This window comes from Tenrec ecaudatus, chromosome 7 (genome assembly GCF_050624435.1).
Source record: "Tenrec ecaudatus isolate mTenEca1 chromosome 7, mTenEca1.hap1, whole genome shotgun sequence".
Taxonomy (NCBI): Eukaryota; Metazoa; Chordata; class Mammalia; order Afrosoricida; family Tenrecidae; genus Tenrec; species Tenrec ecaudatus.
Window position 1 is genome coordinate 143,941,020 of NC_134536.1, and position 144,179 is coordinate 144,085,198.

The window sequence follows — 144,179 nt, forward strand, 5'->3', positions numbered from 1 at the left end:
GTTACCTACTGTGCTGTTGGACTATCTAGGTTACCTAGCGGGCACTTGGACTATGTACGTTTCCTAGCGGGTACTTGGACTAGATAGGTTCCCTAGCGGGCACTTGGTCTATCTAGGTAAACTAGCGGGCACCTGGACTATCTATGTTAACTAGCGAGCACTTGGACTATCTAGGTTAACTAGCGGGCATTTGGACACTTAGGGCCCCTAGCGGGCATTTGGACTATATTGGTTACCTAGCGGGCATTTGGACTATGTAGGTTAACGAACGGGCACTTGGACTATGTAGGTAACCTAGTGGTCACTTGAACTGTCTAGGTTACCTAGCGGGCACTTGGACAATGTAGGTTAACTAGCAGACACTTGGACTATCTAGGTTAACTAGCGTGCCCTTGGACGATGTAGGTTAACTAGCGGGCCCTTGGATTTTTTGTAGGTTAACTAGCGGGCCCTTGGACTATGTAGGTTACCTAGCGGGTACTTGGACGATCTAGGTTAACTAGCGGGTACTTGGACTATGTAGGTTAACTAGAGGGCCCTTGGACTATGTAGGTTCCCTAGCAGGCACTTGGACTATGTAGGTTCCAGAGCGGGCACTTGGAGTAACTAGATTCCCGAGCGGGCACTTGTACTATGTAGATTAACTAGCCGACACTTGGACGATCTAGGTTAACTAGCGGTTACTTGGACTATGTAGGTTAACTAAGGACCCTTGAACTATGTAGATTAACTAGCGGAACTTGGACTATCTATGTTACCTAGCGGGCACTTGGACTATGTACGTTTCCTAGCGGGTACTTGGACTAGATAGGTTCCCAAGCGGGCATTTGGTCTATCTAGGTTAACTAGCGGGCACTTGGAATATCTAGGTTAACAAGCGAGCACTTGGACTATCTAGGTTAACTAGCGGGCATTTGGACTATTAGGGCCCCTAGCGGGTATTTGGACTATATTGGTTACCTAGCGGGCATTTGGACTATGTAGGTTAACGAACGGGCACTTGGACTATGTAGGTAACCTAGTGGTCACTTGAACTGTCTAGGTTACCTAGCGGGCACTTGGACAATGTAGGTTAACTAGCGGGCACTTGGACTATGTACGTTTCCTAGCGGGTACTTGGACTAGATAGGTTACCTAGCAGGCACTTGGTCTATCTAGGTTAACTAGCGGGCACTTGGACTATTTAGGTTAACTAGCGAGCACTTGGACTATCTAGGTTAACTAGCGGGCATTTGGACTATTAGGGCCCCTAGCGGGCATTTGGGCTATATTGGTTACCTAGCGGGCATTTGGACTATGTAGGTTAACGAACGGGCACTTGGACTATGTAGGTAACCTAGTGGTCACTTGAACTGTCTAGGTTACCTAGCGAGCACTTGGACGATGTAGGTTAACTAGCGGGCCCGTGGACTATGTAGGTTACCTAGCGGGCACTTGGACGATCTAGGTTAACTAGCGGGTACTTGGACTATGTAGGTTAACTAGAGGGCCCTTGGACTATGTAGATTCCCTAGCGGCCTATTGGACTATGTATGTTCCAGCGCGGGCACTTGGACTTTGTAGGTTCCCTAGCCGGCTCTTGGACTATGTAGGTTCCAGAGCGGGCACTTGGACTAACTAGATTCCCGAGCGGGCACTTGTACTATGTAGATTAACTAGCGGACACTTGGACGATCTAGGTTAACTAGCGGGTACTTGGACTATGTAGGTTAACTAAGGACCCTTGAACAATGTAGATTAACTAGCGGAACTTGGACTATCTACTTTAACTAGCGGGCTATTGGACTATGTAGAATCCCTAGCGGGCACTTGGACTATGTATGTTCCCTATGGACATTTGAACTATGTAAGTTAACTTCCGGGCACTTGGACTATGTAGGTTAACTAGCGGGCCCTTGGACTATCTAGGTTACCTAGCGGGCACTTGGACTATGTAAATTCCCTAACGGCACTTGGACTATGTGGGTTTCCTGGCCGACATTTGGACTATCTAGGTTACCTAACGGACACTTGGACTATGTAGGTTCCCTAGCGGGCACTTGGATTATGTAGGTTCCCTATCGGGCACTTGGACTATGTAGGTTACCTAGCGGGCACTTGGAGAATGTTGGTTAACTAGAGGGCACTAGGACTATGTAAGTTTCCTAGCGGGCCCTTGGACTACCTAGGTTACCTAGCGGGCATTTGGACTATGTAGGCTCCCTAGTGGTCATTTGGACTATATAGCTTACCTAGCGGGCACTTAGACTTTGTAGGTTACCTAGCGGGCACTTGGACTTTCTAGGTTACCTAGCTGGCATTTGAACTATCTACGTTACCTAGCGTGTACTTGGAGTATGTAGGTTACCTACCGGGCTGTTGGACTATCTAGGTTACCTAGCGGGCACTAGGACTATGTAAATTCCCTAGCGGGCACTTGGACTATGTGGGTTTCCTGGCGGGCATTTGGACTATCTAGGTTACCTAACGGGCATTTGGACTATGTAGGTTCCCTAGCGGGCACTTGGATTATGTAGGTTCCCTATCGGACACTTGGACTGTGTAGGTTACCTAGCGGGCACGTGGACTATGTAGGTTAACTAGCTAGCATTTGGACTATGTAGGTTCCCTATCGGGCATTTGGACTATGTAGGTTACCTAGCGGGCCCTTGGACTATCTAGGTTACCTAGCGGGCACTTGGACTATGTAAATTCCCTAACGGCACTTGGACTATGTAGGTTCCCTAGCGGGCACTTGGATTATGTAGGTTCCCTATCGGGCACTTGGACTATGTAGGTTACCTAGCGGGCACTTGGACTATGTAGGTTCCCTATCGGGCACTTGGAGAATGTTGGTTAACTAGAGGGCACTAGGACTATGTAAGTTTCCTAGCGGGCCCTTGGACAACCTAGGTTTCCTAGCGGGCATTTGGACTATGTAGGCTCCCTAGTGGTCATTTGGACTATATAGGTTACCTAGCGGGCACTTAGACTTTGTAGGTTACCTAGCGGGCACTTGGACTTTCTAGGTTACCTAGCTGGCATTTGAACTATCTACGTTACCTAGCGTGTACTTGGAGTATGTAGGTTACCTACCGGGCTGTTGGACTATCTAGGTTACCTAGCGGGCACTTGGACTATGTAAATTCCCTAGCGGGTACTTGGACTATGTGGGTTTCCTGGCGGGCATTTGGACTATCTAGGTTACCTAACGGGCACTTGGACTATGTAGGTTCCCTAGCGGGCACTTGGATTATGTAGGTTCCCTATCGGACACTTGGACTGTGTAGGTTACCTAGCGGGCACTTGGACTATGTAGGTTAACTAGCTAGCATTTGGACTACGTAGGTTCCCTATCGGGCATTTGGACTATGTAGGTTACCTAGCGGGCCCTTGGACTATCTAGGTTACCTAGGGGGAACCTGGACTATGTAGGTTAACTAGTGGGCACTTGGACTATCTAGGTTACCTAGCAGGCACTTGGACTATGTAGGTTAACTAGCGAGCACTTGGACTATCTAGGTTACCTAGCGGGCACTTGGACTATGTACGTTCCCTAGCGGGCACTTGGACTATCTATGTTACCTAGCGGGCACTTGGACTATATACGGTTCCTAGCGGGTACATGGACTAGATAGGTTCCCTAGCGGGCACTTGGTCTATCTAGTTTAACTAGCGGGCACTTGGACTATCTAGGTTAACTAGTGAGCACTTGGACTATGTAGGTTAACTAAGGACCCTTGAACTATGTAGATTAACTAGCGGAACTTGGACTATCTATTTTAACTAGCGGGCCATTGGACTATTTAGATTCCCTAGCGGGCACTTGGACTATGTATGTTCCCTATGGACATTTGAACTATGTAAGTTAACTACCGGGCACTTGGACTATGGAGGTTACCTAGCGGGCACTTGGACTATGTAAATTCCTTAACGGCACTTGGACTATGTGGGTTTCCTGGCGGGCATTTGGACTATCTAGGTTTCCTATCGGGCACTTGGACTATGTAGGTTACCTAGCGGGCACTTGGACTATGTAGGTTCCCTATCGGGCACTTGGAGAATGTAGGTTAACTAGGGAGCACTAGGACTATGTAGGTTTCCTAGCGGGACCTCGGACTACCTAGGTTACCTAGCGGGCATTTGGACTATGTAGGCTCCCTAGTGGTCATTTGGACTATATAGATTACCTAGCGGGCACTTAAACTTTGTAGGTTACCTAGCAGGCACTTGGACTATCTAGGTTACCTAGCTGGCACTTGAACTATCTACGTTACCTAGCGGGTACTTGGAGTATGTATGTTACCTACCGGGCTGTTGGACTATCTAGGTTACCTAGCGGGCACTTGGACTATGTAAATTCCCTAGCGGGCACTTGGACTATGTGGGTTTCCTGGCGGGCATTTGGACTATCTAGGTTACCTAACGGGCACTTGGACTATATAGGTCCACTAGCGGGCACTTGGATTATGTAGGTTCCCTTTCGGGCACTTGGACTATGTAGGTTATCTAGAGGGCACTTGGACTATGTAGGTTAACTAGCTGGCATTTGGACTATGTAGGTTACCTAGCGGGCACTTGGATTATATAGGTACCCTATCGGGCATTTGGACTATGCAGGTTACCTAGCGGGCCCTTGGACTCTCTAGGTTACCTAGGGGGAACCTGGACTATGTAGGTTAACTAGTGGGCACTTGGACTATCTAGGTTACCTAGCAGGCACTTGGACTATGTAGGTTAAATAGCGAGCACTTGGACTATCTAGGTTACCTAGCGGGCACTTGGACTATGTACGTTCCCTAGCGGGCACTTGGACTATCTATGTTACCTAGCGGGCACTTGGACTATGTACGTTTCCTAGCGGGTACTTGGACTAGATAAGTTCCCTAGCGGGCACTTGGTCTATCTAGGTTAACTAGCGGGCACTTGGACTATCTACGTTAACTAGTGAGCACTTGGACTATCTAGGTTAACTAGCGGGCATTTGGATTATTAGGGCCCCTAGCGGGCATTTGGACTATATTGGTTACCTACCGGGCATTTGGACTATGTAGGTTAACGAACGGGCACTTGGACTATGTAGGTAACCTAGTGGTCACTTGAACTGTCTAGGTTACCTAGCGGGCACTTGGACTATGTAGGTTACCTAGCTGGCACGTGAACTATCTACGTTACCTAGCGGGTTCTTGAAGTATGTAGGTTACCTAGCGGGCTGTTGGACTATCTAGGTTACCAAGCGGGCACTTGGACTATCAAGGTTAACTAACGGACACTTGGACTATGTAGGTTCCCTAGCGGGCCCTTGGACTATGTAAATTCCCTAGCGGGCACTTGGACTATGTGGATTTCATGGCGGGCATTTGGACTATCTAGGTTACCTAACGGGCACTTGGACTATGTTGGTTCCCTAGCGGGCACTTATTATATAGGTTCCCTATCTGGCACATGGACTATGTAGGTTACCTAGCGGGCACTTGGACTATGTAGGTTCCCTATCGGGCACTTGGAGAATGTAGGTTAACTAGGGGGCACTAGGACTATGTAGGTTTCCTAGCGGGGCCTTGGACTACCTAGGTTACCTAGCGGGCATTTGGAATATGTAGGCTCCCTAGTGGTCATTTGGACTATATAGATTACCTAGCGGGCACTTAGACTTTGTAGGTTACCTAGCGGGCACTTGAACTATCTACGTTACCTAGCGGGTACTTGGAGTATGTAGGTTACCTACCGGGCTGTTGGACTATCTAGGTTACCTAGCGGGCACTGGGACTATGTAGGTTCCCTAGCGGGCCCTTGGACTATGTAAGTTCCCGAGCGGGCACTTGGACTATGTGGGTTCCCTAGCGGGCATTTGGACTATCTAGGTTACCTAACGGGCACTTGGACAATGTAGGTTCCCTAGCGGGCCCTTGGATTATGTAGGTTCCCTATCGGGCACTTGGACTATGTAGGTTAACTAGCGGGCATTTCGACTATGTAGGTTACCTAGCGGGCACTTGGACTATGTAGGTTCCCTATCGGGCATTTGGACTATGTAGGTAACCTAGCGGGCCCTTGGACTATCTAGGTTACCTAGGGGGAACCTGGACTATGTAGGTTAACTTGTGGGCACTTGGACTATGTAAATTCCTTAACGGCACTTGGACTATGTGGGTTTCCTGGCGGGCATTTGGACTATCTAGGTTTCCTATCGGGCACTTGGACTATGTAGGTTACCTAGCGGGCACTTGGACTATGTAGGTTCCCTATCGGGCACTTGGAGAATGTAGGTTAACTAGGGAGCACTAGGACTATGTAGGTTTCCTAGCGGGACCTCGGACTACCTAGGTTACCTAGCGGGCATTTGGACTATGTAGGCTCCCTAGTGGTCATTTGGACTATATAGATTACCTAGCGGGCACTTAAACTTTGTAGGTTACCTAGCAGGCACTTGGACTATCTAGGTTACCTAGCTGGCACTTGAACTATCTACGTTACCTAGCGGGTACTTGGAGTATGTATGTTACCTACCGGGCTGTTGGACTATCTAGGTTACCTAGCGGGCACTTGGACTATGTAAATTCCCTAGCGGGCACTTGGACTATGTGGGTTTCCTGGCGGGCATTTGGACTATCTAGGTTACCTAACGGGCACTTGGACTATATAGGTCCACTAGCGGGCACTTGGATTATGTAGGTTCCCTTTCGGGCACTTGGACTATGTAGGTTATCTAGAGGGCACATGGACTATGTAGGTTAACTAGCTGGCATTTGGACTATGTAGGTTACCTAGCGGGCACTTGGATTATATAGGTACCCTATCGGGCATTTGGACTATGCAGGTTACCTAGCGGGCCCTTGGACTCTCTAGGTTACCTAGGGGGAACCTGGACTATGTAGGTTAACTAGTGGGCACTTGGACTATCTAGGTTACCTAGCAGGCACTTGGACTATGTAGGTTAAATAGCGAGCACTTGGACTATCTAGGTTACCTAGCGGGCACTTGGACTATGTACGTTCCCTAGCGGGCACTTGGACTATCTATGTTACCTAGCGGGCACTTGGACTATGTACGTTTCCTAGCGGGTACTTGGACTAGATAAGTTCCCTAGCGGGCACTTGGTCTATCTAGGTTAACTAGCGGGCACTTGGACTATCTACGTTAACTAGTGAGCACTTGGACTATCTAGGTTAACTAGCGGGCATTTGGATTATTAGGGCCCCTAGCGGGCATTTGGACTATATTGGTTACCTACCGGGCATTTGGACTATGTAGGTTAACGAACGGGCACTTGGACTATGTAGGTAACCTAGTGGTCACTTGAACTGTCTAGGTTACCTAGCGGGCACTTGGACTATGTAGGTTACCTAGCTGGCACGTGAACTATCTACGTTACCTAGCGGGTTCTTGAAGTATGTAGGTTACCTAGCGGGCTGTTGGACTATCTAGGTTACCAAGCGGGCACTTGGACTATCAAGGTTAACTAACGGACACTTGGACTATGTAGGTTCCCTAGCGGGCCCTTGGACTATGTAAATTCCCTAGCGGGCACTTGGACTATGTGGATTTCATGGCGGGCATTTGGACTATCTAGGTTACCTAACGGGCACTTGGACTATGTTGGTTCCCTAGCGGGCACTTATTATATAGGTTCCCTATCTGGCACATGGACTATGTAGGTTACCTAGCGGGCACTTGGACTATGTAGGTTCCCTATCGGGCACTTGGAGAATGTAGGTTAACTAGGGGGCACTAGGACTATGTAGGTTTCCTAGCGGGGCCTTGGACTACCTAGGTTACCTAGCGGGCATTTGGAATATGTAGGCTCCCTAGTGGTCATTTGGACTATATAGATTACCTAGCGGGCACTTAGACTTTGTAGGTTACCTAGCGGGCACTTGAACTATCTACGTTACCTAGCGGGTACTTGGAGTATGTAGGTTACCTACCGGGCTGTTGGACTATCTAGGTTACCTAGCGGGCACTGGGACTATGTAGGTTCCCTAGCGGGCCCTTGGACTATGTAAGTTCCCGAGCGGGCACTTGGACTATGTGGGTTCCCTAGCGGGCATTTGGACTATCTAGGTTACCTAACGGGCACTTGGACAATGTAGGTTCCCTAGCGGGCCCTTGGATTATGTAGGTTCCCTATCGGGCACTTGGACTATGTAGGTTAACTAGCGGGCATTTCGACTATGTAGGTTACCTAGCGGGCACTTGGACTATGTAGGTTCCCTATCGGGCATTTGGACTATGTAGGTAACCTAGCGGGCCCTTGGACTATCTAGGTTACCTAGGGGGAACCTGGACTATGTAGGTTAACTTGTGGGCACTTGGACTATCTAGGTTACCTAGCAGGCACTTGGATTATGTAGGTTAACTTGCGAGCACTTGGACTATCTAGGTTACCTAGCGGGCACTTGGACTATGTACGTTCCCTAGCGGGCACTTGGACTATCTATGTTACCTAGCGGGCACTTGGACTATGTACGTTTCCTAGCGGGTACTTGGACTAGATAGGTTCCCAAGCGGGCATTTGGTCTATCTAGGTTAACTAGCGGGCACTTGGAATATCTAGGTTAACTAGCGAGCACTTGGACTATCTAGGTTAACTAGCGGGCATTTGGACTATTAGGGCCCCTAGCGGGTATTTGGACTATATTGGTTACCTAGCGGGCATTTGGACTATGTAGGTTAACGAACGGGCACTTGGACTATGTAGGTAACCTAGTGGTCACTTGAACTGTCTAGGTTACCTAGCGGGCACTTGGACAATGTAGGTTAACTAGCGGGCACTTGGACTATGTACGTTTCCTAGCGGGTACTTGGACTAGATAGGTTCCCTAGCAGGCACTTGGTCTATCTAGGTTAACTAGCGGGCACTTGGACTATTTAGGTTAACTAGCGAGCACTTGGACTATCTAGGTTAACTAGCGGGCATTTGGACTATTAGGGCCCCTAGCGGGCATTTGGGCTATATTGGTTACCTAGCGGGCATTTGGACTATGTAGGTTAACGAACGGGCACTTGGACTATGTAGGTAACCTAGTGGTCACTTGAACTGTCTAGGTTACCTAGCGAGCACTTGGACGATCTAGGTTAACTAGCGGGTACTTGGACTATGTAGGTTAACTAGAGGGCCCTTGGACTATGTAGATTCCCTAGCGGCCTATTGGACTATGTATGTTCCAGCGCGGGCACTTGGACTTTGTAGGTTCCCTAGCCGGCTCTTGGACTATGTAGGTTCCAGAGCGGGCACTTGGACTAACTAGATTCCCGAGCGGGCACTTGTACTATGTAGATTAACTAGCGGACACTTGGACGATCTAGGTTAACTAGCGGGTACTTGGACTATGTAGGTTAACTAAGGACCCTTGAACTATGTAGATTAACTAGCGGAACTTGGACTATCTATTTTAACTAGCGGGCCATTGGACTATTTAGATTCCCTAGCGGGCACTTGGACTATGTAAGTTCCCTATGGACATTTGAACTATGTAAGTTAACTACCGGGCACTTGGACTATGGAGGTTAACTAGCGGGCCCTTGGACTATTTAGGTTACCTAGCGGGCACTTGGACTATGTAAATTCCTTAACGGCAATTGGATTATGTGGGTTTCCTGGCGGGCATTTGGACTATCTAGGTTACCTAACGGGCACTTGGACTATGTAGGTTAAATAGCGAGCACTTGGACTATCTAGGTTACCTAGCGGGCACTTGGACTATGTACGTTCCCTAGCGGGCACTTGGACTATCTATGTTACCTAGCGGGCACTTGGACTATGTACGTTTCCTAGCGGGTACTTGGACTAGATAGGTTCCCTAGCGGGCACTTGGTCTATCTAGGTTAACTAGCGGGCACATGGACTATCTACGTTAACTAGTGAGCACTTGGACTATCTAGGTTAACTAGCGGGCATTTGGATTATTAGGGCCCCTTGCGGGCATTTGGACTATATTGGTTACCTACCGGGCATTTGGACTATGTAGGTTAACGAACGGGCACTTGGACTATGTAGGTAACCTAGTGGTCACTTGAACTGTCTAGGTTACCTAGCGGGCACTTGGACTATGTAGGTCAACTAGCAGGCACTTGGACTATCTAGGTTAACTAGCAGGCTCTTGGACGATGTAGGTTAACTAGCGGTCCCTTGGACTATGTAGGTTAATAGCGGGCCCTTGGATTATGTAGGTTTCCTAGAGGGCACTTGGACGATCCAGGTTAACTAGCGGGTACTTGGACTATGTAGGTTAACTAGCGGGCCCTTGGACTATGTAGGTTCCCTAGCAGGCACTTGGACTATGTAGGTTCCAGAGCGGGCACTTGGACTAACTAGATTCCCGAGCGGGCACTTGTACTATGTAGATTAACTAGCGGACACTTGGACGATCTAGGTTAACTAGCGGGTACTTGGACTATGTAGGTTAACTAGCGGGCCCTTGAACTATGTAGATTAACTAGCGAACTTGGACTATCTACATTAACTAGCGGGCTCTTGGACTATGTAGATTCCCTAGCGGGCACTTGGGCTATGTAGATTAACTAGCGGCACTTGGACTATCTAGGTTACCTAGCGGGCCCTTGGACTATGTAGATTAACTAGCGGCACTTGGACTATCTATGTTAACTAGCGGGCCCTTGGACTATGTAGATTCCCTAACGGGCATTTGGACTATATAGATATACTAGCGGGCACTTAGACTTTGTAGGTTACCTAGCGGACACTTGGACTATCTAGGTTACCTAGCTGGCACATGAACTATCTACGTTACCTAGCGGGTTCTTGAAGTATGTAGGTTACCTAGCGGGCTGTTGGACTATCTAGGTTACCAAGCGGGCACTTGGACTATCTAGGTTAACTAACGGACACTTGGACTATGTAGGTTCCCTAGCGGGCCCTTGGACTATGTAAATTCCCTAGCGGGCACTTGGACTATGTGGGTTCCCTATCGGGCACTTGGAGAATGTAGGTTAACTAGGGGGCACTAGGACTATGTAGGTTTCCTAGCGGGCCCTTGGACTACCTAGGTTACCTAGCGGGCATTTGGACAATGTAGGCTCCCTAGTGGTCATTTGGACTATATAGATTACCTAGCGGGCACTTAGACTTTGTAGGTTACCTAGCGGGCACTTGAACTATCTACGTTACCTAGCGGGTACTTGGAGTATGTAGGTTACCTACCGGGCTGTTGGACTATCTAGGTTACCTAGCGGGCACTGGGACTATGTAGGTTAACTAACCGGCATTTGGACTATGTAGGTTACCTAGCGGGCCCTTGGACTATCTAGGTTACCTAGGGGGAACCTGAACTATGTAGGTTAACTAATGGGCACTTGGACTATCTAGGTGACCTAGCAGTCACTTGGATTATGTAGGTTAACTAGCGAGCACTTGGACTATCTAGGTTACCTAGCGGGCACTTGGACTATGTACGTTCCCTAGCTGGCACTTGGACTATGTACGTTTCCTAGCGGGTACTTGGACTAGATAGGTTCCCTAGTGGGCACTTGGTCTATCTAGGTTAACTAGCGGGCACTTGGACTATCTAGGTTAACTAGCGAGCACTTGGACTATCTAGGTTAACTAGCGGGCATTTGGACTATTCGGCCCCTAGCGGACATTTGGACTATATTGGTTACCTAGCGGGCATTTGGACTATGTAGGTTAACGAACGGGCACTTGGACTATGTAGGTAACCTAGTGGTCACTTGAACTGTCTAGGTTACCTAGCGGGCACTTGGACAATGTAGGTTAACTAGCGGGCACTTGGACTATGTACGTTTCCTAGCGGGTACTTGGACTAGATAGGTTCCCTAGCGGGCACTTGGTCTATCTAGGTTAACTAGCGGGCACTTGGACTATCTAGGTTAACTAGCGAGCACTTGGACTATCTAGGTTTAACTAGCGGGCATTTGGACTATTAGGGCCCCTAGTGGGCATTTGGACTATCTAGGTTAACTAGTGAGCACTTGGACTATCTAGGTTAACTAGTGGGCATTTGGATTATTAGGGCCCCTAGCGGGCATTTGGACTATATTGGTTACCTACCGGGAATTTGGACTATGTAGGTTAACGAACGGGCACTTGGACTATGTAGGTAACCTAGTGGTCACTTGAACTGTCTAGGTTACCTAGCGGGCACTTGGATATGTAGGTTAACTAGCGGGCACTTGGACTATCTAGGCTAACTAGCAGGATCTTGGACGATGTAGGTTAACTACCGGTCCCTTGCACTATGTAGGTTAACTAGCGGGCCCTTGGACTATGTAGGTTACCTAGCGGGCACTTGGACGATCTAGGTTAACTAGCGGGTACTTGGACTATGTAGGTTAACTAGCGGGCCCTTAGACTTTGTAGGTTAACTAGCGGCACTTGGACAATCTACGTTACCTAGCGGGCCTTTGGACTATGTAGGTTCCCTAGCAGGCACTTGGACTATGTAGGTTCCAGAGCGGGCACTTGGACTAACAAGATTCCCGAGCGGGCACTTGTACTATGTAGATTAACTAGCGGACACTTGGACGATCTAGGTTAACTAGCGGGTACTTGGACTATGTAGGTTAACTAGCGGGCCCTTGAACTATGTAGATTAACTAGTGGAACTTGGACTATCTACATTAACTAGCGGGCCCTTGGACTATGTAGATTCCCTAGCGGGCTCTTGGACTATGTATGATCCCTAGCGGGCACTTGGGCTATGTATGTTCCCTATGGACACTTTAACTATGTAAGTTAACTACCGGGCACTTGGACTATGTAGGTTTACTAGCGGGCCCTTGGACTATCTAGGTTACCTAGCGGGCCCTTGGACTATGTAGATTAACTAGCGGCACTTGGACTATCTATGTTAACTAGCGGGCCCTTGGACTATGTAGATTCCCTAGCGGGCATATGGACTATATAGATATACTAGCGGGCACTTAGACTTTGTAGGTTACGTAGCGGACACTTGGACTATCTAGGTTACCTAGCTGGCACATGAACTATCTACGTTACCTAGCGGGTTCTTGGAGTATGTAGGTTACCTAGCGGGCTGTTGGACTATCTAGGTTACCAAGCGGGCACTTGGACTATCAAGGTTAACTAACGGACACTTGGACTATGTAGGTTCCCTAGCGGGCCCTTAGACTATGTAAATTCCCTAGCGGGCACTTGGACTATGTGGATTTCATGGCGGGCATTTGGACTATCTAGGTTACCTAACGGGCACTTGGACTATGTTGGTTCCCTAGCGGGCACTTATTATATAGGTTCCCTATCTGGCACATGGACTATGTAGGTTACCTAGCGGGCACTTGGACTATGTAGGTTCCCTATCGGGCACTTGGAGAATGTAGGTTAACTAGGGGGCACTAGGACTATGTAGGTTTCCTAGCGGGCCCTTGGACTACCTAGGTTACCTAGCGGGCATTTGGACTATGTAGGCTCCCTAGTGGTCATTTGGATTATATAGATTACCTAGCGGGCACTTAGACTTTGTAGGTTACCTAGAGGGCACTTGAACTATCTACGTTACCTAGAGGGTACTTGGAGTATGTAGGTTACCTACCGGGCTTTTGGACTATCTAGGTTACCTAGCGGGCACTGGGACTATGTAGGTTCCCTAGCGGGCCCTTGGACTATGTAAGTTCCCGAGCGGGCACTTGGACTATGTGGGTTCTCTAGCGGGCATTTGGACTATCTAGGTTACCTAACGGGCACTTGGACAATGTAGGTTCCCTAGCGGGCCCTTGGATTATGTAGGTTCCCTATCGGGCACTTGGACTATGTAGGTTAACTAGCGGGCATTTGGACTATGTAGGTTACCTAGCGGGCACTTGGACTATGTAGGTTCCCTATCGGGCATTTGGACTATCTAGGTAACCTAGCGGGCCCTTGGACTATCTAGGTTACCTAGGGGGAACCTGGACAATGTAGGTTAACTAGTGGGCACTTGGACTATCTAGGTTACCTAGCAGTCACTTGGATTATGTAGGTTTACTTGCGAGCACTTGGACTATCTAGGTTACCTAGCGGGCACTTGGCCTATGTACGTTCCCTAGCGGGCACTTGGACTATCTATGTTACCTAGCGGGCACTTGGACAATGTACGTTTCCTAGAGGGTACTTGGACTAGATAGGTTCCCTAGCGGGCACTTGGTCTATCTAGGTTAACTTGCGGGCACTTGGAATATCTAGGTTAACTAGCGAGCACTTGGACTATCTAGGTTAACTAGCAGGCATTTGGACTATTAGGGCCCCTAGCGGGCATTTGGACTATATTGGTTACCTAGTGGGCACTTGGACTATGTAGGTTAACGAACGGGCACTTGGACTATGTAGGTAACTTAGTGGTCACTTGAACTGTCTAGGTTACCTAGCGGGCACTTGGACAATGTAGGTTAACTAGCGGGCACTTGGACCATGTACGTTTCCTAGCGGGTACTTGGACTACATAGGTTCCCTAGCGGGCACTTGGTCTATCTAGGTTAACTAGCGGGCACTTGGACTATTTAGGTTAACTAGCGAGCACTTGGACTATCTAGGTTAACTAGCGGGCATTTGGACTATTAGGGCCCCTAGCGGGCATTTGGGCTATATTGGTTACCTAGCGGGCATTTGGACTATGTAGGTTAACGAACGGGCACTTGGACTATGTTGGTAACCTAGTGGTCACTTGAACTGTCTAGGTTACCTAGCGAGCACTTGGACAATGTAGGTTAACTAGCGGGCCCTTGGACTATCTAGGTTAACTAGCGGGCCCTTGGACGATGTAGGTTAACTAGCGGGCCCGTGGACTATGTAGGTTACCTAGCGGGCACTTGGACGATCTAGGTTAAGTAGCGGGTACTTGGACTATGTAGGTTAACTAGAGGGCCCTTGGACTATGTAGATTCCCTAGCGGCCTATTGGACTATGTGTGTTACAGCGCGGGCACTTGGACTTTGTAGGTTCCCTAGCCGGCACTTGGACTATGTAGGTTCCAGAGCGGGCACTTGGACTAACTAGATTCCCGAGCGGGCACTTGTACTATGTAGATTAACTAGCGGACACTTGGACGATCTAGGTTAACTAGCGGGTACTTGGACTATGTAGGTTAACTAAGGACCCTTGAACTATGTAGATTAACTAGCGGAACTTGGACTATCTATTTTAACTAGCGGGCCATTGGACTATTTAGATTCCCTAGCAGGCACTTGGACTATATATGTTCCCTATGGACATTTGAACTATGTAAGTTAACTACCGGGCACTTGGACTATGGAGGTTAACTAGCGGGCCCTTGGACTATCTAGGTTACCTAACGGGCACTTGGACTATGTAAATTCCTTAACGGCACTTGGACTATGTGGGTTTCCTGGCGGGCATTTGGACTATCCAGGTTACCTAACGGGCACTTGGACTATGTAGGTTCCCTAGCGGGCACTTGGATTATGTAGGTTCCCTATCGGGCACTCGGACTATGTAGGTTACCTAGCGGGCACTTGGACTATGTAGATTCCCTATCGGGCACTTGGAGAATGTAGGTTAACTAGGGGGCACTAGGACTATGTAGGTTTCCTAGCGGGCCCTCGGACTTCCTAGGTTACCTAGCGGGCATTTGGACTATGTAGGCTCCCTAGTGGTCATTTGGACTATATAGATTACCTAGCGGGCACTTAGACTTTGTAGGTTACCTAGCAGGCACTTGGACTATCTAGGTTACCTAGCTGGCACTTGAACTATCTACGTTACCTAGCGGGTACTTGGAGTATGTATGTTACCTACCGGGCTGTTGGACTATCTAGGTTACCTAGCGGGCACTTGGACTATGTAAATTCCCTAGCGGGCACTTGGACTATGTGGGTTTCCTGGCGGGCATTTGGACTATCTAGGTTACCTAACGGGCACTTGGACTATATAGGTTCACTAGCGGGCACTTGGATTATGTAGGTTCCCTTTCGGGCACTTGGACTATGTAGGTTACCTAGCGGGCACTTGGACTATGTAGGTTAACTAGCTGGCATTTGGACTATGTAGGTTACCTAGGGGCACTTGGATTATATAGGTACCCTATCGGGCATTTGGACTATGTAGGTTCCCTAGCGGGCCCTTGGACTCTCTAGGTTACCTAGGGGGAACCTGGACTATGTAGGTTAACTAGTGGGCACTTGGACTATCTAGGTTACCTAGCAGGCACTTGGACAATGTAGGTTAAATAGCGAGCACTTGGACTATCTAGGTTACCTAGCGGGCACTTGGACTATGTACGTTCCCTAGCGGGCACTTGGACTATCTATGTTACCTAGCGGGCACTTGGACTATGTACGTTTCCTAGCGGGTACTTGGACTAGATAGGTTCCCTAGCGGGCACTTGGTCTATCTAGGTTAACTAGCGGGCACTTGGACTATCTACGTTAACTAGTGAGCACTTGGACTATCTAGGTTAACTAGCGGGCATTTGGATTATTAGGGCCCCTAGCGGGCATTTGGACTATATTGGTTACCTACCGGGCATTTGGACTATGTAGGTTAACGAACGGGCACTTGGACTATGTAGGTAACCTAGTGGTCACTTGAACTGTCTAGGTTACCTAGCGGGCACTTGGACTATGTAGGTTAACTAGCAGGCACTTGGACTATCTAGGTTAACTAGCAGGCTCTTGGACGATGTAGGTTAACTAGCGGTCCCTTGGACTATGTAGGTTAATAGCGGGCCCTTGGATTATGTAGGTTACCTAGAGGGCACTTGGACGATCCAGGTTAACTAGCGGATACTTGGACTATGTAGGTTAACTAGCGGGCCCTTGGACTATGTAGGTTCCCTAGCAGGCACTTGGACTATGTAGGTTCCAGAGCGTGCACTTGGACTAACTAGATTCCCGAGCGGGCACTTGTACTATATAGATTAACTAGCGGACACTTGGACGATCTATGTTAACTAGCGGGTACTTGGACTATGTAGGTTAACTAGCGGGCCCTTGAACTATGTAGATTAACTAGCGAACTTGGACTATCTACATTAACTAGCGGGCTCTTGGACTATGTAGATTCCCTAGCGGGCACTTGGGCTATGTATATTCCCTATGGACACTTGAACTATGTAAGTTAACTACCGGGCACTTGGACTACGTAGGTTAACTAGCGGGCCCTTGGACTATCTAGGTTACCTAGCGGGCCCTTGGACTATGTAGATTAACTAGCGGCACTTGGACTATCTATGTTAACTAGCGGGCCCTTGGACTATGTAGATTCCCTAACGGGCATTTGGACTATATAGATATACTAGCGGGCACTTAGACTTTGTAGGTTACCTGGCGGACACTTGGACTATCTAGGTTACCTAGCTGGCACATGAACTATCTACGTTACCTAGCGGGTTCTTGAAGTATGTAGGTTACCTAGCGGGCTGTTGGACTATCTAGGTTACCAAGCGGGCACTTGGACTATCTAGGTTAACTAACGGACACTTGGACTATGTAGGTTCCCTAGCGGGCCCTTGGCCTATGTAAATTCCCTAGCGGGCATTTGGACTATGTGGGTTCCCTATCGGGCACTTGGAGAATGTAGGTTAACTAGGGGGCACTAGGACTATGTAGGTTTCCTAGCGGGCCCTTGGACTACCTAGGTTACCTAGCGGGCATTTGGACAATGTAGGCTCCCTAGTGGTCATTAGGACTATTTAGATTACCTAGCGGGCACTTAGACTTTGTAGGTTACCTAGCGGGCACTTGAACTATCTACGTTACCTAGCGGGTACTTGGAGTATGTAGGTTACCTACCGGGCTGTTGGACTATCTAGGTTACCTAGCGGGCACTGGGACTATGTAGGTTAACTAACGGGCATTTGGACTATGTAGGTTACCTAGCGGGCACTTGGACTATGTAGGTTCCCTATCGGGCATTTGGACTATGTAGGTTACCTAGCGGGCCCTTGGACTATCTAGGTTACCTAGGGAGAACCTGAACTATGTAGGTTAACTAATGGGCACTTGGACTATCTAGGTGACCTAGCAGTCACTTGGATTATGTAGGTTAACTAGCGAGCACTTGGACTATCTAGGTTACCTAGCGGGCACTTGGACTATGTACGTTCCCTAGCGGGCACTTGGACTATGTACGTTTCCTAGCGGGTACTTGGACTAGATAGGTTCCCTAGTGGGCACTTGGTCTATCGAGGTTAACTAGCGGGCACTTGGACTATCTAGGTTAACTAGCGAGCACTTGGACTATCTAGGTTAACTAGCGGGCATTTGGACTATTAGGGCCCCTAGCGGACATTTGGACTATATTGGTTACCTAGCGGGCATTTGGACTATGTAGGTTTACGAACGGGCACTTGGACTATGTATGTAACCTAGTGGTCACTTGAACTGTCTAGGTTACCTAGCGGGCACTTGGACAATGTAGGTTAACTAGCGGGCACTTGGACTATGTACGTTTCCTAGCGGGTACTTGGACTAGATAGGTTCCCTAGCGGACACTTGGTCTATCTAGGTTAACTAGCGGGCACTTGGACTATCTAGGTTAACTAGCGAGCACTTGGACTATCTAGGTTTAACTAGCGGGCATTTCGACTATTAGGGCCCCTAGCGGGCATTTGGACTATCTAGGTTAACTAGTGAGCACTTGGACTATCTAGGTTAACTAGTGGGCCTTTGGATTATTAGGGCCCCTAGCGGGCATTTGGAATATATTGGTTACCTACCGGGCATTTGGACTATGTAGGTTAACGAACGGGCACTTGGACTATGTAGGTAACCTAGTGGTCACTTGAACTGTCTAGGTTACCTAGCGGGCACTTGGACTATGTAGGTTAACTAGCGGGCACTTGGATTATCTAGGTTAACTAGCAGGCTCTTGGACGATGTAGGTTAACTAGCGGTCCCTTGGACTATGTAGGTTAACTAGCGGGCCCTTGGACTATGTAGGTTACCTAGCGGGAACTTGGACGATCTAGGTTAACTAGCGGGTACTTGGACTATGTAGGTTAACTAGCGGGCCCTTGGACTATGTAGATTAACTAGCGGCCCTTGGACTATCTACGTTAACTAGCGGGCCCTTGGACTATGTAGGTTTCCTAGCAGGCACTTGGACTAAGTAGGTTCCAGAGCGGGCACTTGGACTAACTAGATTCCCGAGCGGGCACTTGTACTATATAGATTAACTAGCGGACACTTGGACGATCTAGGTTAACTAGCGGGTACTTGGACTATGTAGGTTAACTAGCGGGCTCTTGAACTATGTAGATTAACTAGCGGAAGTTGGACTATCTACATTAACTAGCGGGCCCTTGGACTATGTAGATTCCCTAGCGGGCCCTTGGACTATGTATGTTCCATAGCGGGTATTGGGCTATTTATGGTCCCTATGGACACTTGAACTATGTAAGTTAACTACCGGGCACTTGGACTATGTAGGTTAACTAGCGGGCCCTTGGACTATCTAGGTTACCTAGCGGGCCCTTGGACTATGTAGATTAACTAGCGGCACTTGCACTATCTATGTTAACTAGCGGGCCCTTGGACTATGTAGATTCCCTAGCGGGCATTTGGACTATATAGATATACTAGCGGGCACTTAGACTTTGTAGGTTACGTAGCGGACACTTGGACTATTTAGGTTACCTAGCTGGCACATGAACTATCTACGTTACCTAGCGGGTTCTTGAAGTATGTAGGTTACCTAGCGGGCTGTTGGACTATCTAGGTTACCAAGCGGACAGTTGGACTATCTAGGTTAACTAACGGACACTTGGACTATGTAGGTTCCCTAGCGGGCCCTTGGACTATGTAAATTCTCTAGCGGGCACTTGGACTATGTGGGTTCCCTATCGGGCACTTGGAGAATGTAGGTTAACTAGGGGGCACTAGGACTATGTAGGTTTCCTAGCGGGCCCTTTGACTACCTAGGTTACCTAGCGGGCATTTGGACTATGTAGACTCCCTAGTGGTCATTTGGACTATTTAGATTACCTAGCGGGCACTTAGACTTTGTAGGTTACCTAGCGGGCACTTGAACTACCTATGTTACCTAGCGGGTATTTGAGTATGTAGGTTACCTACCGGGCTGTTGGACTATCAAGGTTACCTAGCGGGCACTGGGACTATCTAGGTTAACTAACGGGCACTTGGACTATGTAGGTTCCCTAGGGGGCCCTTGGACTATGTAGGTTCCCTATCGGGCATTTGGACTATGTAGGTTACCTAGCGGGCCCTTGGACTATCTAGGTTACCTAGGGAGAACCTGAACTATGTAGGTTAACTAATGGGCACTTGGACTATCTAGGTGACCTAGCAATCACTTGGATTATGTAGGTTAACTAGCGAGCACTTGGACTATCTAGGTTACCTAGCGGGCACTTGGACTATGTACGTTCCCTAGCGGGCACTTGGACTATGTACGTTTCCTAGCGGGTACTTGGACTAGATAGGTTCCCTAGTGGGCACTTGGTCTATCTAGGTTAACTAGCGGGCACTTGGACTATCTAGGTTAACTAGCGAGCACTTGGACTATCTAGGTTAACTAGCGGGCATTTGGACTATTAGGGCCCCTAGCGGACATTTGGACTATATTGGTTACCTAGCGGGCATTTGGACAATGTAGGTTTACGAACGGGCACTTGGACTATGTAGGTAACCTAGTGGTCACTTGAACTGTCTAGGTTACCTAGCGGGCACTTGGACAATGTAGGTTAACTAGCGGGCACTTGGACTATGTACGTTTCCTAGCGGGTACTTGGACTAGATAGGTTCCCTAGCGGGCACTTGGTCTATCTAGGTTAACTAGCGGGCACTTGGACTATCTAGGTTAACTAGCGAGCACTTGGACTATCTAGGTTTAACTAGCGGGCATTTGGACTATTAGGGCCCCTAGCGGGCATTTGGACTATCTAGGTTAACTAGTGAGCACTTGGACTATCTAGGTTAACTAGTGGGCCTTTGGACTATATTGGTTACCTACCGGTCATTTGGACTATGTAGGTTAACGAACGGGCACTTGGACTATGTAGGTAACCTAGTGGTCACTTGAACTGTCTAGGTTACCTAGCGGGCACTTGGACTATGTAGGTTAACTAGCGGGCACTTGGATTATCTAGGTTAACTAGCAGGCTCTTGGACGATGTAGGTTAACTAGCGGTCCCTTGGACTATGTAGGTTAACTAGCGGGCCCTTGGACTATGTAGGTTACCTAGCGGGAACTTGGACGATCTATGTTAACTAGCGGGTACTTGGACTATGTAGGTTAACTAGCGGGCCCTTGGACTATGTAGATTAACTAGCGGCCCTTGGACTATCTACGTTAATTAGCGGGCCCTTGGACTATGTAGGTTTCCTAGCAGGCACTTGGACTAAGTAGGTTCCAGAGCGGGCACTTGGACTAACTAGATTCCCGAGCGGGCACTTGTACTATATAGATTAACTAGCGGACACTTGGACGATCTAGGTTAACTAGCGGGTACTTGGACTATGTAGGTTAACTAGCGGGCTCTTGAACTATGTAGATTAACTAGCGGAAGTTGGACTATCTACATTAACTAGCGGGCCCTTGGACTATGTAGATTCCCTAGCGGGCCCTTGGACTATGTATGTTCCCTAGCGGGCACTTGGACTATATATGTTCCCTATGGACATTTGAACTATGTAAGTTAACTACCGGGCACTTGGACTATGGAGGTTAACTAGCGGGCCCTTGGACTATCTAGGTTACCTAGCTGGCACTTGGACTATGTAAATTCCTTAACGGCACTTGGACTATGTGGGTTTCCTGGCGGGCATTTGGACTATCCAGGTTACATAACGGGCACTTGGACTATGTAGGTTCCCTAGCGGGCACTTGGATTATGTAGGTTCCCTATCGGGCACTCGGACTATGTAGGTTACCTAGCGGGCACTTGGACTATGTAGATTCCCTATCGGGCACTTGGAGAATGTAGGTTAACTAGGGGGCACTAGGACTATGTAGGTTTCCTAGCGGGCCATCGGACTACCTAGGTTACCTAGCGGGCATTTGGACTATGTAGGCTCCCTAGTGGTCATTTGGACTATATAGATTACCTAGCGGGCACTTAGACTTTGTAGGTTACCTAGCAGGCACTTGGACTATCTAGGTTACCTAGCTGGCACTTGAACTATCTACGTTACCTAGCGGGTACTTGGAGTATGTATGTTACCTACCGGGCTGTTGGACTATCTAGGTTACCTAGCGGGCACTTGGACTATGTAAATTCCCTAGCGGGCACTTGGACTATGTGGGTTTCCTGGCGGGCATTTGGACTATCTAGGTTACCTAACGGGCACTTGGACTATATAGGTTCACTAGCGGGCACTTGGATTATGTAGGTTCCCTTTCGGGCACTTGGACTATGTAGGTTACCTAGCGGGCACTTGGACTATGTAGGTTAACTAGCTGGCATTTGGACTATGTAGGTTACCTAGCGGGCACTTGGATTATATAGGTACCCTATCGGGCATTTGGACTATGTAGGTTACCTAGCGGGCCCTTGGACTCTCTAGGTTACCTAGGGGGAACCTGGACTATGTAGGTTAACTAGTGGGCACTTGGACTATCTAGGTTACCTAGCAGGCACTTGGACAATGTAGGTTAAATAGCGAGCACTTGGACTATCTAGGTTACCTAGCGGGCACTTGGACTATATACGTTCCCTAGCGGGCACTTGGACTATCTATGTTACCTAGCGGGCACTTGGACTATGTACGTTTCCTAGCGGGTACTTGGACTAGATAGGTTCCCTAGCGGGCACTTGGTCTATCTAGGTTAACTAGCGGGCACTTGGACTATCTACGTTAACTAGTGAGCACTTGGACTATCTAGGTTAACTAGCGGGCATTTGGATTATTAGGGCCCCTAGCGGGCATTTGGACTATATTGGTTACCTACCGGGCATTTGGACTATGTAGGTTAACGAACGGGCACTTGGACTATGTAGGTAACCTAGTGGTCACTTGAACTGTCTAGGTTACCTAGCGGGCACTTGGACTATGTAGGTTAACTAGCAGGCACTTGGACTATCTAGGTTAACTAGCAGGCTCTTGGACGATGTAGGTTAACTAGCGGTCCCTTGGACTATGTAGGTTAATAGCGGGCCCTTGGATTATGTAGGTTACCTAGAGGGCACTTGGACGATCCTGGTTAACTAGCGGATACTTGGACTATGTAGGTTAACTAGCGGGCCCTTGGACTATGTAGGTTCCCTAGCAGGCACTTGGACTATGTAGGTTCCAGAGCGGGCACTTGGACTAACTAGATTCCCGAGCGGGCACTTGTACTATATAGATTAACTAGCGGACACTTGGACGATCTATGTTAACTAGCGGGTACTTGGACTATGTAGGTTAACTAGCGGGCCCTTGAACTATGTAGATTAACTAGCGAACTTCGACTATCTACATTAACTAGCGGGCTCTTGGACTATGTAGATTCCCTAGCGGGCACTTGGTCTATGTATATTCCCTATGGACACTTGAACTATGTAAGTTAACTACCGGGCACTTGGACTACATAGGTTAACTAGCGGGCCCTTGGACTATCTAGGTTACCTAGCGGGCCCTTGGACTATGTAGATTAACTAGCGGCACTTGGACTATCTATGTTAACTAGCGGGCCCTTGGACTATGTAGATTCCCTAACGGGCATTTGGACTATATAGATATACTAGCGGGCACTTAGACTTTGTAGGTTACCTAGCGGACACTTGGACTATCTAGGTTACCTAGCTGGCACATGAACTATCTACGTTACCTAGCGGGTTCTTGAAGTATGTAGGTTACCTAGCGGGCTGTTGGACTATCTAGGTTACCAAGCGGGCACTTGGACTATCTAGGTTAACTAACGGACACTTGGACTATGTAGGTTCCCTAGCGGGCCCTTGGCCTATGTAAATTCCCTAGCGGGCATTTGGACTATGTGGGTTCCCTATCGGGCACTTGGAGAATGTAGGTTAACTAGGGGGCACTAGGACTATGTAGGTTTCCTAGCGGGCCCTTGGACTACCTAGGTTACCTAGCGGGCATTTGGACAATGTAGGCTCCCTAGTGGTCATTAGGACTATTTAGATTACCTAGCGGGCACTTAGACTTTGTAGGTTACCTAGCGGGCACTTGAACTATCTACGTTACCTAGCGGGTACTTGGAGTATGTAGGTTACCTACCGGGCTGTTGGACTATCTAGGTTACCTAGCGGGCACTGGGACTATGTAGGTTAACTAACGGGCATTTGGACTATGTAGGTTACCTAGCGGGCACTTGGACTATGTAGGTTCCCTATCGGGCATTTGGACTATGTAGGTTACCTAGCGGGCCCTTGGACTATCTAGGTTACCTAGGGAGAACCTGAACTATGTAGGTTAACTAATGGGCACTTGGACTATCTAGGTGACCTACCAGTCACTTGGATTATGTAGGTTAACTAGCGAGCACTTGGACTATCTAGGTTACCTAGCGGGCACTTGGACTATGTACGTTCCCTAGCGGGCACTTGGACTATGTACGTTTCCTAGCGGGTACTTGGACTAGATAGGTTCCCTAGTGGGCACTTGGTCTATCGAGGTTAACTAGCGGGCACTTGGACTATCTAGGTTAACTAGCGAGCACTTGGACTATCTAGGTTAACTAGCGGGCATTTGGACTATTAGGGCCCCTAGCGGACATTTGGACTATATTGGTTACCTAGCGGGCATTTGGACAATGTAGGTTTACGAACGGGCACTTGGACTATGTAGGTAACCTAGTGGTCACTTGAACTGTCTAGGTTACCTAGCGGGCACTTGGACAATGTAGGTTAACTAGCGGGCACTTGGACTATGTACGTTTCCTAGCGGGTACTTGGACTAGATAGGTTCCCTAGCGGGCACTTGGTCTATCTAGGTTAACTAGCGGGCACTTGGACTATCTAGGTTAACTAGCGAGCACTTGGACTATCTAGGTTTAACTAGCGGGCATTTGGACTATTAGGGCCCCTAGCGGGCATTTGGACTATCTAGGTTAACTAGTGAGCACTTGGACTATCTAGGTTAACTAGTGGGCCTTTGGACTATATTGGTTACCTACCGGTCATTTGGACTATGTAGGTTAACGAACGGGCACTTGGACTATGTAGGTAACCTAGTGGTCACTTGAACTGTCTAGGTTACCTAGCGGGCACTTGGACTATGTAGGTTAACTAGCGGGCACTTGGATTATCTAGGTTAACTAGCAGGCTCTTGGACGATGTAGGTTAACTAGCGGTCCCTTGGACTATGTAGGTTAACTAGCGGGCCCTTGGACTATGTAGGTTACCTAGCGGGAACTTGGACGATCTATGTTAACTAGCGGGTACTTGGACTATGTAGGTTAACTAGCGGGCCCTTGGACTATGTAGATTAACTAGCGGCCCTTGGACTATCTACGTTAATTAGCGGGCCCTTGGACTATGTAGGTTTCCTAGCAGGCACTTGGACTAAGTAGGTTCCAGAGCGGGCACTTGGACTAACTAGATTCCCGAGCGGGCACTTGTACTATATAGATTAACTAGCGGACACTTGGACGATCTAGGTTAACTAGCGGGTACTTGGACTATGTAGGTTAACTAGCGGGCTCTTGAACTATGTAGATTAACTAGCGGAAGTTGGACTATCTACATTAACTAGCGGGCCCTTGGACTATGTAGATTCCCTAGCGGGCCCTTGGACTATGTATGTTCCCTAGCGGGCACTTGGACTATATATGTTCCCTATGGACATTTGAACTATGTAAGTTAACTACCGGGCACTTGGACTATGGAGGTTAACTAGCGGGCCCTTGGACTATCTAGGTTGCCTAGCTGGCACTTGGACTATGTAAATTCCTTAACGGCACTTGGACTATGTGGGTTTCCTGGCGGGCATTTGGACTATCCAGGTTACATAACGGGCACTTGGACTATGTAGGTTCCCTAGCGGGCACTTGGATTATGTAGGTTCCCTATCGGGCACTCGGACTATGTAGGTTACCTAGCGGGCACTTGGACTATGTAGATTCCCTATCGGGCACTTGGAGAATGTAGGTTAACTAGGGGGCACTAGGACTATGTAGGTTTCCTAGCGGGCCATCGGACTACCTAGGTTACCTAGCGGGCATTTGGACTATGTAGGCTCCCTAGTGGTCATTTGGACTATATAGATTACCTAGCGGGCACTTAGACTTTGTAGGTTACCTAGCAGGCACTTGGACTATCTAGGTTACCTAGCTGGCACTTGAACTATCTACGTTACCTAGCGGGTACTTGGAGTATGTATGTTACCTACCGGGCTGTTGGACTATCTAGGTTACCTAGCGGGCACTTGGACTATGTAAATTCCCTAGCGGGCACTTGGACTATGTGGGTTTCCTGGCGGGCATTTGGACTATCTAGGTTACCTAACGGGCACTTGGACTATATAGGTTCACTAGCGGGCACTTGGATTATGTAGGTTCCCTTTCGGGCACTTGGACTATGTAGGTTACCTAGCGGGCACTTGGACTATGTAGGTTAACTAGCTGGCATTTGGACTATGTAGGTTACCTAGCGGGCACTTGGATTATATAGGTACCCTATCAGGCATTTGGACTATGTAGGTTACCTAGCGGGCCCTTGGACTCTCTAGGTTACCTAGGGGGAACCTGGACTATGTAGGTTAACTAGTGGGCACTTGGACTATCTAGGTTACCTAGCAGGCACTTGGACAATGTAGGTTAAATAGCGAGCACTTGGACTATCTAGGTTACCTAGCGGGCACTTGGACTATATACGTTCCCTAGCGGGCACTTGGACTATCTATGTTACCTAGCGGGCACTTGGACTATGTACGTTTCCTAGCGGGTACTTGGACTAGATAGGTTCCCTAGCGGGCACTTGGTCTATCTAGGTTAACTAGCGGGCACTTGGACTATCTACGTTAACTAGTGAGCACTTGGACTATCTAGGTTAACTAGCGGGCATTTGGATTATTAGGGCCCCTAGCGGGCATTTGGACTATATTGGTTACCTACCGGGCATTTGGACTATGTAGGTTAACGAACGGGCACTTGGACTATGTAGGTAACCTAGTGGTCACTTGAACTGTCTAGGTTACCTAGCGGGCACTTGGACTATGTAGGTTAACTAGCAGGCACTTGGACTATCTAGGTTAACTAGCAGGCTCTTGGACGATGTAGGTTAACTAGCGGTCCCTTGGACTATGTAGGTTAATAGCGGGCCCTTGGATTATGTAGGTTACCTAGAGGGCACTTGGACGATCCAGGTTAACTAGCGGATACTTGGACTATGTAGGTTAACTAGCGGGCCCTTGGACTATGTAGGTTCCCTAGCAGGCACTTGGACTATGTAGGTTCCAGAGCGGGCACTTGGACTAACTAGATTCCCGAGCGGGCACTTGTACTATATAGATTAACTAGCGGACACTTGGACGATCTATGTTAACTAGCGGGTACTTGGACTATGTAGGTTAACTAGCGGGCCCTTGAACTATGTAGATTAACTAGCGAACTTCGACTATCTACATTAACTAGCGGGCTCTTGGACTATGTAGATTCCCTAGCGGGCACTTGGGCTATGTATATTCCCTATGGACACTTGAACTATGTAAGTTAACTACCGGGCACTTGGACTACATAGGTTAACTAGCGGGCCCTTGGACTATCTAGGTTACCTAGCGGGCCCTTGGACTATGTAGATTAACTAGCGGCACTTGGACTATCTATGTTAACTAGCGGGCCCTTGGACTATGTAGATTCCCTAACGGGCATTTGGACTATATAGATATACTAGCGGGCACTTAGACTTTGTAGGTTACCTAGCGGACACTTGGACTATCTAGGTTACCTAGCTGGCACATGAACTATCTACGTTACCTAGCGGGTTCTTGAAGTATGTAGGTTACCTAGCGGGCTGTTGGACTATCTAGGTTACCAAGCGGGCACTTGGACTATCTAGGTTAACTAACGGACACTTGGACTATGTAGGTTCCCTAGCGGGCCCTTGGCCTATGTAAATTCCCTAGCGGGCATTTGGACTATGTGGGTTCCCTATCGGGCACTTGGAGAATGTAGGTTAACTAGGGGGCACTAGGACTATGTAGGTTTCCTAGCGGGCCCTTGGACTACCTAGGTTACCTAGCGGGCATTTGGACAATGTAGGCTCCCTAGTGGTCATTAGGACTATTTAGATTACCTAGCGGGCACTTAGACTTTGTAGGTTACCTAGCGGGCACTTGAACTATCTACGTTACCTAGCGGGTACTTGGAGTATGTAGGTTACCTACCGGGCTGTTGGACTATCTAGGTTACCTAGCGGGCACTGGGACTATGTAGGTTAACTAACGGGCATTTGGACTATGTAGGTTACCTAGCGGGCACTTGGACTATGTAGGTTCCCTATCGGGCATTTGGACTATGTAGGTTACCTAGCGGGCCCTTGGACTATCTAGGTTACCTAGGGAGAACCTGAACTATGTAGGTTAACTAATGGGCACTTGGACTATCTAGGTGACCTACCAGTCACTTGGATTATGTAGGTTAACTAGCGAGCACTTGGACTATCTAGGTTACCTAGCGGGCACTTGGACTATGTACGTTCCCTAGCGGGCACTTGGACTATGTACGTTTCCTAGCGGGTACTTGGACTAGATAGGTTCCCTAGTGGGCACTTGGTCTATCGAGGTTAACTAGCGGGCACTTGGACTATCTAGGTTAACTAGCGAGCACTTGGACTATCTAGGTTAACTAGCGGGCATTTGGACTATTAGGGCCCCTAGCGGACATTTGGACTATATTGGTTACCTAGCGGGCATTTGGACTATGTAGGTTTACGAACGGGCACTTGGACTATGTATGTAACCTAGTGGTCACTTGAACTGTCTAGGTTACCTAGCGGGCACTTGGACAATGTAGGTTAACTAGCGGGCACTTGGACTATGTACGTTTCCTAGCGGGTACTTGGACTAGATAGGTTCCCTAGCGGGCACTTGGTCTATCTAGGTTACCTAGCGGGCACTTGGACTATCTAGGTTAACTAGCGAGCACTTGGACTATCTAGGTTTAACTAGCGGGCATTTGGACTATTAGGGCCCCTAGCGGGCATTTGGACTATCTAGGTTAACTAGTGAGCACTTGGACTATCTAGGTTAACTAGTGGGCCTTTGGATTATTAGGGCCCCTAGCGGGCATTTGGACTATATTGGTTACCTACCGGGCATTTGGACTATGTAGGTTAACGAACGGGCACTTGGACTATGTAGGTAACCTAGTGGTCACTTGAACTGTCTAGGTTACCTAGCGGGCACTTGGACTATGTAGGTTAACTAGCGGGCACTTGGATTATCTAGGTTAACTAGCAGGCTCTTGGACGATGTAGGTTAACTAGCGGTCCCTTGGACTATGTAGGTTAACTAGCGGGCCCTTGGACTATGTAGGTTACCTAGCGGGAACTTGGACGATCTAGGTTAACTAGCGGGTACTTGGACTATGTAGGTTAACTAGCGGGCCCTTGGACTATGTAGATTAACTAGCGGCCCTTGGACTATCTACGTTAACTAGCGGGCCCTTGGACTATGTAGGTTTCCTAGCAGGCACTTGGACTAAGTAGGTTCCAGAGCGGGCACTTGGACTAACTAGATTCCCGAGCGGGCACTTGTACTGTATAGATTAACTAGCGGACACTTGGACGATCTAGGTTAACTAGCGGGTACTTGGACTATGTAGGTTAACTAGCGGGCTCTTGAACTATGTAGATTAACTAGCGGAAGTTGGACTATCTACATTAACTAGCGGGCCCTTGGACTATGTAGATTCCCTAGCGGGCCCTTGGACTATGTATGTTCCCTAGCCGGTATTGGGCTATGTATGGTCCCTATGGACACTTGAACTATGTAAGTTAACTACCGGGCACTTGGACTATGTAGGTTAACTAGCGGGCCCTTGGACTATCTAGGTTACCTAGCGGGCCCTTGGACTATGTAGATTAACTAGCGGCACTTGCACTATCTATGTTAACTAGCGGGCCCTTGGACTATGTAGATTCCCTAGCGGGCATTTGGACTATATAGATATACTAGCGGGCACTTAGACTTTGTAGGTTACGTAGCGGACACTTGGACTATTTAGGTTACCTAGCTGGCACATGAACTATCTACGTTACCTAGCGGGTTCTTGGAGTATGTAGGTTACCTAGCGGGCTGTTGGACTATCTAGGTTACCAAGCGGACAGTTGGACTATCTAGGTTAACTAACGGACACTTGGACTATGTAGGTTCCCTAGCGGGCCCTTGGACTATGTTAATTCCCTAGCGGGCACTTGGACTATGTGGGTTCCCTATCGGGCACATGGACTATGTAGGTTACCTAGCGGGCACTTGGACTATGTAGGTTCCCTATCGGGCACTTGGAGAATGTAGGTTAACTAGGGGGCACTAGGACTATGTAGGTTTCCTAGCGGGCCCTTGGACTACCTAGGTTACCTAGCGGGCATTTGGACTATGTAGACTCCCTAGTGGTCATTTGGACTATTTAGATTACCTAGCGGGCACTTAGACTTTGTAGGTTACCTAGCGGGCACTTGAACTACCTACGTTACCTAGCGGGTATTTGAGTATGTAGGTTACCTACCGGGCTGTTGGACTATCAAGGTTACCTAGCGGGCACTGGGACTATCTAGGTTAACTAACGGGCACTTGGACTATGTAGGTTCCCTAGGGGGCCCTTGGACTATGTAAGTTCCATAGCGGGCACTTGGACTATGTGGGTTCCCTAGCGGGCCTTTTGACTATCTAGGTTACCTAACGGGCACTTGGATCATGTAGGTTCCCTAGCGGGCACTTGGACTATGTACGTTAACTAGCGGGCATTTGGACTATGTAGGTTACCTAGCGGGCCTTTGAACTATCTAGGTTACCTAGGGGGAACCTGGACTATGTAGGTTAACTAGTGGGCACTTGGACTATCTAGGTTACCTAGCAGGCACTTGGATTATGTAGGTTAACTAGCGAGCACTTTGACTATCTAGGTTATCTAGCGGGCACTTGGACTATGTACGTTCCCTAGTGGGCACTTGGACTATCTGTGTTACCTAGCGGGCACTTGGACTATGTACGTTTCCTAGCGGGTATTTGGACTAGATAGGTTCCCTAGCGGGCACTTGGTCTATCTAGGTTAACTAGCGGGCACTTGGACTATCTACGTTAACTAGTGAGCACTTGGACTATCTAGGTTAACTAGCGGGCATTTGGATTATTAGGGCCCCTAGCGGGCATTTGGACTATATTGGTTACCTACCGGGCATTTGGACTATGTAGGTTAACGAACGGGCACTTGGACTATGTAGGTAACCTAGTGGTCACTTGAACTGTCTAGGTTACCTAGCGGGCACTTGGACTATGTAGGTTAACTAGCAGGCACTTGGACTATCTAGGTTAACTAGCAGGCTCTTGGACGATGTAGGTTAACTAGCGGTCCCTTGGACTATGTAGGTTAATAGCGGGCCCTTGGATTATGTAGGTTACCTAGAGGGCACTTGGACGATCCAGGTTAACTAGCGGATACTTGGACTATGTAGGTTAACTAGCGGGCCCTTGGACTATGTAGGTTCCCTAGCAGGCACTTGGACTATGTAGGTTCCAGAGCGGGCACTTGGACTAACTAGATTCCCGAGCGGGCACTTGTACTATATAGATTAACTAGCGGACACTTGGACGATCTATGTTAACTAGCGGGTACTTGGACTATGTAGGTTAACTAGCGGGCCCTTGAACTATGTAGATTAACTAGCGAACTTGGACTATCTACATTAACTAGCGGGCTCTTGGACTATGTAGATTCCCTAGCGGGCACTTGGGCTATGTATATTCCCTATGGACACTTGAACTATGTAAGTTAACTACCGGGCACTTGGACTACGTAGGTTAACTAGCGGGCCCTTGGACAATCTAGGTTACCTAGCGGGCCCTTGGACTATGTAGATTAACTAGCGGCACTTGGACTATCTATGTTAACTAGCGGGCCCTTGGCCTATGTAGATTCCCTAACGGGCATTTGGACTATATAGATATACTAGCGGGCACTTAGACTTTGTAGGTTACCTAGCGGACACTTGGACTATCTAGGTTACCTAGCTGGCACATGAACTATCTACGTTACCTAGCGGGTTCTTGAAGTATGTAGGTTACCTAGCGGGCTGTTGGACTATCTAGGTTACCAAGCGGGCACTTGGACTATCTAGGTTAACTAACGGACACTTGGACTATGTAGGTTCCCTAGCGGGCCCTTGGTCTATGTAAATTCCCTAGCGGGCATTTGGACTATGTGGGTTCCCTATCGGGCACTTGGAGAATGTAGGTTAACTAGGGGGCACTAGGACTATGTAGGTTTCCTAGCGGGCCCTTGGACTACCTAGGTTACCTAGCGGGCATTTGGACAATGTAGGCTCCCTAGTGGTCATTAGGACTATTTAGATTACCTAGCGGGCACTTAGACTTTGTAGGTTACCTAGCGGGCACTTGAACTATCTACGTTACCTAGCGGGTACTTGGAGTATGTAGGTTACCTACCGGGCTGTTGGACTATCTAGGTTACCTAGCGGGCACTGGGACTATGTAGGTTAACTAACGGGCATTTGGACTATGTAGGTTACCTAGCGGGCACTTGGACTATGTAGGTTCCCTATCGGGCATTTGGACTATGTAGGTTACCTAGCGGGCCCTTGGACTATCTAGGTTACCTAGGGAGAACCTGAACTATGTAGGTTAACTAATGGGCACTTGGACTATCTAGGTGACCTAGCAGTCACTTGGATTATGTAGGTTAACTAGCGAGCACTTGGACTATCTAGGTTACCTAGCGGGCACTTGGACTATGTACGTTCCCTAGCGGGCACTTGGACTATGTATGTTTCCTAGCGGGTACTTGGACTAGATAGGTTCCCTAGTGGGCACTTGGTCTATCTAGGTTAACTAGCGGGCACTTGGACTATCTAGGTTAACTAGCGAGCACTTGGACTATCTAGGTTAACTAGCGGGCATTTGGACTATTAGGGCCCCTAGCGGACATTTGGACTATATTGGTTACCTAGCGGGCATTTGGACAATGTAGGTTTACGAACGGGCACTTTGACTATGTAGGTAACCTAGTGGTCACTTGAACTGTCTAGGTTACCTAGCGGGCACTTGGACAATGTAGGTTAACTAGCGGGCACTTGGACTATGTACGTTTCCTAGCGGGTACTTGGACTAGATAGGTTCCCTAGCGGGCACTTGGACTATCTAGGTTAACTAGCGAGCACTTGGACTATCTAGGTTTAACTAGCGGGCATTTGGACTATTAGGGCCCCTAGCGGGCATTTGGACTATCTAGGTTAACTAGTGAGCACTTGGACTATCTAGGTTAACTAGTGGGCCTTTGGATTATTAGGGCCCCTAGCGGTGATTTGGACTATATTGGTTACCTACCGGGCATTTGGACTATGTAGGTTAACGAACGGGCACTTGGACTATGTAGGTAACCTAGTGGTCACTTGAACTGTCTAGGTTACCTAGCGGGCACTTGGACTATGTAGGTTAACTAGCGGGCACTTGGATTATCTAGGTTAACTAGCAGGCTCTTGGACGATGTAGGTTAACTAGCGGTCCCTTGGACTATGTAGGTTAACTAGCGGGCCCTTGGACTATGTAGGTTACCTAGCGGGAACTTGGACGATCTAGGTTAACTAGCGGGTACTTGGACTATGTAGGTTAACTAGCGGGCCCTTGGACTATGTAGATTAACAAGCGGCCCTTGGATTATCTACGTTAACTAGCGGGCCCTTGGACTATGTAGGTTTCCTAGCAGGCACTTGGACTAAGTAGGTTCCAGAGCGGGCACTTGGACTAACTAGATTCCCGAGCGGGCACTTGTACTATATAGATTAACTAGCGGACACTTGGACGATCTAGGTTAACTAGCGGGTACTTGGACTATGTAGGTTAACTAGCGGGCTCTTGAACTATGTAGATTAACTAGCGGAAGTTGGACTATCTACATTAACTAGCGGGCCCTTGGACTATGTAGATTCCCTAGCGGGCCCTTGGACTATGTATGTTCCCTAGCGGGTATTGGGCTATTTATGGTCCCTATGGACACTTGAACTATGTAAGTTAACTACCGGGCACTTGGACTATGTAGGTTAACTAGCGGGCCCTTGGACTATCTAGGTTACCTAGCGGGCCCTTGGACTATGTAGATTAACTAGCGGCACTTGCACTATCTATGTTAACTAGCGGGCCCTTGGACTATGTAGATTCCCTAGCGGGCATTTGGACTATATAGATATACTAGCGGGCACTTAGACTTTGTAGGTTACGTAGCGGACACTTGGACTATTTAGGTTACCTAGCTGGCACATGAACTATCTACGTTACCTAGCGGGTTCTTGGAGTATGTAGGTTACCTAGCGGGCTGTTGGACTATCTAGGTTACCAAGCGGACAGTTGGACTATCTAGGTTAACTAACGGACACTTGGACTATGTAGGTTCCCTAGCGGGCCCTTGGACTATGTTAATTCCCTAGCGGGCACTTGGACTATGTGGGTTCCCTATCGGGCACATGGACTATGTAGGTTACCTAGCGGGCACTTGGACTATGTAGGTTCCCTATCGGGCACTTGGAGAATGTAGGTTAACTAGGGGGCACTAGGACTATGTAGGTTTCCTAGCGGGCCCTTGGACTACCTAGGTTACCTAGCGGGCATTTGGACTATGTAGACTCCCTAGTGGTCATTTGGACTATTTAGATTACCTAGCGGGCACTTAGACTTTGTAGGTTACCTAGCGGGCACTTGAACTACCTACGTTACCTAGCGGGTATTTGAGTATGTAGGTTACCTACCGGGCTGTTGGACTATCAAGGTTACCTAGCGGGCACTGGGACTATCTAGGTTAACTAACGGGCACTTGGACTATGTAGGTTCCCTAGGGGGCCCTTGGACTATGTAAGTTCCATAGCGGGCACTTGGACTATGTGGGTTCCCTAGCGGGCCTTTTGACTATCTAGGTTACCTAACGGGCACTTGGATCATGTAGGTTCCCTAGCGGGCACTTGGACTATGTACGTTAACTAGCGGGCATTTGGACTATGTAGGTTACCTAGCGGGCCTTTGGACTATCTAGGTTACCTAGGGGGAACCTGGACTATGTAGGTTAACTAGTGGGCACTTGGACTATCTAGGTTACCTAGCAGGCACTTGGATTATGTAGGTTAACTAGCGAGCACTTTGACTATCTAGGTTATCTAGCGGGCACTTGGACTATGTACGTTCCCTAGTGGGCACTTGGACTATCTGTGTTACCTAGCGGGCACTTGGACTATGTACGTTTCCTAGTGGGTACTTGGACTAGATAGGTTCCCTAGCGGGCACTTTGTCTATCTAGGTTAACTAGCGAGCACTTGGACTATCTAGGTTAACTAGCGGGCATTTGGATTATTAGAGCCCCTAGCGGGCATTTGGACTATATTGGTTACCTAGCGGGCATTTGGACTATGTCGGTTAACGAACGGGCACTTAGACTATGTAGGTAACCTAGTGGTCACTTGAACTGTCTAGTTACCTAGCGGGCAATTGGACAATATAGGTTAACTAGCGGGCACTTGGAGTATGTACGTTTCCTAGCGGGTACTTGGACTAGATAGGTTCCCTAGCGGGCACTTGGTCTATCTAGGTTAACTAGTGGGCACTTGGACTATCTAGGTTAATTAGCGAGCACTTGGACTATCTAGGTTAACTAGCGGGCATTTGGACTATTAGGGCCCCTAGCGGGCATTTGGAGTATATTAGTTACCTAGCGGGGATTTGGACTATGTAGGTTAACGAACGGGCACTTGGACTATGTAGGTAACCTAGTGGTCACTTGAACTGTCTAGGTTACCTAGCGGGCACTTGGACAATGTAGGTTAACTAGCGGGCACTTGGACTATCTAGGTTAACTAGCGGGCCCTTGGAAGATGTAGGTTAACTAGCGGGCCCTTGGACTATGTAGGTTAACTAGCGGGCCCTTGGACTATGTAGGTTACCTAGCGGGCACTTGGACGATCTAGGTTAACTAGCGGGTACTTGGACTATGTAGGTTAACTAGCGGGCCCTTGGACTATGTAGATTCACTAGCGGCCAATTGGACTATGTAGGTTCCAGCGCGGGCACTTGGACTATGTAGGTTCCCTAGCAGGCACTTGGACTATGTAGGTTCCAGAGCAGGCACTTGGACTAACTAGATTCCCGAGCGGGCATTTGTACTATGTAGATTAACTAGCGGACACTTGGACGATCTAGGTTAACTAGCGGGTACTTGGACTATGTAGGTTAACTAGCGGGCCCTTGAACTATGTAGATTAACTAGCGGAACTTGGCCTATCTACATTAACTAGCGGGCCCTTGGACTATGTAGATTCCCTAGCGGGCACTTGGACTATGTATGTTCCCTAGCGGGCACTTGGGCTATGTATGTACCCTATGCACACTTGAACTTTGTAAGTTAACTACCGGGCACTTGGACTATGTAGGTTAACTAGCGGGCCCTTGGACTATCAAGGTTACCTAGCGGGCCCTTGGACTATGTAGATTAACTAGCGGCACTTGGACTATCTATGTTAACTAGCGGGCCCTTGGACTATGTAGATTCCCTAGCGGGCATTTGGACTATATAGATATACTAGCGGGCACTTAGACTTTGTAGGTTACCTAGCGGACACTTGGACTATCTAGGTTACCTAGCTGGCACATGAACTATCTACGTTACCTAGCGGGTTCTTGGAGTATGTAGGTTACCTAGCGGGCTGTTGGACTATCTAGGTTACCAAGCGGGCACTTGGACTATCTAGGTTAACTAACGGACACTTGGACTATGTAGGTTCCCTAGCGGGCCCTTGGACTATGTAAATTCCCTAGCGGGCACTTGGATTATGTGGGTTCCCTATCGGGCACATGGACTATGTAGGTTACCTAGCGGGCACTTGGACTATGTAGGTTCCCTATCGGGCACGTGGAGAATGTAGGTTAACTAGGGGGCACTAGGACTATGTAGGTTTCCTAGTGGGCCTTTGGACTACTTAGTTTACCTAGCCGGCATTTGGACTATGTAGGCTCCCTAGTGCTCATTTGGACTATATAGATTACCTAGCGGGCACTTAGACTTTGTAGGTTATCTAGCGGGCACTTGAAATATCTACGTTACCTAGCGGGTACTTGGTGTATGTAGGTTGCCTACCGGGCTGTTGGACTATCTAGGTTACCTAGCGGGCACTGGGACTATGTAGGTTAACTAAGGGGCATTTGGACTATGTAGGTTACCTAGCGGGCACTTGGACTATGTAGGTTCCCTATCGGGCATTTGGACTATGTAGGTTACCTAGCGGGCCCTTGGACTATCTAGGTTACCTAGGGGGAACCTGAACTATGTAGGTTAACTAATGGGCACTTGGACTATCTAGGTGACCTAGCAGTCACTTGGATTATGTAGGTTAACTAGCGAGCACTTGGACTATCTAGGTTACCTAGCGGGCACTTGGACTATGTACGTTCCCTAGCGGGCACTTGGACTATGTACGTTTCCTAGCGGGTACTTGGACTAGATAGGTTCCCTAGTGGGCACTTGGTCTATCTAGGTTAACTAGCGGGCACTTGGACTATCTAGGTTAACTAGCGAGCACTTGGACTATCTAGGTTAACTAGCGGGCATTTGGACTATTAGGGCCCCTAGCGGACATTTGGACTATATTGGTTACCTAGCGGGCATTTGGACTATGTAGGTTAACGAACGGGCACTTGAACTATGTAGGTAACCTAGTGATCACTTGAACTGTCTAGGTTACCTAGCGGGCACTTGGACAATGTAGGTTAACTAGCGGGCACTTGGACTATGTACGTTTCCTAGCGGGTACTTGGACTAGATAGGTTCCCTAGCGGGCACTTGGTCTATCTAGGTTAACTAGCGGGCACTTGGACTATCTAGGTTAACTAGCGAGCACTTGGACTATCTAGGTTTAACTAGCGGGCATTTGGACTATTAGGGCCCCTAGCGGGCATTTGGACTATCTAGGTTAACTAGTGAGCACTTGGACTATCTAGGTTAACTAGTGGGCATTTGGATTATTAGGGCCCCTAGCGGGCATTTGGACTATATTGGTTACCTACCGGGCATTTGGACTATGTAGGTTAACGAACGGGCACTTGGACTATGTAGGTAACCTAGTGGTCACTTGAACTGTCTAGGTTACCTAGCGGGCACTTGGACTATGTAGGTTAACTAGCGGGCACTTGGATTATCTAGGTTAACTAGCAGGCTCTTGGACGATGTAGGTTAACTAGCGGTCCCTTGGACTATGTAGGTTAACTAGCGGGCCCTTGGACTATGTAGGTTACCTAGCGGGAACTTGGACGATCTAGGTTAACGAGCGGGTACTTGGACTATGTAGGTTAACTAGCGGGCCCTTGGACTATGTAGATTAACTAGCGGCCCTTGGACTATCTACGTTAACTAGCGGGCCCTTGGACTATGTAGGTTCCCTAGCAGGCACTTGGACTAAGTAGGTTCCAGAGCGGGCACTTGGACTAACTAGATTCCCGAGCAGGCACTTGTACTATATAGATTAACTAGCGGACACTTGGACGATCTAGGTTAACTAGCGGGTACTTGGACTATGTAGGTTAACTAGCGGGCTCTTGAACTATGTAGATTAACTAGCGGAAGTTGGACTATCTACATTAACTAGCGGGCCCTTGGACTATGTAGATTCCCTAGCGGGCCCTTGGACTATGTATGTTCCCTAGCGGGTATTGGGCTATTTATGGTCCCTATGGACACTTGAACTATGTAAGTTAACTACCGGGCACTTGGACTATGTAGGTTAACTAGCGGGCCCTTGGACTATCTAGGTTACCTAGCGGGCCCTTGGACTATGTAGATTAACTAGCGGCACTTGCACTATCTATGTTAACTAGCGGGCCCTTGGACTATGTAGATTCCCTAGCGGGCATTTGGACTATATAGATATACTAGCGGGCACTTAGACTTTGTAGGTTACGTAGCGGACACTTGGACTATCTAGGTTACCTAGCTGGCACATGAACTATCTACGTTACCTAGCGGGTTCTTGGAGTATGTAGGTTACCTAGCGGGCTGTTGGACTATCTAGGTTACCAAGCGGACAGTTGGACTATCTGGGTTAACTAACGGACACTTGGACTATGTAGGTTCCCTAGCGGGCCCTTGGACTATGTAAATTCCCTAGCGGGCACTTGGACTATGTGGGTTCCCTATCGGGCACATGGACTATGTAGGTTACCTAGCGGGCACTTGGACTATGTAGGTTCCCTATCGGGCACTTGGAGAATGTAGGTTAACTAGGGGGCACAAGGGCTATGTATGTTTCCTAGCGGGCCCTTGGACTACCTAGGTTACCTAGCGGGCATTTGGACTATGTAGGCTCCCTAGTGGTCATTTGGACTATTTAGATTACCTAGCGGGCACTTAGACTTTGTAGGTTACCTAGCGGGCACTTGAACTACCTACGTTACCTAGCGGGTATTTGAGTATGTAGGTTACCTACCGGGCTGTTGGACTATCTAGGTTACCTAGCGGGCACTGGGACTATCTAGGTTAACTAACGGGCACTTGGACTATGTAGGTTCCCTAGGGGGCCCTTGGACTATGTAAGTTCCATAGCGGGCACTTGGACTATGTGGGTTCCCTAGCGGGCCTTTTGACTATCTAGGTTACCTAACGGGCACTTGGATTATGTAGGTTCCCTAGCGGGCACTTGGACTATGTACGTTAACTAGCGGGCATTTGGACTATGTAGGTTACCTAGCGGGCCTTTGGACTATCTAGGTTACCTAGGGTGAACCTGGACTATGTAGGTTAACTAGTGGGCACTTGGACTATCTAGGTTACCTAGCAGGCACTTGGATTATGTAGGTTAACTAGCGAGCACTTTGACTATCTAGGTTACCTAGCGGGCACTTGGACTATGTACGTTCCCTAGTGGGCACTTGGACTATCTATGTTACCTAGCGGGCACTTGGACTATGTACGTTTCCTAGTGGGTACTTGGACTAGATAGGTTCCCTAGCGGGCACTTTGTCTATCTAGGTTAACTAGCGAGCACTTGGACTATCTAGGTTAACTAGCGGGCATTTGGACTATTAGGGCCCCTAGCGGGCATTTGGACTATATTGGTTACCTAGCGGGCATTTGGACTATGTCGGTTAACGAACGGGCACTTGGACTATGTAGGTAACCTAGTGGTCACTTGAACTGTCTAGGTTACCTAGCGGGCACTTGGACAATATAGGTTAACTAGCGGGCACTTGGAGTATGTACGTTTCCTAGCGGGTACTTGGACTAGATAGGTTCCCTAGCGGGCACTTGGTCTATCTAGGTTACCTAGCGGGCACTTGGACTATCTAGGTTAACTAGCGAGCACTTGGACTATCTAGGTTAACTAGCGGGCATTTGGACTATTAGGGCCCCTAGCGGGCATTTGGACTATACTGGTTACCTAGCGGGGATTTGGACTATGTAGGTTAACTAGTGGGCACTTGGACTATCTAGGTTACCTAGCAGGCACTTGGATTATGTAGGTTAACTAGCGAGCACTTGGACTATGTACGTTCCCTAGTGGGCACTTGGACTATCTATGTTACCTAGCGGGCACTTGGACTATGTACGTTTCCTAGTGGGTACTTGGACTAGATAGGTTCCCTAGCGGGCACTTTGTCTATCTAGGTTAACTAGCGAGCACTTGGACTATCTAGGTTAACTAGCGGGCATTTGGACTATTAGGGCCCCTAGCGGGCATTTGGACTATATTGGTTACCTAGCGGGCATTTGGACTATGTCTGTTAACGAACGGGCACTTGGACTATGTAGGTAACCTAGTGGTCACTTGAACTGTCTAGGTTACCTAGCGGGCACTTGGACAATATAGGTTAACTAGCGGGCACTTGGAGTATGTACGTTTCCTAGCGGGTACTTGGACTAGATAGGTTCCCTAGCGGGCACTTGGACTATCTAGGTTAACTAGCGAGCACTTGGACTATCTAGGTTAACTAGCGGGCATTTGGACTATTAGGGCCCCTAGCGGGCATTTGGACTATATTGGTTACCTAGCGGGGATTTGGACTATGAAGGTTAACGAACGGGCACTTGGACTATGTAGGTAACCTAGTGGTCACTTGAACTGTCTAGGTTACCTAGCGGGCACTTGGACAATGTAGGTTAACTAGCGGGCACTTGGACTATCTAGGTAAACTAGCGGGCCCTTGGAAGATGTAGGTTAACTAGCGGGCCCTTGGACTATGTAGGTTAACTAGCGGGCCCTTGGACTATGTAGGTTACCTAGCGGGCACTTGGACGATCTAGGTTAACTAGCGGGTACTTGGATTATGTAGGTTAACTAGCGGGCCCTTGGACTATGTAGATTCACTAGCGGCCAATTGGACTATGTAGGTTCCAGCGCGGGCACTTGGACTATGTAGGTTCCCTAGCAGGCACTTGGACTATGTAGGTTCCAGAGCAGGCACTTGGACTAACTAGATTCCCAGGCGGGCATTTGTACTATGTAGATTAACTAGCGGAACTTGGCCTATCTACATTAACTAGCGGGCCCTTGGACTATGTAGATTCCCTAGCGGGCACTTGGACTATGTATGTTCCCTAGCGGGCACTTGGGCTATGTATGTACCCTATGCACACTTGAACTTTGTAAGTTAACTACCGGGCACTTGGACTATGTAGGTTAACTAGCGGGCCCTTGGACTATCTAGGTTACCTAGCGGGCCCTTGGACTATGTAGATTATCTAGCGGCACTTGGACTATCTATGTTAACTAGCGGGCCCTTGGACTATGTAGATTCCCTAGCGGGCATTTGGACTATATAGATATACTAGCGGGCACTTAGACTTTGTAGGTTACCTAGCGGACACTTGGACTATCTAGGTTACCTAGCTGGCACATGAACTATCTACGTTACCTAGCGGGTTCTTGGAGTATGTAGGTTACCTAGCGGGCTGTTGGACTATCTAGGTTACCAAGCGGGCACTTGGACTATCTAGGTTAACTAACGGACACTTGGACTATGTAGGTTCCCTAGCGGGCCCTTGGACTATGTAAATTCCCTAGCGGGCACTTGGACTATGTGGGTTCCCTATCGGGCACATGGACTATGTAGGTTACCTAGCGGGCACTTGGACTATGTAGGTTCCCTATCGGGCACGTGGAGAATGTAGGTTAACTAGGGGGCACTAGGACTATGTAGGTTTCCTAGTGGGCCTTTGGACTACTTAGTTTACCTAGCGGGCATTTGGACTATGTAGGCTCCCTAGTGGTCATTTGGACTATATAGATTACCTAGCGGGCACTTAGACTTTGTAGGTTATCTAGCGGGCACTTGAACTATCTACGTTACCTAGCGGGTACTTGGTGTATATAGGTTACCTACCGGGCTGTTGGACTATCTAGGTTACCTAGCGGGCACTGGGACTATGTAGGTTAACTAACGGGCATTTGGACTATGTAGGTTACCTAGCGGGCACTTGGACTATGTAGGTTCCCTATCGGGCATTTGGACTATGTAGGTTACCTAGCGGGCCCTTGGACTATCTAGGTTACCTAGGGGGAACCTGAACTATGTAGGTTAACTAATGGGCACTTGGACTATCTAGATGACCTAGCAGTCACTTGGATTATGTAGGTTAACTAGCGAGCACTTGGACTATCTAGGTTACCTAGCGGGCACTTGGACTATGTACGTTCCCTAGCGGGCACTTGGACTATGTACGTTTCCTAGCGGGTACTTGGACTAGATAGGTTCCCTAGTGGGCACTTGGTCTATCTAGGTTAACTAGCGGGCACTTGGACTATCTAGGTTAACTAGCGAGCACTTGGACTATCTAGGTTAACTAGCGGGCATTTGGACTATTAGGGCCCCTAGCGGACATTTGGACTATATTGGTTACCTAGCGGGCATTTGGACTATGTAGGTTAACGAACGGGCACTTGGACTATGTAGGTAACCTAGTGATCACTTGAACTGTCTAGGTTACCTAGCGGGCACTTGGACAATGTAGGTTAACTAGCGGGCACTTGGACTATGTACGTTTCCTAGCGGGTACTTGGACTAGATAGGTTCCCTAGCGGGCACTTGGTCTATCTAGGTTAACTAGCGGGCACTTGGACTATCTAGGTTAACTAGCGAGCACTTGGACTATCTAGGTTTAACTAGCGGGCATTTGGACTATTAGGGCCCCTAGCGGGCATTTGGACTATCTAGGTTAACTAGTGAGCACTTGGACTATCTAGGTTAACTAGTGGGCATTTGGATTATTAGGGCCCCTAGCGGGCATTTGGACTATATTGGTTACCTACCGGGCATTTGGACTATGTAGGTTAACGAACGGGCACTTGGACTATGTAGGTAACCTAGTGGTCACTTGAACTGTCTAGGTTACCTAGCGGGCACTTGGACTATGTAGGTTAACTAGCGGGCACTTGGATTATCTAGGTTAACTAGCAGGCTCTTGGACGATGTAGGTTAACTAGCGGTCCCTTGGACTATGTAGGTTAACTAGCGGGCCCTTGGACTATGTAGGTTACCTAGTGGGAACTTGGACGATCTAGGTTAACGAGCGGGTACTTGGACTATGTAGGTTAACTAGCGGGCCCTTGGACTATGTAGATTAACTAGCGGCCCTTGGACTATCTACGTTAACTAGCGGGCCCTTGGACTATGTAGGTTCCCTAGCAGGCACTTGGACTAAGTAGGTTCCAGAGCGGGCACTTGGACTAACTAGATTCCCGAGCAGGCACTTGTACTATATAGATTAACTAGCGGACACTTGGACGATCTAGGTTAACTAGCGGGTACTTGGACTATGTAGGTTAACTAGCGGGCTCTTGAACTATGTAGATTAACTAGCGGAAGTTGGACTATCTACATTAACTAGCGGGCCCTTGGACTATGTAGATTCCCTAGCGGGCCCTTGGACTATGTATGTTCCCTAGCGGGTATTGGGCTATGTATGGTCCCTATGGACACTTGAACTATGTAAGTTAACTACCGGGCACTTGGACTATGTAGGTTAACTAGCGGGCCCTTGGACTATCTAGGTTACCTAGCGGGCCCTTGGACTATGTAGATTAACTAGCGGCACTTGCACTATCTATGTTAACTAGCGGGCCCTTGGACTATGTAGATTCCCTAGCGGGCATTTGGACTATATAGATATACTAGCGGGCACTTAGACTTTGTAGGTTACGTAGCGAACACTTGGACTATCTAGGTTACCTAGCTGGCACATGAACTATCTACGTTACCTAGCGGGTTCTTGGAGTATGTAGGTTACCTAGCGGGCTGTTGGACTATCTAGGTTACCAAGCGGACAGTTGGACTATCTGGGTTAACTAACGGACACTTGGACTATGTAGGTTCCCTAGCGGGCCCTTGGACTATGTAAATTCCCTAGCGGGCACTTGGACTATGTGGGTTCCCTATCGGGCACATGGACTATGTAGGTTACCTAGCGGGCACATGGACTATGTAGGTTCCCTATCGGGCACTTGGAGAATGTAGGTTAACTAGGGGGCACAAGGGCTATGTAGGTTTCCTAGCGGGCCCTTGGACTACCTAGGTTACCTAGCGGGCATTTGGACTATGTAGGCTCCCTAGTGGTCATTTGGACTATTTAGATTACCTAGCGGGCACTTAGACTTTGTAGGTTACCTAGCGGGCACTTGAACTACCTACGTTACCTAGCGGGTATTTGAGTATGTAGGTTACCTACCGGGCTGTTGGACTATCTAGGTTACCTAGCGGGCACTGGGACTATCTAGGTTAACTAACGGGCACTTGGACTATGTAGGTTCCCTAGGGGGCCCTTGGACTATGTAAGTTCCATAGCGGGCACTTGGACTATGTGGGTTCCCTAGCGGGCCTTTTGACTATCTAGGTTACCTAACGGGCACTTGGATTATGTAGGTTCCCTAGCGGGCACTTGGACTATGTACGTTAACTAGCGGGCATTTGGACTATGTAGGTTACCTAGCGGGCCTTTGGACTATCTAGGTTACCTAGGGTGAACCTGGACTATGTAGGTTAACTAGTGGGCACTTGGACTATCTAGGTTACCTAGCAGGCACTTGGATTATGTAGGTTAACTAGCGAGCACTTTGACTATCTAGGTTACCTAGCGGGCACTTGGACTATGTACGTTCCCTAGTGGGCACTTGGACTATCTATGTTACCTAGCGGGCACTTGGACTATGTACGTTTCCTAGTGGGTACTTGGACTAGATAGGTTCCCTAGCGGGCACTTTGTCTATCTAGGTTAACTAGCGAGCACTTGGACTATCTAGGTTAACTAGCGGGCATTTGGACTATTAGGGCCCCTAGCGGGCATTTGGACTATATTGGTTACCTAGCGGGCATTTGGACTATGTCGGTTAACGAACGGGCACTTGGACTATGTAGGTAACCTAGTGGTCACTTGAACTGTCTAGGTTACCTAGCGGGCACTTGGACAATATAGGTTAACTAGCGGGCACTTGGAGTATGTACGTTTCCTAGCGGGTACTTGGACTAGATAGGTTCCCTAGCGGGCACTTGGTCTATCTAGGTTAACTAGCGGGCACTTGGACTATCTAGGTTAACTAGCGAGCACTTGGACTATCTAGGTTAACTAGCGGGCATTTGGACTATTAGGGCCCCTAGCGGGCATTTGGACTATACTGGTTACCTAGCGGGGATTTGGACTATGTAGGTTAACTAGTGGGCACTTGGACTATCTAGGTTACCTAGCAGGCACTTGGATTATGTAGGTTAACTAGCGAGCACTTGGACTATGTACGTTCCCTAGTGGGCACTTGGACTATCTATGTTACCTAGCGGGCACTTGGACTATGTACGTTTCCTAGTGGGTACTTGGACTAGATAGGTTCCCTAGCGGGCACTTTGTCTATCTAGGTTAACTAGCGAGCACTTGGACTATCTAGGTTAACTAGCGGGCATTTGGACTATTAGGGCCCCTAGCGGGCATTTGGACTATATTGGTTACCTAGCGGGCATTTGGACTATGTCTGTTAACGAACGGGCACTTGGACTATGTAGGTAACCTAGTGGTCACTTGAACTGTCTAGGTTACCTAGCGGGCACTTGGACAATATAGGTTAACTAGCGGGCACTTGGAGTATGTACGTTTCCTAGCGGGTACTTGGACTAGATAGGTTCCCTAGCGGGCACTTGGACTATCTAGGTTAACTAGCGAGCACTTGGACTATCTAGGTTAACTAGCGGGCATTTGGACTATTAGGGCCCCTAGCGGGCATTTGGACTATATTGGTTACCTAGCGGGGATTTGGACTATGAAGGTTAACGAACGGGCACTTGGACTATGTAGGTAACCTAGTGGTCACTTGAACTGTCTAGGTTACCTAGCGGGCACTTGGACAATGTAGGTTAACTAGCGGGCACTTGGACTATCTAGGTTAACTAGCGGGCCCTTGGAAGATGTAGGTTAACTAGCGGGCCCTTGGACTATGTAGGTTAACTAGCGGGCCTTTGGACTATGTAGGTTACCTAGCGGGCACTTGGACGATCTAGGTTAACTAGCGGGTACTTGGACTATGTAGGTTAACTAGCGGGCCCTTGAACTATGTAGATTAACTAGCGGAACTTGGCCTATCTACATTAACTAGCGGGCCCTTGGACTATGTAGATTCCCTAGCGGGCACTTGGACTATGTATGTTCCCTAGCGGGCACTTGGGCTATGTATGTACCCTATGCACACTTGAACTTTGTAAGTTAACTACCGGGCACTTGGACTATGTAGGTTAACTAGCGGGCCCTTGGACTATCTAGGTTACCTAGCGGGCCCTTGGACTATGTAGATTAACTAGCGGCACTTGGACTATCTATGTTAACTAGCGGGCCCTTGGACTATGTAGATTCCCTAGCGGGCATTTGGACTATATAGATATACTAGCGGGCACTTAGACTTTGTAGGTTACCTAGCGGACACTTGGACTATCTAGGTTACCTAGCTGGCACATGAACTATCTACGTTACCTAGCGGGTTCTTGGAGTATGTAGGTTACCTAGCGGGCTGTTGGACTATCTAGGTTACCAAGCGGGCACTTGGACTATCTAGGTTAACTAACGGACACTTGGACTATGTAGGTTCCCTAGCGGGCCCTTGGACTATGTAAATTCCCTAGCGGGCACTTGGACTATGTGGGTTCCCTATCGGGCACATGGACTATGTAGGTTACCTAGCGGGCACTTGGACTATGTAGGTTCCCTATCGGGCACGTGGAGAATGTAGGTTAACTAGGGGGCACTAGGACTATGTAGGTTTCCTAGTGGGCCTTTGGACTACTTAGTTTACCTAGCGGGCATTTGGACTATGTAGGCTCCCTAGGGTCATTTGGACTATATAGATTACCTAGCGGGCACTTAGACTTTGTAGGTTATCTAGCGGGCACTTGAACTATCTACGTTACCTAGCGGGTACTTGGTGTATATAGGTTACCTACCGGGCTGTTGGACTATCTAGGTTACCTAGCGGGCACTGGGACTATGTAGGTTAACTAACGGGCATTTGGACTATGTAGGTTACCTAGCGGGCACTTGGACTATGTAGGTTCCCTATCGGGCATTTGGACTATGTAGGTTACCTAGCGGGCCCTTGGACTATCTAGGTTACCTAGGGGGAACCTGAACTATGTAGGTTAACTAATGGGCACATGGACTATCTAGGTGACCTAGCAGTCACTTGGATTATGTAGGTTAACTAGCGAGCACTTGGACTATCTAGGTTACCTAGCGGGCACTTGGACTATGTACTTTCCCTAGCGGGCACTTGGACTATGTACGTTTCCTAGCGGGTACTTGGACTAGATAGGTTCCCTAGTGGGCACTTGGTCTATCTAGGTTAACTAGCGGGCACTTGGACTATCTAGGTTAACTAGCGAGCACTTGGACTATCTAGGTTAACTAGCGGGCATTTGGACTATTAGGGCCCCTAGCGGACATTTGGACTATATTGGTTACCTAGTGGGCATTTGGACTATGTAGGTTAACGAACGGGCACTTGGACTATGTAGGTAACCTAGTGGTCACTTGAACTGTCTAGGTTACCTAGCGGGCACTTGGACAATGTAGGTTAACTAGCGGGCACTTGGACTATGTACGTTTCCTAGCGGGTACTTGGACTAGATAGGTTCCCTAGCGGGCACTTGGTCTATCTAGGTTAACTAGCGGGCACTTGGACTATCTAGGTTAACTAGCGAGCACTTGGACTATCTAGGTTTAACTAGCGGGCATTTGGACTATTAGGGCCCCTAGCGGGCATTTGGACTATCTAGGTTAACTAGTGAGCACTTGGACTATCTAGGTTAACTAGTGGGCATTTGGATTATTAGGGCCCCTAGCGGGCATTTGGACTATATTGGTTACCTAGCGGGCATTTGGACTATGTAGGTTAACGAACGGGCACTTGGACTATGTAGGTAACCTAGTGGTCACTTGAACTGTCTAGGTTACCTAGCGGGCACTTGGACAATGTAGGTTAACTAGCGGGCCCTTGGACTATGTAGATTAACTAGCGGCACTTGGACTATCTACATTAACTAGCGGGCCCTTGGACTATGTAGATTCCCTTGCGGGCACTTGAACTATATATGTTCCAGAGCGGGCACTTGGACTATGTGGGTTCCCTAGCAGTCACTTGGACTATGTAGGTTCCAGAGCGGGCACTTGGACTATCTAGGTTCCCTAGCGGGCACTTGTACTATGTAGGTTAATTAGCGGACACTTGGACGATCTAGGTTAACTAGCGGGTACTTGGATTATGTAGGTTAACCAGCGGGCCCTTGAACTATGTAGTTTAACTAGCGGCACTTGGACTATCTACATTAACTAGCGGGCACTTGGACTATGTAGGCTAACTAGGGGGGCCTTGGACTATGTAGGTTCCCTAGCGGGCACTTGGACTCTATATGTTCCCTACGGACACTTGAACTATGTAAGTTAACTACCGGGCACTTGGACTATGTAGGTTAATAAAAGGGCCCTTGGACTATCTAGGTTACCGAACGGGCATTTGGTCTATGTAGGTAACCTAGCGGGCACTTGGGGAGTCTAGGTTACCTAGCGGGCACTTGGACTTCTAGGTTAAAGAACGGGCACTTGGACTATGTATGTTGCATAGCGGGCAATTGGACTATCTAGTTAGGTAACGGGCACAAGAACTATCTAGGTTACCTAGCTGGCACTTGAACTATCTACTTTATAGCGGGTTCTTGGAGTATGTAGGTTACCTAGCGGGCTGTTGGACTATCTAGTTTAACTAATGGACACTTGGACTATGTAGGTTCCCTAGCGGGCCCTTGGACTATGTAAATTCCCTAGCGGGCACTTGGACTATGTGGGTTTCATGGCGGGCATTTGGACTATCTAGGTTACCTAACGGGCACTTGGACTATGTAGGTTCCCTAGCGGGCACTTGGATTATGTAGGTTCCCTATCGGGCACTTGGACAATATAGGTTACCTAGCGGGCACTTGGACTATGAAGGTTCCCTATCGGGCACTTGGAGAATGTAGGTTAACTAGGGTGCACTAGGACTATGTAGGTTTCCTAGCGGGCCCTTGGACTACCTAGGTTACCTAGCGGGCATTTGGACTATGTAGGCTCCCTAGTGGTCACTTGGACTATATAGATTACCTAGCGGGCACTTAGACTTTGTAGGTTACCTAGCAGGCAATTGAACTATCTACTTTACCTAGCGGGTACTTGGAGTATGTAGGTTACCTACCGGGCTGTTGGACTTTCTAGGTTACCTAGCGGGCACTGGGACTATCTAGGTTAACTAACGGGCAGTTGGACTATGTAGGTTCCCTAGCGGGCCCTTGGATTATGTAAGTTCCCTAGCGGGCACTTGGACTATGTGGGTTCCCTAGCGGGCATTTGGACTATCTAGGTTACCTATCGGGCACTTGGACAATGTAGGTTCCCTTCGGGCACTTGGATTATGTAGGTTCCCTATCGGGCACCTGGACTATGTAGGTTAACTAGCGGGCATTTGGACTATGTAGGTTCCCTATCGGGCATTTGGACTATGTAGGTTACCTAGCGGGCACTTGGACTATGTAGGTTCCCTATCGGGCATTTGGACTATGTAGGTTACCTAGTGGGCCCTTGGACTATCTAGGTTACCTAGGGGGAACCTGGACTATGTAGGTTAACTAGTGGGCACTTGGACTATCTAGGTTACCTAGCAGGCACTTGGAGTATGTAGGTTAACTAGCGAGCACTTGGACTATCTAGGTTACCTAGCGGGCACTTGGACTATGTACGTTCCCTAGCGGGCACTTGGACTATCTATGTTACCTAGCGGGCACTTGGACTATGTACGTTTCCTAGAGGGTACTTGGACTAGATAGGTTCCCTAGCGGGTGCTTGGTCTATCTAGGTTAACTAGCGGGCACTTGAACTATCTAGGTTAACTAGCGAGCACTTGGAATATCTAGGTTAACGAACGGGCACTTGGACTATGTAGGTAACCTAGCGGACTCTTGGACAGTCTAGGTTACCTAGCGGGCACTTGGACTATATAGGTTAACGAACGGGCACTTGGACAATGTAGGTTACCTAGCGGGCACTTGGACTATGTAGGATCCCTATCAAACATTTGGACTTCTTAGGTTACCTAGCGGGCACTTGGAATTTCTAGGTTAACTAGCGGGCACTTGGACTATCTAGGTCAACTAGCGGGCCCTTGTACTATGTAGGTTAACTAGCGAGCACTTGGACTACGTAGGTTAACTAGCGTGCACTTGGACTATCTAGGTTAACTAGCGGGCACTTGGATGCTCAATGTTAACTAGCGGTCACTTGGACTATCTAGGTTAGCTAACGGGCACTTGGACTAAGTACGTCCCCTAGTGGGCACTTGGACACTCTAGGTTAACTAACGGGCACTAGGACTTTCTAGGTTAACTAGCGGGCACTTGGACTATCTAGCTTACCTAGCTGGCACTAGGACTATGAAGGTTCCCTAGCGGGCACTAGGATTATCTAGGTTACCTAGCGGGCACTTGGACTATGTAGGTCAACTAGCGGGCACTTGGATTATGTAGGTTCCCTATCGGGCCCTTGGACTATGTAGGTTAACTAGAGGGCATTTGGACTATGTAGGTTACCTAGCAGTCACTTGGACTATGTAGGTTTCCTATCGGGCACCTGGACAATGTAGGTTAACTAGGGGGCACTAGGACTATGTAGGTTACCTAGCGGGCCCATAGACTATCTAGGTTACCTAGCGGGCATTTGGATTTTTTAGGCTCCCTAGCGTTTATTTGGACTATATAGATTATTTAGCTGGCACTTAAACTTTGTAGGTTACCTAGCGGGCACTTTGACTATCTAGGTTACCTAGCAGGCACTTGAACTATCTACGTTACCTAGCGGGTACTTGGAGTATGTAGGTTACCTACCGGGCTGTTGGACAATCTAGGTTACCTAGCGGGCACATGCACTATCTAGGTTAACTAACGGGCACTTGGACTATGTAGGTTCCCTATCGGGCATTTGGACTATGTAGGTTACCTAGTGGGCCCTTGGACTATCTAGGTTACCTAGGGGGAACCTGGACTATGTAGGTTAACTAGTGGGCACTTGGACTATCTAGGTTACCTAGCAGGCACTTGGAGTATGTAGGTTAACTAGCGAGCACTTGGACTATCTATGTTACCTAGCGGGCACTTGGCTATGTACGTTCCCTAGCGGGCACTTGGACTATCTATGTTACCTAGCGGGCACTTGGACTATGTACGTTTCCTAGAGGGTACTTGGACTAGATAGGTTCCCTAGCGGGCATATGGTCTATCTAGGTTAACTAACGAGCACTTGGACTATCTAGGTTAACTAGCGAGCAATTGGACTATCTAGGTTAACGAACGGGCAATTGAACTATGTAGGTATCCTAGCGGGCACTTGGACAGTCTAGGTTACCTAGCGGGCACTTGGACTATATAGGTTAACGAACGGGCACTTGGACTATGTAGGTTACCTAGCGAGCACTTGGACTATGTAGGATCCCTATCGGACATTTGGACTTCTTAAGTTACCTAGCGGGCACTTGGAATTTCTAGGTTAACTAGCGGACACTTGGACTATTTAGGTCAACTAGCGGGCCCTTGTACTATGTAGGTTAACTAGCGAGTACTTGGACTATCTAGGTTAACTAGCGGACCTTGGACTACGTAGGTTAACTAGCGTGCACTTGGACTATCTAGGTTAACTAGCAGGCACTTGGATGCTCAATGTTAACTAGTGGTCACTTGGACTATCTAGGTTAGCTAACGGGCACTTGCTAAGTAAATCCCCTAGTGGGCACTTGGACACTCTAGGTTAACTAACGGGCACTAGGACTATCTAGGTTAACTAGCGGGCACTTGGACTATCTAGCTTACCTAGCTGGCACTAGGACTATGAAGGTTCCCTAGCGGGCACTAGGATTATCTAGGTTACCTAGCGGGCACTTGGACTATGTAGGTCAACTAGCGGGCACTTGGATTATGTAGGTTCCCTATCGGGCCCTTGGACTATGTAGGTTAACTAGTGGGCATTTGGACTTTGTATGTTACCTAGAAGGCACTTGGACTATGTAGGTTTCCTATCGGGCACATGGAAAATGTAGGTTAACTAGGGGGCACTAGGACTATGTAGGTTACCTAGCGGGCCCATAGACTATCTAGGTTACCTAGCTGGCATTTGGACTATGTAGGCTCCCTAGCGTTTATTTGGACTATATAGATTATTTAGCGGGCACTTAGACTTTGTAGGTTACCTAGCGGGCACTTTGACTATCTAGGTTACCTAGCAGGCACTTGAACAATCTACGTTACCTAGCGGGTACTTGGAGTATGTAGGTTACCTACCGGGCTGTTGGACAATCTAGGTTACCTAGCGGGCACATGGACTATATAGGTTAACTAACGGGCACTTGGACTATGTAGGTTCCCTAGCGGGCACTTGGATTATGTAGATTCCCTATAGGGCACTAGGACAATGTAGGTTACCTAGCGGGCCCTTGGACTATCTAGGTTACCTAGGGGGAACCTGGACTATGTAGGTTAACTAGTGGGCACTTGGACTATCTACGTTACCTAGCAGGCACTTGGACTATGTACGTTCCCAAGCAGGCCCTTGGACTATCTACGTTACCTAGCGGGCACTTAGACTATGTACGTTACCTAGCGAGCACTTGGAGTATGTACGTTTCCTAGCGGGTACTTGGACTAGATTGGTTCCCTAGTGGGCACTTGGTCTATCTAGGTTAACTAGTGGGCACTTGGACTATCTAGGTTAACTAGCGGACATTTGGACTATTAGGGCCCCTAGCGGGCATTTGGACTATATTGGTTACCTAGCGGGCACTTGGACTATGTAGGTTAACGAAAGGGCACTTGGACTTGTAGGTAACCTAGTGGTCACTTCAAATGTGTAGGTTACCTCACGGGCACTTGGACTATGTAGGTTATCTAGCGGGCACTTGGAGTATCTAGGTTAACTAGCAGGCCCTTGGACGATGTAGGTTAACTAGCGGGCCTTTGGACTATGTAGGTTAACTAGCGGGCCCTTGGACTATGTAGGTGACATAGAGGACACTTGGACGATCTAGGTTAACTAGCGGTACTTGGACTATGTAGATTAACTAGCGGCACTTGGACTATCTACATTAACTCGCGGGCCCTTGGACTATGTAGATTCCCTTGCGGGCACTTGGACTATATATGTTCCAGAGCGGGCACTTGGACTATGTAGGTTCCCTAGCAGTCACTTGGACTATGTAGGTTCCAGAGAGGGCACTTGGACTATCTAGGTTCCCTAGCGGGCACTTGTACTATGTAGGTTAATTAGCGGACACTTGGACGATCTAGGTTAACTAGCGGGTACTTGGATTATGTAGGTTAACCAGCGGGCCCTTGAACTATGTAGATTAACTAGCGGCACTTGGACTATCTACATTAACTAGCGGGCACTTGGACTATGTAGGCTAACTAGGGGGGCCTTGGACTATGTAGGTTCCCTAGCGGGCACTTGGACTCTATATGTTCCCTACTGACACTTGAACTATGTAAGTTAACTACCGAGCACTTGGACTATGTAGGTTAACAAAAGGGCCCTTGGACTATCTAGGTTACCGAACGGGCATTTGGACTATGTAGGTAACCTAGCGGGCACTTGGAGAGTCTAGGTTACCTAGCGGGCACTTGGACTTCTAGGTTAAAGAACGGGCACTTGGACTATGTATGTTGCATAGCGGGCAATTAGACTATCTAGGTTAGGTAACGGGCATAAGAACTATCTAGGTTACCTACCTGGCACTTGAACTATCTACGTTATAGCGGGTTCTTGGAGTATGTAGGTTACCTAGCGGGCTGTTGGACTATCTAGGTTACCAAGCGGGCATTTGGACTATCTAGGTTACCTAACGGGCACTTGGACTATGTAGGTTCCCTAGCGGGCACATGGATTATGTAGGTTCCCTATCGGGCACTTGGACAATATAGGTTACCTAGCGGGCACTTGGACTATGAAGGTTCCCTATCGGGCACTTGGAGAATGTAGGTTAACTAGGGGGCACTAGGACTATGTAGGTTTCCTAGCGGGCCCTTGGACTACCTAGGTTACCTAGCGGGCATTTGGACTATGTAGGCTCCCTACTGGTCATTTGGACTATATAGATTACCTAGCGGGCACTTAGACTTTGTAGCTTACCTAGCGGGCACTTGAACTATCTACTTTACCTAGCGGGTACTTGGAGTATATAGGTTACCTACCGGGCTGTTGGACTTTCTAGGTTACCTAGCGGACACTGGGACTATCTAGGTTAACTAACGGGCACTTGGACTATGTAGGTTCCCTAGCGGGCCCTTGGACTATGTAAGTTCCCTAGCGGGCACTTGGACTATGTGGGTTCCCCAGCGGGCATTTGGACTATCTAGGTTACCTAACGGGCACTTGGACAATGTAGGTTCCCTAGCGGGCACTTGGACTATGTAGGTTAACTAGCGGGCATTTGGACTATGTAGGTTACATAGCGGGCATTTGGACTATGTAGGTTACCTAGCGGGCACTTGGACTATGTAGGTTCCCTATCGGGCATTTGGCCTATGTAGGTTACCTAGTGGGCCCTTGGACTATCTAGGTTACCTAGGGGGAACCTGGACTATGTAGGTTAACTAGTGGGCGCTTGGACTATCTAGGTTACCTAGCAGGCACTTGGAGTATGTAGGTTAACTAGCAAGCACTTGGACTATCTAGGTTACCTAGCGGGCACTTGAACTATGTACGTTCCCTAGCGGGCACTTGGACTATCTATGTTACCTAGCGGGCACTTGGACTATGTACGTTTCCTAGAGGGTACTTGGACTAGATAGGTTGCCTAGCGGGTACTTGGTCTATCTAGGTTAACTAGCGGGCACTTGAACTATCTAGGTTAACTAGCGAGCACTTGGACTATCTAGGTTAACGAACTGGCACTTGGACTATGTAGGTAACCTAGCGGGCACTTGGACAATCTAGGTTACCTAGCGGGCACTTGGACTATATAGGTTAACGAACGGGCACTTGGACTATGTAGGTTTCCTAGCGGGCACTTGGACTATGTGGGATCCCTATGGGACATTTGGACTTCTTAGGTTACCTAGCGGGCACTTGGAATTTCTAGGTTAACTAGCGGGCACTTGGACTATCTAGGTCAACTAGCGGGCCCTTGTACTATGTAGGTTAACTAGCGAGCACTTGGACTACGTAGGTTAACTAGCGTGCACTTGGACTATCTAGGTTAACTAGCGGGCACTTGGATGCTCAATGTTAAATAGCGGTCACTTGGACTATCTAGGTTAGCTAACGGGCACTTGGACTAAGTACGTCTCCTAGTGGGCACTTGGACACTCTAGGTTAACTAACGGGCACTAGGACTATCTAGGTTAACTAGCGGGCACTTGGACTATCTAGCTTACCTAGCTGGCACTAGGACTATGAAGGTTCCCTAGCAGGCACTAGGATTATCTAGGTTACCTAGCGGGCACTTGGACTATGTAGGTCAACTAGCGGACACTTGGATTATGTAGGTTCCCTATCGGGCCCTTGGACTATGTAGGTTAACTAGAGGGCATTTGGACTATGTAGGTTACCTAGCAGGCACTTGGACTATGTAGGTTTTCTATCGGGCACTTGGAAAATGTAGGTTAACTAAGGGGCACTAGGACTATGTAGGTTACCTAGCGGGCCCATAGACTATCTAGGTTACCTAGAGGGCATTTGGATTTTTTAGGCTCCCTAGCGTTTATTTGGACTATATAGATTATTTAGCGGGCACTTAGACTTTGTAGGTTACCTAGCGGGCACTTTGACTATCTAGGTTACCTAGCAGGCACTTGAACTATCTACGTTACCTAGCGGGTACTTGGAGTATGTAGGTTACCTACCGGGCTGTTGGACAATCTAGGTTACCTAGCGGGCACATGCACTATCTAGGTTAACTAACGGGCACTTGGACTATGTAGGTTCCCTAGCGGGCACTTGGATTATGTAGGTTCCCTATCGGGCACTAGGACAATGTAGGTTACCTAGCGGGCCCTTGGACTATCTAGGTTACCTAGGGGGAACCTGGACTATGTAGGTTAACTAGTGGGCACTTGGACTATCTACGTTACCTAGCAGGCACTTGGACTATGTACGTTCCTAAGCAGGCCCTTGGACTATCTACGTTACCTAGCGGGCACTTAGACTATGTACGTTACCTAGCGAGCACTTGGAGTATGTACGTTTCCTAGCGGGTACTTGGACTAGATTGGTTCCCTAGCGGGCACTTGGTCTATCTAGGTTAACTAGCGGGCTCTTGGACTATCTAGGTTAACTAGCGGACATTTGGACTATTAGGGCCCCTAGCGGGCATTTGGACTATATTGGTTACCTAGCGGGCACTTGGACTATATAGGTTAACGAAAGGGCACTTGGACTATGTAGGTAACCTAGTGGTCACTTGAAATGTCTAGGTTACCTCGCGGGCACTTGGACTATGTAGGTTAACTAGCGGGCACTTGAATTATCTAGGTTAACTAGCAGGCCCTTGGACGATGTAGGTTAACTAGCGGGCCCTTGGACTATGTAGGTTAACTAGCGGGCCCTTGGACTATGTAGGTGACATAGAGGGCACTTGGACGATCTAGGTTAACTAGCGGGTACTTGGACTATGTAGGTTAACTAGCGGGCCCTTGGACGATGTAGGTTTACTAGCGGGCCCTTGGACTATGTAGGTTAACTAGCGGGCCCTTGGACTATGTAGGTGACATAGAGGGCACTTGGACGATCTAGGTTAACTAGCGGGTACTTGGACTATGTAGGTTAACTAGCGGGCCCTTGGACTATGTAGATTAACTAGCGGCACTTGGACTATCTACATTAACTAGCGGTCCCTTGGACTATGTAGATTCCCTAGCGGGCACCTCGACTGTATATGTTCCAGAGCGGGCACTTGGACTATGTAGGTTCCCTAGCAGTCACTTGGACTATGTAGGTTCCAGAGCGGGCACTTGGACTATCTAGGTTCCCTAGTGGGCACTTGTACTATGTAGGTTAATTAGCGGACACCTGGACGATCTAGGTTAACTAGCGGGTACTTGGATTATGTAGGTTAACCAGCGGGCCCTTGAACTATGTAGATTAACTAGCGGCACTTGGACTATCTACATTAACTAGCGGGCACTTGGACTATGTAGGCTAACTAGGGGTCCTTGGACTATGTAGGTTCCCTAGCGGGCACTTGGACTCTATATGTTCCCTACGGACACTTGAACTATGTAAGTTAACTACCGGGCACTTGGACTATGTAGGTTAACTAGAGGGCCCTTGGACTACCTAGGTTACCTAGCGGGCACTTGGACTATGTAGGTTAACTACCGGGCACTTGCACTATCTAGGTTACCGAACGGGCATTTGGACTATGTAGGTAACCTAGCGGGCACTTGGAGAGTCTAGGTTACCTAGCGGACACTTGGACTTCTAGGTTAAAGAACAGGCACTTGGACTATGTATGTTGCAAAGCGGGCAATTGGACTATCTAGGTTTGGTAACGGGCACGAGAACTATATAGGTTACCTAGCTGGCACTTGTACTATCTACGTTATAGCGGGTTCTTGGAGTATGTAGGTTACCTTGCCGGCTGTTGGATTATCTAAGTTACCAAGCGGGCACTGGGACTATCTAGGTTAACTAACGGGCACTTGGAATGTGTAGGTTCCCTAGCGGGCCCTTGGAATATGTAGGTTACCTACCGGGCTGTTGGACTATGTGGGTTCCCTAGCGGGCATTTGGACTATCTAGGTTAAATAACGGGCACTTGGACTATGTAGGATCCCTAGCGGGCACTTGGATTATGTAGGTTCCCTATCAGGCACTTGGACTATGTAGGTTACCTAGCGGGCATTAGGATTATGTAAGTTACCTAGCGGGCACTTGGTCTATATAGGTTACCTAGCAGGCACTTTGACTCTCTAGGTTAACTAACGGGCACTTGGACTATGCAGGTTGCCTAGCAGGTACTTGGATTATGTAGGTTCCCTATCGGGCACTTGGACTGTGTAGGTTAACTAGCAGGCATTTGGACTATGTAGGTTAACTAGCGGGTATTTGGACTATGTAGGTTACCTAGCGGGCACTTGGACTATATAGGTTCCCTATCGGGCATTTGGACTATGTAGGTTAACTAGTGGGCACTTGGACTATCTAGGTTACCAAGCAGGCACTTGGACTATGTAGGTTAACTAGCGGGCACTTGGACTATCTAGGTTACCTAGCGGGCACTTGGACTATGTACGTTCCCTAGCGGGCACTTGGACTATCTACGTTACCTAACGAGCACTTGGACTATGTACGTTACCTAGCGGGTACTTGGACTAGTAGGTTCCCAGCGGGCACTTAGTCTATCTAGGTTAACTAGCGGGCACTTGGACTGTCTAGGTTAACTAGCGGGCATTTGGACTATTACGGCCCCTAGCGGGCATTTGGACTATATTGGTTACCTCGCGGGCACTTGGGCTATGTAGGTTAACTAGCGGGCACATGGACTATGTAGGTAACCTAGTGATCACTTGAACTGTCTTGGTTACCTAGCGGGCACTTAGACTATGTAGGTTAAATAGCGGGCACTTGGACTATCTAGGTTAACTAGTGGGCATTTGGACTATTTAGGTTACCTAGCGGGCACTTGGACTATGTAGGCTTACTAGCGGGCCCTTTGACGATCTAGGTTACCTAGCGGGTACTTGAACTATGTAGGTTACCTAGCGGGTACTTGAACTATCTAGGTTACCTAGCGGGCACTTGGATTATGTACATTCCCTAGTGGGCACTTGGACTATCCAGGTTAACTAGCGGACACTTGGACTATCTAGGTTAACTAGTGGGCCCTTGGACTATGTACGTTCCCTAGCGGGCACTTGGACTATCTATGTTACCTAGCGGGCACTTGGACTATGTACGTTTCCTAGCGGGTACTTGGACTAGATATGTTCCCTAGCGGGCACTTGGTCTATCTAGGTTAACTAGCGGGCACTTGGACTATCTAGGTTAACTAGTGAGCACTTGGACTATCTAGGTTAACTAGCGGGCATTTGGACTATTAGGGCCCCTAGCGGGCATTTGGACTATATTGGTTACCTAGCGGGCACTTGGACTATGTAGGTTAACTAGCGGGCACTTGGACTATCTAGGTTAACTAGCAGGCCCTTGGACGATGTAGGTTAACTAGCGGTCCCTTGGAATATGTAGGTTAACTAGCGGGCCCTTGGACTATGTAGGTTACCTAGCGGGCACTTGGACAATCTAGGTCAACTAGCGGGTACTTGGACGTTGTAGGTTAACTATCGGGCCCTTGCAGTATGTGGATTAACTAGCGGCACTTGGACTATCTACATTAACTAGCGGGCCCTTGGACTATGTAGATTCCCTAGCGAGCACTTGGACAATGTATGTTCCAGCGCGGGCACTTGGAATATGTAGGTTCCCTGGCAGGCACTTGGACTATGTAAGTTCCAGAGTGGGCACTTGGACTAACTAGATTCCCGAGCGGGCACTTGTACTATGTAGATTAACTAGCGCACACTTGGACGATCTAGGTTAACTAGCGGGTACTTGGACTATGTAGGTTAACTAGCGGTCCCTTGAACTCTGTAGATTAACTAGCGGAACTTGGACTATCTACATTAACTAGCGGGCCCTTGGACTATGTAGATTCCATAGCGGGCACTTGGACTATGTATGTTCCCTAGCGGGCACTTGGGCTATGTATGTTCCCTATGGACACTTGAACTATGTAATTTAACTACCGGGCACTTGGACTATGTAGGTTAACTAGCGGGCCCTTGGACTATCTAGGTTACCTAGCGGGCCCTTGGACTATGTAGATTAACTAGCGGCATTTGGACTATCTACGTTAACTAGCGGGCCCTTGGACTATGGAGATTCCCTAGCGGGCATTTGGACTATATAGATATACTAGCGGGCACTTAGACTTTGTAGGTTACCTAGCGGACACTTGGACTATCTAGGTTACCTAGCTGGCACATGAACTATCTACGTTACCTAGCGGGTTCTTGGAGTATGTAGGTTACCTAGCGGGCTGTTGGACTATCTAGGTTACCAAGCGGGCACTTGGACTATCTAGGTTAACTAACGGACACTTGGACTATGTAGGTTCCCTAGCGGGCCCTTGGACTATGTAAATTCCCTAGCGGGCACTTGGACTATGTGGGTTCCCTATCGGGCACATGGACTATGTAGGTTACCTAGCGGGCACTTGGACTATGTAGGTTCCCTATCGGGCACGTGGAGAATGTAGGTTAACTAGGGGGCACTAGGACTATGTAGGTTTCCTAGTGGGCCTTTGGACTACTTAGTTTACCTAGCGGGCATTTGGACTATGTAGGCTCCCTAGTGGTCATTTGGACTATATAGATTACCTAGCGGGCACTTAGACTTTGTAGGTTATCTAGCGGGCACTTGAACTATCTACGTTACCTAGCGGGTACTTGGTGTATATAGGTTACCTACCGGGCTGTTGGACTATCTAGGTTACCTAGCGGGCACTGGGACTATGTAGGTTAACTAACGGGCATTTGGACTATGTAGGTTACCTAGCGGGCACTTGGACTATGTAGGTTCCCTATCGGGCATTTGGACTATGTAGGTTACCTAGCGGGCCCTTGGACTATCTAGGTTACCTAGGGGGAACCTGAACTATGTAGGTTAACTAATGGGCACTTGGACTATCTAGGTGACCTAGCAGTCACTTGGATTATGTAGGTTAACTAGCGAGCACTTGGACTATCTAGGTTACCTAGCGGGCACTTGGACTATGTACGTTCCCTAGCGGGCACTTGGACTATGTACGTTTCCTAGCGGGTACTTGGACTAGATAGTTTCCCTAGTGGGCACTTGGTGTATCTAGGTTAACTAGCGGGCACTTGGACTATCTAGGTTAACTAGCGAGCACTTGGACTATCTAGGTTAACTAGCGGGCATTTGGACTATTAGGGCCCCTAGCGGACATTTGGACTATATTGGTTACCTAGTGGGCATTTGGACTATGTAGGTTAACGAACGGGCACTTGGACTATGTAGGTAACCTAGTGGTCACTTGAACTGTCTAGGTTACCTAGCGGGCACTTGGACAATGTAGGTTAACTAGCGGGCACTTGGACTATGTACGTTTCCTAGCGGGTACTTGGACTAGATAGGTTCCCTAGCGGGCACTTGGTCTATCTAGGTTAACTAGCGGGCACTTGGACTATCTAGGTTAACTAGCGAGCACTTGGACTATCTAGGTTTAACTAGCGGGCATTTGGACTATTAGGGCCCCTAGCGGGCATTTGGACTATCTAGGTTAACTAGTGAGCACTTGGACTATCTAGGTTAACTAGTGGGCATTTGGATTATTAGGGCCCCTAGCGGGCATTTGGACTATATTGGTTACCTAGCGGGCATTTGGACTATGTAGGTTAACGAACGGGCACTTGGACTATGTAGGTAACCTAGTGGTCACTTGAACTGTCTAGGTTACCTAGCGGGCACTTGGACAATGTAGGTTAACTAGCGGGCCTTTGGACTATGTAGATTAACTAGCGGCACTTGGACTATCTACATTAACTAGCGGGCCCTTGGACTATGTAGATTCCCTTGCGGGCACTTGAACTATATATGTTCCAGAGCGGGCACTTGGACTATGTGGGTTCCCTAGCAGTCACTTGGACTATGTAGGTTCCAGAGCGGGCACTTGGACTATCTAGGTTCCCTAGCGGGCACTTGTACTATGTAGGTTAATTAGCGGACACTTGGACGATCTAGGTTAACTAGCGGGTACTTGGATTATGTAGGTTAACCAGCGGGCCCTTGAACTATGTAGTTTAACTAGCGGCACTTGGACTATCTACATTAACTAGCGGGCACTTGGACTATGTAAATTGCCTAGCGGGCACTTGGACAATGTAGGTTCCCTAGCGGACACTTGGACTCTGTATGTTCCCTACGGACACTTGAACTATGTAAGTTAACTACCGGGCACTTGGACTATGTAGGTTAACTAGCGGGCCCTTTTACTATCTATGTTACCTAGCGGGCACTTGGACTATGTAGGTTAACTACCGGGCACTTGCATTATCTAGGTTACCGAACGGGCATTTGGACTATGTAGGTAACCTAGCGGGCACTTGGAGAGTCTAGGTTACCTAGCGGGCACTTGGACTTCTAGGTTAATGAACGGGTAGTTGGACTATGTATGTTGCATAGCAGGCAATTGGACAATCTAGGTTAGGTAATGGGCACAAGAACTACGTTATAGCGGGTTCTTGGAGTATGTAGGTTACCTAGCGGGCTGTTGGACTATCTAAGTTACCAAGCGGGCACTGGGACTATCTAGGTTAACTAACGGGCACTTGGACTATGTAGGTTCCCTAGCGGGCCCATGGACTATGTAGGTTCCCTAGCGAGCACTTGGACTATGTGGGTTCCCTAGCGGGCATTTGGACTATCTAGGTTAACTAACGGGCACTTGGACTATGTAGGTTCCCTAGCGGGCACTTGGATTATGTAGGTTCCCTATCGGGCACTTGGACTATGTAGGTTAACTAGTGGGCATTTGGACTATGTAGGTTACCTAGCGGGCACTTGGACTATGTAGGTTACCTAGCAGGCACTTGGACTATATAAGTTCCCTATCGGGCTTTTGGACTATGTAGGTTACCTAGCGGGCCCTTGGACTATCTAGGTTACCTAGGGGGAACCTGGACTATGTAGGTTAACCTGTGGGCACTTGGACTATCTAGGTTACCTAGCGGGCACTTGGACTATGTACGTTCCCTAGCGGGCACTTCGACTCTCTACGTTACCTAGTGGGCACTTGGACTATGTAGGTTACCTAGCGGGCACTTGGACTATGCACGTTTCTAGCGGGCACTTGGAATATGTAGGTTAACTACCGGGCACTTGCATTATGTAGGTTACCGAACGGGCATTTGGACTATGTAGGTAACCTAGCGGGCACTTGGACAGTCTAGGTTACCTAGCGGGCACTTGGACTTCTAGGTTAATGAACGGGTACTTGGACTATGTATGTTGCATAGCGGGCAATTGGACAATCTAGGTTAGGTAACGGGCACAAGAACTATCTAGGTTACCTAGCTGGCACTTGAACTATCTACGTTATAGCGGGTTCTTGGAGTATGTAGGTTACCTAGCGGGCTGTTGGACTATCTAAGTTACCAAGCGGGCACTGGGACTATCTAGGTTAACTAACGGGCACTTGGACTATGTAGGTTCCCTAGCGGGCCCATGGACTATGTAGGTTCCCTAGCGAGCACTTGGACTATGTGGGTTACCTAACGGTCATTTGGACTATCTAGGTTAACTAACGGGCATTTGGACTATGTAGGTTCCCTAGCGGGCACTTGGATTATGTAGGTTCCCTATCGGGCACTTGGACTATGTAGGTTAACTAGTGGGCATTTGGACTATGTAGGTTACCTAGCAGGCACTTGGACTATGTAGGTTCCCTATCGGGCTTTTGGACTATGTAGGTTACTTAGCGGGCCCTTGGACTATCTAGGTTACCTAGGGGGAACCTGGACTATGTAGGTTACCTTGGGGGAACCTGGACTATGTAGGTTAACCTGTGGGCACTTGGACTATCTAGGTTACCTAGCGGACACTTGGACTATGTACGTTCCCTAGCGGGCACTTCGACTCTCTACGTTACCTAGTGGGCACTTGGACTATGTAGGTTACCTAGCGGGCACTTGGACTATGCACGTTTCTAGCGGGCACTTGGACTATGTAGGTTAACGAACGGGCACTTGGACTATCTAGGTTAACTAGCTGGCACTTGGACTATGTAGTTTCCCTAGCGGGCATTTGGACTATTTAGGTTACCTAGCATGCACTTGAACTATATAGGTTACCTAGCGGACACTTGGACTATCTAGGTTACCTAGCAGGCACTTTGACTATCTAGGTTAACTAACGGGCACTTGGACTATGTAGGTTGCCTAGCGGGCACTTGGATTATGTAGGTTCACTATCGGGCACTTGGACTATCTAGGTTACTTAGCTGGCACTTGAACTATCTACGTTACCTAGCGGGTACTTGGAGTATGTAGGTTACCTACCGGGCTGTTGGACTATCTAGGTTACCTAGCGGGCACTTGGACTATCTAGATTAACTAACGGGCACTTGGACTATGTAGGTTCCCTAGCGGGCACTTGGACTATGTAGGTCAACTAGCGGGCACTTGGATTATGTAGGTTCCCTATCGGGCACTTGGACTATGTAGGTTAATTAGAGGGCATTTGGACTATGTAGGTTACCTAGCGGGCACTTGGACTATCTAGGTTACCTAGCTGGCACTTGAACTATCTACGTTACCTAGCGGGTACTTGGACTATGAAGGTTCCCTAGCGGGCAGTAGTATTATCTGGGTTACCTATCGGGCACTTGGACTATGTAGGTTAACTAGAGGGCATTTGGACTATGTAGGTTACCTAGGGGGCACTTGGACTATGTAGGTTCGCTATCGGGCACTTGGAAATTTTAGGTTAACTAGGGGGCACTAGGACTATGTAGGTTACCTAGCGGGCCCTTAGACTATCTAGGTTACCTAGCGGGCATTTGGACTATGTAGGCTCCCTAGCGGTTATTTGGACTATATAGATTACTTAGCGGGCACTTAGACTTTGTAGGTTACCTAGCGGGCACTTGGACTATGTAGGTTAACTTGCGGGCACTTGGACTATCTAGGGTAACTAGAGGGCCATTGGACTCTGTAGGTTAACTAGCCGGCCCTTGGACTATGTAGGTTAAATAGTGGGCACTTGGACGATCTAGGTTAACTAGCGGGTACTTCGACTATGTAGGTTAACTAGCGGGCCCTTGAACAATGTAGATTAACTAGCGGCACTTGGACTATCTACATTAACTAGCGGGCCCTTGGACTATGTAGATTCCCTGGCAGGCACTTGGACTATGTATGTTCCAGAGCGGGCACTTGGACTATGTAGGTTCCCTAGCAGTCACTTGGACTATGTAGGTTCCAGAGCGGGCACTTGGACTATCTAGGTTCCCTAGCGGGCACTTGTACTATGTAGGTTAATTAGCGGACACTTGGACGATCTAGGTTAACTAGCGGGTACTTGGATTATTTATGTTAACTAGCGGGCCCTTGAACTATGTAGATAAACTAGCAGCACATGGACTATCTACATTAACTAGCGGGTCCTTGGACTATGTAGATTGCCTAGCGGGCACTTGGACAATGTAGGTTCCCTAGCGGACACTTGGATTCTGTATGTTCCCTACGGACACTTGAACTATGTAAGTTAACTACCGGGCACTTGGACTATGTAGGTTCCCTAGCGGGCCCTTGGACTATCTATGTTACCAAGCGGGCACTTGGACTATGTAGGTTAACTACCGGGCACTTGCATTATCTAGGTTACCGAACGGGCATTTGGACTATGTAGGTAACCTAGCGGGCACTTGGAGAGTCTAGGTTACCTAGGGGGCACTTGGACTTCTAGGTTAATGATCGGGCACTTGGACTATGTATGTTGCATAGCGGGCAATTGGACAATCTAGGTTAGGTAACGGGCACAAGAACTATCTAGGTTACCTAGCTGGCACTTGAACTATCTACGTTATAGCGAGTTCTTGGAGTATGTAGGTTACCTAGCAGGCTGTTGGACTATCTAAGTTACCAAGCGGACACTGGGACTATCTAGGTTAACTAACGGGCACTTGGACTATGTAGGTTCCCTAGCGGGCCCATGGACTATGTAGGTTCCCTAGCGAGCACTTGGACTATGTGGGTTCCCTAGCGGGCATTTGGACTATCTAGGTTAACTAACGGGCACTTGGACTATGTAGGTTCCCTAGCGGGCACTTGGATTCTGTAGGTTCCCTATCTGGCACTTGGACTATGTAGGTTAACTAGCGGGCATTTGGACCATGTAGGTTACCTAGCGGGCACTTTGACTATGTAGGTTCCCTATCGGGCACTTGGAGAATATAGGTTCAGTAGGGGGCACTAGGACAATGTAGGTTACCTAACGGGACCTTGGACTATCTAGGTTACCTAGGGGGAACCTGGACTATGTAGGTTAACTAGTGGGAACTTGGACTATCTAGGTTACCTAGCAGGCACATGGACTATGTACGTTCCCTAGCAGGCCCTTGGACTATCTACGTTACCTAGCGGGCACTTGGACTATGTATGTTTCCTAGCGGGTACTTGGACTAGATAGGTTCCCTAGCGTGCATTTGGTCTATCTAGGTTAACTAGCGGGCACTTGGACTATCTAGTTTAACTAGGGGGCATTTGGTCTATTAGGGCCCCTAGCGAGCATTTGGACTATATTGGTTACCTAGCGGGCACTTGGACTATGTAGGTTAATGAACGGGCACTTGGACTATGTAGGTAACATAGTGGTCACTTGAAATGTCTAGGTTACCTCGCGGGCACTTGGCCTATGTAGGTTAACTAGCGGGAACTTGGACAATCTAGGTTAACTAGCGGGCCATTGGACTATGTAGGTTAACTAGCTGGCCCTTGGACTATGTAGGTTAACTAGCGGGCCCTTGGACTATGAAGGTTAGATAGTGGGCACTTGGACGATCTAGGTTAACTAGCGGGTACTTGGATTATGTAGGTTAACTAGGGGGCCCTTGGACTATGTAGATTAACTAGCAGCACTTGGACTATCTACATTAACTAGCGGGCCCTTGGACTATGTAGATTCCCTAGCGGGCACTTGGACTCTGTATGTTCCCTACGGACACTTGAACTATGTAAGTTAACTACCGGGCACTTGGACTATGTAGGTTAACTAGCGGGCCCTTGGACTATCTAGGTTACTTAGCGGGCACTTGGACTATAGGTTAACTACCGGTCACTTGCATTATCTAGGTTACCGAACGGGCATTTGGACTATGTAGGTAACCTAGCGGGCACTTGGAGAGTCTAGGTTACCTAGAGGGCACTTGGACTTCTAGGTTAACGAACGGGCACTTGGACTATGTATGTTGCATAGCGGGCAATTGGACTATCTAGGTTAGGTAACGGGCACAAGAACTACCTTGGTTACTTAGCTGGCACTTGAACTATCTACGTTATAGCGGGTTCTTGGGGTATGTAGGTTACCTAGTGGGCTGTTGGACTATCTAAGTTACCAAGCGGGCAATGGGACTATCTAGGTTAACTAACGGGCACTTGGACTATGTAGGTTCCCTAGCGGGCCCATGTACTATGTAGGTTCCCTAGCGAGCACTTGGACTATGTGGGTTCCCTAGCGGGCATTTGGACTATCTAGGTTAACTAACGGAACTTGGATTATGTAGGTTCCCTAGCAGGCACTTGGATTATGTAGGTTCCCTATCGGGCACTTGGACTATGTAGGTTAACTAGCGGGCATTTGGACTATGTAGGTTACCTACCGGGCACTTGGACTATGTAGGTTACCTAGCGGGCCCTTGGACTATCTAGGTTACCTAGGGGAAACCTGGACTATGTAGGTTAACTAGTGGGCACTTGGACTATCTAGGTTACCTAGCGGGCACTTGGACTATGTACGTTCCCTAGCGGGCACTTGGACTATCTACGTTACCTAGCAGGCACTTGGACTATGTACGTTTCCTAGCGGGTACTTGGACTAGATACGTTCCCTCGCGGGCACTTGGTCTATCTAGGTTAACTAGCGGGCATTTGGACTATGTAGGTTACCTACAGGGCACTTGGACTATGTAGGTTACCTAGCGGGCCCTTGGACTATCTAGGTTACCTAGGGGAACCTGGACTATGTAGGTTAACTAGCGGGCACTTGGACTATCTAGGTTACCTAGCGGGCACTTGGACTATGTACGTTCCCTAGCGGGCACTTGGACTATCTACGTTATCTAGCAGGCACTTGTACTATGTACGTTTCCTAGCGGGTACTTGGACTAGATACGTTCCCTAGCGGGCACTTGGTCTATCTAGGTTAACTAGCGGGCACTTGGACTATCTAGGTTAACTAGCGAGCACTTAGACTACCTAGGGTAACTAGCGGGCATTTGGACTATTAGGGCCCCTAGCGGGCATTTGGACTATATTGGTTACCTAGTGGGCACTTGGACTATGTAGGTTAACGAACGGGCACTTGGACTATCTAGGTTAACTAGCTGGCACTTGGACTATCTAGGTTACCTAGCAGGCACTTTGACTATCTAGGTTAACTAACGGGCACTTGGACTATGTAGGTTGCCTAGCGGGCACTTGGATTATGTAGGTTCACTATAGGGCACTTGGACTATCTAGGTTACCTAGCTGGCACTTGAACTATCTACGTTACCTAGCGGGTACTAGGAGTACGTAGGTTACCTACCGGGCTGTTGGACTATCTAGGTTACCTAGCGGGCACTTGGACTATCTAGGTTAACTAACGGGCACTTTCACTATGTAGGTTCCCTAGCGGGCCCTTGGACTATGTAAATTCCCTAGCGGGCACTTGGACTATGTAGGTCAACTATCGGGCACTTGGATTATGTAGGTTCCCTATCGGGCACTTGGACTATGTAGGTTAACTAGAGGGCATTTGGACTATGAAGGTTACCTAGCAGGCACTTGGACTATCTACGTTACCTAGCGCGGTACTTGGACTATGAAGGTTCCCTAGCGGGCACTAGGATTATCTGGGTTACCTAGCGGGCACTTGGACTATGTAGGTCAACTAGCGGGCACTTGGATTACGTAGGTTCCCTATCGGGCACTTGGACTATGTAGGTTAACTAGAGGCTATTTGGACTATGTAGGTTACCTAGCGGGCACTTGGACTATGTAGGTTCGCTATCGGGCACTTAGAAAATGTAGGTTAACTAGGGGGCACTAAGACTATGTACGTTACCTAGCGGGCCCTTAGACTATCTAGGTTACCTAGCGGGCATTTGGACTATGTAGGCTCCCTAGCGGTTATTTGGACTATATAGATTACTTAGCGGGCACTTAGACTTTGTAGGTTACCTAGGGGGAACTTGGACTATGTAGGTTAACTTGCGGGCACTTGCTCTATCTAGGTTAACTAGCGGGCCATTGGACTATGTAGGTTAACTAGCGGGCCCTTGGACTATGTAGGTTAACTAGCGGGCCCTTGGACTATGTAGGTTACATAGTGGGCACTTGGACGCTCTAGGTTAACTAGCGGGTACTTGCACTATGTAGGTTAACTAGCGGGCCCTTGGACTATGTAGATTAACTAGCGGCACTTGGACTATCTACATTAACTAGCGGGCCCTTGGACTATGTAGATTCCCTGGCAGGCACTTGGACTATGTAAGTTCCAGAGCGGGCACTTGGACTATCTAGGTTCCCTAGCGGGCACTTGTACTATGTAGGTTAACTAGCGGACACTTGGACGATCTAGGTTAACTAGCGGGTACTTGGACTATGTAGGTTAACTTGCGGGCCCTTGAACTATGTAGATTAACTAGCGGAACTTGGACTATCTGCTTTAACTAGCGGGCCCTTGAAGAATGTAGATTCCCTAGCGGGCACTTGGACTATGTATGTTCCCTAGCGGGCACTTGGGCTATGTATGTTCCCTACGGACACTTGATCTATGTAAGTTAACTACCGGGCACTTGGACTATGTAGGTTAACTAGCGGGCCCTTGGACTATCTAGGTTACCTAGCGGGCACTTGGACTATGTAGGTTAAATACCGGGCACTTGCATTATCTAGGTTACCGAACGGGCATTTAGACTATGTAGGTAACCTAGCGGGCACGTGGAGAGTCTAGGTTACCTAGGGGGCACTTGGACTTCTAGGTTAACGAACGGGCACTTGGACTATGTATGTTGCATAGCGGACAATTGGACTATCGAGGTTAGGTAACGGGCACAAGAACTATCTAGGTTACCTAGCTGGCACTTGAACTATCTACGTTATAGCGGGTTCTTGGAGTATGTAGGTTACCTAGCGGGCTGTTGGACTATCAAAGTTACCAAGCGGGCTCTGGGACTATCTAGGTTAACTAACGGGCACGTGGACTATGTAGGTTCCCTAGCGGGCCAATGGACTATGTAGGTTCCCTAGCGAGCACTTGAACTATGTGGGTTCCCTAGCGGGCATTTGGACTATCTAGGTTAACTAACGGGCAATTGGACTATGTAGGTTCCCTAGCGGGCACTTGGATTATGTAGGTTCCCTATCGGGCACTTGGACTATGTAGGTTAACTAGCGGGCATTTGGACTATGTAGGTTACCTACCGGGCACTTGGACTATGTAGGTTACCTAGCGGGCACATGGACTATATAGGTTCCCTATCGGGCATTTGGATTATGTAGGTTACCTAGCGGGCCCTTGGACAATCTAGGTTACCTAGGGGGAACCTGTACTATGTAGGTTACCTAGCGGGCACTTGGATTATGTACGTTCCCTAGCGGGCATGGACTATCTACGTTACCTAGTGGGCACTTGGACTATGTACGTTACCTAGCGGGCACTTGGACTATGTACGTTTCCTAGTGGGTACTTGGACTAGATAGGTTCCCTAGCAGGCACTAGGTCTATCTAGGTTAACTAGCGGACACTTGGACTATCTAGGTTAACTAGCGAGCACTTGGACTATCTAGGTTAACTAGCGGGCATTTGGACTATTAGGGCCCCTAGCGGGCATTTGGACTATATTGGTTACCTAGCGGGCACTTGGACTATGTAGGTTAACGAACGGGCACTTGGACTATCTAGGTTAACTAGCTGGCACTTGGAATATGTAGTTTCCCTAGCGGGCATTTGGACTATTTAGGTTACCTAGCGGACACTTGGACTATCTAGGTTGCCTAGCAGGCACTTTGACTATCTAGGTTAACTAACGGGCACTTGGACTATGTAGGTTGCCTAGCGGGCACTTGGATTATGTAGGTTCACTATCGGGCACTTGGACTATCTAGGTTACCTAGCGGGCACTTGGAATATGTAGGCTAACTAGGGGGCCCTTGGACGATCTAGGTTACCTAGGGGGTTCTTGAACTATCTAGGTTAACTAGCGGGCACTTGCTGTATCTAGGTTACCTAGCGGGCACTTGGACTATGTACGTTCCCTAGCGGGCACTTGGACTATCTAGGTTAACTAGCGGGCACTTGGACAATCTAGGATAACTACCGTGCACTTGGACTATGTAGGTTCCTTAGCGGGCACTTGGACTATCAAGGTTGCCTAGCGGGCACTTGGACGATATAGGTTAACTAGCGTGCCCTTGGAATATCTAGGTTACGTAGCGGGCACTTGGTATATAGGTTAACTAGCGGGCACTTGGACTATGTAGGTTAACTAGAGGACACGTGGACTATCTAGGTTAACTAGTGGGCACTTGGATTATGTAGGTTCACTATCGGGCACTTGGACTATCTAGGTTACCTAGCTGGCACTTGAACTATCTACGTTACCTAGCGGTTACTTGGAGTATGTAGGTTACCTACCGGGCTGTTGGAATATCTAGGTTACCTAGCGGGCACTTGGACTGTCTAGGTTAACTAACGGGCACTTGGACTTTGTAGGTTCCCTAGCGGGCCCTTGGACTATGTAAGTTCCCTAGCGGGCCCTTGGACTATGTAGGTTAACTAGCGGGCCCTTGGACTATGTAGGTTAACTAGCGGGCACTTGGACTATCTAGGTTAACTAACGGGCCATTGGACTATGTAGGTTAACTAGCGGGCACCAGGTCTATCTAGGTTAACTAGCGGGCACTTGGACTATCTAGGTTAACTAGCGGGCATTTGGACTATTAGGGCCCCTAGCGGGCACTTGGACTATATTGGTTACCTAGCGGGCACTTGGACTATGTAGGTTAACGAACGGGCACTTGGACTATCTAGGTTAACTAGCTGGCACTTGGACTATGTAGTTTCCCTAGCGGACATTTGGACTATTTAGGTTACCTAGCGGGCACTTGGACTATATAGGTTACCTAGCGGACACTTGGACTATCTAGGTTATCTAGCATTCACTTTGACTATCTAGGTTAACTAACGTGCACTTGCACTATGTAGGTTGCCTAGCAGGCCCTTGTTTATGTAGGTTCACTATCGGGCACTTGGACTATCTAGGTTACCTAGCTGGCACTTGAACTATTTACATTACCTAGCGGGTACTTGGAGTATGTAGGTTACCTACCGGACTGTTGGACTATCTAGGTTATCTAGCGGGCACTTGGACTATCTAGGTTAACTAACGGGCACTTGGACTATGTAGGTTCCCTAGCGGGCCCTTGGACTATGTAAGTTCCGTAGCAGGCACTTGGACTATATAGGTCAACTAGCGGGCACATGGATTATGTAGGTTCCCTATCGGGCACTTGGAATATGTAGGTTAACTAGAGGGCATTTGGACTATGTAGGTTACCTAGCGGGCACTTGGACTATCTAGGTTACCTAGCTGGCACTTGAACTATCTACGTTACATAGCGGGTACTTGGACTATGAAGGTTCCCTAGCGGGCACTAGGATTATCTGGGTTACCTAGCGGGCACTTGGACTATGTAGGTCAACTAGCGGGCACTTGGATTATGTAGGTTCCCTATCGGGCATTTTGTGGACTATGTAGGTTACCTACCGGGCACTTGGACTATGTAGGTTCACTATCGGGCACTTGGAAAATGTAGGTTAACTAGGGGGCACTAGGACTATGTAGGTTACCTAGCGGGCCCATAGACTATCTAGGTTACCTAGCGGGCATTTTGACTATGTAGGCTCCCTAGCGGTTATTTGGACTATATAGATTACTTAGCGGGCACTTAGACTTTGTAGGTTACCTAGCGGGCACTTGGACTATCTAGGTTACCTAGCAGGCACTTGAACTATCTACGTTACCTAGCGGGTACTTGGAGTATGTAGGTTACCTACCGGGCTGTTGGACTATCTAGGTTACCTAATGGACACTTGGACTATCTAGGTTAACTAACGGGCACTTGGACTATGTAGGTTAACTAGCGGGCATTTGGACCATGTAGGTTACCTAGCGGGCACTTAGAGAATGTAGGTTAACTAGGGAGCACTAGTACAATGTAGGTTACCAAGCGGTCCCTTGGACTATCTAGGTTACCTAGGGGGAACCTGGACTATGTAGGTTAACTAGTGGGCACTTGGACTATCTAGGTTACCTAGCAGGCACGTGGACTATGTAGGTTCCCTAGCGAGCACTTGGACTATGTGGGTTCCCTACAGGGCATTTGGACTATCTAGGTTAACTAACGGGCAATTGGACTATGTAGGTTCCCTAGCGGGCACTTGGATTATGTAGGTTCCCTATCGGGCACTTGGACTATGTAGGTTAACTAGCGGGCATTTGGACTATGTAGGTTACCTACCGGGCACTTGGACTATGTAGGTTACCTAGCGGGCACATGGACTATATAGGTTCCCTATCGGGCATTTGGATTATGTAGGTTACCTAGCGGGCCCTTGGACAATCTAGGTTACCTAGGGGGAACCTGTACTATGTAGGTTACCTAGCGGGCACTTGGATTATGTACGTTCCCTAGCGGGCATGGACTATCTACGTTACCTAGTGGGCACTTGGACTATGTACGTTACCTAGCGGGCACTTGGACTATGTACGTTTCCTAGTGGGTACTTGGACTAGATAGGTTCCCTAGCAGGCACTAGGTCTATCTAGGTTAACTAGCGGACACTTGGACTATCTAGGTTAACTAGCGAGCACTTGGACTATCTAGGTTAACTAGCGGGCATTTGGACTATTAGGGCCCCTAGCGGGCATTTGGACTATATTGGTTACCTAGCGGGCACTTGGACTATGTAGGTTAACGAACGGGCACTTGGACTATCTAGGTTAACTAGCTGGCACTTGGAATATGTAGTTTCCCTAGCGGGCATTTGGACTATTTAGGTTACCTAGCGGACACTTGGACTATCTAGGTTGCCTAGCAGGCACTTTGACTATCTAGGTTAACTAACGGGCACTTGGACTATGTAGGTTGCCTAGCGGGCACTTGGATTATGTAGGTTCACTATCGGGCACTTGGACTATCTAGGTTACCTAGCGGGCACTTGGAATATGTAGGCTAACTAGGGGGCCCTTGGACGATCTAGGTTACCTAGGGGGTTCTTGAACTATCTAGGTTAACTAGCGGGCACTTGCAGTATCTAGGTTACCTAGCGGGCACTTGGACTATGTACGTTCCCTAGCGGGCACTTGGACTATCTAGGTTAACTAGCGGGCACTTGGACAATCTAGGATAACTACCGTGCACTTGGACTATGTAGGTTCCTTAGCGGGCACTTGGACTATCAAGGTTGCCTAGCGGGCACTTGGACGATATAGGTTAACTAGCGTGCCCTTGGAATATCTAGGTTACGTAGCGGGCACTTGGTATATAGGTTACCTAGCGGGCACTTGGACTGTCTAGGTTAACTAACGGGCACTTGGACTTTGTAGGTTCCCTAGCGGGCCCTTGGACTATGTAAGTTCCCTAGCGGGCCCTTGGACTATGTAGGTTAACTAGCGGGCCCTTGGACTATGTAGGTTAACTAGCGGGCACTTGGACTATCTAGGTTAACTAACGGGCCATTGGACTATGTAGGTTAACTAGCGGGCACCAGGTCTATCTAGGTTAACTAGCGGGCACTTGGACTATCTAGGTTAACTAGCGGGCATTTGGACTATTAGGGCCCCTAGCGGGCACTTGGACTATATTGGTTACCTAGCGGGCACTTGGACTATGTAGGTTAACGAACGGGCACTTGGACTATCTAGGTTAACTAGCTGGCACTTGGACTATGTAGTTTCCCTAGCGGACATTTGGACTATTTAGGTTACCTAGCGGGCACTTGGACTATATAGGTTACCTAGCGGACACTTGGACTATCTAGGTTATCTAGCATTCACTTTGACTATCTAGGTTAACTAACGTGCACTTGCACTATGTAGGTTGCCTAGCAGGCCCTTGTTTATGTAGGTTCACTATCGGGCACTTGGACTATCTAGGTTACCTAGCTGGCACTTGAACTATTTACATTACCTAGCGGGTACTTGGAGTATGTAGGTTACCTACCGGACTGTTGGACTATCTAGGTTATCTAGCGGGCACTTGGACTATCTAGGTTAACTAACGGGCACTTGGACTATGTAGGTTCCCTAGCGGGCCCTTGGACTATGTAAGTTCCGTAGCAGGCACTTGGACTATATAGGTCAACTAGCGGGCACATGGATTATGTAGGTTCCCTATCGGGCACTTGGAATATGTAGGTTAACTAGAGGGCATTTGGACTATGTAGGTTACCTAGCGGGCACTTGGACTATCTAGGTTACCTAGCTGGCACTTGAACTATCTACGTTACATAGCGGGTACTTGGACTATGAAGGTTCCCTAGCGGGCACTAGGATTATCTGGGTTACCTAGCGGGCACTTGGACTATGTAGGTCAACTAGCGGGCACTTGGATTATGTAGGTTCCCTATCGGGCATTTTGTGGACTATGTAGGTTACCTACCGGGCACTTGGACTATGTAGGTTCACTATCGGGCACTTGGAAAATGTAGGTTAACTAGGGGGCACTAGGACTATGTAGGTTACCTAGCGGGCCCATAGACTATCTAGGTTACCTAGCGGGCATTTTGACTATGTAGGCTCCCTAGCGGTTATTTGGACTATATAGATTACTTAGCGGGCACTTAGACTTTGTAGGTTACCTAGCGGGCACTTGGACTATCTAGGTTACCTAGCAGGCACTTGAACTATCTACGTTACCTAGCGGGTACTTGGAGTATGTAGGTTACCTACCGGGCTGTTGGACTATCTAGGTTACCTAATGGACACTTGGACTATCTAGGTTAACTAACGGGCACTTGGACTATGTAGGTTAACTAGCGGGCATTTGGACCATGTAGGTTACCTAGCGGGCACTTAGAGAATGTAGGTTAACTAGGGAGCACTAGTACAATGTAGGTTACCAAGCGGTCCCTTGGACTATCTAGGTTACCTAGGGGGAACCTGGACTATGTAGGTTAACTAGTGGGCACTTGGACTATCTAGGTTACCTAGCAGGCACGTGGACTATGTAGGTTCCCTAGCGAGCACTTGGACTATGTGGGTTCCCTACAGGGCATTTGGACTATCTAGGTTAACTAACGGGCAATTGGACTATGTAGGTTCCCTAGCGGGCACTTGGATTATGTAGGTTCCCTATCGGGCACTTGGACTATGTAGGTTAACTAGCGGGCATTTGGACTATGTAGGTTACCTACCGGGCACTTGGACTATGTAGGTTACCTAGCGGGCACATGGACTATATAGGTTCCCTATCGGGCATTTGGATTATGTAGGTTACCTAGCGGGCCCTTGGACAATCTAGGTTACCTAGGGGGAACCTGTACTATGTAGGTTACCTAGCGGGCACTTGGATTATGTACGTTCCCTAGCGGGCATGGACTATCTACGTTACCTAGTGGGCACTTGGACTATGTACGTTACCTAGCGGGCACTTGGACTATGTACGTTTCCTAGTGGGTACTTGGACTAGATAGGTTCCCTAGCAGGCACTAGGTCTATCTAGGTTAACTAGCGGACACTTGGACTATCTAGGTTAACTAGCGAGCACTTGGACTATCTAGGTTAACTAGCGGGCATTTGGACTATTAGGGCCCCTAGCGGGCATTTGGACTATATTGGTTACCTAGCGGGCACTTGGACTATGTAGGTTAACGAACGGGCACTTGGACTATCTAGGTTAACTAGCTGGCACTTGGAATATGTAGTTTCCCTAGCGGGCATTTGGACTATTTAGGTTACCTAGCGGACACTTGGACTATCTAGGTTGCCTAGCAGGCACTTTGACTATCTAGGTTAACTAACGGGCACTTGGACTATGTAGGTTGCCTAGCGGGCACTTGGATTATGTAGGTTCACTATCGGGCACTTGGACTATCTAGGTTACCTAGCGGGCACTTGGAATATGTAGGCTAACTAGGGGGCCCTTGGACGATCTAGGTTACCTAGGGGGTTCTTGAACTATCTAGGTTAACTAGCGGGCACTTGCAGTATCTAGGTTACCTAGCGGGCACTTGGACTATGTACGTTCCCTAGCGGGCACTTGGACTATCTAGGTTAAGTAGCGGGCACTTGGACAATCTAGGATAACTACCGTGCACTTGGACTATGTAGGTTCCTTAGCGGGCACTTGGACTATCAAGGTTGCCTAGCGGGCACTTGGACGATATAGGTTAACTAGCGTGCCCTTGGAATATCTAGGTTACGTAGCGGGCACTTGGTATATAGGTTAACTAGCGGGCACTTGGACTATGTAGGTTAACTAGAGGACACGTGGACTATCTAGGTTAACTAGTGGGCCCTTGGACTATGTAGGTTAACTAGCGGGCACTTGGACGATCTAGGTTAACTAGCGGGCACTTGAAAGATCTAGGATAACTAGCGGGCACTTGGACTATCAAAGTGAACAAGTGAGCCCTTGGACTATGTAGGTTAACTAGCGGGCCCTTGGACTATCTAGGTTACCTAGCGGGCACTTAGACTATATAGGTTACCTGGCAGGCACTTGAACAATCTACGTTACCTAGCGGGTACTTGGAGTATGTAGGTTACCTACCGGGCTGTTGGACTATCTAGGTTACCTAGCGGGCACTTGGACTATCTAGGTTAACTAACGGGCACTAGGACTATGTAGGTTCCCTAGCGGGCCCTTGGACTATGTAGGTTCCCTATCGGGCACTTGGACTATGTGGGTTCCCTAGCGGGCATTTGGACTATATAGGTTACCTAACGGGCACTTGGACTATATAGGTTCCCTAGCGGGCACTTGGATTATGTAGGTTCCCTATCGGGCACATGGACTATGTAGGTTAACTAGCGGGCATTTGGACCATGTAGGTTACCTAGCGGGCACTTGGACGATGTAGGTTCCCTATCGGGCACTTGGACAATGTAGGTTAACTAGGGGGCACTAGGACAATGTAGGTTACCTAGCGGGCCCTTGGACTATCTAGGTTACCTAGGGGGAACCTAGACTATGTAGGTTAACTAGTGGGCACTTGGACTATCTAGGTTACCTAGCAGGCATTTGGACTATGTACGTTCCCTAGCAGGCCCTTGGACTATCTAGGTTACCTAACGAGCACTTAGACTATGTATGTTACCTAGCGGGCACTTGGACTATGTACGTTTCCTAGCGGGTACTTGGACTAGATAGGTTCCCTAGCGGGCACTTGGTCTATCTAGGTTAACTAGCGGGCACTTGGACTATCTAGGTTAACTAGCGGGCATTTGGACTATTAGGGCCCCTAGCGGGCATTTGGACTATATTGGTTACCTAGCGGGCACTTGGTTTATGTAGGTTAATGAACGGGCACTTGGACTATGTAGGTAACCTAGTGGTCACTTGAAATGTCTAGGTTACCTTGCGGGCACTTGGACTATGTAGGTTAACTAGCGGGCACTTGGACTATGTAGATTAACTAGCGGCACTTGGATTATCTACATTAACTAGCGGGCCCTTGGACTATGTAGATTCCCTAGCGGGCATTTGGACTATTGAGGTTACCTAGCGGGCACTTGGACTATGTAGGTTACCTAGCGGGCACTTGGACTATCTAGGTTACCTAGCAGGCACTTTTACTATCTAGGTTAACTAATGGGCACTTGGACTATGTAGGTTAACTAGCGGGCACTTGGACTGTCTAGGTTACCTAGTGGGCACTTGGATTATCTCGGTTAACGAATGGGCACTTGGATTATCTAGGTTAACGAACGGGCACGTGGACTATGTAGGTTACCTAGCCGCCACTTGGACTATCTAGGTTAGCTAACAGGCACTTGTACTATCTAGGTTACCTAGCTGGCACTTTGACTATGTAAGTCAACTAGCGGGCCCTTGGACTATCTAGGTTAGCCAACGGGCACTTAGATTATGTAGGTTAACTAGCGGGCACTTGGAATATGTAGGTTTACTAGCGGACACTTGCACTATGTACGTTACCTAGCAGGCACTTGGACTATCTAGGTTAACTAGCGAGCACTTGCACTATCTAGGTTATCTAGCGGGCATTTGGACTATTAGGGCCCCTAGCGGGCATTTGGACTATATTGGTTACCTAGCGGGCACTTGGACTATGTAGGTTAACGAACGGGCACTTGGACTATCTAGGTTAACTAGCTGGCACTTGGACTATGTAGTTTCCCTAGCGGGCATTTGGACTATTTAGGTTACCTAGCGGGCACTTGGACTATGTAGGTTACCTAGCAGACACTTGGACTATCTAGGTTACCTAGCAGGCACTTTGACAATCTAGGTTAACGAACGGGCATTTGGACTATGTAGGTTGCCTAGCGGGCACTTGGATTATGTAGGTTCACTATCGGGCACTTGGATTATGTAGGTTAACTCGCGGACACTTGCACTATGTAGGTTAACTAGCGGGCCCATTGACTATGTAGGTTAACTAGCGGGCACTTGGACGATCTAGGTAACTAGCGGGCACTTGGAAGATATAGGTTAACTAGCGGGCACTTGGATTATCTAGGTTAGCTAGCGGGCTCTTGCACTATGTCGGTTAACTTGCGGGTCCATTGACTATGTAGGTTAAGTAGCGGGCACTTGGACGATCTAGGTTAACTAGCGGGCACTTGGACGATCTAGGTTAACTAGCGGGCACTTGGACGATATAGGTTAACTAGCGGGCACTTGGATTATCTAGGTTACCTACCGGGCACATGGACTATGTAGGTTCCCTAGCGGGCATTTGGACTATATAGATAACCTAGTGGGCACTTAGACTTTGTAGGTTGCCTAGCGGGCACTTGGACAATGTAGGTTAACTAGCATGCCCTTGGAATATCTAGGTTACGTAGCGGGCACTTGGTATATAGGTTAACTAGCGGGCACTTGGACTATGTAGGTTAACTAGAGGACATGTGGACTATCTAGGTTAACTAGTGGGCCCTTGGACTATGTAGGTTAACTAGCGGGCACCTGGACAATCTAGGTTAACTAGCGGGCACTTGGAAGATCTAGGTTAACTAGCGGGCACTTGGACTATCAAAGTGAACAAGTGAGCCCTTGGACTATGTAGGTTAACTAGCGGGCCCTTGGACTATCTAGGTTACCTAGCGGGCACTTGGACTATATAGGTTACCTAGCGGGCACTTGGACTATCTAGGCTACCTGGCAGGCACTTGAAATATCTACGTTACCTAGCGGGTACTTGGAGTATGTAGGTTACCTACCGTGATGTTGGACTATCTAGGTTGTCCAGCGGGCACTTGGAATATGTAGGTTAACGAACGGGCACTTGGACTATGTAGGTAACCTAGTGGTCACTTGAAATGTTTAGGTTACCTCTCGGGCACTTGGACTATGTAGGTTAACTAGCGGGCACTTGGACTATGTAGATTAACTAGCGGCACTTGGACTATCTACATTAACTAGCAGGCCCTTGGACTATGTAGATTCCCTAGCGGGCACTTGGACTAGCTAGGTTAACTAGTGGGCACTTGGACTATGTAGGTTACCTAGCGGGCACTTGGAGAGTCTAGGTTACCTAGCAGGCATTTGGACTGTCTAGGTTAACTAAAGGGCACTTGGACTATGTAGGTTAACTAGCGGGCACTTGGACTGTCTAGGTTACCTAGTGGGCACTTGGATTATCTCGGTTAACGAATGGGCACTTGGATTATCTAGGTTAACGAACGGGCACTTGGACTATGTAGGTTACCTAGCCGCCACTTGGACTATCTAGGTTAGCTATCAGGCACTTGTACTATCTAGGTTACCTAGCTGGCACTTTGACTATGTAAGTCAACTAGCGGGCCCTTGGACTATATAGGTTAGCCAACGGGCACTTAGATCATGTAGGTTAACTAGCGGGCAATTGGGCTATCTCTGTTAACTAGCGGGCACTTGGAATATGTAGGTTAACTAGCGGGCACCTGGACAATCTAGGTTAACTAGCGGGCACTTGGAAGATCTAGGTTAACTAGCGGGCACTTGAACTATCAAAGTGAACAAGTGAGCCCTTGGACTATGTAGGTTAACTAGCGGACCCTTGGACTATCTAGGTTACCTAGCGGGCACTTGGACTATATAGGTTACCTAGCGGGCACTTGGACTATTAGGCTACCTGACAGGCACTTGGACTATCTACGTTACCTAGCGGGTACTTGGAGTATATAGGTTACCTACCGGGATGTTGGACTATCTAGGTTACCTAGCGGGCACTTGGAATATGTAGGTTAACGAACGGGCACTTGGACTATGTAGGTAACCTAGTGGTCACTTGAAATGTTTAGGTTACCTCTCGGGCACTTGGACTATGTAGATTAACTAGCGGCACTTGGACTATCTACATTAACTAGCAGGCCCTTGGACTATGTAGATTCCCTAGCGGGCATTTGGACTATTTAGGTTACCTAGCGGGCACTTGGACTAGCTAGGTTAACTAGCGGGCACTTGGACTATGTAGGTCAACTAGCGGGCCCTTGGACTATCTAGGTTAGCCAACGGGAACTTAGATTAGGTAGGTTAACTAGCGGGCACTTGGAATATGTAGGTAAAGTACCGGACACTTGCACTATGAAGATCAACTATCGGGCCCATGGACTATGTAGGTTTACTAGCGGGCCCTTGGACTATCTAGGTTCCCTAAAGGGCACTAGGACTATCTAGGTTACCGAACGGGCACTTGGACTATCTAGGTTACCTAGTGGGCACTTGGAATATGTAGGCTAACTAGGGGGCCCTTGGACGATCTAGGTTACCTAGGGGGTTCTTGAACTATCTAGGTTAACTAGCGGGCACTTGCAGTATCTAGGTTACCTAGCGGGCACTTGGACTATGTACGTTCCCTAGCGGGCACTTGGACTATCTAGGTTAACTAGCGGGCACTTGGACTATCTAGGATAACTACCGTGCACTTGGACTATGTAGGTTCCTTAGCGGGCACTTGGACTATCAAGGTTGCCTAGCGGGCACTTGGACGATATAGGTTAACTAGCGTGCCCTTGGAATATCTAGGTTACGTAGCGGGCACTTGGTATATAGGTTAACTAGCGGGCACTTGGACTATGTAGGTTAACTAGAGGACACGTGGACTATCTAGGTTAACTAGTGGGCCCTTGGACTATGTAGGTTAACTAGCGGGCACTTGGACGATCTAGGTTAACTAGCGGGCACTTGAAAGATCTAGGATAACTAGCGGGCACTTGGACTATCAAAGTGAACAAGTGAGCCCTTGGACTATGTAGGTTAACTAGCGGGCCCTTGGACTATCTAGGTTACCTAGCGGGCACTTGGACTATATAGGTTACCTGGCAGGCACTTGAACAATCTACGTTACCTAGCGGGTACTTGGAGTATGTAGGTTACCTACCGGGCTGTTGGACTATCTAGGTTACCTAGCGGGCACTTGGACTATCTAGGTTAACTAACGGGCACTAGGACTATGTAGGTTCCCTAGCGGGCCCTTGGACTATGTAGGTTCCCTATCGGGCACTTGGACTATGTGGGTTCCCTAGCGGGCATTTGGACTATATAGGTTACCTAACGGGCACTTGGACTATATAGGTTCCCTAGCGGGCACTTGGATTATGTAGGTTCCCTATCGGGCACATGGACTATGTAGGTTAACTAGCGGGCATTTGGACCATGTAGGTTACCTAGCGGGCACTTGGACGATGTAGGTTCCCTATCGGGCACTTGGACAATGTAGGTTAACTAGGGGGCACTAGGACAATGTAGGTTACCTAGCGGGCCCTTGGACTATCTAGGTTACCTAGGGGGAACCTAGACTATGTAGGTTAACTAGTGGGCACTTGGACTATCTAGGTTACCTAGCAGGCATTTGGACTATGTACGTTCCCTAGCAGGCCCTTGGACTATCTAGGTTACCTAACGGGCACTTAGACTATGTATGTTACCTAGCGGGCACTTGGACTATGTACGTTTCCTAGCGGGTACTTGGACTAGATAGGTTCCCTAGCGGGCACTTGGTCTATCTAGGTTAACTAGCGGGCACTTGGACTATCTAGGTTAACTAGCGGGCATTTGGACTATTAGGGCCCCTAGCGGGCATTTGGACTATATTGGTTACCTAGCGGGCACTTGGTTTATGTAGGTTAATGAACGGGCACTTGGACTATGTAGGTAACCTAGTGGTCACTTGAAATGTCTAGGTTACCTTGCGGGCACTTGGACTATGTAGGTTAACTAGCGGGCACTTGGACTATGTAGATTAACTAGCGGCACTTGGATTACCGACATTAACTAGCGGGCCCTTGGACTATGTAGATTCCCTAGCGGGCATTTGGACTATTTAGGTTACCTAGCGGGCACTTGGACTATGTAGGTCAACTAGCGGGCCCTTGGACTATCTAGGTTAGCCAACGGGAACTTAGATTAGGTAGGTTAACTCGCGGACACTTGCACTATGTAGGTTAACTAGCGGGCCCATTGACTATGTAGGTTAACTAGCGGGCACTTGGACGATCTAGGTAACTAGCGGGCACTTGGAAGATATAGGTTAACTAGCGGGCACTTGGATTATCTAGGTTAGCTAGCGGGCTCTTGCACTATGTCGGTTAACTTGCGGGTCCATTGACTATGTAGGTTAAGTAGCGGGCACTTGGACGATCTAGGTTAACTAGCGGGCACTTGGACGATCTAGGTTAACTAGCGGGCACTTGGACGATATAGGTTAACTAGCGGGCACTTGGATTATCTAGGTTACCTACCGGGCACTTGGACTATGTAGGTTCCCTAGCGGGCATTTGGACTATATAGATAACCTAGCGGGCACTTAGACTTTGTAGGTTGCCTAGCGGGCACTTGGACAATGTAGGTTAACTAGCGTGCCCTTGGAATATCTAGGTTACGTAGCGGGCACTTGGTATATAGGTTAACTAGCGGGCACTTGGACTATGTAGGTTAACTAGAGGACATGTGGACTATCTAGGTTAACTAGTGGGCCCTTGGACTATGTAGGTTAACTAGCGGGCACCTGGACAATCTAGGTTAACTAGCGGGCACTTGGAAGATCTAAGTTAACTAGCGGGCACTTGGACTATCAAAGTGAACAAGTGAGCCCTTGGACTATGTAGGTTAACTAGCGGGCCCTTGGACTATCTAGGTTACCTAGCGGGCACTTGGACTATATAGGTTACCTAGCGGGCACTTGGACTATCTAGGCTACCTGGCAGGCACTTGAACTATCTACGTTACCTAGCGGGTACTTGGAGTATGTAGGTTACCTACCGTGATGTTGGACTATCTAGGTTACCCAGCGGGCACTTGGAATATGTAGGTTAACGAACGGGCACTTGGACTATGTAGGTAACCTAGTGGTCACTTGAAATGTTTAGGTTACCTAGCGGGCACTTGGAGAGTCTAGGTTACCTAGCAGGCATTTGGACTGTCTAGGTTAACTAAAGGGCACTTGGACTATGTAGGTTAACTAGCGGGCACTTGGACTGTCTAGGTTACCTAGTGGGCACTTGGATTATCTCGGTTAACGAATGGGCACTTGGATTATCTAGGTTAACGAACGGGCACTTGGACTATGTAGGTTACCTAGCCGCCACTTGGACTATCTAGGTTAGCTATCAGGCACTTGTACTATCTAGGTTACCTAGCTGGCACTTTGACTATGTAAGTCAACTAGCGGGCCCTTGGACTATATAGGTTAGCCAACGGGCACTTAGATTATGTAGGTTAACTAGCGGGCAATTGGGCTATCTCTGTTAACTAGCGGGCACTTGGAATATGTAGGTTAACTAGCGGACACTTGCACTACGTAGGTTACCTAGCAGGCACTTGGACTATCTAGGTTAACTAACGGGCACTTGGACTATCTCGGAAAACTAGCATGCACTTGGACTATGTAGGTTCCTTAGCGGGCACTTGGACTATCTAGGTTGCCTCGCGGGCACTTGGACGATATAGGTTAACTAGCGTGCCCTTGGAATATCTAGGTTAAGTAGCGGGCACTTGGTATATAGGTTAACTAGTGGGCCCTTGGAATATGTAGGTTAACTAGCGGGCACTTGGACAATCTAGGTTAACTAGAGGGCACTTGGAAGATCTAGGTTAACTAGCGGGCACTTGGACTATCAAAGTGAACATGTGAGCCCTTTGACTATGTAGGTTAACTTGCGGGCCCTTGGACTATCTAGGTTACCTAGCGGGCCCTTGGACTATATAGGTTACCTAGCGGGCACTTGGACTATGTAGGTTACCTAGTGGGCAATTGGACTTTCTAGGTTAACGAATGGGCACTTGGAATATGCAGGTAACCTAACGGGCACGTGGACTGTCTAGGTTACCTAGCGGGCACTTGGACTTCTAGGTTAACGAACGGGCTCTTGGACAATGTAGGTGGCCTAGCGGGCACTTGGACTATCTAGGTTAGGTAACGGGCACTTGGACTATCTAGGTTACCTAGCGGGAACTTGGACAATGTAAGTTACCTAGCAGGCACTTGGACTATCTACGTTACCTAACGGGCACTTTGACTATCTAGGTTACATAGCGGGCACTTGGACTATGTAGGTTAACTAGCGAGCACTTGGACTCTAGGTTATCTAGCGGACACTTGGCTATCTAGGTTACCTAGCGGGCCCTTGGACTATGTAGGTTAACTAGCGGGCACTTGGACTATCTAGGTTAACTAGCGGGCCCTTGGACGATGTAGGTTAACTAGCGGGCCCTTGGACTATGTAGGTTAACTAGCGGGCCCTTGGACTATGTAGGTTTACTAGCGTGCACTTGGAAGATCTAGGTAAACTAGCGGGTACTTGGACTATGTAGGTTAACTAGCGAGCCTTTGGACTATGTAGATTAACTAGCGGCACTTGGACTATCTACGTTAACTAGCGGGCCCTTGGACTATGTATATTGCCTAGCGGGCACTTGGACTATGTATGTTCCAGAGCGGGCACTTCGACTATGTAGGTTCCCTAGCAGGCACTTGGACTATGTAGGTTCCCTAGGGGGCACTTGGACTATATAGGTTAAATAGCGGACACTTGGACGATCTAGGTTAACTAGCAGGTACTTGGATGATCTAGGTTAACTAGCAGGCTCTTGCACTATGTAGGTTAACTAGCGGGCACTTGGACGATCTATGTTACCTAGGGGGAACTTTGACTATATAGGTTAACTAGCGGGTACTTGGACTATCTAGGTTACATAGCAGGCACTTGGACTATGTACGTTCCCTAGCGGGCACTTGGACTATCTACCTTACCTAGCGGGCACTTGGACTATGTCCGTTAACTAGCGGGCACTTGGACTATGTACGTTTCCTAGCGGGTACTTGGACTATCTATGTTAACTAGCGGGCACTTGGACTATGTAGGTTCCCTATGGGGCACTTGGACTAGGTAGGTTCCCTAGCAGGCACTTGGTCTATCTAGGTTAACTAGCGGGCACTTGGACTATCTAGGTTGACTAGTGAGCACTTGGACTATCTAGGATAACTAGCGGGCACTTGGACTATGTAGGTAACCTAGTGGTCACTTGAACTGTCTAGGTTACCTAGCAAGCACTTGGATTATGTAGGTTAACTGTGGGCACTTGGACTATCTAGGTTAACTAGCGGGCCCTTGGACGATGTAGTTTAACTAGCGGGTATTTGGACTATGTAGGTTAACTAACGGGCCCTTGGACTATGTAGATTAACTAGCGGCACTTGGAATATCTACGTTAACTAGCGGGCCCTTCGACTATGTAGAATCCCTAGGGGCACTTGGACTACATAGATTAACTAGCAGCACTTGGACTATCTACATTAACCAGCGGGCCCTTGGACTATGTAGATTCCCTAGCGGGCACTTGGACTACGTAGGTTCCCTAGTGGGCACTTGGACTATGTAGGTTCCCTAGGGGGCACTTGGACTATGAATGTTCCCTACGGACACTTGAACTCTGTTAGTTAACTACCGGGCACTTGGACTATGTATGTTAACTAGCGGGCCCTTGGACTTCTTAGGTTAACTAGCGGACACTTGCACTATGTAGGTTACCTAGCAGTCAGTTGGACTATCTAGGTTAACTAGCGGGCACTTGGACTATGTAGGTCAACTAGCGGGCCCTTGGACTATCTAGGTTACTTAGGGGGAACCTGGACTATGTAGGTTAACTAGTGGGCACTTGGACTATCTAGGTTACCTAGCAGGCACTTGGACTATGTAGGTTAACTAGCGGGCACTTGAACTATCTACGTTACCTAGCGGGCACTTGGACTATGTACGTTACCTAGCGGGTACTTGGACTATGTAGGTTCCCTAGCGGGCACTTGGACTATGTGGGTTCCCTAGCTGGCATTTTGACTATCTAGGTTACCTAACGGGCACTTGGACTATGTAGGTTCCCTAGCGGGCACTTGGACTATGTAGGTTAACTAGCGGGCCCTTGGACTATGTAGATTAACTAGTGGCACTTGTACTATCTACCTTAAGTAGCGGGCCCTTGGACTATCTAGATGAACTACCGGGCACTTGGACTATGTAGGTTAACTAGGGGGCCCTTGGACAATCTAGGTTGCCTAGCGGGTACATGAACTATCTAGGTTAACAAGCGGGCACTTGCAGTATCTAGGTTAACTAAAGGGCACTTGGACTATGTAGGTTAACTAGCGGGCACTTGGACTGTCTAGGTTACCTAGTGGGCACTTGGATTATCTCGGTTAACGAATGGGCACTTGGATTATCTAGGTTAACGAACGGGCACTTGGACTATGTAGGTTACCTAGCCGCCACTTGGACTATCTAGGTTAGCTAACAGGCACTTGTACTATCTAGGTTACCTAGCTGGCACTTTGACTATGTAAGTCAACTAGCGGGCCCTTGGACTATCTAGGTTAGCCAACGGGCACTTAGATTATGTAGGTTAACTAGCGGGCACTTGGGATATGTAGGTTAACTAGCGGACACTTGCACTATGTACGTTACCTAGCAGGCACTTGGACTATCTAGGTTAACTAGCGAGCACTTGCACTATCTAGGTTATCTAGCGGGCATTTGGACTATTAGGGCCCCTAGTGGGCATTTGGACTATATTGGTTACCTAGCGGGCACTTGGACTATGTAGGTTAACGAACGGGCACTTGGACTATCTAGGTTAACTAGCTGGCACTTGGACTATGTAGTTTCCCTAGCGGGCATTTGGACTATTTAGGTTACCTAGCGGGCACTTGGACTATGTAGGTTACCTAGCAGACACTTGGACTATCTAGGTTACCTAGCAGGCACTTTGACAATCTAGGTTAACGAACGGGCATTTGGACTATGTAGGTTGCCTAGCGGGCACTTGGATTATGTAGGTTCACTATCGGGCACTTTGACTATGTAGGTTGACTCGCGGACACTTGCACTATGTAGGTTAACTAGCGGGCCCATTGACTATGTAGGTTAACTAGCGGGCACTTGGACGATCTAGGTAACTAGCGGGCACTTGGACGATATAGGTTAACTAGCGGGCACTTGGATTATCTAGGTTAGCTAGCGGGCTCTTGCACTATGTCGGTTAACTTGCGGGTCCATTGACTATGTAGGTTAAGTAGCGGGCACTTGGACGATCTAGGTTAACTAGCGGGCACTTGGACGATCTAGGTTAACTAGCGGGCACTTGGACGATATAGGTTAACTAGCGGGCACTTGGATTATCTAGGTTACCTACCGGGCACATGGACTATGTAGGTTCCCTAGCGGGCATTTGGACTATATAGATAACCTAGCGGGCACTTAGACTTTGTAGGTTGCCTAGCGGGCACTTGGACGATATAGGTTAACTAGCGTGCCCTTGGAATATCTAGGTTACGTAGCAGGCACTTGGTATATAGGTTAACTAGCGGGCACTTGCACTATGTAGGTTAACTAGAGGAAACGTGGACTATCTAGGTTAACTAGTGGTCCCTTGGACTATGTAGGTTAACTAGCGGGCACCTGGACAATCTAGGTTAACTAGCGGGCACTTGGAAGATCTAGGTTAACTAGCGGACACTTGAACTATCAAAGTGAACAAGTGAGCCCTTGGACTATGTAGGTTAACTAGCGGACCCTTGGACTATCTAGGTTACCTAGCGGGCACTTGGACTATATAGGTTACCTAGCGGGCACTTGGACTATTAGGCTACCTGACAGGCACTTGAACTATCTACGTTACCTAGCGGGTACTTGGAGTATATAGGTTACCTACCGGGATGTTGGACTATCTAGGTTACCTAGCGGGCACTTGGAATATGTAGGTTAACGAACGGGCACTTGGACTATGTAGGTAACCTAGTGGTCACTTGAAATGTTTAGGTTACCTCTCGGGCACTTGGACTATGTAGATTAACTAGCGGCACTTGGACTATCTACATTAACTAGCAGGCCCTTGGACTATGTAGATTCCCTAGCGGGCATTTGGACTATTTAGGTTACCTAGCGGGCACTTGGACTAGCTAGGTTAACTAGCGGGCACTTGGACTATGTAGGTCAACTAGCGGGCCCTTGGACTATCTAGGTTAGCCAACGGGAACTTAGATTAGGTAGGTTAACTAGCGGGCACTTGGAATATGTAGGTAAAGTACCGGACACTTGCACTATGAAGATCAACTATCGGGCCCATGGACTATGTAGGTTTACGAGCGGGCCCTTGGACTATCTAGGTTCCCTAAAGGGCACTTGGACTATCTAGGTTACCGAACGGGCACTTGGACTATCTAGGTTACCTAGCGGGCACTTGGAATATGTAGGCTAACTAGGGGGCCCTTGGACGATCTAGGTTACCTAGGGGGTTCTTGAACTATCTAGGTTAACTAGCGGGCACTTGCAGTATCTAGGTTACCTAGCGGGCACTTGGACTATGTACGTTCCCTAGCGGGCACTTGGACTATCTAGGTTAACTAGCGGGCACTTGGACTATCTAGGATAACTACCGTGCACTTGGACTATGTAGGTTCCTTAGCGGGCACTTGGACTATCAAGGTTGCCTAGCGGGCACTTGGACGATATAGGTTAACTAGCGTGCCCTTGGAATATCTAGGTTACGTAGCGGGCACTTGGTATATAGGTTAACTAGCGGGCACTTGGACTATGTAGGTTAACTAGAGGACACGTGGACTATCTAGGTTAACTAGTGGGCCCTTGGACTATGTAGGTTAACTAGCGGGCACTTGGACGATCTAGGTTAACTAGCGGGCACTTGAAAGATCTAGGATAACTAGCGGGCACTTGGACTATCAAAGTGAACAAGTGAGCCCTTGGACTATGTAGGTTAACTAGCGGGCCCTTGGACTATCTAGGTTACCTAGCGGGCACTTGGACTATATAGGTTACCTGGCAGGCACTTGAACAATCTACGTTACCTAGCGGGTACTTGGAGTATGTAGGTTACCTACCGGGCTGTTGGACTATCTAGGTTACCTAGCGGGCACTTGGACTATCTAGGTTAACTAACGGGCACTAGGACTATGTAGGTTCCCTAGCGGGCCCTTGGACTATGTAGGTTCCCTATCGGGCACTTGGACTATGTGGGTTCCCTAGCGGGCATTTGGACTATATAGGTTACCTAACGGGCACTTGGACTATATAGGTTCCCTAGCGGGCACTTGGATTATGTAGGTTCCCTATCGGGCACATGGACTATGTAGGTTAACTAGCGGGCATTTGGACCATGTAGGTTACATAGCGGGCACTTGGACGATGTAGGTTCCCTATCGGGCACTTGGACAATGTAGGTTAACTAGGGGGCACTAGGACAATGTAGGTTACCTAGCGGGCCCTTGGACTATCTAGGTTACCTAGGGGGAACCTAGACTATGTAGGTTAACTAGTGGGCACTTGGACTATCTAGGTTACCTAGCAGGCATTTGGACTATGTACGTTCCCTAGCAGGCCCTTGGACTATCTAGGTTACCTAACGAGCACTTAGACTATGTATGTTACCTAGCGGGCACTTGGACTATGTACGTTTCCTAGCAGGTACTTGGACTAGATAGGTTCCCTAGCGGGCACTTGGTCTATCTAGGTTAACTAGCGGGCACTTGGACTATCTAGGTTAACTAGCGGGCATTTGGACTATTAGGGCCCCTAGCGGGCATTTGGACTATATTGGTTACCTAGCGGGCACTTGGTCTATGTAGGTTAATGAACGGGCACTTGGACTATGTAGGTAACCTAGTGGTCACTTGAAATGTTTAGGTTACCTCTCGGGCACTTGGACTATGTAGGTTAACTAGCGGGCACTTGGACTATGTAGATTAACTAGCGGCACTTGGACTATCTACATTAACTAGCAGGCCCTTGGACTATGTAGATTCCCTAGCGGGCACTTGGACTAGCTAGGTTAACTAGCGGGCACTTGGACTATGTAGGTTACCTAGCGGGCACTTGGAGAGTCTAGGTTACCTAGCAGGCATTTGGACTGTCTAGGTTAACTAAAGGGCACTTGGACTATGTAGGTTAACTAGCGGGCACTTGGACTGTCTAGGTTACCTAGTGGGCACTTGGATTATCTCGGTTAACGAATGGGCACTTGGATTATCTAGGTTAACGAACGGGCACTTGGACTATGTAGGTTACCTAGCCGCCACTTGGACTATCTAGGTTAGCTATCAGGCACTTGTACTACCTAGGTTACCTAGCTGGCACTTTGACTATGTAAGTCAACTAGCGGGCCCTTGGACTATATAGGTTAGCCAACGGGCACTTAGATTATGTAGGTTAACTAGCGGGCAATTGGGCTATCTCTGTTAACTAGCGGGCACTTGGAATATGTAGGTTAACTAGCGGACACTTGCACTACGTAGGTTACCTAGCAGGCACTTGGACTATCTAGGTTAACTAACGGGCACTTGGACTATCTCGGAAAACTAGCATGCACTTGGACTATGTAGGTTCCTTAGCGGGCACTTGGACTATCTAGGTTGCCTCGCGGGCACTTGGACGATATAGGTTAACTAGCGTGCCCTTGGAATATCTAGGTTAAGTAGTGGGCACTTGGTATATAGGTTAACTAGTGGGCCCTTGGAATATGTAGGTTAACTAGCGGGCACTTGGACAATCTAGGTTAACTAGAGGGCACTTGGAAGATCTAGGTTAACTAGCGGGCACTTGGACTGTCAAAGTGAACATGTGAGCCCTTTGACTATGTAGGTTAACTTGCGGGCCCTTGGACTATCTAGGTTACCTAGCGGGCCCTTGGACTATATAGGTTACCTAGCGGGCACTTGGACTATGTAGGTTACCTAGTGGGCAATTGGACTTTCTAGGTTAACGAATGGGCACTTGGAATATGCAGGTAACCTAACGGGCACGTGGACTGTCTAGGTTACCTAGCGGGCACTTGGACTTCTAGGTTAACGAACGGGCTCTTGGACAATGTAGGTGGCCTAGCGGGCACTTGGACTATCTAGGTTAGGTAACGGGCACTTGGACTATCTAGGTTACCTAGCGGGAACTTGGACAATGTAAGTTACCTAGCAGGCACTTGGACTATCTACGTTACCTAACGGGCACTTTGACTATCTAGGTTACATAGCGGGCACTTGGACTATGTAGGTTAACTAGCGAGCACTTGGACTCTAGGTTATCTAGCGGACACTTGGACTATCTAGGTTACCTAGCGGGCCCTTGGACTATGTAGGTTAACTAGCGGGCACTTGGACTATCTAGGTTAACTAGCGGGCCCTTGGACGATGTAGGTTAACTAGCGGGCCCTTGGACTATGTAGGTTAACTAGCGGGCCCTTGGACTATGTAGGTTTACTAGCGTGCACTTGGAAGATCTAGGTAAACTAGCGGGTACTCGGACTATGTAGGTTAACTAGCGAGCCTTTGGACTATGTAGATTAACTAGCGGCACTTGGACTATCTACGTTAACTAGCGGGCCCTTGGACTATGTATATTGCCTAGCGGGCACTTGGACTATGTATGTTCCAGAGCGGGCACTTCGACTATGTAGGTTCCCTAGCAGGCACTTGGACTATGTAGGTTCCCTAGGGGGCACTTGGACTATATAGGTTAAATAGCGGACACTTGGACGATCTAGGTTAACTAGCAGGTACTTGGATGATCTAGGTTAACTAGCGGGCTCTTGCACTATGTAGGTTAACTAGCGGGCCCATTGACTATTTAGGTTAACTAGCGGGCACTTGGACGATCTATGTTACCTAGGGGGAACTTTGACTATATAGGTTAACTAGCGGGTACTTGGACTATCTAGGTTACATAGCAGGCACTTGGACTATGTACGTTCCCTAGCGGGCACTTGGACTATCTACCTTACCTAGCGGGCACTTGGACTATGTCCGTTAACTAGCGGGCACTTGGACTATGTACTTTTCCTAGCGGGTACTTGGACTATCTATGTTAACTAGCGGGCACTTGGACTATGTAGGTTCCCTATGGGGCACTTGGACTAGGTAGGTTCCCTAGCAGGCACTTGGTCTATCTAGGTTAACTAGCGGGCACTTGGACTATCTACGTTACCTAGCGGGCACTTGGACTATGTACGTTACCTAGCGGGTACTTGGACTATGTAGGTTCCCTAGCGGGCACTTGGACTATGTGGGTTCCCTAGCTGGCATTTTGACTATCTAGGTTACCTAACGGGCACTTGGACTATGTAGGTTCCCTAGCGGGCACTTGGACTATGTAGGTTAACTAGCGGGCCCTTGGACTATGTAGATTAACTAGTGGCACTTGTACTATCTACCTTAAGTAGCGGGCCCTTGGACTATCTAGATGAACTACCGGGCACTTGGACTATGTAGGCTAACTAGGGGGCCCTTGGACAATCTAGGTTGCCTAGCGGGTACATGAACTATCTAGGTTAACAAGCGGGCACTTGCAGTATCTAGGTTAACTAAAGGGCACTTGGACTATGTAGGTTAACTAGCGGGCACTTGGACTGTCTAGGTTACCTAGTGGGCACTTGGATTATCTCGGTTAACGAATGGGCACTTGGATTATCTAGGTTAACGAACGGGCACTTGGACTATGTAGGTTACCTAGCCGCCACTTGGACTATCTAGGTTAGCTAACAGGCACTTGTACTATCTAGGTTACCTAGCTGGCACTTTGACTATGTAAGTCAACTAGCGGGCCCTTGGACTATCTAGGTTAGCCAACGGGCACTTAGATTATGTAGGTTAACTAGCGGGCACTTGGAATATGTAGGTTAACTAGCGGACACTTGCACTATGTACGTTACCTAGCAGGCACTTGGACTATCTAGGTTAACTAGCGAGCACTTGCACTATCTAGGTTATCTAGCGGGCATTTGGACTATTAGGGCCCCTAGCGGGCATTTGGACTATATTGGTTACCTAGCGGGCACTTGGACTATGTAGGTTAACGAACGGGCACTTGGACTATCTAGGTTAACTAGCTGGCACTTGGACTATGTAGTTTCCCTAGCGGGCATTTGGACTATTTAGGTTACCTAGCGGGCACTTGGACTATGTAGGTTACCTAGCAGACACTTGGACTATCTAGGTTACCTAGCAGGCACTTTGACAATCTAGGTTAACGAACGGGCATTTGGACTATGTAGGTTGCCTAGCGGGCACTTGGATTATGTAGGTTCACTATCGGGCACTTGGATTATGTAGGTTAACTCGCGGACACTTGCACTATGTAGGTTAACTAGCGGGCCCATTGACTATGTAGGTTAACTAGCGGGCACTTGGACGATCTAGGTAACTAGCGGGCACTTGGACGATATAGGTTAACTAGCGGGCACTTGGATTATCTAGGTTAGCTAGCGGGCTCTTGCACTATGTCGGTTAACTTGCGGGTCCATTGACTATGTAGGTTAAGTAGCGGGCAATTGGACGATCTAGGTTAACTAGCGGGCACTTGGACGATCTAGGTTAACTAGCGGGCACTTGGACGATATAGGTTAACTAGCGGGCACTTGGATTATCTAGGTTACCTATCGGGCACTTGGACTATGTAGGTTCCCTAGCGGGCATTTGGACTATATAGATAACCTAGCGGGCACTTAGACTTTGTAGGTTGCCCAGCGGGCACTTGGACAATGTAGGTTAACTAGCGTGCCCTTGGAATATCTAGGTTACGTAGCGGGCACTTGGTATATAGGTTAACTAGCGGGCACTTGGACTATGTAGGTTAACTAGAGGACATGTGGACTATCTAGGTTAACTAGTGGGCCCTTGGACTATGTAGGTTAACTAGCGGGCACCTGGACAATCTAGGTTAACTAGCGGGCACTTGGAAGATCTAGGTTAACTAGCGGGCACTTGGACTATCAAAGTGAACAAGTGAGCCCTTGGACTATGTAGGTTAACTAGCGGGCCCTTGGACTATCTAGGTTACCTAGCGGGCACTTGGACTATATAGGTTACCTAGCGGGCACTTGGACTATCTAGGCTACCTGGCAGGCACTTGAACTATCTACGTTACCTAGCGGGTACTTGGAGTATGTAGGTTACCTACCGTGATGTTGGACTATCTAGGTTACCCAGCGGGCACTTGGAATATGTAGGTTAACGAACGGGCACTTGGACTATGTAGGTAACCTAGTGGTCACTTGAAATGTTTAGGTTACCTCTCGGGCACTTGGACTATGTAGGTTAACTAGCGGGCACTTGGACTATGTAGATTAACTAGCGGCACTTGGACTATCTACATTAAATAGCAGGCCCTTGGACTATGTAGATTCCCTAGCGGGCACTTGGACTAGCTAGGTTAACTAGCGGGCACTTGGACTATGTAGGTTACCTAGCGGGCACTTGGAGAGTCTAGGTTACCTAGCAGGCATTTGGACTGTCTAGGTTAACTAAAGGGCACTTGGACTATGTAGGTTAACTAGCGGGCACTTGGACTGTCTAGGTTACCTAGTGGGCACTTGGATTATCTCGGTTAACGAATTGGCACTTGGATTATCTAGGTTAACGAACGGGCACTTGGACTATGTAGGTTACCTAGCCGCCACTTGGACTATCTAGGTTAGCTATCAGGCACTTGTACTATCTAGGTTACCTAGCTGGCACTTTGACTATGTAAGTCAACTAGCGGGCCCTTGGACTATATAGGTTAGCCAACGGGCACTTAGATTATGTAGGTTAACTAGCGGGCAATTGGGCTATCTCTGTTAACTAGCGGGCACTTGGAATATGTAGGTTAACTAGCGGACACTTGCACTACGTAGGTTACCTAGCAGGCACTTGGACTATCTAGGTTAACTAACGGGCACTTGGACTATCTCGGAAAACTAGCATGCACTTGGACTATGTAGGTTCCTTAGCGCGCACTTGGACTATCTAGGTTGCCTCGCGGGCACTTGGACGATATAGGTTAACTAGCGTGCCCTTGGAATATCTAGGTTAAGTAGCGGGCACTTGGTATATAGGTTAACTAGTGGGCCCTTGGAATATGTAGGTTAACTAGCGGGCACTTGGACAATCTAGGTTAACTAGAGGGCACTTGGAAGATCTATGTTAACTAGCGGGCACTTGGACTATCAAAGTGAACATGTGAGCCCTTTGACTATGTAGGTTAACTTGCGGGCCCTTGGACTATCTAGGTTACCTAGCGGGCCCTTGGACTATATAGGTTACCTAGCGGGCACTTGGACTATGTAGGTTACCTAGTGGGCAATTGGACTCTCTAGGTTAACGAATGGGCACTTGGAATATGCAGGTAACCTAACGGGCACGTGGACTGTCTAGGTTACCTAGCGGGCACTTGGACTTCTAGGTTAACGAACGGGCTCTTGGACAATGTAGGTGGCCTAGCGGGCACTTGGACTATCTAGGTTAGGTAACGGGCACTTGGACTATCTAGGTTACCTAGCGGGAACTTGGACAATGTAAGTTACCTAGCAGGCACTTGGACTATCTACGTTACCTAACGGGCACTTTGACTATCTAGGTTACATAGCGGGCACTTGGACTATGTAGGTTAACTAGCGAGCACTTGGACTCTAGGTTATCTAGCGGACACTTGGACTATCTAGGTTACCTAGCGGGCCCTTGGACTATGTAGGTTAACTAGCGGGCACTTGGACTATCTAGGTTAACTAGCGGGCCCTTGGACGATGTAGGTTAACTAGCGGGCCCTTGGACTATGTAGGTTAACTAGCGGGCCCTTGGACTATGTAGGTTTACTAGCGTGCTCTTGGAAGATCTAGGTAAAATAGCGGGTACTTGGACTATGTAGGTTAACTAGCGAGCCTTTGGACTATGTAGATTAACTAGCGGCACTTGGACTATCTACGTTAACTAGCGGGCCCTTGGACTATGTATATTGCCTAGCGGGCACTTGGACTATTTATGTTCCAGAGCGGGCACTTCGACTATGTAGGTTCCCTAGCAGGCACTTGGACTATGTAGGTTCCCTAGGGGGCACTTGGACTATATAGGTTAAATAGCGGACACTTGGACGATCTAGGTTAACTAGCAGGTACTTGGATGATCTAGGTTAACTAGCGGGCTCTTGCACTATGTAGGTTAACTAGCGGGCCCATTGACTATTTAGGTTAACTAGCGGGCACTTGGACGATCTATGTTACCTAGGGGGAACTTTGACTATATAGGTTAACTAGCGGGTACTTGGACTATCTAGGTTACATAGCAGGCACTTGGACTATGTACGTTCCCTAGCGGGCACTTGGACTATCTACCTTACCTAGCGGGCACTTGGACTATGTCCGTTAACTAGCGGGCACTTGGACTATGTACTTTTCCTAGCGGGTACTTGGACTATCTATGTTAACTAGCGGGCACTTGGACTATGTAGGTTCCCTATGGGGCACTTGGACTAGGTAGGTTCCCTAGCAGGCACTTGGTCTATCTAGGTTAACTAGCGGGCACTTGGACTATCTAGGTTGACTAGTGAGCACTTGGACTATCTAGGATAACTAGCGGGCACTTGGACTATGTAGGTAACCTAGTGGTCACTTGAACTGTCTAGGTTACCTAGCAAGCACTTGGATTATGTAGGTTAACTGTGGGCACTTGGACTATCTAGGTTAACTAGCGGGCCCTTGGACGATGTAGTTTAACTAGCGGGTATTTGGACTATGTAGGTTAACTAACGGGCCCTTGGACTATGTAGATTAACTAGCGGCACTTGGAATATCTACGTTAACTAGCGGGCCCTTCGACTATGTAGAATCCCTAGCGGGCACTTGGACTACATAGATTAACTAGCAGCACTTGGACTATCTACATTAACCAGCGGGCCCTTGGACTATGTAGATTCCCTAGCGGGCACTTGGACTACGTAGGTTCCCTAGTGGGCACTTGGACTATGTAGGTTCCCTAGGGGGCACTTGGACTATGAATGTTCCCTACGGACACTTGAACTCTGTTAGTTAACTACCGGGCACTTGGACTATGTATGTTAACTAGCGGGCCCTTGGACTTCTTAGGTTAACTAGCGGACACTTGCACTATGTAGGTTACCTAGCAGTCAGTTGGACTATCTAGGTTAACTAGCGGGCACTTGGACTATGTAAGTCAACTAGCGGGCCCTTGGGCTATCTAGGTTACTTAGGGGGAACCTGGACTATGTAGGTTAACTAGTGGGCACTTGGACTATCTAGGTTACCTAGCAGGCACTTGGACTATGTAGGTTAACTAGCGGGCACTTGAACTATCTACGTTACCTAGCGGGCACTTGGACTATGTACGTTACCTAGCGGGTACTTGGACTATGTAGGTTCCCTAGCGGGCACTTGGACTATGTGGGTTCCCTAGCTGGCATTTTGACTATCTAGGTTACCTAACGGGCACTTGGACTATGTAGGTTCCCTAGCGGGCACTTGGACTATGTAGGTTAACTAGCGGGCCCTTGGACTATGTAGATTAACTAGTGGCACTTGTACTATCTACCTTAAGTAGCGGGCCCTTGGACTATCTAGATGAACTACCGGGCACTTGGACTATGTAGGCTAACTAGGGGGCCCTTGGACAATCTAGGTTGCCTAGCGGGTACATGAACTATCTAGGTTAACAAGCGGGCACTTGCAGTATCTAGGTTACCTAGCGGGAACTTGGACTATGTAGGTTAACTAGCGGGCACTTGGACTATCTAGGTTAACTAGCGTGCACTTGGACTATGTAGGTTCCTTAGCGGGCACTTGGACTATCTAGGTTGCCTAGCGGGCAGTTGGACGATATAGGTTAACTAGAGTGCCCTTGGAATATCTAGGTTACGTAACGGGCACTTGGTATATAGGTTAACTAGCGGGCACTTGGACTATGTAGGTTAACTAAAGGACACTTGGACTATCTAGGTTAACTAGTGGGCCCTTGGACTATGTAGGTTAACTAGCGGGAACTTGGACAATCTAGGTTAACTAGCGGGCACTTGGACGATCTAGGTTAACTAGCGGGCACTTGAACTATCAAAGTGAACAAGTGAGCCCTTGGACTATATTGGTTAACTAGCGGGCACTTGGGCTATATAGGTTACCTAGCGGGCACTTGGACTATGTAGGTTACCTAGTGGGCACTTGGATTATCTAGGTTAACTAACGGGCACTTGGAATATGCAGGTAACCTAGCGGGCACTTGGACTATGTAGGTTCCCTATCGGGCACTTGGACTATGTAGGTTCCCTATCGGGCACTTGGAGAATGTATGTTAACTAGGGGGCACTAGGACAATGTAGGTTACCTAGCGGGCCCTTGGACTATCTAGGTTACCTAGGGGGAACCTGGACTATGTAGGTTAACTAGTGGGCACATGGACTATCTAGGTTACCTAGCAGGCACTTGGACTATGTACGTTCCCAAGCAGGCCCTTGGACTATCTACGTTACCTAGCGGGCACTTAGACTATGTACGTTACCTAGTGGGCACTTGGAGTATGTACGTTTCCTAGCGGGTACTTGGACTAGATAGGTTCCCTAGCGGGCACTTGTTCTATCTAGGTTAACTAGCGGGCACTTGGACTATCTAGGTTAACTAGCGGACATGTGGACTATTAGGGCCCCTAGCGGGCATGTGGATTATATTGGTTACCTAGCGGGCACTTGGACTATGTAGGTTAGGTAACGGGCACTTGGACTATCTAGGTTACCTAGCGGGAACTTGGACTATATAGGTTACCTATCGGGCACTTGGACTATCTAGGTTCCTTAGTGGGCACTTGGAATATGTAGGTTACCTAGCGGGCCCTTGGACTATGTAGGTTACCTTGCGGGCACTTGGATGATCTAGGTTAACGAACGTGCACTTGGACTATGTAGGTAATCTAGAGGGCATTTGGACAGTCTAGGTTACCTAGCGGGCACTTGGACTATCTAGGTTAAGGAATGGGCACTTGGACTATGTAGGTTACCTAGCAGGCACTTGGACTATCTAGGTTAGCTAACAGGAACTTGGAATATCTAGGTTACCTAGCGGGCACTTGGATTATGTAGGTTAGCTTGCGGGCACTTGGACTATCTAGGTTACCTAACGGGAACTTGGACTATGTAGGTTAACTAGGGGACTCTTGGACGATCTAGGTTAACTAGCGGGCACTTGGAATATCTAGGTTAACTAGCGGGCCCTTGGACTATATAGGTTATCTAGCGGGCACTTGGACAATCTAGGTAAACTAGCGGGTTCTGGACTAGGTAGGTTAACTAGCGGGCACTTGGACAATGCAGGTTCCCTAGTGGGCACTTTGACTATGTAGGTTCCCTAGCGGGCACTTGGACTATATATGTTCCCTACGGGCACTTGGACTATCTAAGTTCCCTAACAGGCACTTGGAATATGTAGGTTCCCTATCGGGCACTTGGACTATGTGGGTTCCTCAGCGGGCACTTGGACTATGTAGGTTCCCTATCGGGCACTTGGACTATCTAGGTTAACTAGCGGGCACTTGGACGATCTAGGTTAACTAGCAGGCCCTGGGCTATGTACGTTAACTAGCGGGCACTTGGACTATGTAGGTTAACTAGCAGGCCCTTGAACTATCAGGTTAACCAGCGGTCACTTAGACTATGTAGGTAACCTAGCGGGAACTTGGACTGTCTAGGTTACCTAGTGGGCACTTTGACTATCTAGGATAACAAACGGGCACTTGGACTATGTACGTACCCTAGCGGGCACTTGGAATATCTAGGTTAACTAGAGGGCACTTGGACTATCTAGGTTAAGTATAGGACCTTGGACTATGTAGGATAACTAGCGGGCACTTGGACTGTCTAGATTAACTAGCGGGCACTTGGATGATGCAGGTTCCCTAGCTGGCACTTGGACTATCTAGGTTCCCTAACGGGCACTTGGACTATGTAGGTTCCCTAGTGGGCACTTAGACTATGTAAGTCCCTTAGCGGGCGCTTGGACTATGTAGGTTCCCTATTGCGCACTTGGACTATGTAGGTTAACTTGTGGACCCTTGGACTATGTAGGTTAACTACTGAGCACTTAGACTATCTAGGTTACCTAGCAGGCACTTGGACTATGTACGTCCCCTAGTGGGCACTTGGACTATCTAGGATAACTAACGGGCACTTGGACTATCTAGGTTAACGTACTGGCACATGGACTATCTAGGTTACCTAGCGGGCACTTGGACTATGTAGGTTACCTAGCGGGCACTTGGACTATCTAGGTTACCTAACGGGCACTTGGACTATGCAGGATACCTAGTGGGCCCTTGGACTATATAGGTTAATGAACGGGCACTTGGACTATGTAGGTTACCTAGCAGGCACTTGGACTGTCTACGGTACTTAGCGGGCACTTGGACTATCTAGGTTAACATACGGGCACTTGGACTATCTAGGTTACCTAGCGGGCACTTGGACTATCTAGGTTACCTAACGGGCACTTGGACTATGCAGGATACCTAGTGGGAACTTGGACTGTCTAGGTTACCTAGCGGGCACTTTGACTATGTAGGTTAACTAGCGGGCACTTGGACTATCTAGGTTACCTAACGGGCACTTGGACTATCTAGGTTACCTAGCGGGCACTTGGACTCTAAAGGTTACCTTGCGGGCCCTTGGACTATGTAGGTTACCTAGCGGGCACTTGGACTATCTATGCTATTAACGGGCACTTGGACTATGTAGGTAACCTAGCGGGCACTTGGACAGTCTAGGTTACCTAGCGGGCACATGGACTTCTAGGTTAACGAACGGGCACTTGGACTATGTAGGTTAGGTAGCGGGCACTTGGACTATCTATGCTATTAACGGGCACTTGGACTATGTAGGTAACCTAGCGGGCACTTGGACAGTCTAGGTTACATAGCGGGCACTTTGACTATCTAGGTTAACGAACGGGCACTTGGGCTATCTAGGTTAGGTAACGGGCATTTGGACTATCTAGGTTACTTAGCGGGAACTTGGACAATGTAGGTTACCTAGGGGGAACTTGGACTATCTAGGTTACCTAACGGGCACTTGGACTATCTCGGTTACATAGCGGGTACTTGGAGTATGTAGGTTACCTAGCGGGCCTTTGGACTATGTAGGTTACCTTGCGGGCACTTGGACTATCTAGGTAAACTAGCAGATTCTGGACTATGTAGATTAACTAGCGGGCATTTGGACAATGCAGGTTCCCTTGCGGGCACTTTGACTATGTAGGTTCCCTAGCTGGCACTTGGACTATATATGTTCCCTACGGGCCTTTGGACTATCTAAGTTCCCTAACAGGCACTTGGAATATGTAGGTTCCCTATCGGGCACTTGGATTATGTAAGTTCCCTAGCTGGCACTTGGACTATGTGGGTTTCCTGGCGGGCATTTGGACTATCTAGGTTACCTACCGGGCACTTGGACTCTATAGGTTCCCTAGCGGGCACTTGGATTATATAGGTTCCCTATCGGCCACTTGGACTATGTAGGTTAACTAAAGGGCATTTGGACTATGTAGGTAACCTTGCGGGCACTTGGACTATGTAGGTTCCCTATCGGGAACTTGGAGAATATAGGTTACCTAGCGGGCACTTGGACTATGTAGGTTACCTAGTGGGCAATTGGACTCTCTAGGTTAACGAATGGGCACTTGGAATATGCAGGTAACCTAACGGGCACGTGGACTGTCTAGGTTACCTAGCGGGCACTTGGACTTCTAGGTTAACGAACGGGCTCTTGGACAATGTAGGTGGCCTAGCGGGCACTTGGACTATCTAGGTTAGGTAACGGGCACTTGGACTATCTAGGTTACCTAGCGGGAACTTGGACAATGTAAGTTACCTAGCAGGCACTTGGACTATCTACGTTACCTAACGGGCACTTTGACTATCTAGGTTACATAGCGGGCACTTGGACTATGTAGGTTAACTAGCGAGCACTTGGACTCTAGGTTATCTAGCGGACACTTGGACTATCTAGGTTACCTAGCGGGCCCTTGGACTATGTAGGTTAACTAGCGGGCACTTGGACTATCTAGGTTAACTAGCGGGCCCTTGGACGATGTAGGTTAACTAGCGGGCCCTTGGACTATGTAGGTTAACTAGCGGGCCCTTGGACTATGTAGGTTTACTAGCGTGCACTTGGAAGATCTAGGTAAACTAGCGGGTACTTGGACTATGTAGGTTAACTAGCGAGCCTTTGGACTATGTAGATTAACTAGCGGCACTTGGACTATCTACGTTAACTAGCGGGCCCTTGGACTATGTATATTGCCTAGCGGGCACTTGGACTATGTATGTTCCAGAGCGGGCACTTCGACTATGTAGGTTCCCTAGCAGGCACTTGGACTATGTAGGTTCCCTAGGGGGCACTTGGACTATATAGGTTAAATAGCGGACACTTGGACGATCTAGGTTAACTAGCAGGTACTTGGATGATCTAGGTTAACTAGCGGGCTCTTGCACTATGTAGGTTAACTAGCGGGCCCATTGACTATTTAGGTTAACTAGCGGGCACTTGGACGATCTATGTTACCTAGGGGGAACTTTGACTATATAGGTTAACTAGCGGGTACTTGGACTATCTAGGTTACATAGCAGGCACTTGGACTATGTACGTTCCCTAGCGGGCACTTGGACTATCTACCTTACCTAGCGGGCACTTGGACTATGTCCGTTAACTAGCGGGCACTTGGACTATGTACGTTTCCTAGCGGGTACTTGGACTATCTATGTTAACTAGCGGGCACTTGGACTATGTAGGTTCCCTATGGGGCACTTGGACTAGGTAGGTTCCCTAGCAGGCACTTGGTCTATCTAGGTTAACTAGCGGGCACTTGGACTATCTAGGTTGACTAGTGAGCACTTGGACTATCTAGGATAACTAGCGGGCACTTGGACTATGTAGGTAACCTAGTGGTCACTTGAACTGTCTAGGTTACCTAGCAAGCACTTGGATTATGTAGGTTAACTGTGGGCACTTGGACTATCTAGGTTAACTAGCGGGCCCTTGGACGATGTAGTTTAACTAGCGGGTATTTGGACTATGTAGGTTAACTAACGGGCCCTTGGACTATGTAGATTAACTAGCGGCACTTGGAATATCTACGTTAACTAGCGGGCCCTTCGACTATGTAGAATCCCTAGCGGGCACTTGGACTACATAGATTAACTAGCAGCACTTGGACTATCTACATTAACCAGCGGGCCCTTGGACTATGTAGATTCCCTAGCGGGCACTTGGACTACGTAGGTTCCCTAGTGGGCACTTGGACTATGTAGGTTCCCTAGGGGGCACTTGGACTATGAATGTTCCCTACGGACACTTGAACTCTGTTAGTTAACTACCGGGCACTTGGACTATGTATGTTAACTAGCGGGCCCTTGGACTTCTTAGGTTAACTAGCGGACACTTGCACTATGTAGGTTACCTAGCAGTCAGTTGGACTATCTAGGTTAACTAGCGGGCACTTGGACTATGTAGGTCAACTAGCGGGCCCTTGGGCTATCTAGGTTACTTAGGGGGAACCTGGACTATGTAGGTTAACTAGTGGGCACTTGGACTATCTAGGTTACCTAGCAGGCACTTGGACTATGTAGGTTAACTAGCGGGCACTTGAACTATCTACGTTACCTAGCGGGCACTTGGACTATGTACGTTACCTAGCGGGTACTTGGACTATGTAGGTTCCCTAGCGGGCACTTGGACTATGTGGGTTCCCTAGCTGGCATTTTGACTATCTAGGTTACCTAACGGGCACTTGGACTATGTAGGTTCCCTAGCGGGCACTTGGACTATGTAGATTAACTAGTGGCACTTGTACTATCTACCTTAAGTAGCGGGCCCTTGGACTATCTAGATGAACTACCGGGCACTTGGACTATGTAGGCTAACTAGGGGGCCCTTGGACAATCTAGGTTGCCTAGCGGGTACATGAACTATCTAGGTTAACAAGCGGGCACTTGCAGTATGTAGGTTACCTAGCGGGAACTGGGACTATGTAGGTTAACTAGCGGGCACTTGGACTATCTAGGTTAACTAGCGTGCACTTGGACTATGTAGGTTCCTTAGCGGGCACTTGGACTATCTAGGTTGCCTAGCGGGCAGTTGGACGATATAGGTTAACTAGAGTGCCCTTGGAATATCTAGGTTACGTAACGGGCACTTGGTATATAGGTTAACTAGCGGGCACTTGGACTATGTAGGTTAACTAAAGGACACTTGGACTATCTAGGTTAACTAGTGGGCCCTTGGACTATGTAGGTTAACTAGCGGGAACTTGGACAATCTAGGTTAACTAGCGGGCACTTGGACGATCTAGGTTAACTAGCGGGCACTTGAACTATCAAAGTGAACAAGTGAGCCCTTGGACTATTTTGGTTAACTAGCGGGCACTTGGGCTATATAGGTTACCTAGCGGGCACTTGGACTATGTAGGTTACCTAGTGGGCACTTGGATTATCTAGGTTAACTAACGGGCACTTGGAATATGCAGGTAACCTAGCGGGCACTTGGACTATGTAGGTTCCCTATCGGGCACTTGGACTATGTAGGTTCCCTATCGGGCACTTGGAGAATGTATGTTAACTAGGGGGCACTAGGACAATGTAGGTTACCTAGCGGGCCCTTGGACTATCTAGGTTACCTAGGGGGAACCTGGACTATGTAGGTTAACTAGTGGGCACATGGACTATCTAGGTTACCTAGCAGGCACTTGGACTATGTACGTTCCCAAGCAGGCCCTTGGACTATCTACGTTACCTAGCGGGCACTTAGACTATGTACGTTACCTAGTGGGCACTTGGAGTATGTACGTTTCCTAGCGGGTACTTGGACTAGATAGGTTCCCTAGCGGGCACTTGTTCTATCTAGGTTAACTAGCGGGCACTTGGACTATCTAGGTTAACTAGCGGACATGTGGACTATTAGGGCCCCTAGCGGGCATGTGGATTATATTGGTTACCTAGCGGGCACTTGGACTATGTAGGTTAGGTAACGGGCACTTGGACTATCTAGGTTACCTAGCGGGAACTTGGACTATATAGGTTACCTATCGGGCACTTGGACTATCTAGGTTCCTTAGTGGGCACTTGGAATATGTAGGTTACCTAGCGGGCCCTTGGACTATGTAGGTTACCTTGCGGGCACTTGGATGATCTAGGTTAACGAACGTGCACTTGGACTATGTAGGTAATCTAGAGGGCATTTGGACAGTCTAGGTTACCTAGCGGGCACTTGGACTATCTAGGTTAAGGAATGGGCACTTGGACTATGTAGGTTACCTAGCAGGCACTTGGACTATCTAGGTTAGCTAACAGGAACTTGGAATATCTAGGTTACCTAGCGGGCACTTGGATTATGTAGGTTAGCTTGCGGGCACTTGGACTATCTAGGTTACCTAACGGGAACTTGGACTATGTAGGTTAACTAGGGGACTCTTGGACGATCTAGGTTAACTAGCGGGCACTTGGAATATCTAGGTTAACTAGCGGGCCCTTGGACTATATAGGTTATCTAGCGGGCACTTGGACAATCTAGGTAAACTAGCGGGTTCTGGACTAGGTAGGTTAACTAGCGGGCACTTGGACAATGCAGGTTCCCTAGTGGGCACTTTGACTATGTAGGTTCCCTAGCGGGCACTTGGACTATATATGTTCCCTACGGGCACTTGGACTATCTAAGTTCCCTAACAGGCACTTGGAATATGTAGGTTCCCTATCGGGCACTTGGACTATGTGGGTTCCTCAGCGGGCACTTGGACTATGTAGGTTCCCTATCGGGCACTTGGACTATCTAGGTTAACTAGCGGGCACTTGGACGATCTAGGTTAACTAGCAGGCCCTGGGCTATGTACGTTAACTAGCGGGCACTTGGACTATGTAGGTTAACTAGCAGGCCCTTGAACTATCAGGTTAACCAGCGGTCACTTAGACTATGTAGGTAACCTAGCGGGAACTTGGACTGTCTAGGTTACCTAGTGGGCACTTTGACTATCTAGGATAACAAACGGGCACTTGGACTATGTACGTACCCTAGCGGGCACTTGGAATATCTAGGTTAACTAGAGGGCACTTGGACTATCTAGGTTAAGTATAGGACCTTGGACTATGTAGGATAACTAGCGGGCACTTGGACTGTCTAGATTAACTAGCGGGCACTTGGATGATGCAGGTTCCCTAGCTGGCACTTGGACTATCTAGGTTAACATACGGGCACTTGGACTATCTAGGTTACCTAGCGGGCACTTGGACTATCTAGGTTACCTAACGGGCACTTGGACTATGCAGGATACCTAGTGGGAACTTGGACTGTCTAGGTTACCTAGCGGGCACTTTGACTATGTAGGTTAACTAGCGGGCACTTGGACTATCTAGGTTACCTAACGGGCACTTGGACTATCTAGGTTACCTAGCGGGCACTTGGACTCTAAAGGTTACCTTGCGGGCCCTTGGACTATGTAGGTTACCTAGCGGGCACTTGGACTATCTATGCTATTAACGGGCACTTGGACTATGTAGGTAACCTAGCGGGCACTTGGACAGTCTAGGTTACCTAGCGGGCACATGGACTTCTAGGTTAACGAACGGGCACTTGGACTATGTAGGTTAGGTAGCGGGCACTTGGACTATCTATGCTATTAACGGGCACTTGGACTATGTAGGTAACCTAGCGGGCACTTGGACAGTCTAGGTTACATAGCGGGCACTTTGACTATCTAGGTTAACGAACGGGCACTTGGGCTATCTAGGTTAGGTAACGGGCATTTGGACTATCTAGGTTACTTAGCGGGAACTTGGACAATGTAGGTTACCTAGGGGGAACTTGGACTATCTAGGTTACCTAACGGGCACTTGGACTATCTCGGTTACATAGCGGGTACTTGGAGTATGTAGGTTACCTAGCGGGCCTTTGGACTATGTAGGTTACCTTGCGGGCACTTGGACTATCTAGGTAAACTAGCAGATTCTGGACTATGTAGATTAACTAGCGGGCATTTGGACAATGCAGGTTCCCTTGCGGGCACTTTGACTATGTAGGTTCCCTAGCTGGCACTTGGACTATATATGTTCCCTACGGGCCTTTGGACTATCTAAGTTCCCTAACAGGCACTTGGAATATGTAGGTTCCCTATCGGGCACTTGGATTATGTAAGTTCCCTAGCTGGCACTTGGACTATGTGGGTTTCCTGGCGGGCATTTGGACTATCTAGGTTACCTACCGGGCACTTGGACTCTATAGGTTCCCTAGCGGGCACTTGGATTATATAGGTTCCCTATCGGCCACTTGGACTATGTAGGTTAACTAAAGGGCATTTGGACTATGTAGGTAACCTTGCGGGCACTTGGACTATGTAGGTTCCCTATCGGGAACTTGGAGAATATAGGTTAACTAGGGGGCACTAGGACTATGTAGGTTACCTAGCGGGCCCTTGGAATATCTAGGTTACCTAGCGGGCATTTGGACTATGTAGGCTCCCTTGCGGTCATTTGGACTATATAGATTACCTAGCGGGCACTTAGAATTTGTAGGTTAACTAGCGGGCACTTGGACTATCTAGGTTACCTAGCGGGCACTAGGACTATCTAGGTTAATAAAAGTCACTTGGAGTATGTAGGTTCCCTAGCGGGCCCTTGGACTATGTGGGTTCCATAGCGGGCATTTGGACTATCTAGGTTACCTAACGGGCACTTGGACTATGTAGGTTCCCTAGTGGGCACGTGGATTATATAGGTTCCCTATCGGTCACTTGGACTATGTAGGATAACTAGCGGGCATTTGGACTATGTAGGTTACCTAGCGGGCACTTGGACTATCTAGATTACCTAGGGGGAACCTGGACTATGGAGGTTAACTAGTGGGCACTTGGACTATCTAGGTAACCTAGCAGGCACTTGGACTATGTAGGTTAACTAGCGGGCACTTGGACTATCTAGGTTACCTAGCGGGCACTTGGGCTATGTACGTTACCTAGGGGGCACTTGGACTATGTACGTTTCCTAGCGGGTACTTGGACCATCTACGTTAACTAGCGGGCAATTGGTCTATGTAGGTTCCCTATGGGGCACGTGGACTAGATAGGTTCCCTAGGGGGCACTTGGTCTATCTAGGTTAACTAGCGGGCACTTGGAATATCTAGGTTAATAGCTGGTTCTTGGACTATGTAGATTAACTAGCAGGCTCTTGGACAATCTAGGTTAACTAGCGGGCACTTGCACAATGCAGGTTCCCTAGCGGGCACTTTGACTATGTAGGTTCCCTAGCGGGCACTTGGACTATATAGGTTCCCAACGGGCACTTGGACTATCTAGGTTCCCTAACGGGCACTTGGAATATGTAGGTTCCCTATCTGGCACTTAGACTATGTAGGTTAACTAGCGGGCATTTGGATGATCAATGTTAACTAGCGGGCACTTGGACTATCTTGGTTAATTAGCGGGCACTTGTACAATGCAGGTTCCCTAGCGGGCACTTTGACTATGTAGGTTCCCTAGCGGGCACTTGGACTATATAGGTTCCCTATGGACACTTGGACTATATAGGTTCCCTATGGGCACTTGGACTATCTAGGTTCCCTAACGGGCACTTGGAATATGTAGGTTCCCTCTCGGGCACTTGGACTATGTAAGTTCCCTAGCGGGCACTTGGACTATGTGGGTTTCATGGCGGGCATTTGGACTATCTAGGTTACCTACCGGGCACTTGGACTCTGTAGGTTCCCTAGCGGGCACTTGGACTATATAGGTTACCTAGCGGGCACTTGGAGTATCTACGTTAGCTAACAGGAACTTGGACTATCTAGGTTACTTAGCGGGCACTTTGACTATGTAGGTTACCTAGCAGGCACTTAGACTATCTAAGTTAGCTAAAAGAAACTTGGACTATCTAGGTTACCTAGCGGGCACTAGGACTATGTAGGTTACCTATCGGGCACTTGGACTAGGTAGGTTAACTAGCGGACACTTGGACGATCTAGGTTAACTAGCCGGCACTTGGAATATCTAGGTTAACTAGCGGGCACTTGGACTATCTAGGTTAACTAGCGGGTTCTTGGACTATGTAGGTTAACTAGCGGGCCCTTGGACTATGTAGGTTAACAAACGGGCACTTGGACGATCTAGGTTAACTAGCGGGCAATTGGACTATATTGTTTAACTAGCGGGCACTTGGACTATCTAGGTTAACTAGCGGGCACTTGGACGATGCAGGTTCCCTAAGGGGCACTTTGCCTATGTAGGTTCCCTAGCGGGAAATTGGACTATATAGGTTCCCTATGGGCACTTGGACTCTCTAGTTTCCCTAAAGGGCACTTGGATTATGTAGGTTCCCTAGCGGGCACTTGGACTATGCAGATTCCGTATCGGGCACTTGGACTATGTAGGTTATCTAGCAGGCCCTTGGACTCTCTAGATTACCTGGCGAGCACTTGGACGATTCAGGTTCCCTAGTGGGCACTTGGGCTGTCCAGGTTCCCTAATGGGCACTTGGACTGTGTAGGTTCCATAGGGGGTACTTGGACTATATAGGTTCCCTATTGGGCACTTGGACTATGTAGGTTTGTATCGGGCATTGGGACTATGTAGGTTAACTACTGGGCACTTGGATATCTAGGTTACCTAGCGGGCACTTGCTCTATTTACATACCCTAGCTGGCACTTGGACTATGTAGGTTACCTAGCGGGCCCTTGGACTATCTAGGTTAGCTAGCGGGGACTTGAACTATGTAGGTTAACTAGTGGGCCCTTTGACTATCTAGGTTAGCTAACTGGCACTTGGACAATATAGGTTAATTAGCCCGTACTTGGACTATGTAGGTCAACTAACGGGCCCTTGGACTATCTAGGTTAGCTAAGGGGCACTTGGATTATGTAGGTTAACTAGCGGGCACTTGGAAAATGTAGGTTAACTAGCGGACACTTGGACGATCTAGGTTAACTAGCGGGCCCTTTCACTATGTAGGTTAACTAGCGGTCCCTTGGACTATGTAGGTTAACTAGCGGGCACTTGGACGATCTAGGTTAACTAGCGGGCACTTGGACTATGTAGGTTAGCTAGCGGGCACTTAAACTATGTAGGTTAACTAGTGGGCCCTTAGACTATCTAGGTTAGCTAGCGGGCACTTGGACTATGTAGGTTAAAGAGCGGGTATTTCGACTATGTAGGTGACCTAGCGGGCATTTGGACTATATAGATTACCTGGGGGGCACTTGGACATTGTAGGTTACATAACGGGCAATTGGACTATCTAGGTTACCTAGCGTGCACTTGAACTATCTACGTTACCTAGCGGGTACTTGGACTATCTAGGTTAACTAGCGGGCACTTGGACTATCTAGGTTAACTAACGGGCACTTGGACTATGTAAGTTTCCTAGCGGGCACTTGGATTACGTAGGTTCCCTATCAGGCACTTGGACTATGTAGGTTACTAGCGGGCATTTGGACTATGTAGGTTACCTAACGGGCAATGGACTATCTAGGTTATGTAACGGGCACTTGGACTATCTAGGTTTCCTAGTGGGAACTTGGACTATGTAGGTAACCTATCGGGCACTTTGACTATCTTGGTTATTTAGCGGGCACTTGGACTATGTAGGTTAACTAGCGGACACTTGGACGAACTAGGTTAAGGAGCGGGTCCTTGGACTATGTAGGTTACCTAGCGGGCACATGGACTATCTAGGTTAGCTAACAGGAACTTGGACTATCTAGGTTACCTAGAAGGCACTTTGACTATTTAGGTCACCTAGCGGGCACTTGGACTATCTAGGTTACCTAACGGGCACTTGGACTATGCAGGTAACCTAGCGGGCAGTTGGACTGTCTAGTTTACCTAGCGGCGACATGGATTTCTAGGTTAACGAACGGGCACTTGGACTATGTAGGTTGCCTACCGGCACTTGGACGATCTATGTTAGGTAACGGGCACTAGGACTATCCAGGTTACCTAGCGGGAACTAGGACTATGTAGGTAACCTAGCGGGCACTTGGACTATCTAGGTTAACTAGCGGGGACTAGGACTATCAAAGTTAACAAGTGAGCCCTTGGACTATGTAGGCTAATTAGCGGGCCCTTGGACTATCTAGGTTACCTAGCGGGCACTTGGACTATATAGGTTACCTAGCGGGCACTTGGACTATGTAGGTTACCTAGTGGGCACTTGGACTATCTAGGTTAACGAACGGGCACTTGGAATATGCAGGTAACCTAGCGGGCACTTGGACTGTCTAGGTTACCTAGCGGGCACTTGGACTTCTAGGTTAACGAACGAGCACTTGGACTATGTAGGTTGCTTAGCGGGCACTTGGACTATCTAGGTTACGTAAGGGGCACTTTGAGTATCTAGGTTACCTAGCGGGCACTTGGACTATCTAGGTTACCTAACGGGCACTTTGACTATCTAGGTTACATAGCGGGCACTTGGACTATGTAGGTTAACTAGCGAGCACTTGGACTATCTAGGTTTACTAGCGGACCTTGGACTACGTAGGTTAACTAGCGTGCACTTGGACTATCTAGTTTAACTAGCGGGCACTTGGATGCTCAATGTTAACTACCGGTCACTTGGACTATCTAGGTTAGCTAACGGGCACTTGGACTAAGTACGTCCCCTAGTGGGCACTTGGACACTCTAGGTTAACTAACGGGCAGTAGGACTATCTAGGTTAACTAGCGGACACTTGGACTCTCTAGGTTACCTAGCTGGCACTAAGACTATGAAGGTTCCCTAGCGGGCACTAGGATTATCTAGGTTACCTAGCGGGCACTTGGACTATGTAGGTTAACTAGAGGGCATTTGGACTATGTAGGTTACCTAGCAGGCACTTGGACTATATAGGTTCCCTATCGGGCACTTGGAAAATGTAGGTTAACTAGGGGGCACTAGGACTATGTAGGTTACCTAGCGGGCCCATAGACTATCTAGGTTACCTAGCGGGCATTTGGACTATATAGGCTCCCTAGCGTTTATTTGGACTATAAAGATTATTTAGCGGGCACTTAGACTTTGTAGGTTACCTAGCGGGTACTTGGACTATCTAGATTACCTAGCAGGCACTTGAACTATCTACGTTATCTAGCGTGTACTTGGAGTATGTAGGTTACCTACCGGGCTGTTGGACAATCTAGGTTACCTAGCGGGCACTTGGACTATCTAGGTTAACTAACGGGCACTTGGATTATGTAGGTTCCCTAGCGGGCACTTGGATTATGTAGGTTGCGTATCGGGCACTTGGACTATGTAGGTTAACTAGCGGGCATTTGGAACATGTTGGTTACCTAGTGGGCACTTGGACTATGTAGTTTCCCTATCGGGCACTTGGAGAATGTAGGTTAACTAGGGGGCACTAGGACAATGTAGGTTACCTAGCGGGCCCTTGGACTATCTAGGTTACCTAGGGGGAACCTGGACTATGTAGGTTAACTAGTGGGCACATGGACTCTCTAGGTTACCTAGCAGGCACTTGGACTATGTACGTTCCCAAGCAGGCCCTTGGACTATCTACGTTACCTAGCGGGCACTTAGACTATGTACGTTACCTAGTGGGCACTTGGAGTATGTACGTTTCCTAGCGGGTACTTGGACTAGATAGGTTCCCTAGCGGGCACTTGGTCTATCTAGGTTAACTAGCGGGCACTTGGACTATCTAGGTTAACTAGCGGACATTTGGACTATTAGGGCCCCTAGCGGGCATGTGGATTATATTGGTTACCTAGCGGGCACTTGGACTATGTAGGTTAGGTAACGGGCACTTGGACTATCTAGGTTACCTAGCGGGAACTTGGACTATGTAGGTTACCTATCGGGCACTTGGACTATCTAGGTTCCTTAGTGGGCACTTGGAATATGTAGGTTACCTAGCGGGCCCATGGACTATGTAGGTTACCTTGCGGGCACTTGGATGATCTAGGTTAACGAACGTGCACTTGGACTATGTAGGTAATCTAGAGGGCATTTGGACAGTCTAGGTTACCCAGCGGGCACTTGGACTATCTAGGTTAAGGAATGGGCACTTGGACTATGTAGGTTACCTAGCAGGCACTTGGACTATCTAGGTTAGCTAAGAGGAACTTGGAATATCTAGGTTACCTAGCGGGCACTTGGATTATGTAGGTTACCTTGCGGGCACTTGGACTATCTAGGTTACCTAACGGGAACTTGGACTATGTAGGTTAACTAGGGGACTCTTGGACGATCTAGGTTAACTAGCGGGCACTTGGAATATCTAGGTTAACTAGCGGGCCCTTGGACTATATAGGTTATCTAGCGGGCACTTGGACAATCTAGGTAAACTAGCGGGTTCTGGACTATGTAGGTTAACTAGCGGGCACTTGGACAATGCAGGTTCCCTAGTGGGCACTTTGACTATGTAGGTTCCCTAGCGGGCACTTGGACTATATATGTTCCCTACGGGCACTTGGACTATCTAAGTTCCCTAACAGGCACTTGGAATATGTAGGTTCCCTATCGGGCACTTGGACTATGTAGGTTCCTCAGCGGGCACTTGGACTATGTAGGTTCCCTATCGGGCACTTGGACTATCTAGGTTAACTAGCGGGCACTTGGACGATCTAGGTTAACTAGCAGGCCCTGGGCTATGTACGTTAACTAGCGGGCACTTGGACTATGTAGGTTAACTAGCAGGCCCTTGAACTATCAGGTTAACCAGCGGTCACATAGACTATGTAGGTAACCTAGCGGGAACTTGGACTGTCTAGGTTACCTAGTGGGGACTTTGACTATCTAGGATAACAAACGGGCACTTGGACTATGTACGTCCCCTAGCGGGCACTTGGAATATCTAGGTTAACTAGAGGGCACTTGGACTATGTAGGTTAACTAGCGGGCACTTGGACTATCTAGATTAACTAGCGGGCACTTGGATGATGCAGGTTCCCAAGCGGGCACTTGGACTATCTAGGTTCCCTAACGGGCACTTGGACTATGTAGGTTCCCTAGCGGACACTTAGACTATGTAAGACCCTTAGCGGGCGCTTGGACTATGTAGGTTCCCTATTGCGCACTTGGACTATGTAGGTTAACTTGCGGACCCTTGGACTATGTAGGTTAACTAGCGAGCACTTAGACTATCTAGGTTTCCTAGCAGGCACTTGGACTATGTACGTCCCCTAGTGGGCACTTGGACTATCTAGGATAACTAACGGGCACTTGGACTATCTAGGTTAACATACTGGCACTTGGACTATCTAGGTTACCTAGCGGACACTTGGACTATGTAGGTTACCTAGCGGGCACTTGGACTATCTAGGTTACCTAATGGGCACTTGGACTATGCAGGATACCTAGTGGGCCCTTGGACTATATAGGTTAATGAACGGGCACTTGGACTATGTAGGTTACCTAGCAGGCACTTGGACTGTCTACGGTACTTAGCGGGCAGTTGTACTATCTAGGTTAACATACGGGCACTTGGACTATCTAGGTTACCTAGCGGGCACTTGGACTATCTAGGTTACCTAACGGGCACTTGGACTATGCAGGATACCTAGTGGGAACTTGGACTGTCTAGGTTACCTAGCGGGCACTTTGACTATGTAGGTTAACTAGTGGGCACTTGGACTATCTAGGTTACCTAACGGGCACTTGGACTATCTAGGTTACCTAGCGGGCACTTGGACTCTAAAGATTACCTTGCGGGCCCTTGGACTATGTATTTTACCTAGCGGGCACTTGGACTATCTATGCTATTAACGGGCACTTGGACTATGTAGGTAACCTAGCGGGCACTTGGACAGTCTAGGTTACCTAGCGGGCACATGGACTTCTAGGTTAACGAACGGGCACTTGGACTATGTAGGTTAGGTAGCGGGCACTTGGACTATCTATGCTATTAACGGGCACTTGGACTATGTAGGTAACCTAGCGGGCACTTGGACAGTCTAGGTTACATAGCGGGCACTTTGACTATCTAGGTTAACGAACGGGCACTTGGGCTATCTAGGTTAGGTAACGGGCATTTGGACTATCTAGGTTACTTAGCGGGAACTTGGACAATGTAGGTTACCTAGGGGGAACTTGGACTATCTAGGTTACCTAACGGGCACTTGGACTATCTCGGTTACATAGCGGGTACTTGGAGTATGTAGGTTACCTAGCGGGCCTTTGGACTATGTAGGTTACCTTGCGGGCACTTGGACTATCTAGGTAAACTAGCAGATTCTGGACTATGTAGATTAACTAGCGGGCATTTGGACAATGCAGGTTCCCTTGCGGGCACTTTGACTATGTAGGTTCCCTAGCTGGCACTTGGACTATATATGTTCCCTACGGGCCTTTGGACTATCTAAGTTCCCTAACAGGCACTTGGAATATGTAGGTTCCCTATCGGGCACTTGGATTATGTAAGTTCCCTAGCTGGCACTTGGACTATGTGGGTTTCCTGGCGGGCATTTGGACTATCTAGGTTACCTACCGGGCACTTGGACTCTATAGGTTCCCTAGCGGGCACTTGGACTATGTAGGTTACCTAGCGGGCACTTGGAGTATCTACGTTAGCTAAAAGGAACTTGGACTATCTAGGTTACTTAGCGGGCACTTTGACTATGTAGGTTACCTAGCAGGCACTTGGACTATCTAAGTTAGCTAAAAGAAACTTGGACTATCTAGGTTACCTAGCGGGCACTAGGACTATGTAGGTTACCTAACGGGCACTTGGACTATGTAGGTTAACTAGCGGACACTTGGACGATCTAGGTTAACTAGCCGGCACTTGGAATATCTAGGTTAACTAGCGGGCACTTGGACTATCTAGGTTAACTAGCGGGTTCTTGGACTATGTAGGTTAACTAGCGGGCCCTTGGACTATGTAGGTTAACAAACGGGCACTTGGACGATCTAGGTTAACTAGCGGGCAATTGGACTATATTGTTTAACTAGCGGGCACATGGACTATCTAGGTTAACTAGCGGGCACTTGGACGATGCAGGTTCCCTAATGGGCACTTTGCCTATGTAGGTTCCCTAGCGGGAACTTGGACTATATAGGTTCCCTATGGGCACTTGGACTCTCTAGTTTCCCTAAAGGGCACTTGGATTATGTAGGTTCCCTAGCGGGCACTTGGACTATGCAGATTCCGTATCGGGCACTTGGACTATGTAGGTTATCTAGCAGGCCCTTGGACTCTCTAGGTTACCTGGCGAGCACTTGGATGATGCAGGTTCCCTAGTGGGCACTTGGGCTGTCCAGGTTCCCTAACGGGCACTTGGACTGTGTAGGTTCCATTGGGGGCACTTGGACTATATAGGTTCCCTATTGGGCACTTGGACTATGTAGGTTTGTATCGGGCATTGGGACTATGTAGGTTAACTACTGGGCACTTGGACATCTAGGTTACCTAGCGGGCACTTGCTCTATTTACATACCCTAGCTGGCACTTGGACTATGTAGGTTACCTAGCGGGCCCTTGGACTATCTAGGTTAGCAACCGGGCACTTGAACTATGTAGGTTAACTAGTGGGCCCTTAGAATATCTAGGTTAGCTAACTGGCACTTGGACAATATAGGTTAATTAGCCCGTACTTGGACTATGTAGGTCAACTAACGGGCCCTTGGACTATCTAGGTTAGCTAAGGGGCACTTGCATTATGTAGGTTAACTAGCGGGCACTTGGAAAATGTAGGTTAACTAGCGGACACTTGGACGATCTAGGTTAACTAGCGGGCCCTTTCACTATGTAGGTTAACTAGCGGTCCCTTGGACTATGTAGGTTAACTAGCGGGCACTTGGACGATCTAGGTTAACTAGCGGGCACTTGGACTATGTAGGTTAGCTAGCGGGCACTTGAACTATGTAGGTTAACTAGTGGGCTCTTAGACTATCTAGGTTAGCTAGCGGGCACTTGGACTATGTAGGTTAAAGAGCGGGTATTTCGAATATGTAGGTGCCCTAGCAGGCATTTGGACTATATAGATTACCTAGAGGGCACTTGGACATTGTAGGTTACATAGCGGGCACTTGGACTATCTAGGTTACCTAGCGTGCACTTGAACTATCTACGTTACCTAGCGGGTAGTTGGACTATCTAGGTTAACTAGCGGGCACTAGGACTATCTAGGTTAACTAACGGGCACTTGGACTATGTAAGTTCCCTAGCGGGCACTTGGATTATGTAGGTTCCCTATCAGGCACTTGGACTATGTAGGTTACTAGCGGGCATTTGGACTATGTAGGTTACCTAACGGGCACTTGGACTGTCTAGGTTATGTAACGGGCACTTGGACTATCTAGGTTACCTAGTGGGAACTTGGACTATGTAGGTTACCTATCGGGCACTTTGACTATCTTGGTTATTTAGCGGGCACTTGGACTATGTAGGTTAACTAGCGGACACTTGGACGAACTAGGTTAAGGAGCGGGTCCTTGGACTATGTAGGTTACCTAGCGGGCACATGGACTATCTAGGTTAGCTAACAGGAACTTGGACTATCTAGGTTACCTAGAAGGCACTTTGACTATTTAGGTCACCTAGCGGGCACTTGGACTATCTAGGTTACCTAACGGGCACTTGGACTATGCAGGTAACCTAGCGGGCAGTTGGACTGTTTAGTTTACCTAGCAGCGACATGGATTTCTAGGTTAACGAACGGGCACTTGGACTATGTAGGTTGCCTAGCGGGCACTTGGACGATCTATGTTAGGTAACGGGCACTAGGACTATCCAGGTTACCTAGCGGGAACTAGGACTATGTAGGTAACCTAGCGGGCACTTGGACTATCTAGGTTTCTTAACGGGCACTTGGACGATCTAGGTTAACTAGCGGGCACTTGGACTATTTAGGTTAACTAGCGGGCACTTGGACTATCTAAGTTAACTAGCGGGCACTTGGGCGATGCAGGTTCTCTAGCGGGCACTTGGACTATCTAGGTTGCCTAACGGGCACTTGGACTATGTAGGTTCCCTAGCGGGCACTTGGACTATGTAAGTCCCTTAGCGGGCACTTGGACTATGTTGGTTTCCTATCTGGCTCTTGGACTATGGTGGTTAACTAGCGGGCCCTTGGACTATGTAGGTTAAATAGCGGGCACTTAGACTATCTAGGTTACCTAGCGGGCACTTGGACTATGTACATACCCTAGCGGGCACTTGGACTATCTAAGTTACCTAGCGGGCACATGGACTATGTACGTCCCCTAGTGGGCACTTGGACTATCTAAGTTACTTAGCGGGCACTTGGACTATGTAGGTTAACTAGAGGGCACTGGGACTATGTAGGTTATCTAGCAGACACTTGGACGATCTAGGTTAACTAGTGGGCCCTTGCACTATGTAGGTTAACTAGCGGGTCCTTGTATTATGTAGGTTTACTAGCAGGCACTTGGACTATCTAGGTTAACTAGCGGGCACTTGGACTATGTAGTTTCCCTAGCGGGCATTTGGACTATTTAGGTTACCTAGCGGGTAATTGGACTATGTAGGTTGCCTAGCGGGAACTTGGATTATGTAGGTTCCCTATCGGGCACTCGGACTATGTAGGTTAACTAGCGGGCACTTGGATTGTCAAGGTTACCTAGTGGGCACTTTGAAGATCTAGGTTAGCAAACGGGCACTTGGAATATGTAGGTTACCTAGCAGGCACTTGGACTGTCTAGGTTACTTAGCGGGCACTTGGACTATCTAGGTTAACGAACGGGCACTTGGACTATGTGGTTACCTAGCGGGCACTTGGACTATCTATGTTAGCTAACGGGCACTTGGACTATCTAAGTTACCTAGCGGGCACTTGGAATATGTAGGTTACCTAGCAGGCACTTGGACTGTCTAGGTTTCCTAGCGGGCACTTGGACTATCTAGGTTAACGAACGGGCACTTGGACTATGTGGTTACCTAGCGGGCACTTGGACTATCTCTGTTAGCTAACGGGCACTTGGACTATCTAAGTTGCCTAGCGGGCACTTGGACTACGTAGGTTCCCTAGAGGGCACTTGGACTCTGTATGTTCCCTAGCGGGCACTTGGACTATGTATGTTCCCTATGGACACTTGAACTATGTAAGTTAACTACCGGGCACTTGGACTATGTAGGTTAACAAGCGGGCCCTTGGACTATCTAGGTTACCTAGCGGGCACTTGGACTATGTAGATTTACTAGCGGCATTTGGACTATCTACGTTAACTAGCGGGCCCTTGGACTATGTAGATTCCCTAGCGGGCATTTGGACTATATAGATATACTAGCGGGCACTTAGACTTTGTAGGTTACCTAGAGGACACTTGGACTATCTAGGTTACATAGCTGGCACTTGACCTATCTTCGTTACCTAACGGGCACTTGGACTATGTAGGTTCCCTAGCGGGAATTTGGATTATGTATGTTCCCTATCGGGCACTTGGACTATGTAGGGTACCTAGCGGGCACTTGGAGAATGTAGGTTAACTAGGGGGCACTAGGACTGTGTAAGTTTCCTAGCGGGCCCTTGGACTACCTAGGTTACCGAGCGGGCATTTGGACTATGTATGCTCCCTAGTGGTCATTTGGACTATATAGATTACCTAGCGGGCACTTAGACTTTGTAGGTTACCTAGTGGGCACTTAGACTATCTAGGTTACCTAGCTGGCACTTGAACTGTCTTCGTTACCTAGCGGGTACTTGGAGTATGTAGGTTACCTACCGGGCTGTTGGACTATCTAGGTTACCTAGCGGGCACTGGGACTATCTAGGTTAACTAACGGGCACTTGGACTATGTAGGTTCCCTAGCGGGCCCATGGACTATTTAAGTTCCCTAGCGGGCACTTGGACTATGTGAATTCCCTAGCGGGCATTTCTACTATCTAGGTTACCTAACGGGCACTTGGACAATTTAGGTTCCCTAGCGGGCACTTGGATTATGTAGGTTGCCTATCGGGCACTTGTACTATGTAGGTTAACTAGCGGGCATTTGGACTATGTAGGTTACCTAGCAGGCACTTGGACTATGTAGGTTCCCTATCGGGCATTTTGACTATGTAGGTTACCTAGCGGGCCCTTGGACTATCTAGGTTACCTAGGGGGAACCTGGATTATGTAGGTTAACTAGTGGGCACTTGGACTACCTAGGTTACCTTGCAGGCACTTGGACTATCTAGGTTGCCTAGCGGGCACTTGGACTATGTACGTTCCCTAGCGGGCACTTGGACTATCTATGTTACCTAGCGGGCACTTGGACTATGTACGTTACCTAGCGGGTACTTGGACTAGATAGGTTCCCTAGCGGGCACTTGGTCTGTCAAGGTTAACTATCGGGCACTTGGACTATCTAGGTTAACTAGCGAGCACTTGGACTATCTAGGTTAACTAGCGAGCATTTGGACTATTAGGGCCCCTAGCAAGCATTTGGACTATATTGGTTACCTAGCGGTCATTTGGACTATGTAGGTTAACGAACGGGCACTTGGACTATGTAGGTAACCTAGTGGTCACTTGAACTGTCTAGGTTACCTCGCGGGCCCTTGGACGATGTAGGTTAACTAGCGGGCCCTTGGACTATGTAGGTTAACTAGCGGGCCCTTGGACTATGTAGGTTACCTAGCGGGCACTTGGACGATCTTGGTTAACTTGCGGGTACTTGGACTATGTAGGTTAACTAGCAGGCCCTTGGACTATGTAGATTAACTAGCGGCACTTGGACTATCTATGTTAACTAGCGGGCCCTTGGACTATGTAGATTCCCTAGCGGGCACTTGGACTATGTATGATCCAGCGCGGGCACTTGGACTATGTAGGTTCCCTAGCAGGCACTTGGACTATGTAGGTTCTAGAGCGGGCACTTGGACTAACTGGATTCCCGAGCGGGCTCTTGTATTATGTAGATTAACTAGCGGACACTTGGACGATCTAGGTTAACTAGTGGGTACTTGGACTATGTAGGTTAACTAGCGGGCCCTTGAAGTATGTAGATTAACTAGCGGAACTTGGACTATCTACATTATTTAGCTGGCCCTTGGACTATGTAGATTCCCTAGCGGGCACTTGGACTCTGTATGTACCCTAGCGGGCACGTGGACTATGTATGTTCCCTATGGACACTTGAACTATGTAAGTTAACTACCGGGCACTTGGACTATGTAGGTTAACTAGCTGGCCCCTGGACTATCTAGGTTACCTAGCAGGCACTTGGACTATGTAGGTAACCAAGCGGACACTTGGACAGTCTAGGTTACCTAGCGGGCACTTGGACTTCTAGGTTAACGAACGGGCACTTTTACTATGTATGTTGCATAGCGGGCAATTGGACTATCTAGGTTAGGTAATGGGCACTTGGACTATCTAGGTTACCTAGTGGGAACTTGGACTATGTAGGGTACCTAGCGGGCACTTGGACTATCTAGGTTACTTAACGGGCACTTGAACTGTCTAGGTTTCTTAGCGAGCACTTGGACGATCTAGGGTAACTAGAAGGCACTTAGACTATCTAGGTTAACTAGCGTCCACTTGGACTATCTAGGTTAACTAGCGGGCACTTGGATGATCAATGTTAACTAGCGGGCACTTGGATTATCTAGGTTACCTAACGGGCACTTGGACTAAGTACGTCCCCTGGTGGGCATTTGGACACTCTAGGTTATCTAACGGGCACTAGGACTATCTAGGTTAACTAGCGGGGACTAGGACTATCAAAGTTAACAAGTGAGCCCTTGGACTATGTAGGCTAACTAGCGGGCCCTTGGACTATCTAGGTTGCCTAGCGGGCACTTGGACTATATAGGTTACCTAGCGGGCACTTGGATTATGTAGGTTACCTAGTGGGCACTTGGACTATCTAGGTTAACGAACGGGCACTTGGAATATGCAGGTAACCTAGCGGGCACATGGACTGTCTAGGTTACCTAGCAGGCACTTGGACTTCTAGGTTAACGAACGGACACTTGGACTATGTAGGTTGCTTAGCGGGCACTTGGACTATCTAGGTTAGGTAAGGGGCACTTTGAGTATCTAGGTTACCTCGCGGGCACTTTGACTATCTAGGTTACATAGCGGGCACTTGGGCTATGTAGGTTAACTAGCGAGCACTTGGACTATCTATGTTAACTAGCGGACCTTGGACTACGTAGGTTAACTAGCGTGCACTTGGACTATCTATTTTAACTAGCGGGCACCTGGATGCTCAATGTTAACTAGCGGTCACTTGGACTATCTAGGTTAGCTAACGGGCACTTGGACTAAGTACGTCCCCTAGTGGGCACTTGGACACTCTAGGTTAACTAACGGGCAGTAGGACTATCTAGGTTAACTAGTGAACACTTGGACTATCTAGGTTACCTAGCTGGCACTAAGACTATGAAGGTTCCCTAGCGGGCACTAGGATTATCTAGGTTACCTAGCGGGCACTTGGACTATGTAGGTTAACTAGAGGGCATTTGGACTATGTAGGTTACCTAGCAGGCACTTGGACTATATAGGTTCCCTATCGGGCAGTTGGAAAATGTAGGTTAACTAGGGGGCACTAGGACTATGTAGGTTACCTAGCGGGCCCATAGACTATCTAGGTTACCTAGCGGGCATTTGGACTATACAGGCTCCCTAGCGTTTATTTGGACTATAAAGATTATTTAGCGGGCACTTAGACTTTGTAGGTTACCTAGCGGGTACTTGGACTATCTAGGTTACCTAGCAGGCACTTGAACTATCTACGTTACCTAGCGTGTACTTGGAGTATGTAGGTTACCTACCGGGCTGTTGGACAATCTAGGTTACCTAGCGGGCACTTGGACTATCTAGGTTAACTAACGGGCACTTGGACTATGTAGGTTCCCTAGCGGGCACTTGGACTATGTAGGTTAACTAGCGGGCATTTGGAACATGTTGGTTACCTAGCGGGCACTTGGACTATGTAGGTTCCCTATCGGCACTTGGAGAATGTAGGTTAACTAGGGGGAACCTGGACTATGTAGGTTAACTAGTGGGCACTTGGACTATCTAGGTTACCTAGCAGGCACTTGGATTATGTACGTTCCCAAGCAGGCCCTTGGACTATCTACGTTACCTAGCGGGCACTTAGACTATGTACGTTACCTAGCGGGCACTTGGAGTATGTACGTTTCCTAGCGAGTACTAGGACTAGATAGGTTCCCTAGCGGGCACTTGGTCTATCTAGGTTACCTAGCGGGCACTTGGACTATGTAGGTTACCTAGGGGGAACTTGGACTATCTAGGTTACCTAAAGGGGACTTGGACTATGCAGGATACCTAGTGGGCCCTTGGACTATATAGGTTAACGAACGGGCACTTGGACTATGTAGGTTACCTAGCAGGCACTTGCACTGTCTAGGTTACCTATCGGGCACTTGGACTATCTAGGTTAACGTACGGGCACTTAGAATATCTAGGTTAACTAGCGGGCACTTGCACTATGGAGGTTATCTAGCGGGCACTTGGACTATCTAGGTAAACTAGCGGGTTCTGGACTATGTAGGTTAACTAGCGGGCACTTGGACAATGCAGGTTCCCTAGTTGGCACTTTGACTATGTAGGTTCCCTAGCGGGCACTTGGACTATATATGTTCCCTACGGGCACTAGGACAATCTAGGTTCCCTAACAGGCACTTGGAATATGTAGGTTCCCTATCGGGCACTTGGACTATGTAGGTTCCTCAGGGGGCACTTGGACTATGTAGGTTCCCTATCGGGCACTTGGACTATGTAGGATCCTCAGCGGGCACTTGGACTATGTAGGTTAACTAGCGGGCACTTGGACAATCTAAGTTAACTAACAGGCCCTGGGCTATGTAGGTTAACTAGCGGGTACTTGGACTATGTAGGTTAAGTAGCAGGCACTTGAACTACCAGGTTAACTAGCGGTCACTTGGACTATGTAGGTAACCTAGCGGGAACTTGTACTGTCTAGGTTACCTAGTGGGCACTTGGACTATCTAGGATAACAATCGGGCACTTGGACTATGTACGTCCCCTAGCGGGCACTTGGACTATCTAGGTTGACAAGAGGGCACTTGGACTATGTATGTCCCCTAGCGGACACTTGGACTATCTAGGTTAAGTAGCGGACCATGGACTATGTAGGTTAACTAGTGGGCACTTGGACTATCTAGATTAACTAGCGGGCACTTGGATGATGCAAGTTCCCTAGCGGGCACTTGGACTATCTAGGTTCCCTAACGGGCACTTGGACTATGTAGGTTCCCTAGCGGGTACTTAGACTATGTACGTCCCTTAGCGGGCACTTGGACTATGTAGGTTCCCTATCGCGCACTTGGACTATGTAGGTTAACTTGCGGGCCCTTGGACTATGTAGGTTAACTAGCGGGCACTTATACTATCTAGGTTACCTAGCGGGCACTTGGACTATGTACGTCCCCTACTGGGCACTTGGACTATCTAGGATAACTAACGGGCACTTAGACTATCTAGGTTAACATACGGGCACTTGGACTATCTAGGTTAACTAGCGGGCACTTGGACTATGTAGGTTACCTAGCGGGCACTTGGACTATCTAGGTTACCTAACGGGCACTTGGACTATGCAGGATACCTAGTGGGCCCTTGGACTATATAGGTTAACGAACGGGCACTTGGACTATGTAGGTTATCTAGCAGGCACTTGCACTGTCTAGGTTACCTATCGGGCACTTGGACTATCTAGGTTAACGTACGGGCACTTGGACTATCTAGGTTACCTAGCGGGCACTTAGACTATCTAGGTTACCTAGCGGGCACTTGGACTATGTACGTCCCCTAGTGGGCACTTGGACTATCTAGGAAACTAACGGGCACTAGGACTATCTAGGTTAACTAGCGGGCACTTGGTGTATCTAGGTTACCTAGCGGGCACTTGGACTATGTACGTCCCCTAGTGGGCACTTGGACTATCTAGGAAACTAACGGGCACTAGGACTATCTAGGTTACCTAGTGGGCACTTGGACTATGTAGGTAACCTTGCGGGCACTGGACAGTCTAGGGTACCTAGCGGGCACTTGGACTGTCTAGGTTAGCTAACAGGAAATTGGAATATCTAGGTTAACTTGCGGGCCCTTGGACTATGTAGGTTAACTAGCGGGCACTTGGACTATCTAGGTTAAGTATCGGACCTTGGACTATGTAGGTTAACAAGCGGGCCCTTGGATTATGTAGGTTAACTAGCGGGCACTTGGACGATCTAGGTTAACTAGCGGGCACTTGGACTATCTAGGTTAACTAGCAGGCACTTTGACTATCTAGATTAACTACCGGGCAATTGGATGATGCAGGTTCCCTAGCGGGCACTTGGACTATCTAAGTTCCCTAACGGGCACTTGGACTATGTAGGTTCCTTAGCGGGCACTTGGACTATGTACGTCCCTTAGCGGGCACTTGGACTATGTAGGTTAACTAGCGTGCCCTTGGACTATATAGGTTAACTAGACGGCGCTTAGACTATCTAGGTTACCTAGCGGGCAGTTGGATTATGTACGTTCCCTAGCGGGCACTAGGACTATCTAGGTTAACTAGAGGGCCCTTGGTCTATCTAGGTTAACTAGCGGGCACTTGGACTATCTAGGTTAAGTAGCGGACCTTGGACTTTGTAGGTTAACAAGCGGGCCCTTGGACTATGTAGGTTAACTAGCGGGCACTTGGACGATCTAGGTTAACTAGCGGGCACTTGGACTATCTAGGTTAACAAGAGGGCACTTGGACTATGTATGTCCCCTAGCGGGCACTTGGACTATCTAGGTTAACTAGAGGCCACTTGGAATATCTAGGTTAACTAGAGGGCCCTTGGACTATGTAGGTTAACTAGGGGGCACTTGGACTATCTAGGTTAAGTAGCGGACCTTGGACTATGTAGGTTAACTAGTGGGCACTTGGACTATCTAGATTAACTAGCGGGCACTTGGATTATGCAGGTTCCCTAGCGGGCACTTGGACTATCTAGGTTCCCTAACGGGCACTTGGACTATGTAGGTTCCCTAGCGGGCACTTAGACTATGTACGTCCCTTAGCGGGCACTTGGACTATGTAGGTTCCCTATCGCGCACTTGGACTATGTAGGTTAACTTGCGGGTCCTTGGACTATGTAGGTTAACTAGCGGGCACTTAGACTATCTAGGTTACCTAGCGGGCACTTGGACTATGTACGTCCCCTACTGGGCACTTGGACTATCTAGGATAACTAACGGGCACTTAGACTATCTAGGTTAACATACGGGCACTTGGACTATCTAGGTTACCTAGCGGGCACTTGGACTATGTAGGTTACCTAACAGGCACTTGGACTATGCAGGATACCTAGTGGGCCCTTGGACTATATAGGTTAACGAACGGGCACTTGGACTAGGCAGGTTACATAGCAGGCACTTGCACTCTCTAGGTTACCTATCGGGCACTTGGACTATCTAGGTTAACGTACGGGCACTTGGACTATCTAGGTTACCTAGCGGGCACTTGGACTATGTACGTCCCCTAGTGGGCACTTGGACTATCTAGGATAACTAACGGGCACTAGGACTATCTAGGTTAACTACCGGGCACTTGGTGTATCTAGGTTACATAGCGGGCACTTGGAGTATGTAGGTAACCTGGCGGGCACTGGAGAGTCTAGGGTACCTAGCGGGCACTTGGACTGTCTAGGTTAGCTAACAGGAAATTGGAATATCTAGGTTACCTTGCGGGCCCTTGGACTATGTAGGTTAACTAGCGGGCACTTGGACTATCTAGGTTAACTTGCGGGTTCTTAGACTATGTAGGTTAACTAGCGGGCCCTTGGACTATGTAGGTAAACTAGCGGGCACTTGGACTATCTAGGTTAAGTACCGGACCTTGGACTATGTAGGTTAACAAACGGGCACTTGGATTATGTAGGTTAACTAGCGGGCACTTGGACTATGTAGGTTAAGTAGCAGGCACTTGAACTACCAGGTTAACTAGCGGTCACTTGGACTATGTAGGTAACCTAGCGGGAACTTGTACTGTCTAGGTTACCTAGTGGGCACTTGGACTATCTAGGATAACAATCGGGCACTTGGACTATGTACGTCCCCTAGCGGGCACTTGGACTATCTAGGTTGACAAGAGGGCACTTGGACTATGTATGTCCCCTAGCGGACACTTGGACTATCTAGGTTAAGTAGCGGACCATGGACTATGTAGGTTAACTAGTGGGCACTTGGACTATCTAGATTAACTAGCGGGCACTTGGATGATGCAAGTTCCCTAGCGGGCACTTGGACTATCTAGGTTCCCTAACGGGCACTTGGACTATGTAGGTTCCCTAGCGGGCACTTAGACTATGTACGTCCCTTAGCGGGCACTTGGACTATGTAGGTTCCCTATCACGCACTTGGACTATGTAGGTTAACTTGCGGGCCCTTGGACTATGTAGGTTAACTAGCGGGCACTTATACTATCTAGGTTACCTAGCGGGCACTTGGACTATGTACGTCCCCTACTGGGCACTTGGACTATCTAGGATAACTAACGGGCACTTAGACTATCTAGGTTAACATACGGGCACTTGGACTATCTAGGTTAACTAGCGGGCACTTGGACTATGTAGGTTACCTAGCGGGCACTTGGACTATCTAGGTTACCTAACGGGCACTTGGACTATGCAGGATACCTAGTGGGCCCTTGGACTATATAGGTTAACGAACGGATACTTGGACTATGTAGGTTATCTAGCAGGCACTTGCACTGTCTAGGTTACCTATCGGGCACTTGGACTATCTAGGTTAACGTACGGGCACTTGGACTATCTAGGTTACCTAGCGGGCACTTAGACTATCTAGGTTACCTAGCGGGCACTTGGACTATGTACGTCCCCTAGTGGGCACTTGGACTATCTAGGAAACTAACGGGCACTAGGACTATCTAGGTTAACTAGCGGGCACTTGGTGTATCTAGGTTACCTAGCGGGCACTTGGACTATGTACGTCCCCTAGTGGGCACTTGGACTATCTAGGAAACTAACGGGCACTAGGACTATCTAGGTTAACTAGCGGGCACTTGGTGTATCTAGGTTACCTAGTGGGCACTTGGACTATGTAGGTAACCTTGCGGGCACTGGACAGTCTAGGGTACCTAGCGGGCACTTGGACTGTCTAGGTTAGCTAACAGGAAATTGGAATATCTAGGTTAACTTGCGGGCCCTTGGACTATGTAGGTTAACTAGCGGGCACTTGGACTATCTAGGTTAAGTATCGGACCTTGGACTATGTAGGTTAACAAGCGGGCCCTTGGATTATGTAGGTTAACTAGCGGGCACTTGGACGATCTAGGTTAACTAGCGGGCACTTGGACTATCTAGGTTAACTAGCAGGCACTTTGACTATCTAGATTAATTACCGGGCAATTGGATGATGCAGGTTCCCTAGCGGGCACTTGGACTATCTAAGTTCCCTAACGGGCACTTGGACTATGTAGGTTCCTTAGCGGGCACTTGGACTATCTCTGTTAGCTAACGGGCACTTGGACTATCTAAGTTGCCTAGCGGGCACTTGGACTACGTAGGTTCCCTAGAGGGCACTTGGACTCTGTATGTTCCCTAGCGGGCACTTGGACTATGTATGTTCCCTATGGACACTTGAACTATGTAAGTTAACTACCGGGCACTTGGACTATGTAGGTTAACAAGCGGGCCCTTGGACTATCTAGGTTACCTAGCGGGCACTTGGACTATGTAGATTTACTAGCGGCATTTGGACTATCTACGTTAACTAGCGGGCCCTTGGACTATGTAGATTCCCTAGCGGGCATTTGGACTATATAGATATACTAGCGGGCACTTAGACTTTGTAGGTTACCTAGAGGACACTTGGACTATCTAGGTTACATAGCTGGCACTTGACCTATCTTCGTTACCTAACGGGCACTTGGACTATGTAGGTTCCCTAGCGGGAATTTGGATTATGTATGTTCCCTATCGGGCACTTGGACAATGTAGGGTACCTAGCGGGCACTTGGAGAATGTAGGTTAACTAGGGGGCACTAGGACTGTGTAAGTTTCCTAGCGGGCCCTTGGACTACCTAGGTTACCGAGCGGGCATTTGGACTATGTATGCTCCCTAGTGGTCATTTGGACTATATAGATTAACTAGCGGGCACTTAGACTTTGTAGGTTACCTAGTGGGCACTTAGACTATCTAGGTTACCTAGCTGGCACTTGAACTATCTTCGTTACCTAGCGGGTACTTGGAGTATGTAGGTTACCTACCGGGCTGTTGGACTATCTAGGTTACCTAGCGGGCACTGGGACTATCTAGGTTAACTAACGGGCACTTGGACTATGTAGGTTACCTAGCAGGCACTTGCACTGTCTAGGTTACCTATCGGGCACTTGGACTATCTAGATTAACGTACGGGCACTTAGAATATCTAGGTTAACTAGCGGGCCCTTGCACTATGGAGGTTATCTAGCGGGCACTTGGACTATCTAGGTAAACTAGCGGGTTCTGGACTATGTAGGTTAACTAGCGGGCACTTGGACAATGCAGGTTCCCTAGTTGGCACTTTGACTATGTAGGTTCCCTAGCGGGCACTTGGACTATATATGTTCCCTACGGGCACTAGGACAATCTAGGTTCCCTAACAGGCACTTGGAATATGTAGGTTCCCTATCGGGCACTTGGACTATGTAGGTTCCTCAGGGGGCACTTGGACTATGTAGGTTCCCTATCGGGCACTTGGACTATGTAGGATCCTCAGCGGGCACTTGGACTATGTAGGTTAACTAGCGGGCACTTGGACAATCTAGGTTAACTAACAGGCCCTGGGCTATGTAGGTTAACTAGCGGGTACTTAGACTATGTAGGTTAAGTAGCAGGCACTTGAACTACCAGGTTAACTAGCGGTCACTTGGACTATGTAGGTAACCTAGCGGGAACTTGTACTGTCTAGGTTACCTAGTGGGCACTTGGACTATCTAGGATAACAATCGGGCACTTGGACTATGTACGTCCCCTAGCGGGCACTTGGACTATCTAGGTTGACAAGAGGGCACTTGGACTATGTATGTCCCCTAGCGGACACTTGGACTATCTAGGTTAAGTAGCGGACCATGGACTATGTAGGTTAACTAGTGGGCACTTGGACTATCTAGATTAACTAGCGGGCACTTGGATGATGCAAGTTCCCTAGCGGGCACTTGGACTATCTAGGTCCCCTAACGGGCACTTGGACTATGTAGGTTCCCTAGCGGGCACTTAGACTATGTACGTCCCTTAGCGGGCACTTGGACTATGTAGGTTCCCTATCGCGCACTTGGACTATGTAGGTTAACTTGCGGGCCCTTGGACTATGTAGGTTAACTAGCGGGCACTTATACTATCTAGGTTACCTAGCGGGCACTTGGACTATGTACGTCCCCTACTGGGCACTTGGACTATCTAGGATAACTAACGGGCACTTAGACTATCTAGGTTAACATACGGGCACTTGGACTATCTAGGTTAACTAGCGGGCACTTGGACTATGTAGGTTACCTAGCGGGCACTTGGACTATCTAGGTTACCTAACGGGCACTTGGACTATGCAGGATACCTAGTGGGCCCTTGGACTATATAGGTTAACGAACGGGCACTTGGACTATGTAGGTTATCTAGCAGGCACTTGCACTGTCTAGGTTACCTATCGGGCACTTGGACTATCTAGGTTAACGTACGGGCACTTGGACTATCTAGGTTACCTAGCGGGCACTTAGACTATCTAGGTTACCTAGCGGGCACTTGGACTATGTACGTCCCCTAGTGGGCACTTGGACTATCTAGGAAACTAACGGGCACTAGGACTATCTAGGTTAACTAGCGGGCACTTGGTGTATCTAGGTTACCTAGCGGGCACTTGGACTATGTACGTCCCCTAGTGGGCACTTGGACTATGTAGGTAACCTTGCGGGCACTGGACAGTCTAGGGTACCTAGCGGGCACTTGGACTGTCTAGGTTAGCTAACAGGAAATTGGAATATCTAGGTTAACTTGCGGGCCCTTGGACTATGTAGGTTAACTAGCGGGCACTTGGACTATCTAGGTTAAGTATCGGACCTTGGACTATGTAGGTTAACAAGCGGGCCCTTGGATTATGTAGGTTAACTAGCGGGCACTTGGACGATCTAGGTTAACTAGCGGGCACTTGGACTATCTAGGTTAACTAGCAGGCACTTTGACTATCTAGATTAACTACCGGGCAATTGGATGATGCAGGTTCCCTAGCGGGCACTTGGACTATCTAAGTTCCCTAACGGGCACTTGGACTATGTAGGTTCCTTAGCGGGCACTTGGACTATGTACGTCCCTTAGCGGGCACTTGGACTATGTAGGTTAACTAGCGTGCCCTTGGACTATGTAGGTTAACTAGACGGCGCTTAGACTATCAAGGTTACCTAGCGGGCAGTTGGATTATGTACGTTCCCTAGCGGGCACTAGGACTATCTAGGTTAACTAGAGGGCCCTTGGTCTATCTAGGTTAACTAGCGGGCACTTGGACTATCTAGGTTAAGTAGCGGACCTTGGACTTTGTAGGTTAACAAGCGGGCCCTTGGACTATGTAGGTTAACTAGCGGGCACTTGGACGATCTAGGTTAACTAGCGGGCACTTGGACTATCTAGGTTAACAAGAGGGCACTTGGACTATGTATGTCCCCTAGCGGGCACTTGGACTATCTAGGTTAACTAGAGGCCACTTGGAATATCTAGGTTAACTAGAGGGCACTTGGACTATGTAGGTTAACTAGGGGGCACTTGGACTATCTAGGTTAAGTAGCAGACCTTGGACTATGTAGGTTAACTAGTGGGCACTTGGACTATCTAGATTAACTAGCGGGCACTTGGATTATGCCGGTTCCCTAGCGGGCACTTGGACTATCTAGGTTCCCTAACGGGCACTTGGACTATGTAGGTTCCCTAGCGGGCACTTAGACTATGTACGTCCCTTAGCGGGCACTTGGACTATGTAGGTTCCCTATCGCGCACTTGGACTATGTAGGTTAACTTGCGGGTCCTTGGACTATGTAGGTTAACTAGCGGGCACTTAGACTATCTAGGTTACCTAGCGGGCACTTAGACTATGTACGTCCCCTACTGGGCACTTGGACTATCTAGGATAACTAACGGGCACTTAGACTATCTAGGTTAACATACGGGCACTTGGACTATCTAGGTTACCTAGCGGGCACTTGGACTATGTAGGTTACCTAACAGGCACTTGGACTATGCAGGATACCTAGTGGGCCCTTGGACTATATAGGTTAACGAACGGGCACTTGGACTAGGCAGGTTACATAGCAGGCACTTGCACTCTCTAGGTTACCTATCGGGCACTTGGACTATCTAGGTTAACGTACGGGCACTTGGACTATCTAGGTTACCTAGCGGGCACTTGGACTATGTACGTCCCCTAGTGGGCACTTGGACTATCTAGGATAACTAACGGGCACTAGGACTATCTAGGTTAACTAGCGGGCACTTGGTGTATCTAGGTTACATAGCGGGCACTTGGAGTATGTAGGTAACCTGGCGGGCACTGGACAGTCTAGGGTACCTAGCGGGCACTTGGACTGTCTAGGTTAGCTAACAGGAAATTGGAATATCTAGGTTACCTTGCGGGCCCTTGGACTATGTAGGTTAACTAGCGGGCACTTGGACTATCTAGGTTAACTTGCGGGTTCTTAGACTATGTAGGTTAACTAGCGGGCCCTTGGACTATGTAGGTTAACTAGCGGGCACTTGGACTATCTAGGTTAAGTACCGGACCTTGGACTATGTAGGTTAACAAACGGGCACTTGGATTATGTAGGTTAACTAGCGGGCACTTGGACGATCTAGGTTAACTAGCGGGCACTTGGACTATCTAGGTTAACTAGCAGGCACTTTGACTATCTAGATTAACTACCGGTCAATTGGATGATGCAGGTTCCCTAGCGGGCACTTGGACTATCTAGGTTCCCTAACGGGCACTTGGACTATGTAGGTTCCTTAGCGGGCACTTGGACTATGTACGTCCCTTAGCGGGCACTTGGACTATGTAGGTTAACTAGCGTGCCCTTGGACTATGTAGGTTAACTAGACGGCGCTTAGACTATCTAGGTTACCTAGCGGGCAGTTGGATTATGTACGTTCCCTAGCAGGTACTTGGACTATCTAGGTTAACTAGAGGGCCCTTGGTCTATCTAGGTTAACTAACGGGCACTTGGACTATCTAGGTTAAGTAGCGGACCTTGGACTTTGTGGGTTAACAAGCGGGCCCTTGGACTATGTAGGTTAACTAGCGGGCACTTGGACGATCTAGGTTAACTAGCGGACACTTGGACTATCTAGGTTAACTAGCGGGCACTTGCACTATGTATGTTGCAGAGCGGGCACTTCGACTATGTAGGCTCCCTAGCAGGCACTTGGACTATGTAGGTTCCCTAGCGGGCACTTGGACTATGTAGGTTCCGTATCGGGCACTTGAACTATGTAGGTTACCTAGCGGGCACTTTGACTATGTAGGTTCCCTATCAGGCACTTGGAGAATGTAGGTTAACTAGGGGGCACTAGGACAATGTAGGTTACCTAGCGGGCCCTTGGACTATCTAGGTTACCTAGGGGGAACCTGGACTATGTAGGTTAACTAGTGGGCACTTGGACTATCTAGGTTACCTAGCAGGCACGTGGACAATGTACGTTTCCTAGCAGGCCCTTGGACTATGTACGTTACCTAGCGGGCATTTAGACTATGTACGTTACCTAGCGGGCACTTGGACTATGTATGTTTCCTAGCGGGTACTTGGACTAGATAGGTTCCCTAGCGGGCACTTGGTCAATCTAGGTTAACTAGCGGGCACTTGGACTATGTAGGTTAACTAGCGGACATTTGGACTATTAGTGCCCCCAGCGGGCATTTGGACTATATTGGTTACTAGCGGGCACTTGGACTATGTAGGTTAACGATCGGGCACTTGGACTATTATAGGTAACCTAGTGGTCACTTGAAATGTCTAGGTTACCTCGCGGGCACTTGGAATATGTAGGTTAACTAGCGGGCACTTGGGCTATCTAGGTTAACTAGCGGGCCATTGGACTATGTAGGTTATCTAGCGGGCCCTTGGACTATGTAGGTTAACTAGCGGGCCCTTGGACTATGTAGGATACGTAGTGGGCACTTGGACGATCTAGGTTAACTAGCGGGTACTTGGACTATGTAGGTTAACTAGCGGGACCTTGGACTATGTAGATTAACTAGCAGCACTTGGACTATCTACATTAACTAGCAGGCCCTTGGACTATGTAGATTCCCTGGCAGGCACATGGACTATGTATGTTCCAGAGCGGGCACTTGGACTATGTAGGTTCCCTAGCAGCACTTGGACTATGTAGGTTCCAGAGCGGGCATTTGGGCTATCTTGGTTCCCTAGCGGGCACTTGTACTATGTAAGTTAATTAGCGGACACATGGACGATCTAGGTTAACTAGCGGGTACTTGGATTATGTAGGTTAACTAGCGGGCCCTTGAACTATGTAGATTAACTAGCGGCACTTGGACTATCTACATTAACTAACGGGTCCTTGGACTATGTCGATTGCCTAGCGGGCACTTGGACTATGTAGGTTCCCTAGCGGGCACTTGGACTCTGTATGTTCCCTACGGACACTTGAACTATGTAAGTTAACTACCGGGCACTTGGACTATGTAGGTTAACTAGCGGGCCCTTGGACTATCCAGGTTACCTAGCGGGCACTTGGACTATGTAGGTTAACTACCGGGCACTTGCATTATCTAGGTTACCGAACGGGCATTTGGACTATGTAGGTAACCTAGCGGGCACTTGGAGAGTCTAGGTTACCTAGCGGGCACTTGGACTTCTAGGTTAACGAACGGGCACTTGGACTATATATGTTGCATAGCGGGCAATTGGACTATCTAGGTTAGGTAACGGGCACAAGAACTATCTAGGTTACCTAGCTGGCACTTGAATATCTACGTTATAGCGGGTTCTTGGAGTATGTAGGTTACCTAGCGGGCTGTTGGACTATTAGGGCCCCTAGCGGGCATTTGGAATATATTGGTTACGTAGCGGGCACTTGGACTATGTAGGTTAACGAACGGCACTTGGACTATGTAGGTAACCTAGTGGTCACTTGAAATGTCTAGGTTACCTAGCGGGCACTTGGACTATGTAGGTTAACTAGCGGTCACTTGGACTATCTAGGTTAACTAGCGGGCCATTGGACTATGTAGGTTAACTAGCGGGCCCTTGGACTATGTAGGTTAACTAGCGGGCCCTTGGACTATGTAGGTTACATAGTGGGCACTTGGACGATCTAGGTTAACTAGCGGGTACTTGGACTATGTAGGTTAACTAGCGGGCCCTTGGACTATGTAGATTAACTAGCGGCACTTGGACTATCTACATTAACTAGCGGGCCCTTGGACTATGTAGATTCCCTGGCAGGCACTTGGACTATGTATGTTCCAGAGCGGGCACTTGGACTATGTAGGTTCCCTAGCAGTCCCTTGGACTATGTAGGTTCCAGAGCGGGCACTTGGACTATCTAGGTTCCCTAGCGGGCACTTGTACTATGTAGGTTAATTAGCGGACACTTGGACGATCTAGGTTAACTAGCGGGTACTTGGATTATTTAGGTTAACTAGTGGGTCCTTGAACTATGTAGATTAACTAGCGGCACTTGGACAATCTACATTAACTAGCGGGTCCTTGGACTATGTAAATTGCCTAGCGGGCACTTGGACAATGTAGGTTCCCTAGCGGACACTTGGACTCTGTATGTTCCCTACGGACACTTGAACTATGTAAGTTAACTACCGGGCACTTGGACTATGTAGGTTAACTAGCGGGCCCTTTTACTATCTATGTTACCTAGCGGGCACTTGGACTATGTAGGTTAACTACCGGGCACTTGCATTATCTAGGTTACCGAACGGGCATTTGGACTATGTAGGTAACCTAGCGGGCACTTGGAGAGTCTAGGTTACCTAGCGGGCACTTGGACTTCTAGGTTAATGAACGGGTACTTGGACTATGTATGTTGCATAGCAGGCAATTGGACAATCTAGGTTAGGTAATGGGCACAAGAACTACGTTATAGCGGGTTCTTGGAGTATGTAGGTTACCTAGCGGGCTGTTGGACTATCTAAGTTACCAAGCGGGCACTGGGACTATCTAGGTTAACTAACGGGCACTTGGACTATGTAGGTTCCCTAGCGGGCCCATGGACTATGTAGGTTCCCTAGCGAGCACTTGGACTATGTGGGTTCCCTAGCGGGCATTTGGACTATCTAGGTTAACTAACGGGCACTTGGACTATGTAGGTTCCCTAGCGGGCACTTGGATTATGTAGGTTCCCTATCGGGCACTTGGACTATGTAGGTTAACTAGTGGGCATTTGGACTATGTAGGTTACCTAGCGGGCACTTGGACTATGTAGGTTACCTAGCAGGCACTTGGACTATATAGGTTCCCTATCGGGCTTTTGGACTATGTAGGTTACCTAGCGGGCCCTTGGACTATCTAGGTTACCTAGGGGGAACCTGGACTATGTAGGTTAACCTGTGGGCACTTGGACTATCTAGGTTACCTAGCGGGCACTTGGACTATGTACGTTCCCTAGCGGGCACTTCGACTCTCTACGTTACCTAGTGGGCACTTGGACTATGTAGGTTACCTAGCGGGCACTTGGACTATGCACGTTTCTAGCGGGCACTTGGAATATGTAGGTTAACTACCGGGCACTTGCATTATGTAGGTTACCGAACGGGCATTTGGACTATGTAGGTAACCTAGCGGGCACTTGGACAGTCTAGGTTACCTAGCGGGCACTTGGACTTCTAGGTTAATGAACGGGTACTTGGACTATGTATGTTGCATAGCGGGCAATTGGACAATCTAGGTTAGGTAACGGGCACAAGAACTATCTAGGTTACCTAGCTGGCACTTGAACTATCTACGTTATAGCGGGTTCTTGGAGTATGTAGGTTACCTAGCGGGCTGTTGGACTATCTAAGTTACCAAGCGGGCACTGGGACTATCTAGGTTAACTAACGGGCACTTGGACTATGTAGGTTCCCTAGCGGGCCCATGGACTATGTAGGTTCCCTAGCGAGCACTTGGACTATGTGGGTTACCTAACGGGCATTTGGACTATCTAGGTTAACTAACGGGCACTTGGACTATGTAGGTTCCCTAGCGGGCACTTGGATTATGTAGGTTCCCTATCGGGCACTTGGACTATGTAGGTTAACTAGTGGGCATTTGGACTATGTAGGTTACCTAGCAGGCACTTGGACTATGTAGGTTCCCTATCGGGCTTTTGGACTATGTAGGTTACTTAGCGGGCCCTTGGACTATCTAGGTTACCTAGGGGGAACCTGGACTATGTAGGTTACCTAGGGGGAACCTGGACTATGTAGGTTAACCTGTGGGCACTTGGACTATCTAGGTTACCTAGCGGGCACTTGGACTATGTACGTTCCCTAGCGGGCACTTCGACTCTCTACGTTACCTAGTGGGCACTTGGACTATGTAGGTTACCTAGCGGGCACTTGGACTATGCACGTTTCTAGCGGGCACTTGGACTATGTAGGTTAACGAACGGGCACTTGGACTATCTAGGTTAACTAGCTGGCACTTGGACTATGTAGTTTCCCTAGCGGGCATTTGGACTATTTAGGTTACCTAGCATGCACTTGAACTATATAGGTTACCTAGCGGACACTTGGACTATCTAGGTTACCTAGCAGGCACTTTGACTATCTAGGTTAACTAACGTGCACTTGGACTATGTAGGTTGCCTAGCGGGCACTTGGATTATGTAGGTTCACTATCGGGCACTTGGACTATCTAGGTTACTTAGCTGGCACTTGAACTATCTACGTTACCTAGCGGGTACTTGGAGTATGTAGGTTACCTACCGGGCTGTTGGACTATCTAGGTTACCTAGCGGGCACTTGGACTATCTAGATTAACTAACGGGCACTTGGACTATGTAGGTTCCCTAGCGGGCACTTGGACTATGTAGGTCAACTAGCGGGCACTTGGATTATGTAGGTTCCCTATCGGGCACTTGGACTATGTAGGTTAATTAGAGGGCATTTGGACTATGTAGGTTACCTAGCGGGCACTTGGACTATCTAGGTTACCTAGCTGGCACTTGAACTATCTACGTTACCTAGCGGGTACTTGGACTATGAAGGTTCCCTAGCGGGCAGTAGTATTATCTGGGTTACCTATCGGGCACTTGGACTATGTAGGTTAACTAGAGGGCATTTGGACTATGTAGGTTACCTAGGGGGCACTTGGACTATGTAGGTTCGCTATCGGGCACTTGGAAATTTTAGGTTAACTAGGGGGCACTAGGACTATGTAGGTTACCTAGCGGGCCCTTAGACTATCTAGGTTACCTAGCGGGCATTTGGACTATGTAGGCTCCCTAGCGGTTATTTGGACTATATAGATTACTTAGCGGGCACTTAGACTTTGTAGGTTACCTAGCGGGCACTTGGACTATGTAGGTTAACTTGCGGGCACTTGGACTATCTAGGGTAACTAGAGGGCCATTGGACTCTGTAGGTTAACTAGCCGGCCCTTGGACTATGTAGGTTAAATAGTGGGCACTTGGACGATCTAGGTTAACTAGCGGGTACTTCGACTATGTAGGTTAACTAGCGGGCCCTTGAACAATGTAGATTAACTAGCGGCACTTGGACTATCTACATTAACTAGCGGGCCCTTGGACTATGTAGATTCCCTGGCAGGCACTTGGACTATGTATGTTCCAGAGCGGGCACTTGGACTATGTAGGTTCCCTAGCAGTCACTTGGACTATGTAGGTTCCAGAGCGGGCACTTGGACTATCTAGGTTCCCTAGCGGGCACTTGTACTATGTAGGTTAATTAGCGGACACTTGGACGATCTAGGTTAACTAGCGGGTACTTGGATTATTTATGTTAACTAGCGGGCCCTTGAACTATGTAGATAAACTAGCAGCACATGGACTATCTACATTAACTAGCGGGTCCTTGGACTATGTAGATTGCCTAGCGGGCACTTGGACAATGTAGGTTCCCTAGCGGACACTTGGACTCTGTATGTTCCCTACGGACACTTGAACTATGTAAGTTAACTACCGGGCACTTGGACTATGTAGGTTCCCTAGCGGGCCCTTGGACTATCTATGTTACCAAGCGGGCACTTGGACTATGTAGGTTAACTACCGGGCACTTGCATTATCTAGGTTACCGAACGGGCATTTGGACTATGTAGGTAACCTAGCGGGCACTTGGAGAGTCTAGGTTACCTAGGGGGCACTTGGACTTCTAGGTTAATGATCGGGCACTTGGACTATGTATGTTGCATAGCGGGCAATTGGACAATCTAGGTTAGGTAACGGGCACAAGAACTATCTAGGTTACCTAGCTGGCACTTGAACTATCTACGTTATAGCGAGTTCTTGGAGTATGTAGGTTACCTAGCAGGCTGTTGGACTATCTAAGTTACCAAGCGGACACTGGGACTATCTAGGTTAACTAACGGGCACTTGGACTATGTAGGTTCCCTAGCGGGCCCATGGACTATGTAGGTTCCCTAGCGAGCACTTGGACTATGTGGGTTCCCTAGCGGGCATTTGGACTATCTAGGTTAACTAACGGGCACTTGGACTATGTAGGTTCCCTAGCGGGCACTTGGATTCTGTAGGTTCCCTATCTGGCACTTGGACTATGTAGGTAAACTAGCGGGCATTTGGACCATGTAGGTTACCTAGCGGGCACTTTGACTATGTAGGTTCCCTATCGGGCACTTGGAGAATATAGGTTCAGTAGGGGGCACTAGGACAATGTAGGTTACCTAACGGGACCTTGGACTATCTAGGTTACCTAGGGGGAACCTGGACTATGTAGGTTAACTAGTGGGAACTTGGACTATCTAGGTTACCTAGCAGGCACATGGACTATGTACGTTCCCTAGCAGGCCCTTGGACTATCTACGTTACCTAGCGGGCACTTGGACTATGTATGTTTCCTAGCGGGTACTTGGACTAGATAGGTTCCCTAGCGTGCATTTGGTCTATCTAGGTTAACTAGCGGGCACTTGGACTATCTAGTTTAACTAGGGGGCATTTGGTCTATTAGGGCCCCTAGCGGGCATTTGGACTATATTGGTTACCTAGCGGGCACTTGGACTATGTAGGTTAATGAACGGGCACTTGGACTATGTAGGTAACATAGTGGTCACTTGAAATGTCTAGGTTACCTCGCGGGCACTTGGCCTATGTAGGTTAACTAGCGGGAACTTGGACAATCTAGGTTAACTAGCGGGCCATTGGACTATGTAGGTTAACTAGCTGGCCCTTGGACTATGTAGGTTAACTAGCGGGCCCTTGGACTATGAAGGTTAGATAGTGGGCACTTGGACGATCTAGGTTAACTAGCGGGTACTTGGATTATGTAGGTTAACTAGGGGGCCCTTGTACTATGTAGATTAACTAGCAGCACTTGGACTATCTACATTAACTAGCGGGCCCTTTGACTATGTAGATTCCCTAGCGGGCACTTGGACTCTGTATGTTCCCTACGGACACTTGAACTATGTAAGTTAACTACCGGGCACTTGGACTATGTAGGTTAACTAGCGGGCCCTTGGACTATCTAGGTTACTTAGCGGGCACTTGGACTATGTAGGTTAACTACCGGTCACTTGCATTATCTAGGTTACCGAACGGGCATTTGGACTATGTAGGTAACCTAGCGGGCACTTGCAGAGTCTAGGTTACCTAGAGGGCACTTGGACTTCTAGGTTAACGAACGGGCACTTGGACTATGTATGTTGCATAGCGGGCAATTGGACTATCTAGGTTAGGTAACGGGCACAAGAACTACCTTGGTTACTTAGCTGGCACTTGAACTATCTACGTTATAGCGGGTTCTTGGGGTATGTAGGTTACCTAGTGGGCTGTTGGACTATCTAAGTTACCAAGCGGGCAATGGGACTATCTAGGTTAACTAACGGGCACTTGGACTATGTAGGTTCCCTAGCGGGCCCATGTACTATGTAGGTTCCCTAGCGAGCACTTGGACTATGTGGGTTCCCTAGCGGGCATTTGGACTATCTAGGTTAACTAACGGAACTTGGATTATGTAGGTTCCCTATCGGGCACTTGGACTATGTAGGTTAACTAGCGGGCATTTGGACTATGTAGGTTACCTACCGGGCACTTGGACTATGTAGGTTACCTAGCGGGCCCTTGGACTATCTAGGTTACCTAGGGGAAACCTGGACTATGTAGGTTAACTAGTGGGCACTTGGACTATCTAGGTTACCTAGCGGGCACTTGGACTATGTACGTTCCCTAGCGGGCACTTGGACTATCTACGTTACCTAGCAGGCACTTGGACTATGTACGTTTCCTAGCGGGTACTTGGACTAGATACGTTCCCTCGCGGGCACTTGGTCTATCTAGGTTAACTAGCGGGCATTTGGACTATGTAGGTTACCTACAGGGCACTTGGACTATGTAGGTTACCTAGCGGGCCCTTGGACTATCTAGGTTACCTAGGGGAACCTGGACTATGTAGGTTAACTAGCGGGCACTTGGACTATCTAGGTTACCTAGCGGGCACTTGGACTATGTACGTTCCCTAGCGGGCACTTGGACTATCTACGTTATCTAGCAGGCACTTGTACTATGTACGTTTCCTAGCGGGTACTTGGACTAGATACGTTCCCTAGCGGGCACTTGGTCTATCTAGGTTAACTAGCGGGCACTTGGACTATCTAGGTTAACTAGCGAGCACTTAGACTACCTAGGGTAACTAGCGGGCATTTGGACTATTAGGGCCCCTAGCGGGCATTTGGACTATATTGGTTACCTAGTGGGCACTTGGACTATGTAGGTTAACGAACGGGCACTTGGACTATCTAGGTTAACTAGCTGGCACTTGGACTATCTAGGTTACCTAGCAGGCACTTTGACTATCTAGGTTAACTAACGGGCACTTGGACTATGTAGGTTGCCTAGCGGGCACTTGGATTATGTAGGTTCACTATAGGGCACTTGGACTATCTAGGTTACCTAGCTGGCACTTGAACTATCTACGTTACCTAGCGGGTACTTGGAGTACGTAGGTTACCTACCGGGCTGTTGGACTATCTAGGTTACCTAGCGGGCACTTGGACTCTCTAGGTTAACTAACGGGCACTTTCACTATGTAGGTTCCCTAGCGGGCCCTTGGACTATGTAAATTCCCTAGCGGGCACTTGGACTATGTAGGTCAACTATCGGGCACTTGGATTATGTAGGTTCCCTATCGGGCACTTGGACTATGTAGGTTAACTAGAGGGCATTTGGACTATGAAGGTTACCTAGCAGGCACTTGGACTATCTACGTT